The 144,179-nt window shown below is 44.4% G+C and overlaps 1 protein-coding gene and 1 long non-coding RNA gene across 3 annotated transcripts; one reads left to right on the forward strand and one right to left on the reverse strand.

Annotated features, from left to right (window-relative positions):
• Positions 1-1,743: 1,743 nt before the first annotated feature.
• On the reverse strand, positions 1,744-56,250 carry BOD1L1 (biorientation of chromosomes in cell division 1 like 1). Of its 2 annotated transcripts, XM_027971185.3 has the most exons (26): positions 55,909-56,250; positions 50,421-50,545; positions 45,553-45,743; positions 43,910-44,524; positions 43,187-43,336; positions 41,211-41,377; positions 40,007-40,118; positions 39,220-39,358; positions 38,114-38,186; positions 30,126-36,075; positions 28,008-28,072; positions 26,870-26,954; positions 24,664-24,707; positions 22,965-23,022; positions 21,966-22,036; positions 17,944-18,016; positions 16,402-16,481; positions 14,579-14,663; positions 14,148-14,218; positions 13,076-13,148; positions 12,956-12,990; positions 11,906-11,951; positions 9,389-9,438; positions 9,206-9,290; positions 8,650-8,803; positions 1,744-3,093 (listed from the first exon to the last, which is right to left on the reverse strand). In XM_027971185.3, the coding sequence occupies exons 1-26, from the start codon at positions 56,143-56,145 to the stop codon at positions 2,976-2,978; spliced, it is 8,952 nt and encodes a 2,983-aa protein (XP_027826986.2). In that variant the 5' UTR covers positions 56,146-56,250; the 3' UTR covers positions 1,744-2,975. The 2 variants fall into 2 exon arrangements, with proteins under 2 accessions (XP_027826986.2, XP_060273664.1); XM_060417681.1 differs by lacking the exons at positions 1,744-3,093; positions 8,650-8,803; positions 9,206-9,290; ... (9 more) ...; positions 22,965-23,022; positions 28,008-28,072 and having other exon boundaries at positions 24,668-26,954.
• Positions 56,251-56,392: 142 nt separating this feature from the next.
• On the forward strand, positions 56,393-58,972 carry LOC121819849 (uncharacterized). Its single transcript, XR_009601172.1, has 2 exons — positions 56,393-56,712; positions 58,392-58,972. It is a non-coding gene; the product is annotated as an uncharacterized LOC121819849 (long non-coding RNA).
• The last annotated feature ends 85,207 nt before the right edge of the window (positions 58,973-144,179 follow it).

Below are 144,179 nucleotides of genomic sequence, written 5' to 3' on the forward strand. Positions count from 1 at the left end.
CTGTGGGGCCAGACGGCAGTCCAGTGCCCTACAGCTATGTGCCACATGTCTGGCCACCCTCGGGGTTGTGGCTCACACCTGTGGCCCCAGTGCTGGGTGAGGAGCAGCGCAGATGCACACCTGCCCGCCCAGCGGGCCCAGTGGGAAGACGCTGTCTACACAACCATCTCCTTTCCCCTGAGAAAAATGCCTCTGTCAGGGTATGGTCAAAAAGTTCTTGTTCTTGATATGACTGCACACAAATAGCTCAGCAGCAGTTTTAGGAAATGGAAGATGCTCTTGCATGTGGAATGAACAGTGCAAAAAAACCAAATGAGAATCAAACCATTGAGGGGACCTCCCTGGTGATCCAGTGGTTGATTTTGTGCTTCCAATGCAGGGGGCATGGGTTGGTTCAATCCCTGTTTGGGGAACTAAAAACCCACATGGCGTGTGGTGCATGAAAAGAAAAAAAAAGTAAAACACACATACACACATTATTGGGCTGGAATCGGCTCCCACCCCCCCTCAGATCAGGTAGGTTTTATCAGCGTGTTGTCTGGGAAACCTCCACTGTCTCATGGTCTGGCCATCTGTCAGTGAGCTGCTGTGGAGGTAGGAAGACCTGTCTTCCCTCCCGTGGGGCTTGGCAGAAAAGAACCCAGACCTGGGGTTAGAAGACAGGAGGGCTGTCCCAGCTTGGCTGCCACTGCGAGATCACAAGATGGCTGTTTCTAATGGGTGGCCTTGGCACTCTGGAGCTGGTAGGGTCTAGTCTTGAAGGGGTCCATGTGATGGTGGTCTAGCAGGATCACCCCAAGGAAGGAGGCCTGAAGCAGGGTGGCAAGGGCCAGCTTCTGCTGCAGGGGAATTGGCCACGTCACTTTCACTCTGGGACACGCTGCCCCTTCGGGACGCCTTGACGGATGGGCCCAGCCTCATGTCAGCTCCTCAGATGGGCCACTGTTCAGGTTCTTTATGGAGGAGCAGGGAGGCATGGGGGTCGTCACTAAGCTGAGACCAGGGAAACGTGAGTTTGAAGTGGTGTGCTAGGGTTCTCAGGGGGCGCTCAGGGGGCAGCCCCTGGCATCTCGGGCTGTGGGGTCGGGGGCTGTCCTGTGTCTTGCAGGACGTGCGGCACTTCAGACCTCCTCCTTTCTACAGACGTGGACCAGTGTTGCCAAACATCATGATGCCAAGAGCCACCTGCGTGCTTTTCTAGAGCCGCTCAGGGTGAAACACGGGTTTCAGAACTGCTGGAGCTGAAGTGGCCCAGCTGAGTTCTCCAGCAGGTAAGTCCTTATGCAGCGCTCATGTTTGCTTTCAGCTTTATTAAAAGAGCTGCACCCACTTACAGCCCAGCTATGCCCTCTGGTAAGGGTGGGCGGTCCTAAACTGAGTAACACGTGGAGAACACCTTGGGTAAGCAATTCTGGTGAACCAACCTAGAACCATCGAGTGCAAGGATGGTTCACCTAGGAGTATGGAGTCTTGCAACCCGGTCTGGCTTCTTATCCTTAACTAACTTTAAGACAGATCACTAGAATTTTGAGCTTTGGTTAAATTCAAACATATCATGTTCCTTGTCTCTGAAGCCCCTTCCAGATATAACATTAATTCTACTGAGAGAGGCCATCGCCAACTCAAGTTCGAATGTGAAAATGGAATAAATAAGACCAATTATTTAAAGAGATGAAACAGCTTTCACAGGGAGACATTTTAAAATAGGGGGGAAAAAAGGAAAAAAAAATCTCAACACTCAAGTTTTGGGAAACATTTTATAATTTATATATAAAATCTCAGTAAGAAACAATGTAAAATGACAGAAATATCCACCTTACATTAAGAGTCAAAAAAAAAATTCACACACACTGAATGTAAATTTTAACAAATATGAACAAAACATTTTAAAATAATCTCAATTATTTGGCAACTCATCACATCATTGCTAGAGACAAATTTGATCTTAAGAAAAGTTTAATTTTATGAAAAACTTAAGTTGGACAGTTTGCTCATATGGGAGTTAAAACATGTTTAAAAAAGAATCTGGCAATAAAGCCAGGTTCTACCTTGAAATAATTGTGTATAAAACAACATATAATCCTGAAGCTCAACAGACAGGGGTGACCTAATCTTCAATGCATTACTCTTCGCTGAAAAAGACACTGTGGGAAGGATGCGGGGTAGCACAGAGAGACATGGGTACCGACGGGGTTTCTGCTGCAGGTGACGGACCCAGAACCCGACGCCAGAGGGGCTGGTAGTAAAGTCACAGATGTGAGCATCACCTACAAACAAGTTACATTCTTAAAAAACAGAGTCACAACTGTGACAGGAAAAGCAATGGAAACCCTTTCTTGAGCTAACCTACTTTACTCGGGTACATGCGAGAAGCGTCTGTATTTCCTGCCAGATGAGATTCAGATATTTACGGGGGAGGCAGAGTCCTAGAACATCTCTACTGATGACTGCATAGCATTTAAAACCCCCCTTTTTATTAAAAAAACAATAATAATAAAATAAAATAAACAGATATATAGTAAAGTTCACAGATAAGTTTTCTCTGTAAAATAAATAAAGTGTTCATTGATTAGCATCATACATAGAGTAAAATACAACCTATTTTTACATGTTTATATACTGTACACAGATTACCAGTGGGCAGCCTGGTGTCTGATGGGCTGGAAGGGTTTACATGAGTGACATGTCACATCGGGAAATCCCAATTTCGAATGTTAAAATATACAACTACTTTGTTTTGAGTTCAGATACAAAGTAAACTTATTTTCCTTTATCTGAAATTAATGTACATAATACCTCTATGAACAATAGTTTATAAAGCTGTTCAGAACGTAACAAGAAAAAGCTTGCACCTAGGTACTTGGCGCACATGCACGGCCTTCCCCCGGTTAAGCGCTGCGGCCCACGGCCCCGAGGTGTGTCCCTCTTCTCGGCCCCGTGGCCCCGGCGGACCGGCTGGGGTGGCCGCAGTCCTGTTACCGCTTTGCCTTCTTCACTGGGGTCTCTTCCACCCTCTGCTGGCCTCTGGTGCGTGCCCCGGGGGGGCTGGCTTCTCTCTTGCGCTTGGCAGAAGGGGAGAGCTGTGCCTTCCATCTGCAGGAAACAGAGGTCAAGGCTGTGATTAAGACTCGACGAAAAGGACCTGCTTCAAATAATCTGGGAATTCTTCAAACACTGGAAGGTTTTTGAACTTGAGAGCCAAGAAGAGGAAAGCTGGATAAGGGCTACATGGGAAGAGGGGACCCTGGAAGAGCCTGTGCTGACTGGCTGTCTGCCGACAGCCTCACTCCTAACAGGCCATGAGGAGGAGTCAGGAAGCCCCAGCTGAGGTTCTGGGTGGGTGTTGACCTTGGTCAAGTCCACTTTCTTCTCGAGCACCTAGTGCTGGTATCTATACAGCAGAGACATCAACAACCAGTCCTGTGTTGAAACAATCATGAACACAGCGGGATGGCATGATCTGAGCACATGCACACCCGCACTCACAGGATGCTCCCAGAAAGCTGGCAGTCTTGGAGAGGGCATGGGAACTCAAGAAGAGCTCCCCATCCAGTCTCCCGGCCAGCAGCCCAGCCCAGTCCTGCCAGCAGCCCAGCCGAGTCCTGCTCTCCGTCCTGCCTGCAGAATGACTTGTCGGAAATGTCAAGTTAATCACATCCATGTCATCATCTTGTTTATCTCCATCCTCAGGCTCTCTGATGCCTTCAGCGTAGGACCATCCGGAGCCCAACAGAGTCCCTTACCACCTGCCCAGGATACCGTCTCGGACTACAGCCCTAACACAGCAGCCTCGTTCCCTAACACGCAGTGTTCTTTCACACTGTCTACTTGGGCAGGTAATTTTTTTTTGGCTTCCCTGTGACTCAGCAGTAAAGAATCCGCCTGCAGTGCAGAAGACACAGTAGACACAGGTTCGATCCCTGGGTCGGGAAGATCCCCTGAAGAAGGGCATGGCAACCCACTCCAGTATTCCTGCCTGGAGAATCCCCACGGACAGAGGAGCCCGGTGGGCTACGTTCCATAACGTCACAAAGAGTCGGACACGACTGAAGCAATTGAGCACGCACGCAATTTTAAAAAATACTCCACACCTTCTATCTAGCAAACTTCATTCTGGAGCCTCAGTGCAAAAACAACTCCTTCTGGGAATAGTTTCTCATCACAGAGCAACCTGCCCTTCGGAAAACCTGCAGACAGCACTTTCTGTCTCTACCACTGCACTTCTGGTTGTTTGTTTGTCCACTGGGGTTTTTCAAACTGCAGGTTACAGCCTTTATTTTAAAACAAAGTATTAATAGAACACAATAGAAAATACCATTGTTGCCATGTCTATTCAGTTTGGGCATTAAAATTTTGTTTCAGTGACAGAGGCAGTATTGCAAAAGACATTCTTCCTATGAGCCGCCTGCTGTCAAGGGAGTTTGAAAACCAGCTACACACACGTCCCCCCAGTTAAGACAGGATGTTTCTCCAGGGCAGCTGCAGAGGTTATTCATTTTCCTTTCTCCAAGGCCTAGTACAAAGCCCAATCTGTGTATTCGAGCAATAAATGTTACACCAAAGAATGAAGAAGCCTGGATAACTAAAATGACAGGAGATGGAGAAATGGGCCATCACTGATGTGAAGACCTGTCTGCTCGCTGCTCCTTTGACAGCAGAGGTAAATACGCTCAGACTGACTCAGATAAAGCTGAGTCAGGCACTGTTGTATACGATGCAGTTTTAGCGTAACATTACCTACGCATGTGTTGAGAACAGCTAACAAGCAGTTGCTTGTCAATATCCCATTTCAAGCCACGTCCAGGGAGAGCCACCAGCCAGAGTGACCAGCTGTTTACCCAGGAGTGGGTGTGTTGCAAGCATAGTGCTGACGCCATGCAGCGGAGAACAGAAGCTTGGCGCAGCGGCTTCTGCCCATGGGCATGAGCTCGGCCCTCTCTTTCCGCCCAGAGGGTGGCCTGTGCCCAGCGGCCCTGGCAGCACCCGGGAGCTCATCAGCAAAGCAGACTCTCAGGTCTTGCCCCAACACTACAGCAGTGGAGCCTGGGTCTCAGCACATTTGAGTTTGAGAAATAACAAACCAGACCTTTGTGAGATTCTTCTCAAATACACAATAAAGGTAAATACTATGTTTTACTTACTGAGGAATAATGGGAGAGAATCCACGTGAAAGGTGCCTGGCATTCCAGTTTGCTTCCCTTTCTGTCATGGGGGAATAATAGCACACACGCGCACACACACACACACACACACACACACACAGAGGCTGTGAAGACCTAGTGCGCACACACACACACACACACAGACGCTGTGAAGACCTAATGTGATTCAAGATACCTAAACGGCCTTTGTACATTGGGAAGTCTTATTTTTTGATGCTATCATGTACAGAAGGTGAGTCAAGTGCCTGACCTCAAGGAAGCAGCTCATAGACCAGGGAGGAAGACAAAACGAAAACCCCCGAAGCAACGTCACATGCCACTGCCCACCGCACAGGCTGGGCCGGAGGGCAGAGGACGGGGATGCGGCTGGCGGAAGCAGGCAGGGGGTGTGTGTGCAGGACGGAGGACCTGGCGACGGGGGGCTGGTGGCGAGGGTGCTCCTCAAGGAAGAACTGGCACAACCTGCAGGATGCGGGAAGGTGACTCGGGCGGCATGAAGGTGCCTGCTGGCCCACGGCTGTGCCTCAGGCGGGTGCCCTCCTGCCACCCCATCACCTCTTCAGTGCTCTGTGAAAAAGAGAGCTGGCTCTAGGCTGTAACCCGCCCGACCACGCTGCACTGCTTTAACCCAGCACCCAGCGCTGTGCCCACTTGAGGAGAAACAAGGCGTGCCTTTGGTCCTGGGGGGCAGGAGCTGATGGCAAGGAGCACAGGATAAAGCCGGTGCAGGAGTGCTGTGAGGCAGGGAGGACTGGCGAGGCCACTGAGACTCCCTCTGGGAGTCCTTCCCGCTCTGTCTAGGGTAGTTTCTACTTGGGAAGCCGAGGACCCCCACAGACAGCTGTGTGGCAAGCCAAGACTCTTAAAGAAACTTGGGGAGAAAGTATCAGTGCACCATAAAAAGCTTCAGGGGGTTAAAGATGACTTCCAGTGTCAGCAGGGACTTTCCTTCCTAAGAGGGGAAAATTTACTAACTTCTTCACTGGCAGATAATTTTTCTTTTGCTAATTTTTGGTGATATCTAGTAGAAACTATTCCTGGGCTCCCAAGTTTGGATGCTGTGCATGTAGACAGCTCTCCATGCTGCTTTCTGAAACAGATGACAGAGACCCTGGGCGATGGCAGCGCTGAACACCCCAGTCCCTGAGACTAGAAAGGGCAAGGATCCTCGTGGGCAGGGCAGAGGTGGGGATGAAAAGCAGGAAAATGCCTGGTTCTGTGGGTCTTGGCTGATGAGCAGAACTTCATGTCACACAAGACTAACTGCTTCCCTGACTCCGGCTTTGCTTTCACTGTGTGGGATACTTGACCATGATTGAGAGAAAGATGAACCTGTGGTAAACAGAAAACATACTGGCTGATGAAGTGAGATCCCACAGTGCTCACCAGAGTAGAAGGCGGGCCAAGATGGATGGAAGCGCAGTGTGAAGGCCCGGGGACCGGGTCTAAGCAGCGGGGCCGCACAAGCAGCAGGTGAGAGAAGGTGTGCCTCATGGGGACAAGGGGCGCGCTGAGCTGGTGCGCAGCCCAGGCTGAGGGAGCCCAGCAAGCTGGATGCAGGCTGAGCTTGGTCTCTAGGAAACAAGGCGGACAGTCCTCTTCTGGATCCGTCAGTGCACACCTGGAGTCAACATTTGCTTCGTAAAGAGAATAATCAATAGATAAACTGATGAGAACAAACAGGCTGAGGAGGCGCCCAGTGCAAGAGAAGACCTGGAAGCCTCCCCCAGTGTTTAAGCCAAAGTGGTACAGGAGGCTCTGAGAGCAGAAGCTATGTGGAGGCCAGTGCCCACTGCACACGGAAGAAAATCTTTCCCACCCAAAGTAATGCGCAGAAGCAGAAAGACTCTTCAGAGCGGCTGGGCACTGTGATCGAGACCCACAGAGACCCCAGGCGAGCCTGAGGACCTGGGAGACGACACAGGCGCCAGAGCCTAGAGCCAAGGCACCGGCGCGGAGGTGTCTAGAGGGAGGGGCCGCGTGGAGACCGCAGGCTGCCGCGGTGCTGAGGAGAAGCACCGGTGATCCGGGTGATCCCAGAACCGAAACACAATGCACTGTGGAAGAATGGATTTGGGAAGGCACACATCTCAGCTGCTGCAGATGCTCACTCGAGGCTGCCTCGGCGGCCCACGGCGCGTCCTGCGTTGGGCCCCACTCCACTGGGTGATCTCCCGTGACGCACAGAGGGCGCGGCGGTGCTGGGGGTCTGCATCTAGACGCGCACCCACCCTCTCGGCGCACGGTGAGGTGCACCTCTCAGTCAGCAGGTATCCTGGTTTTGTGATTTCTAGTTATCCGAGCTGCCCCGCCTGGAAAACCTTACCTTTAGCCCTGTGAGCTCCTAACATCTTTTGGCTCTAAAAATCTGACCAGGGCACAGATAGCTAATGATGTCCAAGTTTAGAAAAATTAGAAATAGGCTGATTTTTAAGTCTTTACATAAACACATCAGCGTCAATGTATGGCAAAAACCACTACAATAAAGTAATTAGCCTCCAATTAAAATAAATAAATTTTTAAAAAGGCAGGCAAATAAACACATCAGAACTACTACACTACAGTGACAGATATTAATAAATGATACTCTTGAAATCAATATTCCTCAACTTTCTAATCTTGGATAATGAAATTATAGAAGAGGGTACTAAGATTAACAGCTTGTGAATCACATTAAAAATGGAAAATATTCATGCTTCAGAAGTTATAAAACTGTAAAGTGATAAAACATTTCTCAAAATGTGCTGTGGGAAAGGTGCGCTGACTGATGCTACCAGGCATAACGACACGGGGAGAGGGGGTGGCAAAGTGGAACTGACAAAGCTGGACAGGTTTCCCTCCTCAGGACCACGCCAAGTGCACTACAGTGGACACTGTGGCTCAGAAGGAGGCGGAACTCACGGGCACTCCCCAGACTCAGAGCCCGGCCTTCTTTTCTCCAGAGGCTTCCGGCTACGTGAGGGCGCAGGTCGTCCCGTGGGGGGCGCAGGACGTCCCCAGTTGTGTGCGTGGAGAATGGGGCACTCGGGTGGTCTCCTGTGACGGACCTGTGACGCGGCACTGGGAGGGGCACCGACGACGGGGACGGGGCTGAGCCTTCTCCCTCACAGCCGCTAAGCACGCTGCCCATGCAGATCATGCTGTACGTGTCCGTTTCCACCGACCGTGCTCAGCATGGCCTCTGAGATCTAATTGTACTTGATAAGTATTCATAAAGAAACTGAATAGGTTCCACCAAACAGGCATCGAAGCCTGGCAATGATTCTAAAGGGCTCCTGGAAAATGGTTTCAGAGGGAAAAGGGGTTTCCCCGGGGGAAACTGAGATGTCAGAGGGCTGGGAGCACGTGCTCTCTCTGTGCTGGGGCTTGTGTTTTATGCAAGGAGAGGGCTCACTCTGTGGCACGAGTGAGGCAAACAGATGGAGCCCTCGCTGTGGTCTGACGGAGAACCGGGGAAGGTTCTGGAAGCTCCCCGCGGCCCCATTACCTCTGAGCCTCTGATCTGGTGCTGGACCTTGTGGTGGCTCCCGAGGGCTCCTCGTCCTCGTCTTCCTCCTCCTCCTCCTCAGACTCCTGGTCTTTCTTGTCCTCAGTTGCTTCAGAAACTGATTTCTGACGTTTGCGCTCTGGCTCTGAGGATTCTGTTCAGACAGAAGGGAAACATCTGGACTGTACAATTCCCAAAGACACTTCCAGAGGACAGAGTCGCAGAGTTTAGAACAAAGGATATTAGGGACTTGGAGGCAGAAGAAGTGGTTTTCCACTTCCTTTTTGTTTCAGCACTTGCAATTCACAACTGTTTAACTTAATCTCAAACACATTTGGGATAGTTTACTTAGGCGGTTCACAGCCAGCATTTGCGAAAAATTCACATGTGCTCAGAAAAGCATCTGGAATGTGCCATTTCTGACACAGGATTACAGCCATTTCACACATATTTATGTAGCATTAATACTAGCTGGACCCCACTGGATTTTTCCTCATCCAAAGAAAAAGTCTTAAAAAGGTGACTCTGACATGATAAGACCTTGCCAGTAACATACCAGCATCATCTGACAGAGTGAGCGAACGCTTGGGCTTTCTTCCTCTCCGACGCACACTTGCCACAGATTTTTCTTCACTATCATCCTAGAAGAAATAAAGTTAAAGTGGAAAGGGTGGTCACTTGAGCATTTACTAAGCTTTATTTCTAAAGGACATGCCTTGATCATAAAATTAACACTTACATTGCTTCCACTTCGTTCTTGAAGGTTAGGGGTTTCTTTATTGGCTTCATCTTTAAGAAAAGAAAGATTTCTACATTAATATTTTATTAGTGTCAAATTAAACTTCAACAGTTTGTTGTCTGTGAATGTACCTAATTAGTGCTAGTTAAGGTATCAGTACGCAATTCATCATTGCTTTCTTGTATCAGCCAAACAAAGATTGAGATGGAATACCTGAGCAGAGAACACATCAGAATGAAAGTCAGGACACCAAAGTTTGCATCTCAGACCTGGCATGCCTGGCATGAATAAGCTATGTGATTTGGGCCAATCACTTACATTCCTAGAGCCTTGGTTTTTTATCAGTGAGGAGTTGGGTTAGAACGCCTTCATGGTCTCTCTCTTTCAGCTCAAATATCTGAATCTGGAAAGGGAGGAGGAAGAGGGTATCTAGGGAGCCCCCGACACAGCAGGAACTACAGTTCAGGATTACAGACTTCACTCAAATCGTAACATAGCTCTCTAAATAGTTTTCCAGAGTCATGTACAGATGTAAGTTGGACCATTAAGAAGGCTGAGTGCCAAAGAATTGATGCTTTTGAATTGTGGTGTTGGAGAAGACTCTTGAGAGAACCTTGGACTGCAAGGAAATCCAACCAGTTAATCCTAAAAGAAAGCAACCCTGAATATTCATTAGAAGGACTGATGCTGAAGCTGAAACTCCGTAACTTTGGCCACCTGATGGGAAGAGCTGACTCATTTGAAAAGACCCTGATGCTGGGAAAGATTGAGGGCAGGAGGAGAAGGGGACCAGAGGATGAGACGGTTGGATGGTATCACTAACTCAATGGACATGAACTTGAATCAACTCTGGGAGATAGTGAAGGACAGGGAAGCTTGGAGTGCTGCAGTACATGGGGTTGCAAAGCGTCAGACATGACTTAGGGACTGAACAACAAATAGTACAAGCACCATTTGACAGGGAGGAAAATGAGGCTTGAGCAACTTGGTTAAGTACTTTGTTCAGAGTTCCATAACCAGTACATGGGGTGGGAACTGGATTCTTAGGACTCTATATACTTCCATGATGGGATCTAGAAAAGTATACTGGATAAGTCTATTTTAGGTTGTGTATACCTATTTTTAAAGTATTTGTTTCCTGTAGACGTTACCATTTTCTGAGAATGTATCTGGTAAGAAAAGTGAAATTTACTTCAATGCACTGTTAGAAGCCAAAATTATGAACATGTTGATTAGACAACTCAACAACCCAGAGGTGAACTTATCAGTAATGAAGACTGTATAGCTGCCCTTTCTGAAAGTTCACTATACGAACGATGCCAGAGTTAAAAACCAAGAAAAAGGCCCACAAAGAAGAATCTAGTCTTAAACTGGTCATCGTTACCCAGATTCAGAAAACTACTGCTGAATAACAGCATTACAACATAATTATGCAGCTTAAAATAGAATCTTTAAAGGGCATTTAAGTTATGGAGATTTCTCCTTGTGTGGATTTAAACATACAATTATGGATAAAAAGATGGTTAAAAAGATGGTTAAAACATTCTTTTTTTTGTTAAAAAGAAAACCTTAACTTTCAAAGAGATAAGAAAAAGTAAAGTATGATCATAAGATCCCACACATAGTTAAATGTGGGAAAATTCTCAAATACACATTTGCTGTTATCTTGCTGATCAGAATATATATTTCATGATATCACCATGCTATTTATTTGATCCCAAATAGCTGACATATTCTTTTTTTTTTTTTCCTAATCAACACTTAAAGCCCACCAATGGCTCTTTTTGCTTGTATGTAAAAAGAAAAATTTAAACCATGAAATTAAAATATACACATGGAAAAAATTCTGGAAAATGCAGGCACTAGTGAAAATATGAAATCTCCCTATTATCTCACCAAGGTGGCTCAGAAGGTAAAGAGTCCTCCTGCAACCCACTCCAGTATTCTTGCCTGGAGAATCCCTATGGACAGAGGAGCCTGGCAGGCTATAGTTCATGGGGTCACAAACAGTCAGACACGACTGAGCAACTAAGGACAGCACAGAACTAATCATTATCAACCTTTTGGGAATATTTTTTTTCTCCTTGGACTGAGGACAAAAATACCTCAACAAAACAATTTTATCTCTTGCATCCTAGCTCTGTAAGCAGTACCAGCTGCTTCTGCTGAAAACAACAGGCTCCTGGGCTGAAATCTTATCTTCCTGATAAGAGCTCTCAGTCCCCAGGTTCATCTGTTTTTCCCTTAAACAAGTCCAAGAAAGTAGGGTCTGGACGTGGCCATGCTGCCCCCCTCCTCTTTGAGGTTTCCTGGACTGACAAAGACAAGAACGACTCAGATCACAGGAAAAACCAGCTACTAGAATCTCTCACGGCTACAAGGGCAGCTGCTTTTACCAAGGAAGCCACTCACTTCATTGAGAAACAAGGACATCCTAAACCCTCCCCAGCCTGCGGTTCCCCCCGGGCCGCCCCCCTTCCTTAGATCACACACAGAGCAATGCTTTCAGGTACACACCCGTTTGCATGACTTTCAGCTTGCCGCCAGGTGGAGATTGTTCTACCTAAGTTTGAACAAGGAGAAAAAAGAGAAGTCACTGGTTTGTGATCATCACACAGGAAGGCAATCAACAATGTGAAGAAGGTTCAGGACCTCTGTTTATTATGTAGGCAGAATATCTGTATCCCACTTCCTAAAGTGGATTAAATAGACCCAGCAAATATGGATGGCTACGAATCTGAACTCACGGGGTCTTCCCACAAGGATTAGGGCTGCCACATGCCTCTTGCCCAGTCGTGCTACTGCGGCTGTGAGCACTGGAGGCGACAGAGACCTGCAGGTAGCACCCCCTAAACTGGCAAGCCATCTTCCGTGTGCTGGTAAAGGCACTCACACTTTTACACGTGGCTCTTTGGTTTAGCTGTCTTGGATGAATTCTAGTGAGAGAATGATTTCTTCGTATCCAAGGAAATGGGAATCTGGAGAGGGGCATGTGACTGGCCCCGTGTCACAGCTTCTGGGAGCAAGCCATCAGTGAAGACATATCTGTTCTCTTAATAGTGCTATCACTGAAACTCATGCAATGAAGTCTTGGTGCAATGATTTTGTTGGGTACACACTTCAGGGTCAAAGATAAAGAACAGACTTTCCTGCACTGAAACTAGTGTCCATTCTAATAAAAAAGGAGCTCCATTGAAAGTAGTAAGACAGACACTTTGGAGGGTTCCATAAAGAAGCTGTTATCTAAAAATCATATAAAACAGCTATTTTCTATGTTTTAATTAAGGATGACAAGATAAGTCCCTAGATAATTTTTATACAGCCGATCTGACAGGTGAGGATAGAGTCAAACTAAATTACAATGAATATAATTATGTTTATATGATGTTACTAGTAATTAAAATATTATCTGAATGGTTATTTGAGGTTTTATTTTAAAAAGTTTCTTTAAAGCTTTTCAAATACTTAAAAAAAAAAAAAGGCTATTTGAAAATGCTAATATTGCAGTGAACTCTTTCAGGTCTAGAACAGCCAGTTGAAGAGTTCTCATCTTTCGCAATTACTTACTGTGACAAGGCCAGCATCTGTTTTGCAGTCATCTTCTGAAAAACAGGAAATAAAAATCCCACTTAGAAAATCAGTTTGAAAATATCTTGTGTGTGAACTGAAAGCACACCAAATACCTACTTGTTTTTAATGTTTCTACAGGGTGTTTACGAGGTCTTCCTCTTTTCCTTTTAATAATTACTGGTTGATCTTCCTAAGGGGGAAAGGGGGAAAAAAAAAAAGGGAATAAAAAAGTTCTATCATCTATTACACAAATAGGTTGCTTTCTCAAAATGGAATTTAGAGTTCCCTCCCAAGAGGGTTCAAATCCCAGCTTTTTCTCTTAAGAAAACACGTGACCTGGGGCTCAGTGGTTCATTTTTCTCAGGGCAGTTGGTTTGAATTCACGGAGCCCCGAGGACTATGAGGTAATGAGGTAATGGGAGTGCTCAGGGTCAGCTTTTACTTCTGTAATAAATTTGCACGTCCACTTCGTGTGGATTTATTCCTGGTTACTTGTGATCAAATGCCATCCCTTACAAAAAATAAAGGAGGCCCGCGAAGACAAACATAACTATTAAAAAGCTGTATCCGGACAGGCAAACTTGGCGATGGCTACCTAGAGGATCTGGCTGGGGCACAGCTTGTCTCCCTTGATTTATGGGCCTGCACCTCAGGTCACTGCGACTCTGTGTCCCACTGGGTTGTCTGCAAATCCCAAGGGGCCTGGAGCAGCAGAATTGGAGGTCTGCCTCTCCTGCAGCCTCTCAGGAGTCCCTGACCTCACCCCGTCAGGCTGGATCCTGGCTGGCCCTCTCAGCCGGCGCTCCGCACAGCCTGCCGCTGCTCCCGTTTCGTCCCGCGGGACCCCAGGGCTCGGCAGCCCCGTTCTCCACGCTGAGCTGGAGCCTGGCTTGGCTGTGCTAAGCTTCCCGGTCAAGAAGGGACATGGACACTGAGGTACAGATCTGGGCTGAACCCATGGGGCTGACAGAAGGAGGTCTCATACAAATGTTGGGAGAAAATGAAGACACAGAGGACAAAATACATCAAAATGACACTGATAAAGTGCTCTGCGTGAAATGCTGTCCGCTGCACTAAAAAAAGAGCTACTTCAAAAGCATTTAGGAGCGACTCCGGGTGAGAGCACACTGATGCACTGTTTTTAGTACCTGAGAAAACCTGAACAAATAAACATGAAAAACATCTCTACCTGAGATTTTACGGTGTCATCGTCATTCTGCTCTGCCTTTTCACCGGCAGCCTCACTGCTGCTGGATTCATCTGCAGAAAGAGCAGAGCGCGTTCACTGCTGGGGCCACCCTCAGCCTCAGTGCCAGGACGCCCACCAAGGTGACCCAAGTCATCCGCGTGCACACAGACTCCATTCCCAGGCAGACACACTAAAGTGCATTAGCCAGAGTCTGGTTAACCAAGAAGCAGCACACTTAGTGTAGAACAGGACCTCAATTATAAACAATCTCCAGGCCCTGTTACACTCAGCACGACACACTGTGCTATATGGAGGGAAGAAAGATCAGCAAACCAAAGTTTCAGCTGGCGAAGCCTGGGGAGAGAGGTGCTAACTGCTTTGAAGGATTAGTCTCTCTCAAAACAGTTTAACTGCAGAGATGTCTTACTCACCTTTTTCTTCCATGGCCCTTGAAGCAGTGCTGTCTGTCTTAGAACTTGCTTTAGATAACTCTTCCAAATCTCCAGAGTTCTCTTCCTATGGAGAAGTTGAACAAGACAAGAAGCTCCCTTCTCATACCCATTTCAATATAATTACTTCAAAAATAATTTCCTAGCCTGTTTGTTGGACATTTTTTTAAAAAAAGTAACTATTTTGCTGCTTGGCAGACTGTACAAAAAGATTCAAATTCTGAAGGCAGAAAAACACAAGATAAGGTTATAAAGCAACAAGGCCATTATTTTTACCCCTGCAAAATAGAAACTGCTCTTTTTGCTGACCCTGGACTTTTCAAGAGAAACTCCAAAGAAAGAACTTAAAGGAATTTCCAAGAGATATTTTTCTCTTTGCTGGTGGAAGGGAGGGACCAGAAGAAAGGGATAAAGGAGAAGGAGCCAAAGAGAACTTCTGGTGTCCAACTGGGCTGATTTAGATAAATGGTCTATCAATGGTTATATTATCTGCCCTTAGTTGCAAAGAAGTTTTGAGCATGAAATAACCAGTTGTTTATACTACAGTATTAATATAATGTATACACAAAATTATACAAACTAAATTTAAAATCAGAGAACTGTTTTATACATGGAATTTTTAAATACAAATAATTAAGTCAGAATATATTTAAACAACATTAAAAACCTTACATGAAGTTAAAAGTGAAGTGAAAGTCGCTCAGTCGTGTCCGACTCTTTGCGACCCCATGGACTGTAGCCCACCAGGCTCCTCCGTCCATGGAATTCTCCAGGCAAGAATACTGAAGTGGGTTGCCATTCCCTTCTCCAAGGGATCTTCCCAACCCAGGGATTGAACCCAGGTCTCCCGCACTACAGGCGGGTCCTTTACCATCTGAGCCACCAGGGAAGCCCTACATGAAGTTACAGAGAAACTTAAAAGCTACCCTTTAATCTGCCTCGCTCCAAATGATGGAGTACTTTTTTTGTTCTCAATAGGTCAGGGGAAGGAGTGGGCTTTTGAAAACCTGTTTCTTTCCTTGACCATGACCAGTGGAAATTCATGACAATGTATGACTTCACCTCTTCGGCTGTTAAACTTCTTTTACTACTTTTTACTTAGTATATCAGTTACTGGGGGAAAAAAGGAGACTATAAACTGGCTTCAGTGGGCTGGAAGTCAGCTGAATATATTTTTGGAAGCTGACTTAATACTTCTGTAACAAGCTGGAAAAAAATAGATTAGGAAAAGAGGGAGAAAGAGAAGATAGAGGCAGACTGGAATAGTCAATAAGTATTGAGTCTCAGGAATGTAAAAATATCTATGAAGAGGAGAAACCTGGCCTAGAACAAAAGACAGGATAAGAACAGAAATAAGTATTTGTGAGTTACTTTCCCAAGGCACAAGATGAAAATAAGACCACAGGAAAAAAGGGCAATGAGTGAGGCCTCATCCTGGGACAATCTATGTATTAGGGGCTGGAGGTAAGGTAAAGAGAAGCTTGTGTATTAAAAATTTTAAATCACATGTATCACTGTATTTCACTGTTCTGATACAACTATATCTGTAATCAAGCTTATTATACTTGGGAACAAAGGACCTGAAAGTCTAAAGAAGTCAATAATACCACTGAACAAAAACCTAAGCAATGATTATATCTAAACTGTGATAGTAATACAATCTTGCAGTTTATGATCATAAAGTGTAACATTTTTCTGAGAGTCTAAAAACTATACACCTTTTACAATAAATACACAAAATACATATACACAGTGATGTAAACAGGCTATCCCTAAAACTTAAATTTAATATGTGGAAAAAATACCTTTGTATCTTGTGGCTCAGTTCCAGAACACTGCCTCTGTGCTGTTTCTATTTTGGAATCCAGGACATCTGGGGTATCGTCTGTAAATCAGTTTAAACAGAATCACAAAGGAATAAAAGCTAAATGAAAAATGAAATGCACAGTTCTATTTCAAGACAGTTTGAGACTTTTCTTAGGCTTATGATACAGTGAAGCCAAAGTAATCCTAAATGTATTTATAATGTCATGTGACATGAGCACTGAGCACTGGCCTGCTGCTGCTGCTGCCAAGTCGCTTCAGCCGGGCCCGACTCTGTGCGACCCCATAGACGGCAGCCCACCAGGCTCCCCCATCCCTGGGATTATTCAGGCAAGAACACCAGAGTGGGTTGCCATTTCCTTCTTCAATGCATGAAAGTGAAAAGTGAAAGCGAAGTCGCTCAGTCATGTCCGACCTTAGTGACCCCATGGCCTGCAGCCTACCAGGCTCCTCCATCCATGGGATTTTCCAGGCAAGAGTACTGGAGTGGGGTGCCATTGTCTGGGCCTTAGCAAAGCCAAAAAATAAAATATCTACAAATGCTTAAACAACTCCAACAGAACAGGAGGTTCTGTGGAGAGGGCTTAGGGCATAGTTTCTAGACATACTTTTTAACTTCCTGAACAACTTACCATCTAAGTGGTATGGCTTAGTGATGAAGACCATAATCTTGGGAATCAGATTTACTTGGTAGAGAAGAAGTCATAATTTCTCAAAATCTTAATTTCTTTATTTATAAAACGGCAATATCTGACTCACATAGTTATTGGGGATGTGTATAAAGTACTAGAGACGGTACCTAGCTTTGGTATGAACTCAATAATTACTAAACATGTTCCAAACCAAAAAAGTAAAGTATGTAACTATCCATTTTTTTCTCACATATTATTTAATGTTATTTACTGAGTTTGCATTTTGTGTCAGGTATTAAACTATAAAAGTCTCTGCAGTGTCCAAAATGGGAGCCACTAGCCACAACGGCTCCTGAAATTTAAATTAATTAAATTCAAATACAACTAAAAACTCAGCCTTTCATTCACAGTGACTACATTCGAGTGCTCAATAGTTGTGTGCCTCGTAGCTGCCAGTAGGCAAAACAAACATGGAATGTTTCCACCTCTGAGCAAGTTCTATGGGCTGGCATTGTTACGGACAACCAGCAGCATGAAGCACAGAAGGGTCACTATTGCATGCCTGTGACTAGAGTGCTTTACTAGTTCTGCGCGGCCTCCGTTCATGACATAAAATGAGCAGCTCAGGGGTACCCGGAGCCCAGGTGACAGAGGGAGCCTGGGTTTCTGTGATTTCTGAGGGCTGGGTCTTCGCCGGGAACAACCTAGCTTCTAGATCAAGTCCGGAAAAGACCCTGGAGGAGTCAGGCTGGTCTGGAAACACACGAGACTCAAGATTTGTAAACGACTACTACTCTCAAGAATTTTCTATGCTACTGGCCCACTATTTGGATGCGGAAATAATAAGATTTTCAGAGACATTTAAAACAGGAACATGTATATTCTAGATACCCAGTTCATCTTCTGAAGAGAGGTACTGCTTCTTTCTTTTTCTTTTAGGTACGTGCCTTTCTTCCTCTTCAACCTGGAATTAAGAGTGGCTATATTAAAGGCAGTAGAACCTGGATCCAATTCTACTTAAACGGGAGCACACTGCATTAGTTTCTAGTCCTTCAGACAAATCTTTTGAAAAATCTAGAATGATACTTCTGTCATCTAGATTCAGACTAGAGTCATTCGCAAGGTTGAGTCTTTTTAAAGATTTGAATATAAACCCATAAAAAATATCCAAATCTATTTTTCACTTCATAATGTATTTCGACAATTCTAAAATATGTTAAAAATATCCTCATTTTACCACTTCTGAAGTCAATCTATGTTTTATAATTGATGGCATGTCATAAATTAATTGGCAGCATTTTTCTGCTCTCTTGGTAGCTCATTAAAAGGCTGATGAAAGGAAGTATATAAGAAAACAGTGTCAGTTCAGTTCAGCTCAGTCGCTCAGTCGTGTCCAACTCTTTGCAACCCCATGAATCGCAGCACGCCAGGCCTCCCTGTCCATCACCAACTCCCAGAGTTCACTCAAACTCATGTCCACTGAGTCGGTGATGCCATCCAGCCATCTCATGCTCTGTCGTCCCCTTCTCCTCCTGCCCCCAATCCATTCCGGCATGAGAGTCTTTTCCAATGACTCAACTCTTCGCATCAGGTGGCCAAAGTACTGGAATTTCACCTTTAGCATCAGTCCTTCCAACGAACACCCAGGACTGATCTCCTTTAAGATGGACTGACTGGATCTCCTTGAAGTCCAAGGGACTCTCAAGAGTCTTCTCCAACACCACACTTCAAAAGCATCAATTCTTCGGCGCTCAGCTGTCTTCATAGTCCAACTCTCACATCCATACATGACCACTGGAAAACCATAGCCTTGACTAGAAGGACCTTTGTTGGCAAAGTAATGTCTCTGCTTTTTAATATGCTCTATAGGTTGGTCATAACTTTCCTTCCGAGGAGTAAGTGTCTTTTAATTTCATGGCTGCAATCACCATCTGCAGTGATTTTGGAGCCCCCCCCAAAATAAAGTCTGACATTGTTTCCACTGTTCCCCCATCTATTTCCCATAAAGTGATGGGACCAGATGCCATGATCTTAGTTTTCAGCATGTTGAGCTTCAAGCCAACTTTTTCACTCTCCACTTTCACTTTCATCAAGAGGGTTTTTAGTTCCTTTTCACTTTCTGCCATAACGGTGGTGTCATCTGCATATCTGAGGTTACTGATATGTCTCCCAGCAATCTTGATTCTAGCTTGCGCTTCTTCCAGCCCAGTGTTTCTCATGATGTACTTTGCATATAAGTTAAATAAGCAGGGTGACAATATACAGCCTTGATGTACTCCTTTTCCTATTTGGAACCAGTCTGTTGTTCCATGTCCAGTTCTAACTGCTGCTTCCTGACCTGCATATAGGTTTCTCAAGAGGCAGGTCAGGTGGCCTGGTATTCCCATCTCTTTAAGAATTTTCCACAGTTTACTGTGATCCACACAGTCAATGGCTTTGGCATAGTCAATAAAGCAGAAATAGATGTTTTCCTGGAACTCTCTTGCTTTTTCCATGATCCAGCAGATGTTGGCAATTTGATCTCTGGTTCCTCTGCCTTTTCTAAGACCAGCTTGAACATCTGGAAGTTCATGGTTCATGCATTGCAGAAGCCTGGCTTAGAGAATTTTGAGCATTACTTTACTAGCGTGTGAGATGAGTGCAATTATGCAGTAGTCTGAGCATTCTTTGGCATTGCCTTTCTTTGGGATTGGAATGAAAACTGACCTTTTTCAGTCCTGTGGCCACTGCTGAGTTTTCCAAATTTGCTGGCATATTGAGTGCAGCACTTTCACAGCATCATCTTTCAGGATTTGAAATAGTTCAACTAGAATCCCATCACCTCCACTAGCTTTGTTCATAGTGATGCTTTCTAAGGCCCACTTGACTTCACATTCCAGGATGTCTGGCTCTAGATGAGCGATCACACGATTGTGATTATCTGGGTCTTGAAGATCTTTTTAATACAGTTCTTCTGTGTATTCCCGCCACCTCTTCTTAATATCTTCTGCTTCTGTTAGGTCCATGCCATTTCTGTCCTTTATCGAGCCCATCTTTACAAGAAATGTTCCCTTGGTATCTCTAATTTTCTTGAAGAGATCTCTAGTCTTTCCCATTCTGTTGTTTTCCTCTATTTCTTTGCACTGATCGCTGAGGGAGGCTTTCTTAACTCTCCTTGCTATTCTTTGGAACTCTGCATTCAGATGCTTATATCTTTCCTTTTCTCCTTTGCTTTTTGCTTCTCTTCTTTTCACAGCTATTTGTAAGGCCTCCTCAGACAGCCATTTTGCTTTTTGGCATTTCTTTTCCACGGGGATGGTCTTGATCCCTGTCTCCTGTACAATGTCACAAACCTTCGTCCTAGTTCATCAGGCACTCTATCTATCAGATCTAGGCCCTTAAATCTATTTCTCACTTCCACTGTATCATCATAAGGGATTTGAGTTAGCTCATACCTGAATGGTCTAGTGGTTTTCCCTACTTTCTTCAATTTAAGTCTGAATTTGGCAATAAGGAGTTCATGATCTGAGCCACAGTCAGCCCCCAGTCTTTTTTTTTTTTTAATTTAATTTTTTATTTCTTTACTTCACAATACTGTATTGGTTTTGCCATACATTGACATGAACTGACTGTATAGAGCTTCTCCATATTTGGTTGCAAAGAATATATTCAATATGATTTCAGCATTGACCATCTGGTGATGTCCATGTGTAGAGTCTTCTCTTGTGTTGTTAGAAGAGGGTGTTTGCTATGACCAGTGCATTCTCTTGGCAAAACTCTATTAGCTTTTGCCCTGCTTCATTCTATACTCCAAGGCCAAATATGCCTGTTATGCCAGGTGTTTCTTGACTTCCCACTTTTGCATTCCAGTCTCCTATAAAGAAAAGGACATCTTTTGGGGGTGTTAGTTCTAAAAGGTCTTGTAGGTCATAGAATCGTTCAACTTCAGCTTCTTCAGTGTTACTGGTTGGGGCACAGGCTTGGATTACTGTCATATTGAATGGTTTGCCTGGAAACGAACAGAGATCATTCTGTCCTTTTTTGAACTTGCATCCAAGTACTGCATTTCAGAATCTTCTGTTGACCATGATGGCTACTCCATTTCTTCTAAGGGATTCCTGCCCACAGTAGTAGATACAATGGTCATCTGAGTTAAATTCACCCATTTCAGTCCATTTTAGTTCGCTGATTCCTAGAATGTCGACGTTCACTCTTGCCAACTCCTGTTTGACCACTTTCAATTTGCCTTGATTCATCGACCTGACATTCCAGGTTCCTATGCAATACTGCTCTTTACAGCATTGGACCTTGCTTCTATCACCAGTCACACCCACAGCTGGGTATTGTTTTTGCTTTGGCTCCATCCCGTCATTCTTTCTGGAGTTATTTCTCCACTGATCTCCAGTGGCATACTGGGCACCTACCAACCTAGGGAGTTCCCCTTTCAGTATCCTATCATTTTGCCTTTTCATACTGTTCATGGGGTTCTCAAGGCAAGAATACTGAAGTGGTTTGCCATTCTCTTCTCCAGTGGACCACACTCTGTCAGACCTGTCCCCCATGACCCATCCGTCTTGGGTGGCCCCACATGGCATGGCTTAGTTTCATTGAGTTAGACAAGGCTGTGGTCTGTGTGATCAGACTGACTAGTTTTCTGTGATTATGGTTTCAGTGTGTCTGCCCTCTGATGCCCTCTTGCAACACCTACCGTCTTACTTAGGTTAGAAAACAGTATGGACATGTCCAAATAATCCTGCTACCTGCTAAATTACCTAATCTTACAAAAGCATAAACAAGTAACACAGACATAGAGAACTCTTAATACCTATCAATACATTTAATTTCTCATCTATACAGAGAGCTAAAAGCCCTGAGCATAGGAGAAAGCACTATTCATAAAACATGAAGTGCTTGAGTTTCCTACGAAAACCCACCTCTTTAGGATTTGCTTCGACACTATGACATCTTATGGTTTCTGTGTTGTCTTTTCCACCATTGGATATCTCTGAGTAAGAAATACAAAAGAAAAAAGAAAAAAAAACCCTTAAGTATTCACTCCAATACTTACTTTAGGCACATGTGTGGAATGGGAAAGGAAAAGAGGAAGGGACTTGACAAGCAATTGTTATGTGATCCTTACACAACTACGTCAGGTTAAGTTCCATGACTTTCATTTCTAGAATGAGTGAGCAGGGTTCAAGGCGGGGACAGCCTCACTGGCATTTACACGGCAGACCTCAAGGCCACTCCCCCCTGGCTCCTGAGCAGCAGAGCATGAGCAAGTGTCCAAGGAACACAGCACACCATGCATACAGCTCTTTGGAACTCATGGACAAGTCACACTTGCATGCTAAATGTCCATTAACAGACGAAGCAATACAAATAAAAAATAACTGTACAGGGGATTAAGACCCCTTTCCCCATTCTTGGAACAGGGAGAGAACAAAATTGTTCCTCTGGAGCTGGCAGTCTCTACAGGTTGCGTGGAGTAATGCCTGACTCCCGGGCAACGAGCACATAAATGTGCCGGCCCTGGTCTGCTATCACACTGAGGCTTCTAGTCAGAAGGCAACACAGTCAACTACACAGCACAGAACCTCTCCTATGAGACAAACCACAGGGGACTATACATTCTGTACTAACACTGGACAAATGCAATGTGAGGTTCCTGGCAAACTCTAGTTGTTATTTAAGGCCAGGGACCATTTATAAGCTTCATGACCTTGAACGAGCCACTGGCCCACTCTCTATGTCTGTTACCTCAACTACAGATGTGATGCTGTTGTGAACACACACTTTACTGGATTATATGAGTTACATGATAAAATTTTCCAAGTAATTATAATTAGCACAGGGCCTGCCACATAAAAGGCATTCAACAAATGATAATTACAACTAATATTAAAATTATACTATGAAATTCATTAACTTACCTTCTTTGCTATAAAATTTCCCATGAATTTCAGTTGTTTCTGAGCCTGCATTTTCGACCTAAACACACAATAGAAAAGGCTATTTATGGATATTCTCACAAAAATCTTGAATATCTAGAAAATAATCTGGCCATTTGTAAGAACACTTAAAGGGACTGGTAAACATGTTGTTTTAAATTTCACCCAGTTCGAGAGTAGAGGACACTTTCTTTTTGAAGAAGTTTCATTTTAACAAATTAGCATCCTACTGGGTTTATTCTCCTTGTTGTTAAAGCAGTTATGGTAAGAGTAAGAAACAAAGAGAGAAAGAACTTTGGAAATTCTCTTTCCATCCAATGATCCTTCGTGATTTTCCTTTTAAAAAATGTTGAGGGATTTTGTCCATCTGTTATAAGGTTTCCCTCAGGCAAACCTTGCCAATTTTATTTTTTTTTTTTGAGGGAAAGCCTCTGAATATTCCTCATGCATGCTCAGTCACTTCAGTCGTGTTCGACTCTTTGCGACCCCATAGACTGTACCCGTCAGGCTCCTCTGTCCCTGGGATTCTCCAGGCAAGGACATTAGAATGGGTTGCCATTCCCTTCTCCAGGGATCTTCTCCATTCAGGGACTGAATCCGAGTTTCTCATGTCTCCTGTATTGGCAGGTGAGTTCTTTACCACACTAGTGCCCCTAAGAAGCCCCCAGAATATCCTACAACATTGTAAGCCCCAGCTACAAAATTTCCTATTTGGAAAGGAGAGACATGCTCAGATAGGAAAAAGGGAGCTGCTGGGGGCTTCAGGGAAACAAGGCAGAATGCAGCACATGGCGGGGCAGGCCTGGAGACACGGCCACATTTCGAATCCTTTGAGCTCTTGGTTCTTGAACAGAACCAAGTGGGGCTCTTCTCTCCCTTTCACTCAGCAGACTGGGTGTGAGGGTCTAGATACAGCCTGGGACGTCTCAACAGGGGGAGGTAAGCCCCCTGACACCACAGGTGTTTGGTGGGAAGCAGGGCTCTTCTGAGTCTCCTAGTGACACGGGAAAGAATGTGACTATCTGTGATTCACAAGCATTTTACAAAATGTGCTCTTCTCTACGCATTAAGACAGACCAAAAAAAAAAAAAAAAAAAAAATTCCTTCAAGGACAAAAGGGATTATGAGAACCACAGCTAGGAAAAAAATACGTATTCGTGGCAATTACAGTTTAGTGGATTCACAAACACTTCCTGAAGATATACAGTGAAGTTCGTAAAGTCGGTTTGGTCTATAGCACCAGGATAATTTAAAACACCACAGTCCAATTTGCAGTCCTATTATAGTAATAAAAAATAGAAAGCTCCCAATTCGTCAAAGAATTTCATTAAGATTACCAGGGGAGCTCCCGAGTCTGAGGGATCTGGACCTTTCCCTATTTCCTTGGTTCTGTCTCATGATATTGGCCTAAAGAGCTACTAGAACACAGGGCTGCCGAATTCAGAGTAAGTCTTTTGTTTCTGAGAAAAGCAACTAAATTTCCTGACACCAGTGGATAAAGTTGAACATGAAATTAAAGATGTGACTAGGTTGAACTTCAATGGAGAGCACACTACCAATGGCCTCATCTCCTAAAGAAACGCGTGGCCAGCCCCTCCCCTAAATGTAATCACTTTCAAAACCTCAAACCAAAATAATCCCAAGTGATAACAACAAAATTCAAACAATTATGGTGACTTACATTTGGTGATTCAATCGCCAGCGAAGGCTCCCTCTGCAGTTCAACTGTTCAAAGACAAAAATGAGAAATAAGGAAACTGGAAACTGGTTCCGAACTACAGAGAAACAAATTGAGAGCTTTTTAATTAAGTGAGACTGTGTCACTAAGTGGCCTAGCTGCCTTTGTGAATGATAAATTTTGGACCAATTATTTTCTATCATACCATCTATGTTCTGTCACACGACCAGAAAAACAACAAAAGTAACGTTCCCTGCATTTTTAGAGTAATGGCAGCGATCCATTGGATCACTTCAGTGATTTAACCATGTCGGCGATCTGAGGCTTGGAAGGAAGGTGAGGAAGGCCTGTGCTGTAACCGTTAGGTGACAGGGTAACACTGGTTCATTTAAAAATAATCCCATCAAATGAAAAGTTAGAGCCTATCCCCTCAAACAGCAAAGGTCTATTTATATTCTTTGGAAGCCTGAAGTACAAGGCCTACTGTTTCTACTCAACAATGACAGAACACACATTTTTCTTTTAAACAACTTCCTTTTACGTAAGTAGATCTCTTATTGAACTGTACCTAAACACAGTCTGAAATACAACTCTGGGAACAAAGAACTTCAGAATCCAAAAATGTTACCTTCTTGACAATTAACAAATGGGATATTAATTATGTATACTATAATACATACACAGGAATTTTAACTAATACCATCTATCCAAGTTTTGGGAAGATTAGTCATCGTTAGGGTTTTAACATGTCAGGACGAGTGGCTTACCAGGTCTTGGGGTGGTCTTCCAGGAACCCCTGGTATTTCTGCTTATAAGGTTCCTGTGGTCACGTACTTTGAAGGCTGCCCTTTCAGATGGTTTGCCTTGGAAGGTCCCCACCCTGACAGCCCCAGATAGCCCTGGTTGAGGATTTATACACACCACTCCTCACACACTGCCTTTCTTTGTCTGGTCCACCAAATACACACCTACTTGTTCTTCAATATTTGTCTCCAAATTAGGGGGAATAGCAAGTGCTTGAAATGAAAATTTAAATGTGTGTGTTCTTTGACCTCTCGGTTCACTTTTTCAAAAAAAATTGGAGAAGTACATGATTATAGACATATGGAAGCTCACTGCAGCGTTATTTGTAACAGTAAACACTACAAACACTGGAGGGCACTCAGAGACCCAACAGCACGGGGGCCGTGTGTTGCAGACCACTATTGAAACAAAGGAAGCCGGTCTGCATACGCTGACAATGAAGGACGCCCACAACATACAGCTGAGTTTAAAAAGAATTCTGAAAATGTAACTCAGGCACCTAAACTGAATCACAAGTCTCAGGGCTTCAGCCATGAATGACAGCACAACGTATCTTCCTAGAGGCCAAGAATGGGAAAGCGATTACTTCTGCTGGGGATTAAGAGAGAAGGTAAGAAATCGGGCCTTTGAAAGAGGTCTCTGCTCCTGGATCATGCTTTGCCTGAACTTTTCAGTGTTTTGAATGCTACAGACTGGATGTTTGTGTCCCCTTCACAATGAATATACTGCCACCCACCCCATCTATTAAAAATGCAATCCCCAACGTGATGGCGCTGTAGTGAGGGTCTCTGGCAGGTGGTCAGATTCAGATGAGGTCACGTGTAAAGTGGTCCTGAGACCGACGTGTTTGAGAGCTGCTGTCCTAACCCTGTCTGAGGCTGAGACCTTTCCCTTCACACCTTTAGTGGACACTGAAGACTGGTGCAGAGAGAGACTGAGAAGAGGCTCTGCAAGCGGGGAGGAGCTTCAGTGACGCAGCAACGGCCAGACCCCAGGGGTCAAGAGCCTGAGGTTAAAAGAAGTGGGCACACAGGCGCAGACTAGCCTTCTGGAAATGAGCTTGTGATGGCACCTGGAGGGACAAGGAGGGCCATAGAGACATACTTGTGGGCGAGAGCAAGGGTCTGTTCCAAAGCAGCTCGTTTGGCCACAATTATTTGGAGACATCAGATTTAAACACAACCTTACGTGATTTTGACTGATGTTAATGCTTTATGAAGAAAAAGTGTAAGTTAAAAATGAAATAGCAAAGAGTTTTCTCTAATCTATGTTAAAAAAATGATAGGTAAATCCATATAGCCTGTCAATGTTTTATTACATATTAGCTATAAATTTTAAGTGATAATAAAAGATAAACCCACACATAAGGAAAAAAAAAATGTGAACAACTGCTAAAGGAGTTTACCTGTTCCACTCAGCTTTCTCCCACCTGAACTTCCTGGTGGTGCTGGCATCTCATGATTTTTCTCTTCCTCTGATGGCACAAATACCTAAAAAGTCCAAGGCACCATAACAAGGTAAATGAGGTTTTTGAAATAAGAAGGTAAGTTTAATTCACCTGAAGGGAATTAAACAAAACACTCAGCATCCTGTCAACCTTTAGGAACAAAAAGGTAAAACTAATCTCGTATTTCATCCATCAGTGGCTCTCCTACTGCGCTAAAGTAAAATACTGAGTACAACACATAAGCCCTTCCTGATCTGGTCTCATTTCTTCAAGAGGCTTGAGGTCTCAGCGCAGCTCATCCCTGAAACACTGCAGTGCCCAGGACTCATGACTGGCTCTTCCCTTTCTGTGTCCTCGGGTACACTTCGAACTGTTTGCAGAAGTCCACTCCAAAGTCCTCCTGCAAGCCATCCCCTTCCACCCACTGACCCTGCTGTGAGTCGAGGCTCCTCCGCACTGCGTTCACAGCCCCCATATTTACCACTATCTTGTCCCGTGGACTCGGAGGCGCCAGGAGATCAGGCTGGAAGGGGGCATGGAGACTAAACTGTTTAAAGCACACAGGCTGTGACAGAAGAACCAGAAAACCTCCTCCCAAACTAGATTTTATTCTAAATGCAATGAGAAGTCATTGGAAATTTCAAGCAGAGCAATGACATGACCTAGTTTATGTTTTTCAAGCTAACTCTCAGGGCTGGGTGAAGACTGGAGGAAGGGCTGGAGAGGAAGCAGAATGGGGACACTACCTACTGGGGTAGAGGCTCAGACTAGGTGGCAGCCATAGAAACAGAAATAGGTGGATTCAAGTCACATTTTGGGAATGGAAACTATGAGAACCAGCAATAGATGAAACGAGGGGTGACTGACGCTGACACTTGGCTTTCTGGTTTGAGTGGATGGAACTGATGACGGTGCTATCAGCTGAGACTACTGAGGTTCTGAGCTCTTCCCTCACACGACGTGTCAGTAACAGAACTGAAATAGCTTCGGTACAGTGAGAGCCGGGGCTGCATTCTGCTTGTGTACATGTATCTGTACATGGTGAAAAGGTATGTACACCATTGGCAGTTCAGCATAACTGAATGATCAGCCATACCTCAGGTTTCAAGTTGGTTTTCAGTCCCAATCTTCCCACAGCATTTGATGGGGACTCTTTGCTGCCTAAAGAAATGCAAACCATTCAATCAGTTTAAGAATTTGCTTGCAAACTACATCTTGAATCAAAAGGTAACAGAATGTCGTCTAGTTGTTACCCGGACATGCTACGCCCTCCTCCGTCCTGTTTTAGTTTGCTGTCAGTAGAAAACAATAAAGGGGAATATATCCGAAAATTCTCAGATAAAAGGCAAGGGGTCATTCACTCATTTCGGGGGGATGGGATGTGTATAAAAATGTTTCTGGCTGTTATGCTGGCTGGCCACAAAGAATGATATGCTATCATTTGCGAGGACGTCTTATGTCCAAGTATTTTTCTATAGATATCTATATCAAGCTTGTCCCTAAAAGAAAACATTCAAGGCCACTGAGATACTTTCTTAATGAAGATGGTGATTTGTGAACAGATTCACTTTACTTGCTTGTGCTGACACAGCAAAGTTGAACACAAAGTTAGAAACTGTGAAACAGATAAAAAGGGAACAGAATTTTCCCTGGTAGACTCAAACCTATCCCTTTCCTTCTCTCCTCTGTCCTGAGACTTGTTCCTCTCACCTGCCCACACAGACGCCTCCCAAGAAAACCCTTCCTTTCTCCAGGAGGCTGTGGGCTTACTCCTTGCTAAAAGTCCTTCTATTTCTGCTCCTTCAAGGGAAGGAGAGGCAGGAGGCAGAAGGAATAACAGACTGTAGCAATGGCTGAGTCATAGAAACTTCCAGAGCATTCAACTCACCCTAAATTAAAGTCAACAGAAAAGTTTTAAGTCATTTATTTCAACCCTTGGAACATCTCTTAGTGTCTCCTAAGTCCCCATAAGAAACAGGACTAAATCTACTGGCCTCAGCCTCCAGAGTAGCACTTAGGTGATACTTCAGCTTAAAAGTGCAGCTTGCTCCCATTTACACAGAGTGGAGAGGAAGACAGCATCCCTGCTCGCTTCCTGTCCAGCCCACGTACCCTCTCCGAGTTCTCATAGCATCCTGTTAAGCCTGTCCTAAGCACCTGTCACAGTGCCGTGTCACAGCCTAAACACAATACGTAGCTGGATTCACAACCATCTTCCCATCATCTCTGAATCCACAGCGGTACCTGGTATAACGTGTCTGAAGTGGGTGGATGAGTGGTAATCAATGACTGAGCTCCAAGCTTACACCTTTGAAAAGTACCAACAAGTTTCCAACAAGACTGGGCATTCTCTGGAATCTAGCAGGAGGGAACACAATTCTTTTCTTCTTCAAATACTAAACCAGAAACTAGCCTATTTACATGAACAATAAACGCTGCTAAATAAAACATAAGGTGCTTCCTCGATGAGAAGCAGCCAGCTAGACTGAACTGACACGTACCTGGAATCTGTAATAAGTCACATGAGGACTGGAACGGGGCTTGTTTTGAGCTATTGTCCCCTTCGCACACAACAGAAAGCTGAGGCTCAGATGTGATTTTTTTTTTTCCTAAGAGGCATCCGAGTACAGTGCAAGTTATTTAAACTCTTTGAACTTTCATTTGTAAAATGAGGGTGATTAAAAAAAAGATGCTCATCTCATACACTGCTGTAAGGTGCCTTCATTTTGATTGCTAAGAAGCCTGAAGGCCAAAGATGTTTAGTAACTTGCAACAGTCCTGCGGACAACACTTGTCCAGCCGATGAGACAGCTGGCAGCCTCCTAACTGCCCACGTCGCACATGAGAAGTGGGCCTAAGACTAACTGAATTTCAGAGAAGCGTGGCTCTCAAGTTGGATGACAGTGATTTTGCTATATTCTAGAATCAAAACCTCCCTCGTGGCTCAGACGGTAAAGTGTCTGCCTACAGTGCGGGAGACCTGGGTTCAATCTCTGGGTCAGGAAGATCTCCTGGAGATGCAAATGGCACTCCACTCCAGTGTTCTTGTCTGGAAAATCCCATGGATGGAGGAGCCTGGTAGGCTACAGTCCATGGGGTTGCAAAGAGTAGGACACGACTGAGCAACTTTACTTTCACAACCAAAACCATCTTAAATGTCCTCTACATATAATTATCTTTATAAAACATGAAAATTTGCACTTAAGAGTCTCACCTCGATCACACAAATTTTCCTCAGAAGAAACAGTGACTTGAAGACCGTCTTGCTGGCGGGATTTGGTCACGCGGTTATCGTCTCCTGTTTCCTCAGTGGATGCTGGGACAGTGCGCTGGCCACGGCGGTCACTCCTGCTAGTCAAGTTCTGCTCCTGTTTAGGAGCTGAGAGCGCTACACTGTAGGCGGTGGGAAGGGATGCTGTGTGGGAAGGAGCCGTTTCTGACTCCTGGCCATTAATACACTCAGGGGTGGTGGTTTTCAAGCGCTCCTCAGGCCCCTGCTGGTCATCAGCTGTTTTAGCACCAGGATTGACTGCTGTCAAACAGCGCACACTGACGGAGGTGCCCTCGGGCCCCTGCTCTGGTCCCTGCGGGTCGACAGGCGAGTCCCTGCTCCCCGCTGCTGGACACCTCGCTGGCGTGCTGCCCCCTGATGTCCCTGCCTCGGGCCTTGCATCTTCTCTCTGAACTCTGTCTGCACAGTCCTTGCCAAGCCTCTCGCCGCTCTCTGCCACAATCCCGACACTCGCAGAAAGCATACTGACCGACGCCTGGTCATGCCCTTCCCCGGTGCCCCCTGCCACCACGGAGCCCACTTCTTTTCCCCCTGTGGAGGGCCCAGAACACTGACACTTGTCCTTGGCCATTAGGCTGGACAGAGGGGCCTCAAGCTTGCTCATCTTCGTGGCTGATGGGGCATCCTTTCCTTTGGGGCTGCCTGCACTCAGACGAACCCCTTCATGCCTGTTGAGACCAGCGGGGGCCAGCAGGCATTCGGCCGTGCTGGTGGAGATGACAGCGGCATCGCTCACGTCCTCTGTGCCCGTGCCCGCAGGCAGCTCCTCCTCCTGCGGGACGGCGTCCGCCATGACCGCCTCACAGCCTTCCGAGGTGCTGGTGGAAATCATGGCCGCATCGCTCGCCTCTTCGACCGGCGTGACCGAGGCCTGGGCGTCCCCTCGAGCGACAGCACTGGACACAGGGCCCTCGCAGTCCTCTCCCGAGCTTGTGGAGATGATGGCGCTGCCATCCTTCTCTTCCAGGACGGGTTGCTCACGCTCCCTTTCCCTAGCCACACCACACACAGAGGCTTCGCAATCTTCCGCGATGCTGGTGGAAATGAGCGCACATTCGTCCTTCTCCTCCTTGCTGGTTGAAGCGAGGGGGCTCTCGGCTTGCGCGGGCGCGCTGGGCGTCGGCCCCTCGAAGTCATCGGCGCTCACCGGGGCCAGCCCTTCGGCTCTGCCTTCCATGGCTGCCACCGGCTGCGGACTCTGGGCACCATGGAGGGCTGTTGCGCTGGAAATGGGCACTTCGAACTCCTCCCTGATGCTCGTGGAAATCATGGCACACTCGTCTTTCTCCTCGTTTCTCGCAGCCATGAGTTGGCTCCCGTCACCCGATGCTGCGCTGGGCATGGGGGCCTCGAACTCCTCCATGTTCACTCTGGGGCCTTCTGTGCTCTCTTCAGGTCTAGAGGAGCTTGAATGACCCGCCCTCATGTCTACCACGGTGTTGAGCTGTGGGGTGAGATCATCTGTTGTGCTGGTGGAGATCACCAAGCCCTTCCCTTCACCTGAACCCCCAGCCACACCAGCCTGGTTGGCGACACTGTTAGTGGCCGTGCCAGCCGCAAGGCCGTCACAGTCTTCGTTTTCCACGGAGGTGATGACACCCTCATCTTTTTCGCTCGGTGACGTGTGAGGAGGCTCATGTTCTGGGACAGCAGCGGACACGAGGCCCTCGTAACTGTCCCCCACCAGGCCGGTGGAGGGCGTGGTGTCGTCAGCTTTTTCCTTTCTGCTGAGCTCACCGTCCCTACAGTCTGAAGCTGCGCTGGTCATGGGCCCCTGGCGACCCTCGGGAGCGGGAGCCGCCATGCCCTTCCCTGCAGCCCCGCTGCTCACGCTGCTCTCCACGACCCCTTTGGCGCTAGAGCAGATCTCCGCGTCTTTAGTGTCCTTCTCGGCACCGCTCACGCTGTCCACGGTACTCTCGTACGCATGCGGAACGGTGCCGCCTACCTCGGCGTCCACACGCCCCGCGGCAGGGCCGAGCTGAGCGTCTCCTCCTGCACTCTCGCAGACCGACACCCCTTCGCTCTCCTCCTCCATCCCTGTGCACGTGGACGCGTGCCCAACCTCGTTCCCCCGGCCCGTGCTGGTCACCACGCCCTCCCCTTCGTCCTCGTCCTCCTTGGCACCCGTGCTGGTCACCACGCCCTCATCGTCGCAGGGGCCGGGGGCCACCACTGGTGCATCAGTGGGGTCTTTGGCTACCGTGCTGTCCATGGCACTCTCTTCGTTTTCTTCGGATTCGGAACTCAGGGCAAAGCCTTCACCGCTCTCCTCCGAACCTGTGCAGCTCGCCAGGCCCTCCCCATCCTCCTCGGTTATGCCCGTGCTGGTGACAGCACTTTCGCCCTCCGGGCCGTCCATCACAGAGCCGCTTTCCTCCTGGGCGGCGCTGGCTGCCGTGGGTGTGGGGGTATCTATGGGGCCCCCGGGGACCCCCGTCACCCTGCGCTCCTCCTGAGGCCCCACTCCAGCTGCGGAGCACAGGACGTTGCTGTCTCTTCTGACCCCTGCCCCTGTGCACGTCACTGTCCCCTCGCTTTCCTTCTTGGGACCTGCTCTCGGCGGGCTTCTCCGGAATCCATCCAACTCTTCGTTGCTTAGGGACCCCTCCCTGATGTCCATCCCCGCACTTGTTACTGCTCCGTCGCTCTCAACCTCACTGATAAACCTGATTGTTCCTTCCATGAGGTCCGAGTCCCCACCTGAAGACCCATCGCATTTGCCCTCGGAACCTGCGCTGGTCACAGCGTCGTCCTTCTCCTCGGTCGCTGCGCTCCTGGCGTCAGCCTTGGTGGTCCCCGCAGGGGCCGTCACGGGTTCGGCTGCTCTTTCTTCAGGCTCGGCTATGGCGCATTCCCCACTTTCTCCTTCTTTGGTGCTTGTGAGGAACGTTTCGCTTTCTGCAAATCCTTCTGTTACGACACCCCCACCTTCCTCGGCTGCGGCAAAGACGGTGCCTTCTCTCGCTTCCGCCCCGACGTGAAGAGGGTGGTTTTCGGAGCAGGTGCCCGTCGTGAGGCCTTCGTCCGCCTCGATGCTTGTGCAAGGCACGGCCACCCCACCCTCCACCGTCTCTGCAGATGTGGTTGTGGCAGTCCCGGCCATCACCGGGTTTAGGGGAACACCGCTGTCCTTCCCCTCAGTGCTGCTGGCGATGGAAGCCTTTTCTCCTCTACTAGGCCTGGCTGTCGGCATCTCAGCTTCCCCGCTCCTCTGATGTAGAACAGAGGGCACGGCACTGCTCTCAGCACTGGTGTCCACCTCACTGGGTCCACGCCTTCTGTCAGCATCAGCTGGTGTGCTTTCGACTTCACCTGGGCCTCTGCTCCACTGAAGTCCAACAGTATCTGTTTCTGTACTCATGCCTACCACCTGATCAACAGCAACACCAGCCTTGTGGCCATTTTCTACAGAAGCCCTAAGTGTCTGCTTCAAACTTGAGTTACTCCCTTTCCCATCCACATCCATCGAGCCACCTTCCTTGTCAGCGTTTTCATTGTCCACTGTCCTGTCCGCTGCCTCACTGCCAACAGGCGTGTGTGCCTCCCCTGATCTGTGGCACAGCGCGAAGGCCTGTGCCGCTTCTGGAGGGCGCCTTCTGCTCTCCAAGCTGGCTTCTGCTGGCACGCCCACTGTGGAAACAGCATCGCCTTTTCTGCTGCCACCTGCCCTAGGGACTTCTGGTTCCTCAAGAGTCCAGCTTTGCTTAGGGCTTTCAGAGTGGTGGACGAGCGAGGTGCTGGCGGTGGCACCTTCTGACCCACTTCCTCTGTCAACTAAAGGAGGCACCCCTGAATCATGAGACTGTTTCTGAGGCCCAGCAGTCATGGAGCCTAAGGACGGGGCGGGATCTACCTTTGTGGAATGTTTAAGAGTGGGGTCTTCTGCAGCAAGGCGTTCTTCGGTGGGCCTGGTGATGGTTTTCAAATTCTTCTGTGCCCCGTCACTTTCTGATGGGGCATGGGGTAACAAACAGTGACTCGTTTCGGAGTCTACATTCATTTCGTGAGTTTCTTGTTGAGCGGACTCCTTCTCCCCAGAGTTAGGTTTGGACACAGAGCTTTGGAGATGCATTTTCTTGGTCAGGGTGCTTCTATGGTCGGCGTGCTTTTCGGAATTACCAACAGCTCCTGTTCCACGCCCTGATTTACAGGCCAGAGATGCTGTTTTTGACTCTCCCATGGGAGGCTGTAACTCCTCCTTTAGGACTGCAGTGGCAGTTTTTTGTTTCGTAACATTTTCTGAGTCAAGTTCTTGCTGAGAGCTACTGCTGCCGTCTTGGGTTTTGCGGACTTCCGCTGCATTTTCCATGGCTGGCTCGGGATCAATGTCCATTGGCTCTTGTTCGGGCATCAGGGCAGGATCACAACTTTTTTTGGGTCTCTGAAGGGAGGAACTACTGGGAGCACCTGAAGGGTTTGCTGCCGGTTTTTCTTCTCCTTTAGCTATTTCTTGGGATACGCTGCCCCTTCGATTTTCACACAACCTTCTAGTTAATTTCTTTTCTACGACTGAACTACTTCCTCTGGGCTTCTCATGACTGCCGTCGACTTCTTTTCCATCCTTGTCCTCTGTTTTGTTGTCTTCCTTCTTTTTCACGTCCTTACTACTGTGCTTTAAGCTCCTGCTTTTGTGCCCATCTGACAACTTTCTCTCGAGTCTGGTGGAGCTTGACTCTTTCTCACCCTTGCACCTCTCCTTTGCTAGCGGCAACTTCGCTCTGTGACTAGACTCTCTCTGCATGCTATGTGCTGAAGGGGCCACACTCTCTGACGTGGGTTCCACACCGCTTTCCTCAGAAGGTCTGTCTTCAACTCTGGACTTCCGCTGTCTCTCTGGCTCACCTTCTTCAGTGTTCTTCTCCTTTTCTGGTTTTGGAGTGGTCGCCAGTTTTGTGGTATTTTCTTGTGATTCTGTTTCAGATGCTTTCAACTGTTTGCCTTGGCTTCTGGACTTAGACTTCAACCCAAGTTTCTCTTCCAACAAGCTCTTGGTTCTTCGCCTCTCCTTGTGAACCACCTCTTCTGGTTTTGAATTACTATCTGCATTAGTCAAGTCATTATCACATTTATCCTCGGAGTAACTTTCGCTTCTTCTCTGTACTGTGCTTCCATGTTGCCTGGAGCTCAAAGAGTCCTTCTGAATTTTAGAATCACTTGATCTTCTTGATTTGTGCTCTGCCTTGGTTTTGTCGGCTGACCCATGTCTCTCTTTCTTATTTTCTTTACGAACATTCTCGTCACTTTTTATAATATACTCAGAAACTGGTTTGCCATCTTTACCCAAAACTGACAATTTCCTTTCATTCCGGTGTTTGCTTCTTCGCTCAGCTTTGTCGTCTGATGAGAGTTTTGGCTGCTGACTTGCCTTCTGCGTATTCTCATCTTTCGAGCCCTTCTCGGGAGAGTGAAGCTCGGGCTCATCCCCTGCCTTATGCGCACCGTCACCTCTGTACTTATGTTTTGTAGACGGTTTGTCTTCTGGAAGAGTTTTCTCTTTCTCAGGCTTTTCCTTGGAGGATTTCACCTCTTTCTTAGGCAGGCTTTTTAAATGTGGTGTTTCAGAATCATCTTTCTTTAGATGCTTTTCGTTTTTAAGCGTGCTCTTCTGTTTCTGGGCTTCTTCTGTGCCACTTTCTGAGCGTTCCACTGGCCTTTTTCCATCCCTTGTGTCAGTCTCTTCCTGCACCCCTTCCACCACAACAGGGGTAGAAGTCCGTCTTTTGTGTTCCCTTTCTATTTTGGACTCGTTTTTGTTTTCATCAGCTGGATGCAAAGACTCTGAAAGTCTCCGAGCAGGTTTACTTGGTTCACTCTTTGCATGAACATGCTTCAGATCCTTTGAAGAAGATGCTTTTTCCTTTTCACAATGCTGTAAGAAAATAAAAGTTAAAATATGAGACCTACTAAGATTAGTTTTTATATTCAATTCTAAAATTTGGGTGCATTTAGTATGCTGAAAGTTGTAACATGCTTGCTGTTGTTGTTTAAGTTCCTAAGCCATGCAACTCTTTGTGACCCCACTGACTGTAGCCTGCCAGGCTCCCCCATCCACGGGATTTCTCAGGCAAGAATACTGGAGTGGTGTGCCATTTCCTTCTCCAGGCAATCTTCCTGACCCAGGGATCGAACCTGCATCTCCTGCATTGGCAGGTGAATTCTTTACCACATGCTACACCTTTCTTGTTTCACCTCTGCCAGCAGCTCATAGGTATTATTAACTTATTTCTATTCATCAGGAACCTGAAACTCAGGATGGTTCAATAATGTGACACCTAGCAACGAGTTCAGATAATTTCATTCCAGGTCTAATACTCTTCCCACTATATAGCAGCATCTTTATAGAAAGTAGTTCTTTCTCCTGAGATATGTCCAAGCATTTGGAGGCATTCTCAGACATTAAATTGCTAAAGCCCAATAAAGCCCAGTGGTCACTAATAAATAGAAGCTGAAAGAATAACATTAGTTCTTTTTAGTCCAAAGGCTTAATACCCAATGAAGGCAATTAAAAATTTTACAATGAAATAATGTTTTCTTACATTTTAATTTAGAAATGCAAATTATCTATAAGAACTTCATGAATTTAGGTTACCTGTAAGTCAGTTTATTTAGGAAGCTTCAAATGCACAGAGAAACTCATGGTAACTAAAGTAATCATATCATATACATCAGATGTATATGTTCATACCCAAGGGAAGATACCAATAGACCAAAGCAGCCAAACCTTCCTCCTGATCCACAGTCTGGCACTGACTGGACTAATGTTAATGACCAATGACACTTATTATAATAAGGACTCATGAACTAGCTATAATTATTCTTATTCAAACAATGGGCTGAATTGTGTCTCTGGGTCAGGTTATCACTGCACCTTTTTTATACTTTAACATGAAGATTAAAACACTATTACTATAGGGACTGGGACATAGTAAGATCTTAAAAAAATACTTTGAAATTAAACTCCACAAATTAAGAACTAACAGGGATGCCATCAACCTAATTTTACAATAAGTTCTAACGAATTAATGTGAATACAATCTTACGAGATCATTTTCCACAGGAATTTCTCATTAAATATTAATAATATGACATTAGGATATCAGAATATACTAAATGACTCTAATATCTACATAAAGACATCAAGAATGTTTACTGGCTATGAATACTTACTAAATAATTACTGCTTTCTTTAGAAGTGTTAAGATATTCGATAGTTCAGCTATAGAATTATAAATATGAAAGCATATAGAAAGATTAAAACCCAGTGAAAACAGAAGTTTATCACAAGTAAAAAGGAGAAGAAATGTACTTACTGAACATTTTGAGGGTATTTTTATCTACCTACTTTTACTATTTAAAATGATCACATCTTAAAAAACAGTCTAAGTGTTCAACTATAAGGAAATGCTTAAATTACAGTATATTCATCAATGTAAGCTATATAATCATCAGAATATATTAATTAGGAAGTTACAGTGTGAACTGAGTATGGGGGGATGTTAAAAACACTATGCAAGATTACATTTGCTCTACAAAATTATGAACATATGTGGGTGAGAGATGGAAAACAATGATAATTTGTTAGTGGAGGGATTTTAGCTTTTCCCTCTTTTTCATTATTATTCCTGGCTATTTTATTATCATCAATTTAAGAAACAAGAGGTGGGCGAGTTGGGGGAAGAGAAAGGAGAAGAAAAGTAACTATTATCCAGATAAAAGATCACAAGAATCAACTTGCCAAAATGAAGAATTTAGACCATAATAGGATGGCAGTGCTGGAATGTTGAATGTAAAAGACTTTATTCAAGGTAGAAAATAAAAAAAAAATCAGACTGCATTTGTTTACTACAAACAACTGAATGGCTTAACAGAAGAGCATTTGAAGTGGGGTTTTACTAATTAAGACATACCTCACTTGTTTTGAGTGTTTCTCTGGAATCTTCTTCAGATTGCTGTTTCTTTTTAGAATTCTCATCAATGTTCCTAGGTGGGGCAAAATGTGAAATAAGAACTTTGAACCAAAAAATGTGATTTAAATTTCTCAGGAAGATTTTTAAAAAAGCTTAGCTTTTCTTTACTACAAAACACTTAATTTGTACTTAGAGACTTGTGTACTTCAAATTAAATCCTATTCTTGGTTGACAGTGAAGAGCTAAACCCCTAATGTGAAGTGGACCACTCTTGGTCCTACAGGAAAGTATTCCTGAAACAAAAATTTGTGATTTGTCGCTTGAAGATGAATATGACATAGGCTACAATTTCATTTTGAAAGTCTTATCTTCTGAATAAACAGAGTAGTTCTATTTATTCAGATCAAGAAGGCTAAAGTCTGTAAGAAAAATGAGAGCCACCTCCTCTAAGTTCTGCAGATTATTGGTTCAGCTAAAATCACTGATTTAGTTACCTTCAAGTCTAAGATAATCTTACAGAACTGCATGTTGTTGGTAGCCCAATAATGCTATAGCCCACGCCTACACAGCAACCCTCAGGCTCTTCAGCTGTGTAATTCTTACGGAATTAATCATGATCATGAGGTGCTAAAAACAAGGTCTGGCTTGGAACGCTGGTTTACGGGGAGAAGCCTGAGATACTAGTGAAGTGTGTGGAAAGACTAGAGAATGGAGGCAGTGCCGTCAGCAAGAGGTAACTGAATGTCCAGAAGGGGACTGGCTCCCGCGTGCTTCCAGAGGGTCTACACACTCTCTGAGACTCTACGGACAACTCTGTGCTTATGCACGTGCATTTCTCTGGGCAGAGAGTCCAGTGGTTCCATCGGATTATCAAATAAAGTCTGCCCCCACCCCCACAAAAGATTAGTACACGCTGTTTTGAAATATCATAGCTATTAATACAATGAATTATGATACTGAAAAGAAAACCCTATTCCATGTTATTTCATAAACATGGAATAATATATACATTCAAGGTCTGACTCTTTCCTGTCATTTTCAATGCCTCTCTTCTGGAAGCTTGTCGAGAGAATACTATAATGTGAATGTGGCCAAATAATACGTACCTGGAATCCTTTTTCCTTTTTTTGCTTAAGGCTACCTTTTTCTCTAAAACCTTCCGTTCTTTAAGGACTTCTTTAATTCGGGGGGCTTTGGGTTCCAAACCTTTTGTTGATGATTCTTCTAAGTCTACATTACCTTTGCCTGGGGAAGAAGCAATCAACAAACTATGTTTCAGAACACAGTTTTATAAACAAGTGTAATCTTTATTCTTCATTAAGATTTTCTAATCACTGTAAAAATAAAAAATAGCTTCAATATCTCAAGTTGTATTGGAATAAAAACATTTTATGTAGATGGAGAAGTCTTATATTTTTTAAGTGCTCATACATGTACATGTGTGTATTTTACATCAAACAAGATGAGTGTCCAGAGGAAGTTCAATTTTGTCCAGTGAAATATTCCAGATAAATGTTTGACATTTTAGTTAATGTAAGTATAGATGAATTCCATTAATATCACTGCAAGGCTTGAGGACTCACAGGTTAACAATAAATTTTCCAGTGATAACTCATTCCATAATCACTGGGAAATAAACTGCTATTATGTGAGTTGTGTAATCTGGTATGTGATAGAATGTTTAACTTAGATATAGAAATATAATAAACAAGTGACTAAAGACATCAGATTAAAAAGGAAATCTTAAACATCTTAAAATATATAGTTTTAAAAATCTAAGATACAATTTTTATCACTTTATTTTATAATCATATCTCATAAGCTGTCTTGATATCTAGAAGTCAATGGGGTAAGTATATAGTTTAAAATATTGAAAGTTAAGATCTCTTATACCTTGAGTCTTAGCTTTTGAATACTTTGTCTTTTCTGCTTTCTGTTTTCGTTTCTCTTCAAGTTTTTCTCTATTAATTTGCCTTCTTAAAAGTCTCTCTTCTTTTTCTTTAGCCTAAAACCACAAAATATTCATAGTTATGCTGACAGATTCTCAAGTAAGAGCAAAAACACCCTGAAATAAAATATGCTTGCCCTTCAGATGTTCTTACAAATTAATGGGCTCTGTAAAAGTGCATACATACCACTACAAACACATCTATGTGTGCGCATGTGTTTCAAAAGAGACAGAAGGTGACATTTCTCCCTTACTAACTTTCAGAATGCCATCAATTTAAAGGTATCATTTGGGGAAATGGTGGTTTAATAAAACTGTTATTCCAATTAAAAGGCTACCTATAAAAATATCTATGAACATCAAGTGTAGAGGTAGGTCTTTATAATTATCTGATTTTCTCAAAGAAAGCTGAAATGCAGATTCAAGTGACAGGATGGTCCTACAATAAATGTTACTTGCTGGCTATACTCTCAGGACCCAGGGTTTGGGTGTGGGACTTCCTGTATTTGTATTTCAAACCAGGGAGGATCCAGTCATTGTGTTACTCTACCATCTCTTTCCTGCCCGGAACTCAAAGCCTCAAAGTATCAAATACCCTAAGCATGAGCCTAACTCCTGATCAACTAACCTCTTAAGAGAGAAGCCCCCATTAACATTTTGGTGCGCTTCCTTCAAATCATTTTTAATGGAGTAGTATTTCCTTATTCTTTGTTTCACAACTTTTCATATTTTAACTTATTAAAACTGATATATACATACAATGAGGTAGCAGTTTCTCTAAAAAGCTGTTAATAATTCAGTGGTACATCTTAGAAGTACTATCAAATGAAGGAAATATGTGGATGACTGTGCTTCCCTCTTAATAATATGTTAACGGCTGATGCCACCTCTCTTTATGGCTGGATCCATACTCGGGTCAAACATTTCCATACTATGAAACACCAAGGGTGTTACCAGTTTTTCACCAATCATGATGATATGAACAGCTCCATCATGTTTTTATCTATTCTGCCTAAATGACAAGGTTCTTGAAGGTGGAACCTGTAAGTCACCATTTCGAATGCTCACCAGTAGCCTGTGAACAGACTAGTCAAGTTATGCCAACCTGATTTAATAGGTTAACATAACAAGAGCTCAAATCTGACTTACGATAGACTGCCGCCGTTGTTCCACAGTAAGTTCGTCATCAGAATCACTATAATACTTTGAGTAAAGATATGGTTTGTGAACATAAGCATGCCGCACATTTTTTGCTTTTCCTTCACTGGGATCATTGGTTTGAGTTTTTGTTTTGTTTTGCTTGTTCTTCTCTTCATCTGGAAGAAAGTCAGTAGAAAGAAGAGCTTTGCTGTCAATCAGCAATTAACATCAACATCAAGTGGCAAAAGCTATATCAAAGTAGTTTAAGGGTATTTGTAGGTCCAACAGGAGAAAGATCAGTATGTGAAAATTCAGAAAATTTTAAAGGCTATAATTCATATCTTTATTTATTTAAATTTTCTTTTGTTTGCTTCTTTGGCCATGCCACATGGTATGCAGAATGTCTCAGGGCAGGGATCAAACTCATGCCCCCTGAACAGGAAGCGCAGAGTCTTAAACAATGGACCACCGAGACGTCCTCCTGATTCACATACTGTTTCTTTCTTTCAGCGTCTCACATATCAAAAAGAAAAATTAGACCTTAAGAGTTACTTGTGTTTCCTGGACAAATAATTAATCCTCATTTGTATGTCAACAGACTTGGCATGAATACTTTACCAGTATTAAGTTGAACAAATTCCCTTCAAGCCACACTTTAAACTTGAGATTTTAATGACCATTTATGATCTTTCGCTTATAGAAGAGGCAAGAACCAAAAATTGGACCTACAGCAAGTAAATACTAAAACCCCTCTACCCTGGGAAGGAAGAAAAGTTCCCCATGACACAGCAAGAAGCAATGAAGTGGTACTAAGTATTGCTTAGTACTCTTATAAAAGCAGTCTTCTTACTTTTGGATCCCATACACAGAAAATCTAGCTCTGTCCAGGAAAAACCTTGAAAAGACCCAATAAAGCATCTAGAAGTAAGATTTCCGTTTGGTCAGAGAAAGTGGAATGTTCACAGGATAAGAGCATTCTTCTTCCATCGGTACTCAGAAATGACCTCATGAGCATAATTATGAAGAGTGAGAAGTGCTACCCTTGCATTTTGGAGGCTGCTAATTCAGTTTTTTAAATGGATACTAAGAAAATGATGCAAAAGGGGAGCAACTGAAAAATATTAATACATTTACAGCACTGAAACTTCCTACTTTTTCTTGCCTATGATTTTCTCTACAGATACCCTAATTCAAGTATGTGTTAAGTCGCTTCAGTAATGTCCGACGCTGTGCAACCCCATGGACTGTAGCCCACCAGGCTCCTCTGTCCATGGGGTTCTCCAGGCAAGAATACTGGAGTGGGTTACTACGCCCTCCTCCAGGGGACCTTCCTGATCCAAGGACTGAGCCCATGTCTCTTATGTCTCCTGCATTGGCAGGTGGGTTCAAGAGTCAGTGGCAAATTTACCAGATGCTATCTGCAGGCAATTGCAAATAATGTTCAACATCTTTTACTTTTCAAAAAATCATAAACAAATATTTAATCACATGTTAAAGAGCAACGTAAGGTATTAGTTAGAAGCCCGGATGCGGGTTTCAAATGGTGCCGTGCTCACTAGCTTCATGACTCCTGGTGACTATGTCATTCCTGGTGGCAGACGATATAGCCTATTGCCTCTTCCCTTGGCTGATTTTAATGTGTCCCTGAGCTGTAAGAAACCATAAAGTGAGGGCAGTCTTGTGGACTGTGTCCCTCCAAACACTACCAAATATGGCATGTTCAAACATGATCTCATCCAACTCTTGTGACAGTCCTAGGGAGTGGAGGTAAGAGATGGAGAACCTAAGCCTGTTGAGGTTTAGTAACTTACCAAGCTCACTCAGACAGACAATCTTGGAGCTGGGACTCAGAAACAAATCTTCCAACTAAAAGTCCCAAGCTCCTGCCATGGCGCCACACTGTCTTTCACGACACAGCCATCTGAACATACAAATACTGCTCAACGGGAAGCTTCACAGAGGCTTTACTAAGTAAAATGCTTTACCATCTGATGTAATCTCTCCTTCTTCCATGCTCTCAGACATCACAGCCTCCTCCTCAGTGTCTTCTTCAAAAGATGAAAGGTCACTGGTGTGGACGGAGCTAACTGTGATGTCTGTAAGTCCATCCACATCAGAATCTATCAAAGAGAAATCTACAAGAAAATGAAACATAGAAAACAAATCGTCTTGTGGTAAGAACAAAAACAGCACCCGATTCCTAAATTACATTAACATTTTTCTGCTTTAACTGCTCAAAGAACTTCAACTTCAGAAATAATCTCTCACCATTAGTAACCAATATCAAATAAGGTAGAGCTGTTTTCAGAAAACAGAAAGGCAAGGTTAGCCTATAAAACTAATAAAACTGATAATTCATGATGTGAATGATATACAAAAAGCAAATATTATGTAACTGAAATATTCACTAATATTTTAAAGATCAGGATATACAATTAATTGGCTTAGAATAATGTATGTGAATAACTTATGAGTTAAATAATAAGGCTTAGAGTGTCTCTGTTCATTTGCATTGTCAACTGGCACATGAGAATGAAAGGAAATATACAAATGCTTAATGCTCATCTTTTAGCAAAGAGAATATGAGTTTTCAGGATTTTAAAACACAAGTAGCAAATATGTTTACAAAACTTTGAAGGCAAGTTTGATGTGCCCTCAACGGACACCCTTTGTTCTTTAAACTGCTGTAGGCTTTTCCAAGTTTTTACCTTCTTTTGTTCCTTCACCGGTTTTAGCTTTACTATTGGTTTTTTCCGAAGGAAGTTTTGAACATTCTACTTCTTTATCCTTTGCTTGTTTTTCATCTTTTACTCTTTGTACATCTTCGCTCCTTTTTGAGTGATCGGTTTTCTTTTCAGTCTTTTCCTTCTTCTCTTTCTTTCTTTCTGCCTTTTCATTGCTGTCTGGCTTCTTTTCAGCTTTATCTGCTGATTTGCTTTTTTGGTCACTGCTTTCTTGTTGAGCATCCTTATTGAGCAGAACTGAACTAGTGCTTTCTCTTGTGTGATTTTTCATTTCTTCAGCTGGACAAGGGGGATCACTAAGTTCTTCAGACCGAGGGGCAGCTTCCTGCCCTTCCCCTACAGAGTCGGGTGTAGATTTTTCTTTATCAGCTGTATCCTCTGAAGTCCTCTCTTTCTCAGCACTAGCGTCAGTGCTTGCCTGAGATGGGTTTTTTTTGGACATTCTCTCACTGGTCTTGGCATTCGACGACTCTGTTGAAGCCCTGGCAGCACTAGCTTCTTGGTTGAGAGACGTGATGGTTTCCAAGATGGACATGGCATCACTGGCCACGTTTGCACTGGGCCCGGGGACAGGGACACCTTGGAGGGAAAGACACGTTTTAGAACAAATTTGTGCAAAAGGTAAAGCCCTCTGTAGATTCAAGGCCACCTGCCACCGTCAGTTTTATGTGACATACACACATACATTTCAGGTACTGGTGCTGAGACTGAACACACTCTCAATTCTCTACCTCTGTAATACAGAATCTTAGGCACTATGCAAATGTGAGAACAGTCTAGTTCCCAGAAAAAGAATATGTTCTCTAATTATTGTAATTATTGCCTCTACTGAAACACACATACACCCATCCACTACATTATTAAAATAACTATTATTTAAAAAAAAAAAAAGAACTGTTATGCCAGTTTAAGAATCTGGGTAATAATAAAAATAACTACAGATGAATGGATAAGAAAGCTGTGGTACATATACACAATGGAGTATTACTCAGCCATTAAAAAGAATACATTTGAATCAGTTCTAATGAGGTGGATGAAACTGGAGCCTATTATACAGAATGAAGTCAGCCAGAAAGAAAAACACCAATACAGTATACTAACGCATATATATGGAATTTAGAAAGATGGTAATGATAACCCTGTATGGGAGACAGCAAAAGAGACACAGATGTATAGAACAGTCTTTTGGACTCTGTGGGAGAGGGAGAGGGTGGGATGATTTGGGAGAATGGCATTGAAACATGTATAATATCATATAAGAAATGAATTGCCAGTCCAGGTTCAATGCATGATACTGGATGCTTGGGGCTGGTGCACTGGGATGACCCAGAGGGATGGTATGGGGAGGGAGGTGGGAGGGGGGTTCAGGATGGGGAGCACATGTACACCCACGGCGGATTCATGTTGATGTATGGCAAAACCAATACAATATTGTAAAGTAATTAGCCTCCAATTAAAATAAATAAATTTAAATTAAAAAAAATAATAATTACCATTTCATGAGAGTGGCCAAAAAGAGAAATATTTTAACAAACTAAATACCCCTAACGTGGTGATCGGCACAAGAAGAAAAGCAACGGAACTGGCCAAGAATGAAAGCAAAGCACCTTGTGTGATGGTGGAAGAGTCTGGTTTCTCATCATCAGGGGCTGTGCTGCCACTCGTGTCCTCCTTATGATTGAGCGTGGCCAGAAACTCGTGCACAGCTTTCTCCACCTGAGGTCTGAATGTGTGGTTGATCTTTGGATCCACAACCTGAGAAATAATTCGGTCAATACCAGACTCCAACATTCCTGATCTGAAACACAGGATAATTTACAGAAAAGTGAAAAAACAAAAACGAAAATTAAGGTAGTATTAAACAGTCTCCTTTTAAGTAAAGCTGTATCAATTACATATATGTTCTTTAACTGCCTTCTCTCCATTCTCCTTGGATTACAAGAAGAGTACACAACAGAAAATGAGGTTCACACTACACTGGCATTTAACAAAGGTTACTGAAAAAAAAAATTACATGAAATATGTCACATCTCCACTGCGTCTAGTGGAGATACTAAAGCAGACAGAACAAAAGCAAAACAGAATGCCTTTAGGACGAGACAGAGCCCAGTGTCTAAAGGCCAGGCTTGTAGGTGACGCTTATCTTACCTCAATCCTGCCCACAGCAGACAGCAATAAATGACCACTAAAGCTGAATTCTAGGCACGAAATAAACCTATGGATTCTACAACTTTTTTTTTTTTTAAACGGAAAGATGTAAGTCTCTCATAAGTATTAGTGTGTCCACGAAAACTGAAGAATACACACCAAGTGTCATTTCCCCAAACTTACAAAAAAGAAAAAAAAAAAGGAAAACTTTGGAAGAACAAAAACAAAGCTTAAGACTTTTGGCCTTCTTATTATCTTCTTGCCTTAAAGACTGAAAGATTTATTCATTCAACAATTATGTTCCAAGTGTCCTATACACAACAGGCACCACACTAGCTACTGAGCCACTGCAAATCAGACCTGGTCTCTGTTCTGGTGGGGGTGAGAGACACAAAATACAACATGACAGCCGCTGGGACATACAATACACTATGAGAAAAGAATATTGTCATTATTAGTGATCCCTGAGATGACTTGCGAATGCTTTTCAAAGGAGAAGACATTTAACCTGAGTCCTGATTTCCAAAGAAGAGAAGGGAACAATGTGTTCAAAGAAATATCACACGTAAGAGAAGAGGAGCAAAAGGGCCAACAAAGCCTGAAACACGAAGAAAACCACAGAGGCCTCGGAACAAAATAGGAGGACATGCATTTATTTGAAGAATCGCACTTCAACCTTGTTTCTTTCTAACAGAGAAGCTGAGCGGTCACAGTTCCCTGGACAGTGTTGGGAGAGCGGGTTTGAGGCCTCCAGCTGTCCCTGCACAGGGCTGAGGTGTCTCTCTCTACTCCCTGCAGGGCTATGTCTGAGTGCCGTGCTGCCTGCAGTGGAGGATGGATGCAATTCGCCTTTCCCGACGCACCTCGCAGCCCTGGGATACTACAATTCCATTTATGTGGGCCATAGAGAAAAATGAGACACCATTGCACAAAGTAGGTAACCTGCTTTCTAAAGTTCTAAGATTATTAAAAAAAAAAAAAAGCGAATCCTCTGAACACCGTTATGTCTTAGAGGTGTCTTTAAAATGTAGCAGGTGGAAAAGAAGCAAGGACAAGCAATCTGAAAAATGTTCTAAGGTGCAAGCACAAAGGCACAAAATAAAACACACTTCAAGTGATTGCTTCAGTCTCTTTCCCTGATGCCTACGTTCTGGGCCTCCGTGTACTTATGTCCTTGCTCACTCAGAGGTCCACTCTGATCTCAGAAATGGAGGCCCACACTAACAACCACACTGTTCCTCGAGGGTTCATTTCAGTGACGTGTGGGTTCAGCCGGGGCTGCCTCATCAAAGGAGGGGAGAAGTCATAGCTCCAGGTTCAAGGGCAAAGCCAAAATGCCAGCAGCTGGCACTGTCTTGGTTAAAGCCACTTTCTTGTCTTCCTTTAAACACTGTACAGTTCAGGTCATCATTTCTGAGCTCCCTTGCATTTTAAGGTTCTGTTGTACAAATGAATGCATAAACAGAGTGAAACTTTTTTTAAACTATTGAGCTGGCAGATTGGTTACTGAACCATGCAAAATTGCAGATATTAAACTATCTTGTCTTATGAAAATGGCAACTGTAAACAGTTCAATCTGAGTCAATTGAGTATTTCTCAAAGTATATGCAAAAAAACCGATCTGAAATTGTATTTATAGGTGCAAATACGTTCCTATACCATTAGTAGTTGTTGTTGTTTAGTCATTAAATTGTGTCTGACTCTGTTGCAATCCCATGAACTACAGACGCCGGGCTCCTCTGTCCATGGGATTTCCTGGGCAGAATACTGAAGTGGGTTGCCATTTCCTTCTCAAGGGGATCTATCTTCCTGACCCAGGGATCAAACCCACATCTCCTGCACTGGCCGGTGAATTCTCACACTGAGCCGCCAGGGAGGCCCTATACCATTAGTTCAGTTCAGTTCAGTTCAGTCGCTCAGTCGTGTCCGACTCTGCGACCCCATGAACTGCAGCACGCCAGGCCTCCCTGTCCATCACCAACTTCCGGAGATCACCCAAACCCACGTCCATCGAGTCGGTGATGCCATCCAGCCATCTCCAGACACAACTAAAAGTTACCCTTCCTTTAGAGTAACTTAAAAATGTTATTTAAGAGACATAAATTTACTAATGTAATTTAAATGAAGGAACAGTTCAATTAAAAATAAGTAAAGTAGCTAGAAGAAAATGTACAGATGTCCCAGTAAGAGCAATGCCTACACTACCCAAGAGATGACAACTCGCCCGCTCTAGTGCATAGAGGAGGGTCCTCGTCACCCACAGGCAGACTGCCCTAGTGTTAACTGCCGACAGTCACAAGCACCCCCTACTGCAGTGCCCAGCAATCCCTCACCAAACAAGGTTCTGTGAAAACAACGTCATATGTTGGTACAACCATTTTAAGCGCTTGATTTTACATGGGCAAGATTGAGTTTAGCTCTTTAAAGAACAGAACAAACGACTGCTTCCCAGCTGTAGAGGTTTTGCTGTGCTAAGGAGTCAATTTCAAGAAATGTGCCTTCCATTCAGTCTCTTAACAAATGAAGAAAAAGACAGAATCTAAGACCCTCCCCTTTCCAAACACGCTTTTAAAACAATGTTATTCTTTGTGAAAAAGGAGGCAGCTATGCACACTGTTGCGGGCTGGTGCTCTGTAACTGTGGATAATGTCTGTAAGCCTCCTGCCACCACTACCCCCCACCCTTGGCCCCCGACTGACCCCTAGCGCCCTACCCCTTATTTTGGTTACTGTTCTCCTGAAGGGCTGGAAATGAGGAAGCCCCTAGGCCTGCTGCCCAACAGGAAAGGCCTTGACTTCTCCCCAGAAGCTATCAGATGCAGGCCTCTAATGGCGTCTTGTGATCTCACCTGGACTCTTTCACAGGTTCCTGAATATCTTTTAAAATGTAGACAACAAACCTACTGTCAAATTTCCCTCTTCCCTTCTCTTATTTACTAGGACACGCAGTCTGAGCCCCAGGTTCCTGGTTTCTAGGATTACCTGTGGCTAAATGGGTCTTTGAATCAGAGTGTAAAGTTTTATTTGTGGGGCTTCCTGTGGGTGAACTATCAAGGGAGCAATACACTAGGTAGGTTTGCAAGGTTCCTGAGAGACAAGAGGGAATTGAGGGGCAACAGCTATAAATTGTGCTTCCCTGGTGGCTCAGACGGTAAAGATCTGCCTGCAATGCAGGAGATGTGGGTTCGATCCCTGGGTTGGGAAGATCCCCTGGAGGAGGGCATGGCAACCCACTCCAGTATTCTTGCCTAGAGAATCCCCATGGACAGAGGAGCCTGGCGGGCTACAGTCCATGAGGTTGCAAAGAGTCAGACACGACTGAGGGACTAAGCACACAACTATAAATCACATTTGTTTAACTGTTTAAAAAGCCACATTTCGTCCCAGCAGATGAACCTGAACATAAATATTTCTCAAGGCAGGAAGAATAAAGCATTTTTAAAATAATGCAGTCAGCTTTTCTGGGGTGTGAGGCAGGGAAAGAGGGTTCAAGTCTTCTAACCCTGGTGAATACTTACATTCATGGACAATATTGTAAATCTGCTCTTTGGGGGAACAAATATGATCTTTTTAGGTCCATCTAAACATTCTGGCTTTTCTCACTCTCTTTGTGTTTGCCAAGAAAAGGACTCTGACAGGTCCAAATGACACCATTCCCTTTCTGGTTATATCATCACTGAAACCCACAGGCAAAATCACAGGAAAATTAAAAACAAAAACAAAACAAACACAAACCAGGAAAGTCCCTGGTGGTCCAGGGGTTAGGACTCAGCGCTTTCACTGCTAGAGCCAGGTTCAATCGCTGACAGGGTAACTAAGATCTTACAAGCCACACTCAGCCAGGAAAAAGAAAAAGAAAAAAAAGCAAGCAGTTGTATTAGAACATAGAAGACACTGTCTCAAATCAGGAGAAAATGTTTCAATTTCAGTCATCTTTAATGTCTTTATTTGTAAACCAGGAATAATAAAGCCTACTCTTTCAGGACCAAAAAAGTAACTGTAAATGTAACTGTATAGGACACCCTGACCAACCTGGCATTTGCCATCCATTCACATCAGATCTAGAGGGCTTTTTCTGAAGTCACATAGTCACTCCTTCACTATTTCCAAAGGTCTATAGGAACAATCAGACTGTCAAATTTATGAGGGAAATGTGAAGCGATTTAGAGTCCACTCTAAAATTACACTGTTTCATTGTATGAAGCAGCCACACAAGACCTGACAAAATTATCACAAGGTGAACAAACTTCTGCAAATGTCTCTGCTTTCAGGCAAGGCACACTGACATTCTCAAGCCTTCCTCGGAACTCTGCAGTTCTGAGACTTACTTGAGCACTTGCTGGCGAATGTTGTTTCTAAGCTGGTTCTTGTTGAGGTGGGGACTCCATGTATGAGTTGCTAAGTGGTTTGCAACAAAGTTGTCAACACGCTGTCTCAGATTCTGATAGGCAGGCTAGAGAGAAAGAAAAAGATATCAATGTTGAAAACCTCACTGTTACACAATATCAACACTAATATCCATAGTCTCAGGAATCTGAGTATCTTTAGCAGTGTTAACATTTCTCGCGGCATCAATGTGGCAACAAAGTTTCATAGTTTGACGACCTTGTATTATCCTTCTGCTTCAGGATAATACAAGACATTCAAAGACCACTGATCTAAAACAAAATGTTTACAGATGAATGCAGAGACAGATATAGCTAATTACAGACAAGAGACTAGAAGATGAGATACCAAGAAGTGTTACTGTTAGATGATTTGGAGTGAAGAAATGGAGAACAGCAGACAGGAAGTGAGCCTTCATTGAGAATAGGGCACCCCAGTTAGACCTTCAAAGTTTCACAACACAGCTGGGACAAGGAAAGGTGGGCTGCACAGGTACAGCGAGCAATGTAAGAGCAGGTGGATGAGAAAACACGGAGTCAGGAGAGTTAGGGAGCCCCCAAACCATCAAATGCAATTTTGTTGGAGGAGAGAAAACAAAAACAGACAAATGAGATTGGAAACATAACCTGGAACCAGGGTTTAGAAGAACTTGGGGACTCATATATGAAGCCTGGAATTATGCGAGAGAGAATGGGAACCCACAGCACATATGAGCAGCATGATATGTGATAGTTGACCTGATATTCCTACGGCGAGAGAGTAAATAGACTCAAGATATTTGCAGGAAAGCAGGCAATAACTAGAAGAATGAAAATCTGTACTGGAGTGGCAAAAATGGGCTGAAAGGCATGGATCCAAGAGAAACTGAGAAGGGACAATCGCTGGAACCAGGTGTTATTAGATATAAGGCACTGGTTCCTAACTGGAAGCAATTTTGCCTCCCCCCACCCCACCCCTACCCAGGTGACCGCTGGCAATGCCTGGAGACATCTCTGATTGTCATTGCTGAGGGGAGTTGCCAGTGGCATCCTACCACGCACAGGACAGTCCCCCCCAACAAAGGCCTATCCAGCCCAAGATGTCAGCTGTGCTAAAGCTGAGCACTACTGATACTTAAGAAGCAGGAGAGAGGACCCACGCTAACAGGCCATTTCTATGCTGCCTGGAAGGACTGTCTGACTGCACGCTTCCTTCCTACAAGCTGTCCCCACCACGTGTGCTCTTTACATCTTTTATGTGACTTTTAATGTAGATAAGTCGGAGTATTCCCGAATGATTTTAAGCAAAACTGTACAACTCTGATTCTGCTGTTTGCTCCCTAACCCCTCAAAGTTTACTCTTCAGTCACAAGTTCCCATGATTTCAATCGTGTACACCTACCACTCCTTTTCCCTGTCCATCTGGCAAATTCCTTGCCTTCAGGGCTCACCTAACCCGTAAAGCCGTCCTGACTCCCAAGGTAGACTTCCACGGCCCTTCGCCCATGCACCGACACGCTCATTCAAGTAATTCTTGTGTTGTACTGTATTTTAGGGAGGGGGGCATATTTATCTCCTTACTGAAGTGTAAGCCTTCTCTCACTCTTTTAGTCTTTGTCTTCACACTGCTAGGCAGATAAGCAAGTAAAAAACAGTTATCAGATGAGATGACTGGGTAACCATCTAGGTAATGGAGATGAGAAAGATTTTATCCCTCTGTGACACCCCTTTACCCCTTCCAATTACCAGAATTTTGCTAATACCTATGTTCTATCCTTTATATTCTATCCTCTATTCTATACCTATATTTAGCTGGGAACAATTAAAGGCAAAGGAGAAGGGGGTGGCAGAGGATGAGATGGTTAGATAGCATCACCGACTCAATGGACATGAATTTGAGCAAACTCTGGGAGATAGCGGAGGACAGGGAAGCCTGGCGAGCTGTAATCCAAGGGGTCGCAAAGAGTTGGACACAACTTAAGTGACTGAACAACAAATATTCCATCTGACCAAAACTAGTCTCATGATCATTTCTCATGTTCCTCTCCATTTATCCAAAATTCATATAAACAAAACTAATTTTCTCCCCAATGATTCTAAAACACAATTATTCTTCCCAATATTCCCAAACCTCAGAAACATTAGGCTCAAATGTCACAGTGTATTTAGCACTCTACTTGCTTATAAAACAACCTTCAACTTCAACTATAAAAGTTAAATTTCTTGGTTTCTAAGTTCTCGTTTAGGTAAAAAAGCCTAGTGACTGCGATAATATTTTGGGCTCCATTACTCTTCTGGGGAGAGCTATCTCCTTTTTCCAGTCCAGTTCAGTTCAGTTCAGTCGCTCAGTCGTGTCCGACTCTTTGCGACCCCATGAACTGCAGCTCGCCAGGCCTCCCTGTCCATCACCAACTCCCAGAGTTCACTCAAACTCACGTCCATCGAGTCGGTGATGCCATCCAGCCGTCTCATCCTCTGTCATCCCCTTTTCCTCCTGCCCCCAATCCCTCCCAGCATCAGAGTCTTTTCCAATAAGCTCCTGGCCAAAAGCCTTCACATCGTCAAGACTCCTTCTCTTCCACCCCTCACCCGAAACAGCAGCAAATCCCGCCGGCATTAGCCTCAGAATACAGCCAGAACCTGAGCACCTCCCATCCCCTCCACTGCTATCACCCCTGTCCAGAGCATCCTCTTTTCCTGCCCAGATTACAGCTGTACACTGGCCTGCATCTAGTCTACCCTTGCTGTCTGAAGTCTGTTTTCCACAGTGCAGCTCGTGCCGATCTTCTAAAGTTAGGGGGACCATGTCATTTACTGTCCAAACCACGTCACGACTGAAGTAAAGGGGGTACTGTTACTGACTCCACAAGGTCAAGCCATCTAAGATGGAAATCAGATCGCATCCTTCTTCTGCTCTAACACCTGCCAGTGGCTTCTCAGCTCCAGTGAGTGCCAAACTTACCAGGGCTCTGGCAGCTCTGTAAAGGGAGGGTGGCAGGGGGCTCCTACCTCAGTTTCTAGCCCTTCCTCCCTCAGCAGGCTCTGCCTTAGGCCTCCCGCTCTCGCTGTGCTCCCCAGCTGGCACGCTCAGCCCCCACCGTTGGAGAGCTCCTTCAGCGATGGCTCAAATGTCACTTCATTCGATCTTCCCTGAACAACTTAGGCAAAACACACCACCAACCCCTTCCACCCTCATCCTGCTTTCTCTCTCCCACAGAACCTCTCGCGAGTGAGATTTACTTTCTCTGATGGGCTTCGAGCTTCACAGCAGCAGGGACTTTCTGTTCACTGCTGTGTCCCCTGGTACCTAAAACAATGCCTGGTGTATAATAAGTTATTTGTTGGGTGAATAAACTTACATTATTTCTGTCTCTGATGTTTCTTTTAAATCTGAAAAGAAATAGATAATAATTATGGTGACCAGGAGCCATTTCCAGCCGAGAAAGTATCCAAAAGCCGGCCTTTACGACCTGGAGTGAAAGGGGCCACATTCACTTGGTCAGGGAGCACCCTGCTGAGTCCCAGGAGGGGGGTCTGCCTTGATTTTCCCTCCTCACGTGCCACTCGGTGCACAGGGGTCAGAATGGCTTTGAAACCTGGCTCCGGGGATCTGGAGACCACAGCAGAGGTCAGCATTAGCTGGATTTGGGGCTGCATGTTCATGTCAACCTGTGTGCTTGTCCTAGTTATCATTAGATTGTCAAACCAACGGTACTTCTTTCTTTCTCCCCAAGAAATGTTTTAGGACTCTACTTTGAGAGGCTCTGGCAGGAATATTACAGGCACAACAACAATATTCAGAGGGAATGTGGATGCAGAAAAAGTTGAGCCTTAAATACTATAGCTCCCCACCCCCCCACTGCTGGTGTATTTGAATTTTCATCTGCATACACAATGATGACACATGGATTTGTAGGTTTCTAAGGACAGCAAAGTGAAATCTCTACTTGCCAAATTAAAAAAAAAAAAAAAAGCTTTACTTTTTGACAGCTGGGTAACATTTACTTCCCCATGTCCTGTGGGGGGAAAAAAAAAGGATGGAAGGAAGGGAGAGGGAGGAAGAAAGTCAACTGGCATCATTTTCAAACAGGCAGTTGCGCATATTCCCTAAAATGAAGTGAGCAAACTACATACTACCTACATAAATAAATATCCCCAAGAAAACTGAATTTCATGTGGTTCAGAAACTCCAACACCCCCAAAAGGCACATTCTATTTCTGGTCTACAAGGTGGGCCAGAGTTTTTAAAAGGGATGTCCCCAGACTGTTGGAAAGGTTTCCCCAGAGGAGACAAGGGAATGGTGTGTGCTTCACCTCAAAGCCCTTTCCTCAAAGAAACAAGCTTCTCTAGAAGAGCTGAACATGTTATGTGAAAACCCTGAACCCACCGAAACTCTGAACTAATGAACCAAAACAGATCTAAATTTAAAAAAAGTTTTCCCCCAACTGTTTCCAACCAAAGCTTCCTGGAGCACTTGCTTCTAGACCTACTGGGTTTCCATCCATCTACCCGTTTTCTCTACTCAGCCTTTGCAGAACCACCCAAGTTGACCCTCTCCTGCTAACCCCTCTTCACTTTGACACTTGGTACATAGTCCTTTTCCCTTTCCAGCCCCGCTCTTTTTGTACAGGGAACCTTTCCCCATATACCCCTTACTCTTCGCAACTCACTCTTCTGCCCAGTCCTTCTTTCACTTCAGTGTCTGCCGTCACCTCTCCTCCGTCCTTTGCTCAGTTTCCTCTACCCCTCCCCTCTCATCTCTCCTCCCTTCTCACTTTAGAGACATTACTTGGCCTGAGCGATTAAATCAGAGTCCCTGGAGGAAACAAAAGCCCCATCTCCGTACCCCACCTTTCCATCGGCCAGCTCTGCGCCCCTCACCACATCGCAACGCTGCAAACAATTCGATTCATTACCATTTAGCGCTTTCTCCGAAGGACAAAGACCTGATCCTTACCAGCAATCTTCAAGAGAGACGGCAAAAATAACTTGGGACACAAAGTAAATCGGGGGGCGAAGGGCTGGAGGGGGGGGGCGGTGAGTGGAAATCATAGATGAAAGCGCCGTTAGCCTTAGTACAGACGAGTCTCCGAAAGGACAGCAACTCGGTGTGGCTCACCCCTATATTCCCAGCACCTAAGGAGTGCCTGGAACGTAGGAGATGCTTAACGCGAGTCTGTTAAACCAACGAAAGGCTGAGCGAATCAATGAACACAGCGAACCCCGCACAGCGCCGGGCACGAAGCGGTCCCTCAGAGAGGAAGCGGCTGCGCAGGGAACTCCGGGGTGGGGAGGCGGCGCGCTCCAGAGCAGCCCCGGGGCTGGGGACGCCGAGGCAGCCGCCGGCCCACCGACCGACGGCGGGCCACCGACGGCCTGCCCGGCAAGGCGGCAGCCCGCGGGGCCGTCCCCGGCCCCCGCCCGCCCGCAGCTCCCCCGCGCGCCCCGCACCTTGGTGTCCACGTCGGCCAGGCAGTCCCTGCGGAACTGGTCGAAGAGCCCCTGGCTCTTGAGGTGGTTCACGATCATGGCCACGAGCTGCGGGTCCCCGGCGCCGGCGCCCGCGCCCCCGGCCCCGCCCGCGCCCGGGCCAGTCCCTGGGCCAGGCGGCGGCGGCGGCGGCTGCGGCTGCGGCGGGGGAGGCGGCGGCGCGGGAGGGGGTGGCTGCGGCTGCGGGTTGGTGGCCATGGCGGCCTGGGCCCGGAGAGGAGCGCGGTGAGCCCCGGGCGGCGGCGCTCCTGGGAGGCGGCGGCTGCACCGGTCCCGCCGCTTGAGGGAAGCCAACGGGATGTTATTACGGAACCAGCGGATCCAGAGTGACCCCGGAAGTGAAAGGGAACTCCGGTGGGGGGAGGGGGAGGAAGGAGGAAGGAGGGGGAAAAAAAAAGCGGTGACAATGGCAACAGAGGCGCGCCTACGGCGGCCGCGAGGGGCCAGTTCCGGTCTTCGCTGAGTGCGGGCACCCTCGCGAGGCTGGGCTGCGTGGGAGTCGGCGGCCTGAAGCCCGGCGGCTCAGACGGCGAGCGGCGGGCGGCCGCCTGGGGCCTGGGTCTGGAGTCCTGGGCGGTCGGGCGTACGACTGGCGCCACGCCCCGGGGCCCGAGGGCCGACTGGGTGCCGGCACGCGGGGCTGGGCCGGCCGGGGCGGGGGAGCGAAACCTAGGACGGGTTCCAGGCGCGGTGGCGTTCAAGCCTGACACTCTTGTTCCTGTTTCCCAGAGCGGTTGAGATCCGTAGACATTCCCGTGCAAACGCGTGGGTAGAACTGCTTACTCTTAACTCCCCAGACCTCCTTGTTCTCAGCCTGTGACCTCCCAGCTGCCCGCCCCATCCCTTTTTTCCCTGGAGCATCCTCCGTTGGGTCTGGGGCCAAGAATCCGATCCCTCCAGCGCCTCCTTGCTACCCGGGAAGACAAACCCCCACCCCCACCCCACCAGGCTTTCAGCTCTCAGGGTGTTGCTTCTGATTAGTTTGATCATTTGGCAATGCTTATAAAGCACGCTCACTAGGTGCCAGGCGTGGCATTTGGTTTAGATGCATGAATTCACACAGTCTTCTGAACAGCGGTAAACTAGCTCTCAGTTCAGTTCAGTCGCTCAGTCGTGTCCGACTCTGCGACACCATGGGCCGCAACGCCAGGCCTCCCTGTCCATCATCAACTCCCGGAGTTTACTGAAACTCATGTCCATCAAGTCGGTGATGCCATCCAACCATCTCATCCACTGTCGTCCCCTTCTCCCGCCTTCAATCTTTCCCAGCATCAGGGTCTTTTCAAATGAGTCATTTCTTCTCATCAAAGTGAAAGTGAAGTTGCTCAGTCGAGCCGATTCTTTGCGACGCCATGGACTGTACCCTACCACGATCCTCCGTCTCTGGGATATTCCAGGCAAGAGTACTGGAGAGGGTTGCCATTTCCTTCTCATCAGGTGGCCAAAGTATTGGAGTTGCAGCTTCAGCATTAGTCCTTCCAATGAACACACAGGACTGATCTTTAGGATGGACTAGTTGCATCTCCTTGCAGTTCAAGGGACTCTCAAGAGTCTTCTCCAACACCAGAGTTCAAAAGCATCAATTCTTCAGCGCTCAGCTTTCTTTATAGTCCAATTCTCATATCCATACATGACTAGACTACTGGAAAAACCATAGCCTTGACGGACCTTTGTTGACAAAGTAGTGTCTCTGCTTTTTAATATGCTGTCTATGTTGGTCATAACTTTCCTTCCAAGGAGTAAGTGTCTTATAATTTCATGGCTGTAGGCACCATCTGCTGTGATTTTGGAGCCCCCCTACCCAAAATAAACTAGCTCTAAACTAGCACTAAACTGCTATCACTCATTTCCACATCAGGAGACTGAGATCCAAGAAAGATTAATAGTCCAAGGTTACATAGCAAACCAACTGATTCTGGACTGAGTCTTTTAATCTTTAAAATAGTTATTAGTATGTGATGGAGGGCAGAAGGAGAAAGGGATGACAGAGAATGAGATGGTTGGATGGCATCACCGACTCAATGGACATGGGTTTGGATGAACTCCGGGAGTTGGTGATGGACAGGGAGGCCTGGTGTGCTGCGGTTCATGGGGTTGCAAAGAGTCAGACAAGACTGAGCGACTGAACTGAAAGCAAAGTGAATATTGCACGTTTATAATTAGTTGATAAAATGTTAAAGTTATGGGAAAGTACATCTTTTGGTGAAATGGATATTGTTGCTTTTTAAAACCCATGAATCTATGGATGAATATGTCTTACTGCTAGAATGGGAAGGACTGAGCAACAGTTTTTTTCATATTTCTAGTTTCTGTAGCTGTGTGACCTGAGAAATTGAGTTCATGTAAACATGTACTGTACCTGGAAACAAAGTTTTATTATAGCGATATCACTCAGTTCTTGATCTCAAAAAATTAAATTTGATGATCTTTGCGATCTTTTTCAGTTAGACCCTGTTTCAATTTTGCTGAAAGTCAAGACTTGAAAACCACCCAACTTGCCAAAGGGTTACCTAGTCCTTATTTTTTCCATTTTTCAGTTTCTGGAAAATATACCATATAGGCTTTATCAAGACATCAGATGACAAGCAGTTAAAAAAGCAGCAAGCAGTTAAAGAAGAAAAACAAACGTGACATGAAGTGACTATGAATTAAGACATTAAAGAGTCGGACACGACTGAGTGACTGAACTGAAGAAATGAGATGTATGTGTCTTGTTTAGCCTGATAGTAGTCAAACTGGGAAATATCTAAACATGGCTCATTTGCATAAGCAGTTCTGGATAAAATGCCTTTTTTTTTTGGTTACAGGTGGTTCAGTTTTGTTTTTGTCAGAACTTTGCAGCTAATGAAACAGCTCATTAAAGTTGAAACTGTCAAATGTAGGAAATATTTGTTATTATAACCTAATCAACAGCTGTTTTCATCATCAGACTAGCCAAATAAGCCCCACTGGATTTACTTTCTGTCAGAAACAGTTTGACTTCATTGTTTCAATTCAAATAAAGTGTTCATTTTGAGGAGTATAATGAAGATTTGTTGTTTAATGGCTAAGTCTGTCTGACTCTTGTGACCCCATGGACTGTAGTCAGCCAGTCTCCTCTGTCCATGGGATTCTCCAGGCAAGAATACTGGGTGGGGGGGGGGGGGGGGCGGTTTGCCATTCTCTTCTCCAGGAGACCTTCCTGACCCAGGGATCAAACCCATATCTCCTGCTGAGCAGGCAGATTCTTTACCCCTGAGCTACCAGGGAAGCCCATACAAAGTGTAGAAAATCCTAAATATCCTAAAACATAATAAAGTGAGAATTAACTATAGTTTAAATAGATAATTCACACTTAGTCTTATAAAATGTATGTTAGCTATCTTATTGAGTAACTCACACTTAATCTTAAAGAAATAACAATATTTGTATCCATGTATTTGTTACACTGGGTACATACATACCGGATACAGCGTAACTTTGAATAATTTTTTAGCCTTGGAAAACATTCTAGTTACATTGGAAAGAATCAGGATCACTGACTGCACTGCCTTAGCTGTTCCAGCCTGCTCTTCTTTCCACCTGAAGACAGGTCCTAGGGATGAGTACTGTGAATACAGGAAGTGGAAGTGGGGTGACATGTAAATCTTTAAAAAAAAAAAAGAAAAAAAGCTGTTTTAAGTGATCATCATTTCTTACCAATGGCCTTGTTGTTTTGTTCTCTACTCTTACAGTTTCTTTAGAAACAGTAATATAATTTTTGATAATAGTGGGAGTGTATGACCTCTTGGCAAGGTCTTCAGAATAATTTGCCATTGGTCTCCTACCCCACTGTATGTATGTCTGAATTCAGAGTATCTCAACTAGAATCAAATACTTTATCCCTGAGTATGACTGAGCTTTCATTTGGTTTCCCATGTCTGATGCTCAGGTGACAGTTAAACAGATTTTGCAAACACTTTGGGAAAGAGAGGAACCATGGTGGGTTATTGGGCAGTCCTTTGTATCCTTGGGCACCAGATGGTTGCCAACTATCCAACTCCTGTGGTTTCTTCTCTTTTTTACAGTTCAGCAGGCCCTGCTACACACTCCTACCCAATCCCCCAAACCCTGTTTCTAGGGGCTAATCCTGTGAAAGTCAGCCATCGCTCACAGTGGTGATCTCCTAACCCCGTGGAGTCTACCTACTCACTCGGCAAAGTGGCTGGTTCTCTTGCCCTCATATCCCCAGGCCCCACTCCCAACTAGGCCTCAGGTCTAGCCTTCCATGATCAAAAGGCCAGTGAATATCATTTCCTAAATGACTTTCCATCAGCTCAAAGTTCAGTTGAAATCTTGAAAGTCTGAGAACTTTCACCTGATCTGGGATGAGCCTCCCAGTGCCATGGGACAAACAATGGTCATGAAACGTCTCTCAAATATTGATCAAATTTCGGGCCATGGAGAGGGACTGTGAAACGGACTATTTCCTGCCGTGTCAGTAAACAAGGGTGTCACAGTTGTTAGTGACTGCAGCCCTCCAGTGTGGGCCCTAAGGGAATTCAGGAAAGACAAGAATACCTGCTATGTAACAGTTACCACACTGTAGCCGCTCCCTATGGTGAGCCCCGAGGTAAGGAGACTCAGGATGTGAAGACAAGATACTGGTCCCAGATAGGTGAGGTACGCATGAAAGGAATGATTCCAGTGATCCCAGACTCTTGCATCTACACGTACAAGGAAAAGCATGAAATTCCTTAAGTTGAGATACCTGGTTTTCCTTAATTAATAAGAATATTTTGATGTTCAGACTACCTGCCCCTTATTGCAAACCTCCACATAAGCTATCTCCTCCCCCTACCTCCTCGGAACAGTTCCCTCAGGGTCACTTGAGATGCTATCTCCCGGGCTTGAAGTCCTAAAAATTCCCACAAAATAAGACATAACTCTCAACTTCTAGGTTGTGACTAGTTTTTAAGGCAACACCTTTTTCAATGATAACAAAACACATTTTAAGGTGGGATTCAAAACACTCCCATTGATGGCTTTTGTAAGAGGAAGTGAAGAGGATAATATGAGTCATTAATATTTGTCTTTCCAGAGTGAACCCTGTGGTCACAGCTAATCTCCTATTTCTGTGCAGTATATAATACTCAGGAAAGATGGAGTGACATTAATAGTTGGGAAGAACATTATAAAGTGTTAATTTGAGGGGAGAATTGCTTTTTTTTTTTTTTTTCCTGAAAGAATTTGAAGGGATTGTCATGACTTGTGAAACAGGAGGGAAGGAGGCAGGGCACACCCTTTCAAAGAATGATATAGCCATAGGACTTGAAAAATCTTGGTTAGAGGGAATTCTCTTGTCCAGCAGTTAAGAATCGATACTGCGATGAAGGGGGCACATTGATCCCTGGTCAGGGAACTGAGATCCCACATACTGGGGAACAGCTGGGTGCCTGTGCCACAGCTGGAGCGTCCATGTGCCTGCAATGAAAGATTGAGCATGATGCAGTGAGGATCCTGTGCGCTGCAACTAAGACTTGATCAAGCAAAAAAAAAAAAAAAAAATTGGTTAGAACCAATCAGGTCCAGGATGGTGGACCTTCCAGTGGACCATGAACCAAATCAAATGCCCCTTGTAATACATTGACAGAAGCTAAGCGACACACCCACCAGGACCAGGATGGTTCTGAGACGAACAATAAAATGCCCCAAAGTGGGTGGTGGCCCAATCTTTGCCTATTCCTCCAAATAATTGGAATAACCCACTCATTAGCCTATGAAATCACCTAGCCTGTAAAAACTAACCACACCATATTTTGAGGCTGCTCTTACCTTCTGAGATGGCCCACGCTTTGTTTGTGAATTTGTATGTGTGTGTGTATATCTGTGCTCAGTCCTTTCTGACTCTTTGCGACCCAGTGGTCCAGGCTCCTCTGTCCATGAAATCTTCCAGGCAAGAATACTGGAGTGGGTTGCCATTTCCTCCTCCAGGGGGTCTCCCTGACGTAGGGATTGAACTCGCGTCCCCTGTGTCTTCTGCCTCTGACAGGTGGACTCTTTACCACTCACACCACCTGGGAAGTCTGTGGAGTGTGTGTCTCTCTAAATAAACCCACTTCTTACCTATCACTTTCTCTTGACTGATTCCTCTGCAACAAGACATCAGGAGCCTCACATTCACCAGGAACATTTGGAAGTGAGAGTAGCACAAGGGGATGGCAAGGTGGCGAGGAGGAAGGACAGTTGGGGACATTATTCTGCAGAGGTTGGAAACCCCCTCATTCCCTGCCAGGCTAGGAGTGGCCAGGAGCACCTGGATGAGCTGCAGGACTAAAGAGGACAACTGAGTTCTAGTAGGTGGGAAGACAGGAGATGGGTTTGGGACAGCAAGATAGCAATGACAACAGAGAATGAGGACTGGACTTTGGAGCAGGAAACCCAGAGGAGCAGAAAATTCATGATTTGGGGGTAGGGTGTGAGTGATTTGGGGAAAGAGTGGGAGAGAAGTTTTCTGGTGAAATGGGACATACCGATCACCTTAGTTATTCATACTTGGTGTGGGAGAGTCCTGTATGAATCATCAGGAAGCTTAGCAGTGGCTCTCAAACTTTCAGTTCAGTTGCTCAGTCATGTCCAACTCTTTGGACTGCAGCATGCCAGGCCTCCTGTCCATCACCAACTCCTGGAGCTTACTAAAACTCATGTCCGTCAAGTCGGTATGCCATCCAACCATCTCATCCTCTGTCGTCCCCTTCTCCTGCCTTCAATCTTTCCTATCATCAGGCTCTTTTCAAACGAGTCAGTTCTTCACATCAGGTGGCCAAAGTATTGAAGTTTCAGCCTCAGCATCAGTCCTTCCAATGAACATTCAAGATTGATTTCCTTCAGGACTGACTGTTTTGATCTCCTAGCAGTTCAACGGACTCTCAAGAATTTTTTCCAACACAACAGTCCAAACTTTAGTGAGCATTAATGACTCTCCGGGAGGACTTTTAAAACTGCTGCCCCCACCCTCAGAATCTCACTTTTGATAGGTGTAAGCCAGGGCCTGTTGTTCAGTTGCTAAGTCATGTCCCCATTGCAGCACAACAGGCTCCCCTGTCCTTCACTCTCTCTTGGAGTTTGCTCAAATGCATGTCCATTGAGTTGGTGATGCCATCCAACCATCTTACCCTCTGCTGCCCCCTTCTTTTTTTTGCCTTCAATCTTTGCCAGCATCAGGGTCTTTTCCAATGAGTCGGCTCTTCGCATCAGGCGGTCAAAGTATTGGAGCTTCAGCTTCAGCAACAGTGCTTGCAGTGAATATTCAGTGTTGATTTCCTTAAAGATTGACTGGTTTGATCTCTTCAAGAGTTAACAAGTGCCCGTGGATCACCATTTGAAAAACAGGGGACTAGACTATGTCTCACATAGGCCTTTATCTGTGTTACCTGCTTTTAGAAATAAAGTTTTACTTAAACCCCATCCAGTTTGCTTTTTCCTCCCATTGTCTGCGTCTGCTTTTGCTGCAAGGCCAGGGCTGAGGCAACGACTGCATGGCTTGCAGCACTGAGAAGATTTACCATCTGGCCTTTTATAAAAAAGGTTTGTCAATTCCTGGAATAAAAGGAGGCAGCGAAGTTGTGATTGTGACCCTTCAGAGTTGGGAAGCCTGTATTCAAGAACTTCTGCCTGTCACTAGATAACAAGTTGCTTCTCTGAACAATGAAGATAATGTCTAGTTCACAGGGCTGTTGTACGGCCAAGCCAACTCACACAAATGACAATGTGACGTATATCATTTTGTCACAGGACAGTTTGTCATATGCTGCCCAGATGAAATGGATTGTTAAGAATGAGTGGAGAGACTTCCCTGGTGGGCCAGTGGCTAAAACTCTGTGCTCCTAATGCAGGGGGCCCGGGTTCCATCTTTGGCCAGGGGACTAGATCCCATGTGCTGCAACTAAGATCCAGCGCAGCCAATGAGATACTAAATAAATAAATAAAAAGAGCAGGTGGGATTTGGACAAAGAGAGGGGAGATTCTGCATGCTGAGGAAGGAGCACGTTAAAGAAAAGTGTCCAAGTTTGCCTTTATTATATGGTACTCGGTGCACAAGATGTGCTCACTAAATGCTCATTGAGTTAGTATCATATATTTATTTCATTTTTGTCGGAAATATTCTGTGACGTAGCCCAGCCAGTCAGTGCTCCGTTGTGTCTGACTCTTTGAGACCCTGCGGACTGTAGCCTGCCAGACTCCTCTGTCCATGGGGGTTTTCCAGGCAAGAATACTGCAGTGGGATCTTTTCGACCCAGGGATTGAATCTGTGTCTTCTGGGTCTCCTATATTGAAAGGTGGATTCTTTACTGCTGAGCCACCAGGGATGGAGCCCATCAATTATCTGAACTGTCTGTGAATGTACAGGCAGATTTGCTACAGCATGAAGAAACTGCTCCTAGCTTTGGGGGAGGAGGTATGGTAGGAATGTGTACGCGCGGGCTCAGTTGCTCAAGGACTGTGGCCTACCAGGCTCCTCTGTCCTTGGGATTCTCCAGGCAAGAGTGCTGGAGTGGGTTGCCATTTTCTTCTCCATGGCTGGTATACTTAGACAAAATTCTAAAATACAAATTTTCTCATCAAGGTTTGGGAAACTCTGAAGGCCATTTGTAGCCCCCTTATGTGATTGGAGAAGGAAATGGCAACCCACTCCAATATTCGTGCCTGGAGAATCCCATGGACGGAGGAGCCTGGTGGGCTATAGTCCATGGGGTTGCAAAGAGTCGGACACGACTGAGTGACTTCACTTTCACTTTATGTGATTGTTGACCTTTTTGTCCCATTTTTATTCCATGTTTTCTAGTTTTAATGTGTTTTTGTTTTCAGAAGGTAACATTACTTTTTATGCAGGTAACATTACTTTTTTCATATTTCTTTGCTTTCAAGATTTACATCTAGCAGCTATAGCAACAAAATATATAAAAAAGTAAGATTTATTATGAAGTTAAGAAGCCGTTGTCTATTAAAGTTACTGAATTGCTAGCTGTTTTGACAGCTGAAATGGCAGTTTATCAAATGGCTTGAAATAAAAGGTACTCCTTTACATGCTTATGAAAATGGAAAGGAATTTTGCATTTAGAAGAGTTAGTCTTCAATATTACTGTTTTAATTTTAAAAATAGCCTTAAGGGGTTTGAGTGTGCATTTCATGAATATTCTAAATAATAGTTGGCACCCTGAAAACTGAAAGTTACACCTCCTGGAATGAAATTAGAAAAAAGTAGAAATGAAATAAGATCTGTGGAAACGATGTAATATTATCTGAATCACCTAATTCCAATCCTGGTCTTCTGGGTAGAAATTCTGAGAGGAATGAGAAAACAGTGATTATAACCAAGAAATTGTATACCTAAGTGATGAAAGCATTCTATCTCTGAATGAAGAATCTTTTCAGAGGGGAAATGGCTGGAATGTCATCTATGAAAGCAATGGATCCAGTGTCTGGAACTGACCTTGTTTCTACAGAAAGCATGCATTTGCTAAAGGGCACTCGCCACTGAGATCATCTAATTCATTCCTCTCTGACTCTGTGATCATTAGACAAGCTTTGAGTCAAATCTGGCTTTATTTTTAACTTTGCCTCTAGGAAGAAAAATTGCTGATCAGCAAATATAGTAAGCTCTTCACTTGGCGCTAATAACACTCCCCAGGAATGGTTTTTTAAAAATTTATTTTTAATTGGAAGATAATTGCTTTAAATGCTGTGTTGGTTTCTGCCATACAACAAGATGATTCAACCATAAGTATACACATATTCCCTCCCTCTTGAACCTCCCTCTTAGCTGCCCCATCCCACCTCTCGGTTGTCACAGAGTGTGAGTTTGAGCTCCTTGTGTTATATAAAACAGTAGCTGTCTATTTCACACACAGTAATGTTCCAGTTCTACTCTCTCAATTCGTCCCACCCTCTCCTTCCCCTGCTGTGTCCACAAGTCTGTTCTGTATGTCTCTGTCTCTCTTCCTGCTCTGTAAACAAGGTTTATCAGTACCATCTTTCTAGATTCCATATATATGTGTTAATATACGCATTTTTCTCTTTCTGACTTACTTCACTCTGAACAGGCTCTAGGCTCATCCAACTCAGTTCAGCTGACTCATATCTGTCCCTTTCTTTGGCTGAGTAATATTCCATTGTATATGTGTACCACAACTTCTTTATCCATTCATCTGTTGATCCATGAATGACTTTTATGCATAAAGCTCTAAGAGCTTGATTAGTGGAGAAACTATGTGGGATTCAGGTCCCTTCTTCGTGTACTGATAGCCACCTTCTGACCCTGCAGGACAGAAGACAGGACCCCACACTGTGGTGAACAAATTGAGGTGTTGCTGAGGAACCGTTCCAGATGTGTCTGTCTCAGGTAACCTCAAATTTTCTTGGCTACATTTTAAGTTCACACAATCAAACATCATCATCTATAAAATCAATTAGAATGTCACCTTGCACAATGTGTGAGCCACAAGAAGACAGCGATGCTTGCTCAGGCCAATATATGTGATGAAGGGAGAAAGTTTCTGGTAGGGGTGTCACCATGGATATCAGGATCGGGAAATCAGTTTCTGAAAATATCTAACTATCTAAAGACCTGTTCCACCAGTTTTCTCGGCGCAGAGTGTCTCACTCTCCACGCTGAGCTCCCTTCAGGGTGTGTCGAAGGCCAACAGCTGCAGCAGAACAGAGCTCGATCTCTGGAAGAGGCAGATGGCAAATGCCCTTGGCAAGTGCCAATTTGTAGTTGACTAGACCTATGCCTGGGGTTTTGGAAGTCTCCTTCTCTGGTGGCCGCATCATAAGCAGATGTCTGGAGCCGCCAACCACCAGGCCCTCTGCCGTATGGATGGAGCCTGTCTGCAGAAGAAGAAGAAAAAAACAAATCTGACAATCTGCAGAGCAAAGCATGGGTAAGAGATGCTCTGTCCTCCTGAAAGGGAAAGGTTAACATTTTACATAACCTCCTGCTCCTTCTGCCTCTGTAACTCAGCTTGCTGTTCGTAAAGTCTGGATCATGTAGGTCACGTAGTCTCAGAAAGTGGGAATTCATAATACTCTGAACTGGAGTTTATCTCACTCACCCTTGTCCTGCTCTTTGCAATCGCCCAGCCCCTGCAAACTCACAAACCCGCTTAATCATGCCTGTCCACGTATATAAACTCTGTAATCCCTTTGTTCAGGGCTCAGAGCTTGGAGAGTTAACTCCTCTGGGCCCGCTGGTGTAATAAACCTGAGTTCTCCAACTCTCCAGGTATGGTGCTTGGTTTCTTGAGGGCAGGTTTTTGCAACACTCCACTTGTTCCTGAGGCCCAGCTGTACTTGTTCTTATCCATCATTCGATTATGTGAAACAAATACCACAAATTTAAAGTCCTATTGCTTAACATGGAATACACCTTGTTGCAATGATGAGGAGGGACCCAAATGGAAAGGGATTGTGAAAAATAATGGCATGCGCTTGGAAGCCTGGTGAGTACCAGCATTTGCCATCATGTGCCCCCTTGGTGAACTTGCCATGCGGCTCAGTGGTAAAGAATATGCCTGCCAATGCAGGAGGTGCAAGAGACGTGGGATCGATCCCTGGGTCAGGAAGATCCCCTAGAGAAGGATGGCAGCCCACTGCAGTGTTCTTCCCTGGAAAGCCCCATGGACAGAGGAGGCTGGCAGGAACAGTCTATGGGGTTGCAAAGAGTCGGACACAACTGAGCACGCACACCCCCTTGGTAAATTGAGGAATTGGATTGACCCTTACTACTAATTCATGCTGGCCTACATCAAAACATCAATACAAATCTGATATTCTTCAAGCCAAATGGCTTGCTTTTTTTCGTATTCATGTCTCGTTACATCAGGGAGACCATGGATCGAGTAGGGCTAAGTCACTTCTGTCATGTCTGACTCTATGTGACCCGTAGACGGCAGCCCGCTAGGCTCCTCTGTCCCTGGGATTCTCCAGGCAAGAATACTGGAGTGGGTTGCCATTTCCTTCTCCAATGCATGAAAGTGAAAAGTGAAAGTGAAATCGCTCAGTGGTGCTCAACTCTTAGCGACCCCATGAACTGGAGCCTACCAGATTTCTCCATCCATGGGATTTTCCAGGCAAGAGTACTGGAGTAGGGTGCCATTGCCTTTTCCTGGATCGGGTGGGGACAACTCTTTAAAAGTGTTGCCAAATGCCAAGTTCATGTGCCCAACGCAAGGTGAGGCCAGACAAATGGAAACATCAGACTGTGGAGCAAAGAAAGGTTTATTGCAAGGGCCAAGCAAGAAGGATGAGTGGCTTGAGTTCAAAAAACCCAAACTCCCTGATGGTTTTCAGGGAAGAGGTTTATAGGCAAAATTTGGGGTGAGGGGGCTTCTCTGGTTGTCCTGCCAATGCAGGGGACATGGGTTTGATCCCTGGTGCAGGATGATCCCACATGCCATGAAGCAACTAAGCCTGTGCACCGCAAGTACTGAGCCCCCGGCTACAACTACTGAAGCCCCTGCGCCTAGGGCCCATGCTTCAACAAGAGAAGCCACTGCAATGAGAAGCCCACACACCACAACTAGAGAAAGCCCTGGCACATCAGTGAAGACCCAGCACAGCCCATAAATAAATAAATGAAATGTTGTTTAAAAGACTTTCTTCTGATTGGCTGGTGCTGAGGTTAGCAGGGTGTTGTTCCAGGAATCTTGGGCTTAGCCTTCCATTTGGGGTGGGGGTGGGGGCTTAGTTCCTGCAAGAGAACTCAAGGGTATATTTTATGTGTACTCCTTGGAGAGGAACCAGGACCCGGCTTTATTGCTGCACCATTGTTTCTTGACTGCCCCTCCATTGTTTTGGCAATCTGTCCGGTCCCTAGTAGGTTACCATTTGAATCTGCCCTTTGGAACTCAGGGAAGGTCTAGGAGTCCTAGGCCTTTTCTCTACAAAAAAGGAAGAAGACATGGAAAGAGAGCCCGTGCAGAGTCCTCCTTGATTTCAAAAGTGGGAGCTATTTTATTAGAAAGATCTGACTCAAGAATGATGTCCACTTTTCTGGTGGTCCAGTGATTAAGAATCTGCCTTGCAAGGCAAGGGATGCAGGTTAGACTCCTGGTGAGGGAATCCTGTGTGCTACGGGGTGAAGCCAGAGAAAGAAAAACAGGAAGGGTGAGGGAAGAAGCTTGTGTTTGCAGGCATGAAGATGAAGAGATAGAACGTGGGGCATTTGGAGCCACAGCTGGGTTTGTGTTCCAGCTTTGCTGTTTTCTTGCTGCAGGATTCTGGGCAAATCCATCAGCTTCTCTATGCCTTGTTGTTTTATTTGTAGAATACAAAGAGTAATAGACCTGCCATAGGGTTTTAGGGAAGACTGATTGAGAACATTCATTTATTCACTGCAAGGAGATCCAACCAGTCCATCTTAAAGGAAATCAGTCCTGAATATTCATTGGAAGGACTGATGCTGAAGCTGAAATTCCAATACTTTGACCACCTGATGTGAAGAACTGACTCATTGGAAAAGACCCTGATGCTGGGAAAGATTGAAGGCAGGAGAAGGGGATGACAGAGGATGAAATGGTTGGATGGCATCACTGACTCTATGGACATGAATTTGAGTAAACTCTGGGAGTTGGTGATGGACAGGGAAGCCTGGTGTCCTGCAGTCCGTGGGATTGCAAGGAGTTGGACATGACTGAGCAACTGAACTGAACTAATTCCTTAACCAGATATTCAAAGCGACAGTGCTCTTTAAGCCATGTGATTTCCCAATAATTTTCAAACCAGGCATTCCTCTTCTAAAACTTTAGTTGAGTGGTGTTTAAGTCACTTTTGGTTTCTCCTCCAAAAGAAGTCTTTGAATTAGCTTCTCTTTCTAAAAATCTTTCCCACTGGCAACAAGCTTGGGCTCCTACTCGGTTCAGTTCAGTTCAGTCTCTCAGTCATGTCCGACTCTTTGCAACCACATGAACCGCAGCACGCCAGGCATCCCTCTGTATCACCAACTCCTGGAGTTCACCCAAACCATGTCCGTTGAGTCGGTGATGCCATCCAATCATCTCATCCTCTGTCATCACCTTCTCCTCCTGCCCTCAATCTTTCCCAGCATCAGGGTCTTTTCAAATGAGTCAGCTCTTTGCATCAGGTGGCTGAAGTATTGGAGTTGCAGCTTCAGCATCCGTCCTTCCAATGAACACACAGGACTGATTTCCTTTAGAATGGTCTGGTTGGATCTCCTTGCAGTCCAAGGGATTCTCAAGAGTCTTCTCCAACACCACAGTTCAAAAGCATCAGTTCTTCAGAGCTCAGTTTTCTTCACAGTCCAACTCTCACATCCATACATGACCACTGGAAAACGATAGCCTTGACTAGATAGACCTTTGTTGACAAAATAAGGTCTCTGCTTTTCAAAATGCTGTATACGTTGGTCATAACTTTCCTTCCAAGGAGTAAGCATCTTTTAATTTCATGGCTGCAATCACCATCTGCAGTGATTTTGTAGCCCAGAAAAATAAAGATGGCAACTGTTTCCTCTGTTCCCCCATCTATTTCCCATGAAATGATGGGACCAGATGCCGTGATCTTAATGTTGAGTTTTAAGCCCGCTTTTTCACTCTCCTCTTCCACTTTCATCAAGAGGCTTTTTAGTTCCTCTTCACTTTCTGCCATAATGGTGATGTCATCTGCATATCTGAGGTTATTGATATTTCTCCCAGCAATCTTGATTCCAGCCTGTGCTTCCTACAGCCCAGCGTTTCTCATGATGTACTCTGCACAGAAGTTAAATAAGCCGGGTGACAATATACAGCCTTGATGAACTCCTTTTCCTATTTGGAACCAGTCTGTTGTTCCATGTCCAGTTCTAACTCTTGCTTCCTGACCTGCATACAGGTTTCTCAAAAGGCAGGTCAGGTGGTCTGGTATTCCCATCTCTTCTAGAATTTTCCACAGTTTATTGTGATCCACACAGTCAAAGGCTTTGGCATAGTCAATAAAGCAGAAATAGATGTTTTTTTGGAACTCTCTTGCTTTTTCGATGATCCATTGGATGTTGGCAATTTGATCTCTGGTTCCTCTGCCTTTTCTAAAACCAGCTTGAACATCTGGAAGTTCACGGTTCACATATTGCTGAAGCCTGGCTTGGAGAATTTTGAGCATTACTTTACTAGCGTGTGAGATGAGTACAATTGTGCGGTAGTTTGAGTATTCTTTGGCATTGCCTTTCTTTGGGATTGAAACGAAAACTGACCTTTTCCGGTCCTGTGACCTCTGCTGAGTTTTCCAATGTGCCAGGAAATGTTCTGGGAGTGGGAGAGGATGCGGGTGAGCTGGATAGATGAAACCTTGCCATCAGCTCTTCCATTCTAGTGGAATTAGGTGATCAACAAAGAAATGCATGAATAACATATCAAGCAAAGATAAGTATTCTGCCTGAGATGAAGTAGAGGGATAGAGTGGGGTTTGACTGGACAGCAGCTCGCAGGTTAGGGAAGGTCATTCTCAGATCTGAATGTCACAGTGAAGCCAGCCATGAGGAAATAAGGAGTAGTTGATGCAGGGAGAACAGCTAATGCTGGAGTCCTGGGGCAGGAATCAGTGTGATGCATTTGAGGAACAGAAATATGGTCACTGGAGCTGCAGGATATGGGGAGAGAGTAGTCGCAGATGGAATCGGATTACGTGGGGCTTTGACCACAAGGAGAGGAAATGTGTTTTGTCTTAAGTGCAACAAAAAGCCTGTGGAAAATTTTGAATTGGCAGATAACATGATTTCATAAGGGAGGTAATATGTTCACCACTGGTCCTGGCACAGGAAAACGCTGAGTGTGTTAGCTGCTGTTGCCATTTTATTTAATCCTCACACCACCCTATGAGATGCTCACTGTGAAAGGAAATCATTCCAAACCTCATCAGAGGCAGAACTTTGTGGGCTGGGGTGATTTTCTGCCTCTTTGGGAAGGATCTAGGATTCCTAATAGAGCTCCGGACTATTTTTCTGATGGACTTGAAAGAAATTTAGCTTCCTTCTGGGAAGTTAGATTGACTCGACTCTGCTCTTGCTGTTTAGGTGGGCCCGGTAACCCTTGACCAGATAATCAAAGGTGCAGGGTTCTTTAAGTTGCATGACTTCCTAATAACCTTCAAACCTCACATTCCTCTTCTAAAACTTCCGTTGAGTGGTGTTTAAGTCACTTTAGTTTCTCCCCCAAAGAAAAATCTTTGAATTAGCTTCTTTATTTTTTTTCAAGTCTTTCCTGTTGGCAACAAGCTTGAAATGAAATGTGGATAAATGTTTATACTCAGTTCATCCCCAAAACTTCTTTGACAGTATCATTAATATCACTATTTCACAAACAAGGAAACTGAGCCTGAGAAATGTTAAGTAACTTGGCCAGTGCCACAGATTTCCACCCAAATGTTATGCATTCAAGCACTCTACTGGGCTCCTCACAAGGAAGACCAAACTCCACTTAAGCAATTCTGAACCTGAAGGGCGATCTGGTCCCCAGTCATCATATTTTCTTTTATTGCAATTCCACTGCTATCTGTTTTATTTTATATTAATTTTTAAAGGTATTCTGTGACTCATCGTGACCTCTCTTTACTCCCCCAGGATATATATGTGTAGTTCATCTCCATTCACACTCTGCTTTGCTTTTTGATTTTTAAGTCTTAATTTGCTATATATATATATATATAAAAATTTTTTTTTTTTTTGTCTGTTTCATGTGGCATGTGGGATCTTGGTTCCCTAACCAGGGATCGAACCCATGACCCCTGCAGTGGAAGCATGGAGTGTTAACCACTGGACCACTAGGGAAGTCCTAATTTGTTCTTTCACTAATTGAACCCAATCCTAACTAGAATGGACACTTTTCTCCTGTTTGTCAAGAGTCACAAAATCTGTTTTTCTGGTTTAGGATGTCTCTTATTTGAATCTTCTGTGCATCCAAGCCCAGAGATGCAAATCATTACTGTCCATGATTCATGCCAAACATACAACCAGATTGTATGTCTGCCAAGCTGAAGTAAACGATGCAATAGCCCTGGAGAGAAAAGTCCTGAATGAGGTCACTGAAGGATGCTAAAACCCTCCAGATCATCTCGGACTGGAGGACAGGGGAAGTCCCAATGTATAACCAATGAGCCTCATTTTCTTAGAATGAAATTGATTCCATGGATGTACTGGAACCAGTTTAAATAAGCTCATGTTAAATTTTCAGGAAATTTGTGGAGTAGTTGGTGCCAAGTTGGTAGCTTGAAATTGGCCACAGAGGGAGTATTTATACCAGAGAAATTGGTAAAAGCCACAAATCAGGGCTTTCATACCCCATATAGCCAGTTTTAAAACCCTCAGCAGTAACCACTGCAAGTGCCCTTCTGGCTCCTGTTTTTCCCTGCCTATATAGAACAAGAGGACGTGGAGAAACAGTGGGAAGGCTTTCAGGACAGGTTTGTGCTGGTGTCTGTTTTCTTGCATGCGTTTTTCCTTCTCATACATGCTGTCAAGAGATCTGTATGCAGTCAAACAGACCCCTAGCAGAAATGCAGTTCACTGTTATTTCCCCTCGGTTGAATCCTGGATCCCTTACTACTGGCTGGTCAATTATCCACAACTCTGGACCCTTTCCCTCATTGCTATAACAAGGGTAATATCTCAACCTCATAGTGTGCAAGTTATACATGATGGACAAGGGTACTGAGGAAAGGCTCTGCTTAGATCTTGATGCATTCTAAGCCTTCAATAAACAATGCTGCTGCTGCTAAGTCATGTCCGACTCTGTTCTCCAGGCAAGAATATTGGAGTGGGTTGCCATTTCCTTCTCCAATGCATGCATGTGTGCTAAGTTGCTTCGGTCATGTCCGACTCTGTGCAACCCTATGGACAGCAGCCCACCAGGCTCCTCTCTCCATGGGATTCTCTAAGCAAGAATGCTGGAGTCGGTTGCCATTTTTTTCTCCCTAATAAACAGTAGCTCTAATTAAAAGTGTTATTATTTACTAGGTATTCACAGACACTCAGAGGACTCCTGCCCTCTTTGCTGTTATTGTTGTTGTTCAGTTGCTCAGTTGTGTCTGACTCTTTGCGACCCTATGAACAGCAGCACCCCAGTCTCCATCTTCCACCATTTCCTGGAGCTTGCTCAAATTCATGTCCATTGCATTGGTGATGCTATCCAACCATCTGATGCTCTGTCGCCCCCTTCTCCTCCTGCCCTCAATCTTTTCCAGCATCAGGGTCTTTTCCTAAGAGTCAGCCAACATACTGGAACTTCAACGTCTAGAGTCTAGACCTCACATCTCTGGGCCAGAGCCCTGAACCAGCCTGGCTTGCACCAACTCCCCCCACAAGGTGGCGCTCTCCTCCTGCTTGTGCTAGATAAGGCCGGGAGCCTCTCAGAGCTGTGATTCTTTTATCATCCCAGTCACACCAGCCACACACATTTTCTCCTTTTCATTCAGCGACTGCCTCCCAGTGATGCCTCAAGTGCATCGAGCTTCACAAGCTTCTTGGCTAGAAAGAAGTGGGAGAGAGAAACCTCTCTTGAAACATGTTGATCTGGCCTAGATGGCTTTTAATTGACATACAGAAGAAATTTTGTGACTCTGTGCAAAATCTTTTGATTCACTGCAAGGGTGTTTTTAACTGGTAAGAAGCTTAAGTCTTTAGGGGATTCTTTCTTTTTTTTGGCTGTCTGGGTCTTTACTGTGGCACACGGCTTTTCTCTTCATCGCTGTACATTGCTGTAGCGTGCATTAGTCTAGTTGAAGTGAGCAGGGGCTCTTCCCCAGTTGTGGTGTGTGGTTTCTTGTTGTGGAGCAAGATCTGAGGGCTCTAGCACGTGGGCTCAGGAGTTGGGGGGCACTGGCTTAGTTGCTCCACGGCATGTGGGATCTTTCCATACCAGGGATTGAACCAGTGTCCCCTGCATTGCAAGGCGGATTCTCAACCCCTGGACCACCAGGGAAACCCAGGGATTCTTTCTGTCCTCTTTTGTCTGTCTTGGTTCCTTTTTCCTCATTCCCAGAGTCCTTAAGGCCACATGATAGAGTGGTGTCAATATGGTGTCAGCAATCAGGCAGACTTAGATTTGACATATGTTTCTGACATATGTTTGGAGAAGGAAATGGCAACCCACTCCAGTATTCTTGCCTGGAGAATCCCATGGATGGAGGAGCCTGGTGGGCTACAGTCCATGGGGTCGCAAAGAGTTGGACACGATTGAGCGACTTCACTCTCTTCTGAGGCTTATCCATTGAATGACCCTGGGGTACTTACTTGAATTTCTAACCTTCAGCTTCCTCATCCACAAAATGGGGCTATCTATCTATCTTATCTACTATCTATCTATCTTATCTCTCTCTCTCTGTCCTTCTATCATCTGTCTGTCTTGGGCTAGTCCTGTACTTCACAACTGCCAATACATGAGATTTACCTACAGAACTTCTCAAAAATAGATGTTTCCTTGACTCTAATCCAAAAGACCGATTCAACCGGGCTACTTTAGAACTTCCTAGGGGATTCTATGTGCAGTGAGGAGGGTTCAGAAGGGCCGAGATCCTGTTATGAAACCTCTCTAAGCCTCAGCGGCCTCATATGCTCAGAACCTGCAAGTCCCAGACCTCAAGAGCTCACACAAATGCAAAATGAGTCTCTTGGCCAACAGCCACTTTGTGCATGCTGTCCTTCACCTGTTCAGATTAGCAGGCAGTGCAATCTCTTCGACACCCACCCTTTGTCTTCAGCGGCCTTTCCTGGGAAGCCTAAGAAACTTTGTCGTTGCTCTTCAGGTGAGAAAAACAATACTTGGGGTCCTTGGCCCCTACTGAAGCTGAGCAGAACCTGTAGTCAGGAGAAATGGCAGCTCTTGCTGCGGTTCCACAGAGAACAGTGGGGGATGCTTCTTCTCCTGGGCTACCCTTGGTCAAGGATACTCTTCCCTCCAATTGGCCCAGGTGGTTAGGGATGTGGCCAATCAGAGGTCTGCTCTTTCATTTCATATCAAAAGCAACCATAAGGCCCAGCCCATCACCCAAAAGCAGTATCATGAATTGAACAGCATCCACTCATGTCCCGGAACAAGCTGCTCCGTCAACCTTTGTGCAGTCGCCTGGTCCATACTCCTCCTTCCTGATGAATTTCCTCTTGGAGGTCCTTCTTTTTCTTCTCACCATCTGGCCGCAGGTAGGTCTACCCGTGTCAGACATGTTCTAAAAAATACCAGAAGTAGATAAATACCTGCTCCTTTCTCCCAGAAGGCTCCTTGGCCCACCGTGTAGGTTCACATACGTAAACAGTCCATGAGAAAGGATTCACTATCGATTTGCTTATCAGCCTCTTTTAAACTCAGGCCCTTTCCAAGCCCATCTCTACTAAAAAAAGTCCCTTTCCCCAAACCAGCGGGTAGCAATGCATTTACTTTGCACATGTGTAACACAAGGGGACCTACTGAAACGATTGTTTCGAAGATAAAGGACAACTTGCCTCAAAAGTAAGTTCAGATTTTCACCCTGGAGCCCACAAAGTAACCAAGATGGTAGTTTTCTTTTCTTTTCTTTTTTTTAAAATAAATATTTATTTGTTTATTTTTGCCTGTGCTGGGTCTTCATTGCTGCGCAGGCTTTTTCTCTAGTTGTGGCGAATGGGGCTCACTCCTTAGTGGTGGTGAATGGGCTTCTCATTGCGGTGTTTTTTCTCGTTAAGGAGCACAGGCTCTAGGGTCCCGTGGACTCAGTAGCTGTGACTCCCAGGATCTAGAGCGCAGGCTCAGTAGCTGAGGCTCCCAGGCTCTAGAGCGCAGGCTTAGTAGTTGTGGCTCATGGGCTTAGTTACTCTGTGACACATGGGATCTTCCCGGATCAGGGATCAAACCTGTGTCTTCTGAGTTGGCAGATGGATTCTTTACCACTGAGCCACCAGGGAAACCCCAAGATAGCAGTCTTCTTAGTTTCAGCTAATTCTAGGATTTAAACTCCTCTAGGCAGCCCATGAGATGTATAGGTAGTTGATATGAATGGCGACCTCGCAAGGTGGCTGAGAATGACAAGTGAGATGAAATGTAGAAAGAGCAATTAGTAATGGATTGTTATTACCCGTTTCTGTTACGCTCATCAGCATCTAAGCAGAGTTGCCCCTTAACTCGGGGTCCCAGGTTCTCATCCTTATTGCTGATTTGCCAGTAAGATAATTTCAGTAATACAGCCTGTCCTCTATTTTTTTTTTTTTAGCCTGTCCTCTTAAATGCAGAGCTGTGGGCCCAAGTGTTACTTGCTGTCTTTCCCTTCTATTGCAAGAATTCAAGAAAGCAACTTTGGGTCAGAAGTTGGTTTGAGTTGGTTTTTGAGCTTTCCTTCTCCTCCAAATAGACCCAAATGTCTGCAAGGGGTTAGGAGAAAACTGGGGAAGGCCTGGTTTGAGCTATCTTATCCAACATAGCAAACCCAATGCCCTAAATATGGAAGCTTCCCTGATAGCTCAGTTGATAAAGAATCCACCTGCAATGTGGGAGACCTGGGTTCAATCCTTGGGTTGGGAAGATCCCCTGGAAAAGGGAAAGGCTACCCACTCCAGTATTCTGGCCTGGAGAATTCCATGGACTTGGGGTCACAAACAGTTGGACATGACTGAACAACTTTCACTTGCAAATATGGAAGCTCTCTGGTACTTACCTGACCTTTTAGGAGAGTACAGTCCTGGAGCTTGAGTCTCACGTGGCTCCTTGGGCCTGCTGCCCATTTCTCAGAATCTGCAAGCGAGGAGGCTTGTAATGAGCTCCCATAAACCTACAAGAATTCTCCTGTTTGGAAGGCTAAACACTTCTACCCCAGGGTTTTAGTTTTAAGAAATGTGTGCTTGTTTGTCAAAGGAAGGTCTGTTTGGGGGTCTTGCTGCAGTTGCTTGCTATGGCTGATGTGGGCTCAGTTACCTAAGAGGCTGGCCGTGCCTCTCTTGTGGATGGTCATGAGACAGATTCTGGAAATGGTGCTGACTTGGCTCAGTGGTTGACTGGATGAAGCAGGAAGGGAGAGGAGGTTCAGATGGATAAGTTTCCTCTAGAATAAGTATTAGCCAACTATAGCCCAAGTGGCCCTACCGGTAAAGAATCCACTTGTCAATTCAGGAGATGTGGGTTTGTTTCCAGGGTCAGAAAGATACCCTGGAGTAGGAAATAACCCACTCCAGTATTCTTGCCTAGAAAATCCTGTGGACAGAGGAGCCTGGTGGGCTACAGTCCATGGGGTCCCAAAGAGTTGGACACAGTCGAGTATGAATATGCAACTATAGGCAACAGGTCAAATCTAGCCTGCTGCCAATTTCTGTTTTTACCTCTTTATTTTGAAATAAGCTAAGACTTCATGGCCACCGATTTTGTAAATGACGTCTTGTTGGAACGTACGTTACCACACTTATTTGTTTACAGACTGTCTATGGATGCCTTTCTGATATTGCAGAATTGAGTCATCTCAACAAACAACATAGGACATGGAAAGCCTAAAGCCTGTGCCAGCTAGCTCTTTGCACAAAAAGCTTGATGATCTCTGTGCTGGAGTCAAAGATGCTTCTCACAGAACTGCCTCGAATTTCCTCCTTGCTGCCACCAAAGGCCTCAAGATCCCTGTTGAATCAGAGAACTCTAGAGTAGGCAAGGGGCATTAGTGGACAGCCAATGCAATTTCTCCTCTGAGACTGGAATCTCCCAAGGATATCTTCTCAAGAGATCCCTTGGGGATCAGACACACCATTGCCTGAAGGGGTTAACTCACCCTCTTTGGGAAGTTGTGGCGGTTGGAAAATGATTCCTTATATTGAGCTAAAATCTGGAGGAAAGAAAAGTTGTTGAAGCTGTATTATTTATGATGCCATCTGCTGCTTTGGAGGAGGAAGGAAGACTATTTTCAGCAAGATGGGCTGTGATGCCTGTCTTGTATGGAGTGGTCTGATGGGTGTGGAGGAGATGTGTGGAAGTTGGGGTGCTCTGAGCAGGAAAAGATGCTGGCTGCTTCTATTAATAGAGAGAAGGACACAGAGAAGGGATGCTGGAGAGGTATGGCTGGACAGTAGCGGGTCCTCCTGGTTCTCCACTGCAAAGAATTCTTTTTTGTCAGAGGACAGCTCTGTGTTCCCACTTCTGGTCTCTGATGAGATACATGAAACCAGCAGGAAAGAAGACCAAACTGAAAGCAAGAGAACAAGTAGGACTGCAGAGAGTGGGCTGCTGCTCTTCATGGGATTAGCGAAGGCGACCTGCTCCATTAGTGGAGTCCCTAACGGGCCCATGCTTGAAAAAAGGAAGTCTGCAGAATTAGGAGCCAATAAATTGTTAGTCTTGTGTACTGTCGATTCTGTCTTGCTGCTTTTGAACCATCTGACTTCACTTATTTTTATTTACTTTTTGACATGAGATCATTTTTTTACATTCTCTTTTTAACTCACTCCTAACAGTGTAATGCAAGTCTTTTTTCGCATTCTGGGTTCTGGATAATTCATCCACAGTTATCTATTTTCTGATGTCAGACGTGCATTGCATGTCCAAGTTGATGCAGCATGACGTGCTATGGTGGACAGATCTTGGGCATTAGATGGGCAGACCTGGGTTTGAATCTAGTTTAGCCACCTCCGATGTGTGGGTTGGTAATCCTTGCCTAAATTAGTTTGGTTCTTAGTCTCTTTGATTACTCAAGAATTATGGTTCTTTCATGTAGGAGTTTAAGAGGGACTGTTAAAAAACCAGACCAGGGACTTCCCTGGTAATCCAGTGGTTAAGACTCTGCACTTTCAATGCAGGAGGCGTGGGTTCGATCTTGGTGGGGGAACTAAAGTCCTGCATACCTGTGGTCAAAAAGCAAAAACAAACAACACGTAATAATAAAGTGTCGCTTAAAAAAATGAAACCAAACACCTGGTTGAGTGTGTTCGGTTTCAGATGCTATAATAACTAAATATTGATTCTTTTCCCAGTTTTTACAAGCTTGACCAGTCTTTGTATAAGATGCTCCAGATAAGGCAAAGATGAATGTGATGCGGGTCAGGATAGCAGCTAGGTTTTATTTCATACGCCAGCTCTCACAGAGAGTGCTGCTTCAGGGAGAGTTGTGTGGAGATGGATTTTAAGGGTCAGTAGGAAAAGTGTCATAGTTGATTAGCCATGTCCTTGGGTTCGGGAGCGGGCAGAGGGGGACACGAACGTCGCTGACACAAGCCCTGCTTTGGGGAAGTCAGACCTAATGGGGCGTGAAACTCCTGGAGAAGCGTGAGAGCGAGGGTAGCACTTCTACATATGTTATGTCTGGAGCCCTCTCGTGAATTATTATTCTCATTTTACACATGAGGACATGGAGGCTCAGACAGGCTGAGTAATTTTCTTACTATGTAGAAAATGCTGGCAATGAGATCTAAACTCAAATCTGTTTGACCTCAGCGGCTTTTGTTTGCAGCTACTAACTTTTTAAACCGGGGCATTCAAATTGAACTTCCTTTTGAAAAATGAGGTCAACTTTGGATACTTTAAGATTTGTCAAAGTGTGGTCATCTTGTGCCCAGCTTGATGAATTTCGATTACACCTGGATCATTTAAATACCCCAGTGAAACCACCAATTAGTGTATTTGGCTCTGTCTGGTCTCAGTTGCGACATGTGGGATCTATTGCAGTGGTGTAGTGAAAAACTTATTGTATATCAAAAGTGAGTAAGAATGACTTATTTTTGTATTTGAAATGGTGTTGGGGTCTAGGTTGAGATAACCTTTTCAACAAGAAGAATCTTTTGTGGGATAGACAGGGCATGAAGCCTATTCTTCGTTGGACAGGATTATCTCAAGCTTCATTTAGAATGTCTGCTCTTCTTGGTACTCAACCCTGAAATGCCTTTGTGCATCCTCTCACCACCGTGCCAACTAGTCCTGTAAATTTCCACAATATCCTTGAGGATGGCATCACTCCCATGAGAATCACGGTTCTAACTCGGCTCCCTCATTTTACAGATGAGTGAATCACTTTCTTGAAAAAGGAGGAACTTCTTCCCAATTCTCACAGGGACTTAGAGATTAATCATGAATTGCAATCTCCTGACTCTTTATTCTAAATCAGGAACCCATCCATCCACAGCAGGTGCAGCTGGAGCTTCGAGTCAAACAGATTTGGGTTCAAATTCTGGCTCTGCTTTTAGGCAAATGGCTTCATCTTTCTGAGCCTCTGCTTCATCTTTTGCAAAAATTGGGATTAAAAATAGCATTTCCCTTAAAGACTTGGTATGAGGATTCAGCAGGGTTATTTCTATACATTCCTGGCACATAGTGAGATCTCAATATATAGTAGCTATTATTTGTTGTTGTTCCAGTTGCTAAGTCATGTCCAACTCTTTGCAACTCCATAAACTGTAGCTCACCAGGCTCCTCTGTCCGTGGGGTTCTCCAGGTGAGAATACTGGAGGGGGTTGCCATTTCCTTCTCCAGGGGATCGTCCAGGATGAAGGATCAAACCTGTGTCTTCTGCGTTGACAGTGAGAATCTTTACTACTGAGCCATCTGGGAAGCCCAGTAGATATTATATTATCCCTTTAAAGCTCATTTATCTAAGTGCCCGCAGAAAATGGTGTATCGTATGCTGGGAGAATTTCTCCATTTGAACTTTCCTCTGCAGAGAAACATTTGTCTTTATCTTTTGTTTCCAAAGCATCAAATCATCCTTTTCCAGAGCAAAGCATCCTTCTAATCCCCTCCCACCACAGCTGTCCTGCTGCTAACACAGTTAAGGACACAGTATCTTGGCCTAAGTAGCTCAGAGCATTCTGACAACTTAGCCCCTCACTTAAAGAGTGGAAGGAACTTTGGAGCTGCAGCTGAAGTGAAAAGAATGAAGAAAGAGGATGAAATTTGTGCCAGGCGCACAGTGAATGCTTGAGTTTTCTCATTTTACCAACACCCCATGAGGCGGGAATTGTTTATTATCACCTCCACATTCAGTTCAGTTCAGTCACTCAGTTGTGTCCGACTCTTTGCAACCCCATGGATTGCAGCATGCCAGGCTTCCCGGAGTTTTCTCAAACTCATGTCCACCGAGTCGGTGATGCCATCCAATCATGTCATCCTCTGTCGTCCCCTTCTCCACTTTACACCTAAGAAAATAAGGAGCTGAGCTGTTACAGCCCTTTGTTGAAGTCACACAGAGACAAGACAGCATCAGGTTTGCTGGATGTTTTCTTGATGCGATTGCTTTCAAAAGCAGATCCTGAAATAAAGATTTGGGTGCAAACATTCTCTTTGGGAGAGGTTTTTGTGGTCATTTTATTGCCTCTCGGCTCTGATGCATCCTTCAATATGTGAGGGAAGATCCCCTGGAGAAGGAAATGGCAACCCACTCCAGTATTCTTGCCTGGAAAATTCCATGGATGGAGGAGCCTGGTAAGCTCCAGTCCATGGGATCACAAAGAGTCAGACATGACTGAGCAACTTCACTGCTGATAAAGGAATTTCTTTTAAGTATTTCTTCTTTAATAGGAACATGTTGCCGAGCTTTCTCAGACAAGGAAGCTGGAGGGGTGTTCCTGGAGGGGGAGGGTCTCCTGCCATTTGTGTGCTGTATGGGGCTCAGTTATGGGTGTGGGGGCATTCAGTGGAACCTGCCCATGGGTCAAAATGTGGTCCTGCTGCAACTTTGCAGCCTCAGTGTGTGGATAACCTTTGTGCAACCCTCTCGGTCTGGAAACTAGAGTCAGAAGCACAGCTCACGTGCTCCGAAGGACCCCTGTCCCCGCTGACTCCCACACTCCACATCTCCACAAATCAGGTGGTGCTTGACTGCTCCCCCAAAAGGACTCTGGAGGGTGGTTTCTTGCTTGCAGCCCCTCCAGACCAGCTCCAGCCTAGCCAGAGCCACAGACTTCTCTACTATCCTGTGGGCTTTCCCAAAGAAGCTTGAATGTCCCCCGTCTTTGCCTGTGGGTGCTCAGCCTAAGCCATAGGGTGCCTTATACAGTTACTCTTTACCACAGATAATGGTTCTTTGTGTTACACTTCCTCTGGTTAAGTCATGGTGTATTCTGTCTCCTGATCACTGTCATAGCACGTGATCACTGGAAGAAGGCGAAAGAGTAGGGAAGGGAAAAAAGCCAATAAGAAAAGCATTAATGAGTGGATCACTATTATCGGTACTTGGGATACAATCACACTTGTGTCGTTTGAGACTCTAAGTGCCCCAGCAAGAGGCAAGAGGACTGCATATTTATCTCCCAACTCCTGTCTCTCATTGATTGAGGGTTGCTTTTGGGAACTTTAATTCCCTGGCACTTTGGTTCTGCCCTGCATGCCTGAACTTCCCAAGGCCTATTTTACTTGTGTAGTTAGAACACCCCCTCAGGTAGAGAGAAACAGGTCCTTGATGGCAATATCCCTGTGAACATGGGAACTTCCTGTGATGCTACAGGTGACCTCTAGGGTGGACCAAGGCGATGGAGGCAGCCATGGTGTAGCTACTATAGACTTGTTGGGGGATACTGGGTGGCAGATGAATGGCTCAGACTGATGCAGGGTGAAGTTTCTGGAAAAGTCCAGTGGTAGATGATCAAACGCTCTCCTGACTGGTAGAATTTAATTGTATGGTCAGTGTTTGCTCTGGATAATTGGGTTTTCCTTTGACAGTCTCACTGGCTTGCTAGCTGCCTTGGAAGACACTGTTTTCTAACCATTTCGCATACAAAAAGCCAGACCTGGCTTCCATCAATGGCTGGCAGCCCTGCCATTTTCAGGAGGTGCTGATGGTTGTGGCATCCAAGAGGAAAAAGGCAGTGGTGTTTGTATTTTCCATTTTGCCCTTTACAAGAACATTTCAGCTGAAGCGGAAGGCTTTTTTTTTCCCTTCACCCTGGGTGTTTTAATAGAATTCTTGGTGACATTAAGCCCTTTTAATTCTGAGTACCAGCTTCTAAAGTTCAGTGACGACGGAGCTCTGTTCAGCTGTGGAATGCAGTGGATACCAAGGTGAGAGATTTTAATCACCAGGAGGACCGGAGTAAAAATACAGCCAGGAGGCAAGGTTATTACAAAAGGCCACGGACAATGTTTGTCTGTGGGAAAGTGTGGGCTGAAGGAGGTTACTTTTATATTGAAATTTTTAAATCATTCACATTTTGCAAGATGGTAATCAATGTAGAGGGTTTCAAAACTGGCAATATGTTCTTTCTACATGTAAAATAGTCAGTGAAGAAAAAACAAGGAAACTTACTCTGTCCTAAAATGAAAAGATCTCTGAGACATGTGACAAAAGCAGGAAAATACTGAATAGTTAATTACTGCATGAGAAAGAAAGGGGAAAAATGATACAGTCACCTTTGCTTGTATGTATATAAAAATCTAATAAAACTATCTATGTATGGTTTAGGAGGGCAAAAACAAAGTGATTTTTTTTCAGTTTATAACTTTTATGTCATTTTCTTTTAAAAATCACATCAAAGTATTTTCTGTCCAGATAAATGAAACCAAAGCCCAGTGAAGAACACGATCATTGGAGGACATGTCTCTGTTCTTTGATCATTTGTACAAACTTTGAAGGCAGCTTTGGATGGGAAAATGCATTCCACAAAGTCAAATATCTGTGCATCAGTTCGGTTCAGTCAGTCAGTCGTGTCCAACTCTTTGTGACCCCGTGGACTGCAGCACGCCAGGCTTCCCTGTCCATCACCAACTCCTGGAGCCTACTCAAACTCATGTCCATCGCATCAGTGATGCCATCCAACCATCTCATCCTCTGTTGTCCCCTTCTCCTCCTGCCTTCAATTCTTCCCAACACCAGGGTCTTTTCAAATGAGTCATCAGGTGGCCAAAGTATTGGAGTTTCAGCTTCAGCATCAGTCCTTCCAATGAATATTCAGGACTGATTTCCTTTAGGATGGACTGGTTGGATCTCCTTGCAGTCCAAGGGACTCTCAAGAGTCTTCTCCAACACCACAGTTAAAAAGCATCAATTCTTCGGTGCTCAGCTTTATAGTCCAAGTCTCACATCCATACATGACCACTGGGAAAACCTTAACTTTGACTAGATGGACCTTTGTTGGTAAACTAATGTCTCAGCTTTTTAATATGCTTTCCAGGTTGGTCAGAGTGATTCCTTTGCAAACATTGTGGGCGTGGGTGTTTTCAGTTGATCATGGAAATTTTTTTGCATCTATGCTGCTATTTTCCACACAGGCAGCAGAGGGCAGTGTTTCCCTGTTTTCCTTTGTGCTTTTCCCCATCTCCACAGCCTCAAAGGCAAAACCAACCAAGATAATTCAAATCTATGATAAAATGTACCACATTTTCTAGGTTTGTGTTGTTACTCTCTCAGCCCCAAAATGGGACTTGAAGCTTCCAACAGGCTGCTTAATGATTATTCAAGAGGGGCTGGTGATTGGGTTTGCTGGGGTGGTTTTTATCCTCTCTTGTCTTTCTCCCCTTTTGTCATTCCACTCAGCTCCCATCCATCACTTTCCATAATCAAGTCATAGAAAAAGACCCTTAGATTATGAAAACTCACAGCCTTCTCTCTCTCCCTCTCTCTTTTACTTTGCAGATAAGACTCAGAATTTGGAAGGCAAAACAAACAAACAAATAAAAAGGGAGAATTTTGGACTTCCATAAATAGTGCTAATGTTGTGGGGAAAAAAGAGCTAAAAGGGGACGAGCCTAAGCCGTGTCTGAGTGGTTACCTCTGTGCCTGGCTGGGGGAGCTCCTGGGGTGAGTTCTCACATTCACTACAATGAGGACGTGCATGAGCCATTTTGAAAAGGAAATGAAAGCTCACAGGTGATGGACAATGCCCAAATTCATGCTGCTGTAAAAAGATAGAATTGGGAGGCAGATTGCATCCAAAGCTGAGCAATTGACACGTTTTTTTCCCCTGCACCATCCTAAGCAGACAGAAGGTGTTGTAGCCACGCGTTCCGGGAAACAAACTCACTCAGAAGGACAACGCAGATACCGGAGTGCTGTTTATGACACCGGCGGGTGCAAGGCAGAGTCTCCTCTTAGCCAAGGACTCCGACCAGCTTTTGTGAAAACCTTATATACCCTAAGTGTATGTGCTCAAACCCACCTCCCCAAATTCTCTGGAACTAATTTGAACATAGGAAAAGAAAGATGCAATCAAAGTTAACCCTTCATTCGTCTGCCTTGAGCCTAGGTAGTTAACAGTGGACAATTATCAGAAGGCCTGTGGTCATACCTCAATAAGCATAATAGAATGTATGATTGATTCTATGCGGTTACACAGATAATTAGGGTATTCCTTTAGGCGATGGGATAGTCTAGGTATGAGCCCTAGGGCTCTTCCTTCTGCGGGCCTGATTTTCCTGTTGGTATGTCGTCGTTTCCATAGATACTGGGCATACAGCTCAAAGTCCACAGTCCAGCCATGATGGAATCCTGCTTTCAAGATGGAGTCTGTTCTGTTTCCTTCTTCAAAGGCAGTGCTGGCCCTTTGGCTCTCTCTCTGGCCGCCCCACCCCTCCCCCCCGCCCCGGCTTCCCCGGGGAAGTTGGCCTCTGTGCTCAACTCTGACAGGAGCATGCACCATCCTTTCCACACAGTGTCTGGAAGGAGACAAAAGGGAGAAGCGGAAACCTCAGGAGCTCCCCTGTGTTCAGCAGACGTTTGTCTTTGTTGTACCTGGGCAGAGCTTCCTTCAGCAAAGGCAGCAACATTGGACGGCCCAAGGCCAGAGATTCCTTGAGCTGTGTGACGCTGTGGACTTGGGGAAGTCTTGTGTTGAGTAATACCAGCTCCCCCGGAGACTGGTGGCCCTTGCCCATGCCAAGTGGGACAAGGAGAAGGTCTCCATGGGGGTAAGCATGGCTTTTGCAGGTTTTTTATTTTTATTTTTTTTATTGTTTTGGCATGCTGCTGTGGCATGTGGGGGTCTTAGTTCCCTGACCAGGGACTGTACCTGCGCCCCTTACAGTGGGGGTGGGGTTAACAGCACTGTTTCCAAATTGTTTTGGAATAGTTTGTGTGTGTGTGTGTGTGTGTGTGTGTGTGTGTGTGTGTGTGTTTGTAACCAAAACCCTGGTAGCAGGACCCTTCGGGGCCTTCCCAGGACAGGCCTTCCCCTTTATCTCTCGATTTAACTTCTCTTCTAAGCACCTAGATAGCAGTATCCGATGCAAATTTCCTAAGTTGTTTTGCAGGTGTGGCAACAGGAAGAGGTTAACTACTTGATGACCTTGAGCACAGGTCAAGCCCTGGGGCTCCTGGAGCCTGAGGCCTGATCAAGTTAACCCCTGTGACACCACCTGTTCCCTCACCAGCTGTCAATCAGAGAACTGTGCACGGTCTGATCACTTACTCTGCGACCCTCTTCCCTCACCCGGCTCTTAGAAATGCTCTGCTAAATGCCTGCAGGGAGCTTGAGGCTTTCTAGGGCCTGAGTCACCCCCCTCCTGGCTCGGCCCTGCAATAAAGCATTCTCAGCTCTGAACTCTAATGTTGCAGTTTGTTCCGTCTCACTGTGAGTCGGGCCGAGAGCTTGGTTAACACAGTTTCTAAGTGCTCCTGCTTTCTCATCCCAACTTCCTGGCAAATGCCCGCAGATGAAGATGATGGTGAAGATGCAGAAATGGACAGTTCGGAGCAGTTGTTGTTCAGTCGCTCAGTCGTGTCCAGCTCTGCAGCCCCGTGGACTGCAGCAAGCCAGGCCTCTCTGTCCTTCACTATCTCCCAGAGTTTGCTCACACTCACATCTGTTGATTGAGTCAGCATTGGATGGACTAATTACAATAGCAAACAAAGGACAGTGGTGAAGCACATTTTACCCATAGTGAAGGTCTTTGGAATAGTCTTGGGTGGCGTCCATCCCCTGTTTGAGTAACACCAGCTCTCCTGGAGACTTGTGACCAGCGCTAAGTAGGATAAGGAGAAGGTCTCCTTGGGGGTAAGCATGACTTCTGCATGGTTTTTTTTTTTTTTTTTTGGCCTCCCTGCTGTTGCATGTGGGATCTTAGTTCCCTGAGCAGGGATTGAACCTGCGCCCCCGACAGTGGATGTGTGGAGTTTTACCCACTGGACAGCCAGGGAAGTCCCCTCTTTCCCACGTTTTAACACTTGCTATGTTGCCGTTTCAACAGAGAGGAGCAAACAGCAGACTGAGGTCCTTGTGGGGACAACAGGAGGCAGCTAGAATATTTTTAGGTTGCCTTCTTAGTTATATTCTGTTCATGGCAAATGATTGTGATCTTCTGTTTACAGAAGTAAAACATGTCCTTTGCAATACATTTTGATTAAAAAGTTAACCTAAAAATAGATGAGCCCATATAGGGTACCTGGCATGTACGTGTAGCAAAAGTGATGAAAGGGTTTGAAAATGAAATATGGAGATGCTGGACAGATTATTTCTAAAGTGTCTTCGATCTTAGTCAACTGATGACTTTGCATCATTAGAGAATCACGGGAAAATCAGAATTGGGCAATTTCAGAACTTTCTGGGGATCATCTAACCCAGTTTTCTTGCTTTATAGTTGATGAGAAGGAGGCTCAGAGGGACGTGACTGGCTCAAGGTCCCCCGGTGCTCTGTTGGCTGATAATCTGTGTGTGGGGTGTGTGTGTAGGGTTGGGGGGAGCTGGATGATGGTCTAGACCAAGGGCTGCTTTAAGTAACACAGGTTGTCTTGGCACCAGGGCGGGAAAGAGGGTAGAGGAAGGGAAAGCAAAACCAATAGATAACAAGTGGGAAGATCCTTAACATCTCCGTTTTTTCAACTTGCTGCAGAAGCAGCAACAAGAGCTGGCTGGTTTTCCCTCAGTAGACGCAGCAATACTTTTTTTTTTTTTTTGCTGCGGAATGTGGTGTTAAACGCAATAGGTCAGCACTAAGCGATTGAAGTGACTTAGTAGCAGCAGCAGCAGCAAGCTTGAACAAAATGTGATGACTGATTCAGAAATGAAGGAACGGTAAGTCACAGCCGGCGAGTCCTGATTATGATATTGCTTATCAACGCGCTCCCCCCGCAACCTCAACCCCCCCCCCCCCCCCCCACCCCCCCACCTCCCGTCCAGGAACAAACAAAGCTGCAGGAGGGGAAGCTGAACCCAGAGGTCCTTGTCCTGGGGACACGTTAATTCCCGCCACGACAGTCATCTGTGAGGAAATCCGGTGTTGCAGGAGAACAGCTTCAAGCGGGCTGCGGGCGCTCTCGGGTGGGCGTCATGGTCCCCTGCGCCCTCCTTACCGTGCATCTTGCTTTCCAGCAGATGCATTGAGATGATCAAAGAGGAATGTAGTCAAGGATTAAAGACAGCTCCCCCTCGTGGATGGGCCTGGGAAGCGCAGGGCATGTCCAGAGCAGGCGTTGAGCATATATTCACTCTGGATGTTCCAGAAGGCTGGATCAACAGGACTTGCATGGTGCCTGGCCTGGAGCAAGCCTGCTCCTCACTCACATTCCTGGATGGACAAATCACTCTATTTTTTTTTCTCTGTCACTATTTCTTCATGCCTCATGTTTAGATAAGGCACTGTGTCCTACAAATATGTGTTGAGATATGAGTGATGGGTCGAATGAACGTGGTGGTTGCCTTTTCACCGACTCACTCACTAGTTTATTCATTAAGCACTTAGAGGAAGGATAACTCAGGCCTCCCCCTGTAGATTAAGATCTAATCGGGGACTTCCCTGGTAGTCCAGTGGTTAAGAATCCACTTGCCAATAAGGGGACGCAGGGTCCATTCCTGGTCGGGGAAGACTCCACAGGCCGCAAGTAAGCCTGTGCACCACAACTTCTGAAGCCTGTGGGCCCTAGAGCCCATGCTCTGCAGCCAAAGAAGCCACCGCAATGAGAGAGCTGAGCACTGCAGCTAGACTTAGCCCCTGCTCGATGCAGCTAGAGAAAGCCAGTGTGCAGCAAAGAAGACCCAGTACAGGCACAAATATAAATTAAATTAAAAAAAAAAAGATCTATTGGGGAAGCAGACAACAACTTTGTAAATAAGTAGGTTACCAAAATAATGCTTGCTAGAATATCACATGTGCTAGCAGGCGCTAGTGGTAAAGAGCCTGCCTGCAATGCAGGAGACCCCCGGGTTTGATCCCTGGGTCAGGAAGATCGCCTGGAGAAGGGAATGGCCATCCACTCTTGCCTGGGAAATCCCGTGAACAGAGGAGCCTGGTGGGCTACAGTCCATGTGGTCGCAAAGAGTCAGGCATGACTAACACTTAACACTATATGATTGTGTTTCTGAGTAAAGGCAAACTGTGGTTCAGATAGGTTAAGTAACTTGTCCCAACCACCTGTCAGCAAATGCTGGGGCTGCGATTTGAAGGCAGACCACATGGTCGTGGGGTTTATCTCTTCATCCATAATGCAGGCGCTTAACTGCCTCATGTCTGGGTCCCCAGTGCCCTGGTGTGTGTTGTGGGCAGTGCATAGACTCCTGCAACTTGTCTCTGACAACACTTACAGTTTGTGCCATTTTTCATTGCATTACCACCCAAAGCCATTTCAGCCTTAGGACCTCAGCACTGTGAGCCTGTGGGCTCCCCGCACCCACCACTGACTCCCGGCCCCTCCCCCACGGTCCCTCCCCCACCCCTCCCCCCAGGTCATCCCCACCATGGTTCTCCTCTAGAACCCATTAACCCCTGTTTTCCCTCAAGAGGTACTGGGGGATGAGGTTTTTTTTTTTTTTTTTTTTTTCCTTTTCGTGCCTTAGGGGTATGTGTTTCTTGGAGGGTAGGCTCTCATTTCCATGAATACAGTTGGATTTGAAATTCAAGTTGTAAAGGTTTCCTGTTTTGTATTTTGCCAAATGTTCATACATAAAGCTCTTTCCTAAGGAGACAAAGTCTTGGTCCTCTCCCATCTCTGTGCCAAGCTGTAGTTTTACGTTCACTTTGCTTCACTGCAAAAAGAATTTGTGTGTGTGTGGCTCTGTGCTTAGTGACAGGGAGAGGGCAAGTTGAGAGGGATTCAGGTTCTGTTTCCAGGTCACTGGGATGGGACAGAGGAGGGACAGATGATGCTTACTGGAAGTTTTCATCAAGGAGGTAGAATTTTGGCCAACCTTTGAAAGATGTTTGGATTTTGATAGATGAAGGAGAAAGGCAAGTGCATGAATCTGATAAGGGGTTAAGCCACACAATATATGAGTAACTCAAACAACCTCCCTGATGGCTCAGTAGATAAAGAATCCACCTGCATTGCAGGAGACACAGAAGACTCAGTTTCGATCCCTCAGTTGGGAAGATCCCCTGGAGTAGGAAATGCCAACCCACTCCAGTATTCTTGCCAAGAAAATCCCATGGACAGAGGAGCCTGGTAGGCTACTCTAAAGGGATGCAAAGAGTCAGACATGACTGAATGACTAAGCATGCTCACAAACAACTCAGCAGCAGAAAAGCACATAACCTGGTTAAAAAATGGATGAAGAATATGGATAAACATTTCTCCAAAGAAGACATGCAAATGGCCAACAAGTATATGGAAAGGTACTCACCATGATTAGTCATTCAGTTTAATTCAGTCGCTCAGTCATGTCTGACTCTTTGCGATCCCATGAATTGCAGCATACCAGGCCTCCCTGTCCATTACCATCTCCCAGAGTTCACTCAGACTCACATCCATCGAGTTGGTGATGCCATCCAGCCATCTCATCCTCTGTCGTCCCCTTCTCCTCCTGCCCCCAATCCCTCCCAGTATCAGAGTCTTTTCCAATGTGTCAACTCTTCGCATGAGGTGACCAAAGTACTGGAGCTTCAGCTTTAGCATCATTCCTTCCAAAGAAATCCCAGGGTTGATCTCCTTCAGAATGGACTGGTTGGATCTCCTTAATTAGTCATTAGGGAAATACAAATCAAAACCACAATGAACTATCACCTCACACCTGTTACAACGGCCATTATCAAAAAGACAAGAGATAACAAGAGCTGGCAAGGATGTGGAGAAAAGGGAGCCTGCTACACCGTTGGTGGGAATGTAAATTGGTACAGTCCCTCTGGAAAACAGTAGGAAGATGTCTCAAAAAATTAAAAATAGAGAGGAAAAGAATCTGAGCTTAATTAAGAGTTAGAAGAAACTTTGTTATGTGGATGACAAATACAGTCTTAGCCCTGAGCTTAGTATTCTTTTATTACAGAAGATAAGGGGTGATTAGGCAAGCAACTCCAGTTTGTTTCATATTATTTAATATAAATACATGTAATATACAATCTCATGAAGTAAAACAAAAGAGAAATATTAAAAGAATACCTATAGGTTAATAGAAGCATTGGGCCTTCCCTGGTGGCTCAGAGGGTAAAGAATCGCCTGCAAGAGGGGACACGTGGGTTCAATCCCTGGGTCAGGAAGATCCCCTGGAGAAGGAAATGACAACCCATTCCAGTATTCTTGCCTGGAGAATTCCATGAACAGAGGTGCCTGGTGGGCTAAAGTCCATGGAGTTTCCAAGAGTCAGACATGATTGAGCGACTAACATTTTCACTTTCAAACAATATATAAAATTTCATTTGTGTGAACATAATGGTTGTCTGAATTGAATATTGCATTGTGATTACAAAAAAAAATATAGAACCTACCATATATAATCCAGCAATCTCATTTCTAGGTTAATATATTAAAAAAAAATGAAATCAGTATCTTGAGTAAAGACCTGTACCTCTTGTTCATTGTGGCAGTGCAATAGTCAAGATAGAGAAATAATCTGTGTCTGTTGATGGATGAATGGATAAAGAAAATGTGATCCACACACACACATATGTATATATATGTCACATATCATTGTGTGTATATATATATATATATTTTTTTTTTTTCAAGTATAAAAGCAAGAGAGTTCCAGAAAAACATCTACTTCTGTTTTACTGATTACTCCAAAGCCTTGTGTGGATCACAACAAACTGGAAAATTCTTCAAGGAATACCAGACCACCTGACATGCCTCCTGAAAAATCTGTATGCAGATCAGCAAGCAACAGTTAGAACTGGACATGGAACAGCAGGCTGGTTCCAAATCAGAAAAGGAGTATGTCAAGACTGTATATTGTCACCCTACTTATTCAGCTTATATGCAGAGTACATCATGAGAAATGCTGGGCTGGAAGAAGCACAAGCTGGAATCAAGATCACTGGGAAAAATATCAATAACCTCGGATATGTAGATGACACCACCCTTATGGCAGAAAGTGAAGAACTAAAGAGCCTCTTGATGAAAGTGAAAGAGGAGAGTGAACAAGTTGGCTTAAAACTCAACATTCAGAAAACTGAGATCATGGCATCTGGTCTCATCACTTCATGGCAAATAGATGGGAAAACAATGGAAGCAGTGAGAGATTTATTTTCTTGGGGTCCAAAATCACTGCAGATTGTGACTGCAGGCATGAGATTAAAAGACATTTGCTCCTTGGAAGAAAAGCTATGACCAATCTGGACAGCATATTATAAAGCAGAGACATTGCTTTGCCTACAGAGGTCCATCTAGTCAAAGCTATGGTTTTTCTAGTGGTCATGTATGAATGTGAGAGTTGGACTATAAAGAAAGCTGAGCACCAAAGAATTGATGCTTTTGAACTGTCGTGTTGGAGAAGACTCTTGAGAGTCCCTTGGACTGCAAGAAGATCCAACCAGTCCATCCTAAAGGAGGTCAGTCCTGGGTGTTCATTGGTAGGACTGATTTTGAAGCTGAAACTCCAATACTTTGGCCACCTGATGCGAAGAGCTGACTCATCTGAAAAGACCTTGATGCTGGGAAAGATTGAGGGCAGGAGGAGAAGGGGACGACAGAGGATGAGATGGTTGGATGGCATCACCCACTCAATGGACATGGGTTTGGGTGGACTCTGGGAGTTGGTGATGGGCGGTTTATGGGGTTGCAAAGAGTCGGACATGACTGAGCAACTGAACTGAACTGAAAGGCCCTTTCTCCAAATACAGTCTCATACTGAAGTCCTGGAAGGCAAGTTAGTGCTTCAGTGTATGACTTTGAAAGAGACACCATGCAGTTCATCACACAGACATCAAGCTAGATTTTTCTCCCCATCTTGAACACTGCTGAAGCTTTTATTTTAAACTTAAAGAAGCTTTTTTTTTAAAAAAATTTTATATTGGAGCGTAGTTGACAAACATTTTAAGCATTTTGGTATCCATGATAATTTGATGACTAGTCTTACCACCCTGTCTGGCTGCATGAAACAGGACTGTCTTCATGATGAGTATATGTGGGACATGGCCAAGGACCTGTTGTACCTTGCTGTCAATTCCTCCTGGTTATGTGTGGAAGAATAACATCATCAGGGCATCAGGGAAAGGTCTCCATAAAGATGGAGAGCTTGAGAGCATGAGCAAGTTTTCATTGTTGCCAGAGAGACATTTCCTAAAATTTCATTTTTAATTGGAGGGTGATTGCTTTACAGTATTGTATCGACTTCTGCCACACAACAGCCTGAATCAGCCATTAAGTACACATATGTCCCCTTGCTCTTGAATCTCCCCCCCTCACCCTTCACCCCATAGCAGCCCTCTAGATTGTTACAGAGTACTGCTGCTGCTGCTGGCAGTCCTGTCTGACTCTGTGTGATCCCATAGATTGCAACCCACCAGGCTCCCCACTTCCTGGGATTCTCCAGGCAAGAATACTGGAGTGGGATGCCATTTCCTTCTCCAATGCATGAAAGTGAAAAGTGAAAGTGAAGTCGCTTGGTTGCGTCCGACTCTTAGCGACCCCATGGACTGCTGCATACCAGGCTCCTCCATCCATGGGATTTTCCAGGCAAGAGTACTGGAGTGGGGTGCCACTGCCTTCTCTGGTCACAAAGTACTACTCAGCCATAAAAAGGAATGCATTTGAGTCGGTTCTGGTGAGGTGAATGAACCTACAGCTTGTTATACAGAGTGGAGTCAGTGGGATCCACATTTTGCTCTTGGGAGGGAGTGGCAGATTAGGGAGAGGCCAGGTCAGCTGTATAGATTGGGTTGAATAATGGGAGAGACATCATGAGCTAAAGATGAGACAAGGATCGTTATTTTTTTTAGAGTTTCCAAGCTTTTTATTTAATTTGTGATGGCTACAGATAACATATGTGCTCTGTCGTGTCCAGCTCTTTTGTGACCCTGTGGACTGTAGCCCACCAGGTTCCTCTCTCCATGGGATTTCCTAGGCAAGAATACTGGAGTAGGTTGCCTTTCCTTCTCCAGGGGATCTTCCTGATGCAGGGTTGAACCCAGTCTTCTGCATTGGCAGGCAGATTCTTTACTGTTGAGCCACCTGGGAAGCCTACGTTTTGTTATTATTCTGTTACTAAGTCTAGTCTGACTCTTTGCAGCCCCATGGACTGCAGCATGACAGTCTCCTCTGCATTTCACTATCTCAGAGTTTGCTCAAATTCATGTCCACTGAGTGAAAATGAAAGTGAAAGTCGCTCCACCGTGTCCGACTCTTTGTGACCCCATGGACTATGCAGTTCTTGGAATTCTCCAGGCCAGAATACTGGAGTAGGCAGCCTTTTCCTTCTTCAGGGCGTCTTCGCAGCCCAGGGATCAAACCCAGGCCTCCCACATTGCAGGCAGGTTCTTTACCAGCTGAGCCATAAGGGAAGCCCAAGAATACTGGAGTGGGTAGCCTATCTCTTCTCCAGGGGATCTTCCCGACCCAGGAATTGAACCCAAGTCTCCTGCATTGTAGGTGGATTCTTTACCAACTGAGCTGTGAGGGAAGCCAACTGAGTAGATGATGCTATTTAACCATCTCATCCTCTGTCGTCTCCTTCTCCTCCAGCCCTCAGTCTTTCCCAGCATCAGGATCTTTGTCAGTGAGTCAACTCTTCACATTGGGAGGCCAAAAATTTGGAGCCTTAGCCTCAGTCCTTGAAGTGAATAGTCAGAGTTGATTTCCTTTAGAATTGACTGGTTTGATCTTCTTGTAGTCCAAGGGAATCAAGAGTCTTCTCCAGGACCACAATTTGAAAACATCAATTCCTTGGTGCTCAGCCTTCTTTATGGTTCAACTCTTATATCTGTACATGACTGCTGGAAAACCATAGCTTTGAATATGTGGAATGAAGCCTAAATGTCTAACCCTAAATGCTGCCCACTGTATGCAGCTCCCTGAGCAAACTCAGCTACTCTTTTTACCCAGGTTTACTTTTTGTTTTCATCCTTAATTGTCCTTCTTGCCATCCTTGTTGGCCTGGGAGACAAGGAGACCATGGTATTTTTAAAAGTTATCTATTTGAGAACATTTACGGTTTATACTGATATTATTTTGTTTTCACCAACAGGAAATAATTTCTTGTAGAGTTGACTTGTTGACAATTTAGTCCCTCAGTTTTAGTCTGAGGAAGTTTTTATTTCTCTTTCTTTTTCGTCTGTGCAACTCTAGGTCATCAGTCCATTGGCTTGGCTTGTATTGCCAATGATGTAGTTATTTTGGTTATAAGCCACTCATTTTCCCTAATGATAGATTATGTCTTATTCCAAATTATGTGTGTGTGTGTGCAAGAGAGAGAAAGAAATGGCTGAAAAGTTTCTCAAGTATTGACAAATGTCAAAACATATGATGAAAAAGCTCACAGAACACAGCATGGGGAAAAATTATTTATTTATTTTGGCCATGCCTTGTGGCTTATGGGGTCTTAGTTCCCCAACCAAGGATTGAACCTTGACTATGCAGTGAAAGCACCAAGTCCTAACCACTGGACTGCCAAAGACTGCCAAGGAATTCTTTGGGTTGGCTTTATTCCTGAGCATGCAGAGCAGGTTATTTGTTCCCAAGTGCAATTCCATGGAAGGAACCTAGCAGAACCTGGCAGGCTACAGTCCATGTGATCACAAAGAGTCAGGCTTGACTGAGTGACTCTTTCTTTTTGGTCTCCCCAGATGTCGCAGTGGTAAAGAATCTGCCTGCCAATGCAGGAGACTCAAGAGACCCAGGTTCAATCCCTGGGTAGGGGAGATCTCCTGAAGGAGGAAAAGCAACCCACTTCAGTATTCTTGACTGGAAAATTCCATGGACAGAGGAGCCTTGTGGGTTATAGTCATTGGGGTGACAAAGAGTCAGACTGCGTGCTTTGCAATATCCTAGCAGCTGACTGAAGCTCAGGGATGCAAAGTGAATTTCAATTGTGTTGTGAGGTTGAATTGTATCTCCTCAAAAAGGCACGTGGAAGTCTTAACTGTGGTACCTGTGAATGTGACTTTACTTGGAAATAGTATGGTTGCAGATGAATTTAGTTAAGCTGAGGCCATACTGAGAAGCTTCCCTGGTGGCTCAGATGGTAAAGAATCTGCCTGCAACACTGGAGACCTGGGTTCGATCCCTGAGTTAGGAAGATCCCCTGCAGCAGGAAATGGCAATCCACTCCAGTATTCTTGCCTGGAGGATTCCAAGGGAGAGGAGCCTGGCAGGCTACAGTCTGTGGGATCAAAAGAGTTGGACATGAGTAAGCGAATAACACATACTGAGTTAGGGTAGCCCTACATCTAACGATCCATACCCTTAGAGGAAGGCCATTTGTAGACACAGAGAGATACAGAGGGAAAAGGTGGCTATGTGAAGATGGAGACGGAGACTGCAGTGATGCTTCTGCAAGCCAAGGAATGCCGGTAGTGCCAGAAGCCAGGAGAGAGGCACGGGACAGACTCCGCTCCATAGCCTGCCAAGGAACCAGCCTTACAGACCTCCTGACTGTGTACTTCTCACCTCCAGAACCACGAGACAATACACTTCTGTCATATAAAGCTGCTGGGTTTGTGAAACTCTGTTAAGGAAGCCTAGAACACTATCATAGAAGCGGAGGGAGAAACATTCCTAAAAATAACTGCTTTGGAGGATAGTGTGACTCAGAGAGAATGGGAGGTGCAGGATATGTCTGGGGACTTGGAGGAAAGAATTAGTTTCAAGGAGGCTGAGGATTATGGTTTCAGGATCTCCATACAAATGGGCAGATTATGAGAAATAAAAGAATCTAATGACAAAAGGTGGTAAGTGTGATATTTTAGAGTCACCAAGACTTGGGATGGGGTTTAGTACTGATACATGCTGGAATGAAAGATATAAACTATTGTGCGTCTGTGCTCAGTTGATTCGGTCATGTCCAACTCTGTGACCCCATGAACTGTAGCCCGCCAGGCTCTTCTGTCCTTGGGATTTTTCCAGCAAGAATGCTGGAATGGCTTGCCATTTCCTTCTCCAATAACCTATTGTGTCAGGACATAATTTGTATTAAAAAAAAAAAAAAAGACAGGGGACTTCCCTTGCGGTCCAGTGGTTAAGACTCTGTGCTTCCCATGTGGGAGACTCGGATTCGATCCCTGGTTAAGGAACTAAGATCCCAATGCTTCGCAAGCACACTCCCCCCAAAATTCTTAAAAATAAAAAAAAAGACAGACGAGAGGGAAAACAGGCCAGCAGAGCACAGTGTGAGGAGATAAATAAAGATGCATGGAAGTTCTGGCTTTAAAGGTGTCATAAGAGCCATGTGGATTTTCGAGTACAGTGGCTGGATGTCTTTCTTGCCCAGGTGATGAAGTTGCTCAGAGGTAGGACATCCCCAGATATCGGCCACAAGCTTTATTTGGCTGAAAGTGGGAAAGCTTGATCCATTTTTGTCTTGCTTTACTGATCATTTAAAGGGCTCGATAAAGGACAGAAATGGTATGGACTTAACAGAAGCAGAAGATATTAAGAAGAGGTGGCAAGAATACACAGAAGAACTGTACAAAAAAGATCTTCATGACCCAGGTAATCACGATGGTGTGATCACTCACCTAGAGCCAGACATCCTGGAATGTGAAGTCAAGTGGGCCTTGGAAAGCATCACTATGAACAAAACTAGTGGAGGTGATGGAATTCCAGTTGAACTACTTCAAATCCTGAAAGATGATGCTGTGAAAGTGTTGCACTCAATATGCCAGCAAATTTGGAAAACTCAGCAGTGGCCACAGGACTGGAAAAGGTCAGTTTTCATTCCAATCCCAAAGAAAGGCAATGCCAAAGAATACTCAAACTACCGCACAGTTGCACTCATCTCACATGCTAGTAAAGTAATCCTTAAAGTTCTTCAAGCCAGGCTTCAGCAGTACATGAACTGTGAACTTCCAGATGTTCAAGCTGGTTTTAGAAAAGGCAGAGGAACCAGAGATCAAATTGCCAACATCCGCTGGATCATGGAAAAAGCCAGAGAGTTCCAGAAAAACATTTATTTCTGCTTTATTGACTATGCCAAAGCCATTGACTGTGTGGATCACAATAAACTGTGGAAAATTCTAAAAGAGATGGGAATACCAGGCCACCTGACCTGCCTCTTGAGAAACCTGTATGCAGGTCAGAAAGCAAAAGGTAGAACTGGACATGGAACAACAGACTGGTTCCAAATAGGAAAAGGAGTTCATCAAGTCTGTATATTGTCACCCTGCTTATTTAACTTATATGCAAAGTACATCATGAGACACGCTGGGCTGGAGGAAGCACAAGCTGGAATCAAGATTTCCGGGAGAAATATCCATAACCTCAGATATGCGGATGACACCACCCTTATGGCAGAAAGTGAAGAAGAACTAAAAAGCCTCTTGATGAAAGTTCAGTTCAGTTCAGTTCAGTTGCTCAATCGTGTCCGACTCTTTGCGACCCCATGAATCGCAGCACGCGAGGCCTCCCTGTCCATCACCATCTCCCGGAGTTCACTCAGACTCACGTCCATCGAGTCAGTGATGCCATCCAGCCATCTCATCCTCAGTCGTCCCCTTCTCCTCCTGCCCCCAATCCCTCCCAGCATCAGAGTCTTTTCCAACGAGTCAACTCTTCGCATGAGGTGTCCAAAGTACTGGAGCTTCAGCTTTAGCATCATTCCTTCCAAAGAAATCCCAGGGCTGATCTCCTTCAGAATGGACTGGCCGGATCTCCTTGCAGTCCAAGGGACTCTTAAGAGTCTTCTCCAACACCACAGTTCAAACGCATCAATTTGTTCTATTTTATATATGGTACTATGTATATGTTACTCCCAACATATATTTCTTAATTTATCCTTCAATGGTTTTTTTTTTTTTTTTTTGCTGTGCTGCACAGGATATTCCAGTTCCCCAACCAGGGATTGAACCTGCGCTATGGCAGTGGAAGAACTGAATCCTAACCACTAGACCATCAGTGAACTCCCCCTAACCTAATTCCCACTGCACTAAGGTTTTTAAAAAAGTTTGGAGAAAACCTTTAGTTCTTGTTGGGGGAATAATGCAAAATTCTTTGTTTTTTTGTTTTTTTTTTTTTCATTCTTCCCCTTCCTTTCCTTTTCACAATTAGCACCATATACTTCTGTCTTGTAAGTGAGTCTTTAAAGGGTATTGAGAATCCCATGGACAAAGGAGCCTGGCAGGCTACAGTCCATGGGGTCCCAAAGAGTTAGACATGACTCAGCGACCAACACTTTAAGGGGTGTTACAGTTTAACCTTTAGAAGTTGAAACTAGCCAGTCCTGGAGTTTGGGGGAGGCTGGAATTGGTGTTCAGCAGGAAGTCAGATAGCCTCATCACAAAGCTCCCATGCACGGCTGCATCCAGGCAGCTGGCACACCCCAGATATTCTGGAAGGACGACTAGTCATTATGCATCAGCAGGGCAGTCTGTTGGTTGTGCTTTTCGCCTGCTGCTGTTCATACATGTTAAATAGAAATGGCAGCTTGCTTTGTTTCATTGTTATTAATTTAGATTACTGTACACTACTAGACGAACCTTACACTGTTTTGTTGGCATCTTGTGGGGATGAAAATGTTCGCATCCCTTGTGGTTTAAAGCTATAATTCTCTATTAACTGTATATTACAAGGTATATTACTATGAATTTTAATGTGAACTAGCCTGTTATGGTTAAAGCAGGGGTATACATCACCTTTATCATCTGCAAATGTTGTACAGAATACAGTTTAGTGCTAACAATAGAGTCAGGCTGGTTAGTTTGAATCATGGTCTCATGCAAACTGTTTAAGCTTCATGCTGCATGCTAAGTCACTTTAGTTGTGTCCAACTCTTTGTGACCCTATGGATTGTAACTCGCCTGGCTCCTTTGTCCATGGGATTCTCCAGGCAAGAATACTGGAGTGGGTAGCCATTCCCTTACTCCAGGGGATCTTCCTGACTCAGGGATTGAACCCAGGTCTCCCACATTGCAGGGGAATTCTTTATTGTTTGAGCCACCAGGGCCTAGTCTTACTCATCCCCAGATCCCCATAATCTAAGTTAGCCTTTGATGTATGAATGGTGAAGTCAAGACCTTCTCACTGGTATTTTCAGTTACCCTGGTCTCTGCTGATGATGCTAACAATGTATTGTTCTGCTTGGGAACACCACCTGGATAGAATCTTTCTAGATTCCACTTTGAATCCAGTGCTACTTGAGTGAAAGTTATTGAAACTTCACAAGCTGAGGAATCCCAGTTGAACATCTGGAAAGTGTCATTTTCCACTAGTAATTCTTAAAATTCTTGGAGCTCACTGATGATAGCTTTCTTGTCTTGAAATGAACCTTAGTAATAGCCTACAGGTCAGGAACTGATCCAAAGATGAGATGTTATTTTGTGGAGCTTGCTCAGACAGTCAGGGGTAGATTCCAGACTGGACACCAGGTCTCCCGCGCTGTCCTGTGTACCTTTCAATTGCATATAGAAGGAGAATTTGGAATATCACAGATTTTACAATATGGGCTTTGCTTATATGTCCCATAACATTTGGGTTAAAGCTGAAAAATTCAAATAAATATTCATATCTTGCTGTTTAAGTTTTTTTTTAAATTTAGTTTTTACCGGAGGATAATTGCCTTACAATATTGTGTTGCTTTCTGCCATACAGCAACATGAATCAGACATAGGTACACATAAGTCCCCTCTAGGTTGTCACAGAGCACTGAGCTTGAGCTCCCTGCATAAAAGAGTGCACCCCACTGGCTGTCTATTTTAGGATGGCAGTGAATATGTCTCAGTGCCACCCTCTCCATTGTCCCACCCTCTCCTTCTCCACCTCTGTCTCCATTGCTGCCTTGCAAATAAGTTTACCAGGACCATCTTTCTAGATTCCATATTGTATACTGCTTTTTTAACAAATGAAAACTTTAAAAGGCTTTTTCAAACAATGAACATTTTTAGACTTACAAAGACATCTGTAGAATGCTCATAGACAATAAAACTGTGGTAGTATTGCTTGGCCAAAAAGTTGGCTTGGGTTTTTCTATAAAATGATACTTTTTGGCCACCCCAATATCACTTCAGGCACTCAGTAAAATCTCAGTGAAAGTTCTGTACAGTTAATATATATATATAATATATTTGCATACCACAAATCAAGTAAATATTCTACGGAAAACACTGAAGGGTATCATTTGTGGACATTTCTAAGCATTCATGAAACAAACTAGACAAACTCAAATGATTCCACTAATGGAAGCCTTAGATAAAAATGGTTTGAATCAAAGTTTGAATCAAGATCCATTAAAATATTACTTTAGCAAATAAGCCATTTGTGAAATTGGATTTTCAAACAAATGACTAATCTGTATTTTGAAGTGAGTGGCTTACAGTTCTGCTTGAAAAGGGAGAAATTTGTGAATTTAGGGGAAGGATAATTTCCTAATGACTATATTAATAGTGTTCAAGTATAACAATGATTATCAATTAATCAATGTCAGACAATTACTCGATAAATGACCCAGATACGGTCTGTCGCTCCTTAGAACTATCTCAGTCTTTTCCACCTATTTCTATTAATAGTATGGCAATAATCACCCTGAAAGAGTAGGTAGCCTGTGACCTACTATGCGCAGGGACCATGCCGCTTTCTGTCTTTCTCCCTTCCTTCTTTCATTTTACTATCTTTATTTTTCTCTCCCTTTCTCTCTCTCTCTTTCTTTTTCTTCCTTTCTTATTTTTTTCCCTCTCTCTATTTCTTTCTTATAGATGAGTTGTTATTCAATGTTGTTTTTTAGTTGCAAAGTAGTGTCTGACTCTTTTACAACCCCGGGGACTGTAGCCCACCAGGCTCCTCTGTCCATGGGATTCCTCAGGCACGAATTCTCAAGTGGGTTGCCCTTTCCTGCTCCAGGGGATCTTTGCAACCCAGGGATTGAACCCAAGTCCCCTGCACTGGCAGGCAGATTCTTTCCCACGCAGCCACCACTCCATATCATGTACGAAATGAGTGGCAGATGCAGAATCGGCACTCATGCTCTCCAAATTCTGTGGGAACAAATGGATATCAAACAAAAATGAGAACAGCAAAGGCTATTTTTTCTGAACTTACTCTAGCAAAGGGATCTATATCATGCATTTAGGCAGAGACTGAAAGCAGTCAGGGGAGTATACAAACTGTATTTTGGAGAAAGGGAAGGCTTCATACACGCCTTAATTGGAGGCTGAAGCATGAGTAAGTGGTCAGGGTAACTGGAAGTGGTACATCCTGTGTGATTAGTTAGGGGTGAAGATTTAACTGTCCCTGGTTCATCCTAAGTTGGAAACAGGAACAAAATTTAGGCAAGCTGTCAATTTTTATTTGTTGAGCCCTGTCCCAAGGCCACAGGTGTGAGGCCTTGTACCAAGGTCACAGAAGCGGAGCCCAGAGCCAAGGTCTCCTCTGAAACTGAGTCCCTCTGTGATGGTTGCCAAAAGCTCCTGTGATCATCACCAGCAAGTTTCATGACTTCAAATTAGGCAAGAATGCCCACCCTTGTAATCACCCAATAGCACCCTAACCAATCACCTAATGCCAATCTTCCAGCAGGAATTTATAGTTTTGAGGCTATAAACATTGGCTACTAATCCATGAAAATGGTCCAGTCTCCCCAGCCTGTAGGGAGGTGTCGGCCCACAATGCTTGTGGTGCCCACATTATCTCTGCTCTTTGTTCAATAAACTTGCTCCCTTCTGAACTGTTCTGTGTCTGGAAGTTCTTTTCCAACCCATTGTCAGACTGCCTCAATGTTAATCAAGTCCTAGCTGTTTGAGACTGAGAATCACAGGACTTCTTGTTTGATTTCTTGGACAAGTTGCTAGAGGTTGTGATTTGACATCCGTTAAGTCTGACTTACAATTAACAGGTGGCGTCCTGAGCTGGTTGCTGTTGGTAACAGGTTGGTTTCCTAGGCTGGTTGCTGTAGATGGTGTGTCAGAATTCACATGAGTTTGTGTGGTCATTTTTATATGTGGTTGGGCCAGTGTTTCTTTGTATACTCAGCCCATCAGTTCAGTTTTCTTTCTTCTAGACCAGGGGTAGCAAACTTTCTGTAAAGAACCAGATAGAAAGTATTTTCAGTCTGTGAGCCCTGCAGCCTCTGTCACAATTACTCAGCTCTGACATTTTAGCACAAAAATCAGCCACAGACAATATGTAAACAAATGGATTTGGCTGCGTTCCAACAAAACTTTATGTACAAAAACAGGCAGCATGCTTGATTTGGCCCTAGGGTTGTTGTTTGCCAATCCCTGTTCTAGGGGGAAGAGTTTGCACAAAATCAACAAATGTGCGAATAACAGCTGCCTCTTGGGTCATGACTCATTTCCTTTAGGCTGGCTTTTGTATTAATTGAAATTATGATCATTGTGGTCTGGTTTCTGAGTGATGTTATAATCAAGAAGCGTAGTTCAACAACCAAAAGATATTTAAAAATTCCATTATTTTTTCCTTGTCGAAAGACATTATATGGTAGCCATTTGAAAGCTAAAGTGATCCTTCTTTTCTTTCTGTCCCATTCCTCCATGGCCCAAATGCCATTTTTAGAACCTCTTATTTGTCAAAACCCCCAAAGAAACCCAAATACTCTGTCATGCACACAGTGAATCAGCACTGTGAACTATCATTTTATTTTGTAAAATTTATTTATTTTTAATTGGAGGATAATTGCTTTACAATATCATATTGGTTTCTGCCATGCATCAACACGAATCAGCGGTAGGGATAGGTATGTCCCCTCACTCTTGAATCTCCTTCCCACCTCTCACCCCATCCCACCACTCTAGGTTGTCACCGAGCACCTGATTTGAGTTCCCTGAGTCATACAACAAATGCCCACTGGCTATCTAATTTTACATGTGGTAATGCGTATGTTTCAATGCTCCTCTCTCAGTATACCCCACCCTCTCCTTCCCACCGTGTCCACAAGTTTGTTCTCGATGTTTGCGTCTCCACTGCTGCCCTGAGATAGGTCCATCTGTCCCATCTTTCTAGATTCCATATATATGAGTTAATATAGGATATTTGTCTTTCTCTTTCTGAGTTAATTCATCCTGTATAATAGATTTTATGTTCGTTCTTTTTATTTAAAAAATTATTTATATTTCTCTGTGCCAGGTCTTAGCTGTGCCACACATGATCTTTGGTTGTGGTACGAGAACTCTTAGTTGCAGGATATAGGATCCACTTCCCTGACCCAGGTCCCTTGCATTGGGAGAGTGAGGTCTTAGCCCCTAGACAACCAGGGAAGTGACTCTTCTTCTGTATATACATGTCATCTGACAAACAAAAGTAGGTGAGAGCAACATTGTTAAATTGGTGAAGATGGCCTGTCCTGAGTCTGGCCCCCTCATATTTGCGATGTGGCTGCCACAGTCCCAGGCATCACAGACAGGAAAGTATCTGGAGGAAGTAAAACCCATTTCTCTCTGCATCCACTTATGAGTAAAAGCCTCTGGACCAAGCTTCTTAGTAAACTCATCCTCATGTCTCAGCCACCCAATCACATCACATGCTCATGCCCAAGTCCACACTGGTAAGGAAAATGGGACCATCAGGACCAGCTTTGACTAGGCAGTAGTCATCTGCTGAAGTTGGGGGTACATTCTGCCTGCTCTGCTGCACGTGGCCTTCAATGGAGGGTGAGTGTGAATGAGTGCTGCTGAGGTTCTGTAGGAAAGATGGGGGAGAGGGGGGTCCATATTGAGAAGCCAATGAGTTGTATCTTCAGCAAGAGGCAAAGGGGCAGGTACAGAGCAATGGTTGCAGAGAAAATGCAGCTGAGAAGGGAGGACTGTGACGAGACCATCTCGATGTTTTTAACATCTCCGAACATAGCTAGCTTCTCTGGTGTCTTAGATGGTAAAGAATTTGCGTGCAATGTTGGAGACCCTGGTTCAATCCCTGGGTTGGGAAAATCACCTGGAGAAGGGCATGGCAACTCACGTCAGTATTCCTGCTTCGAGAACCCCATGGACAGAGGAGCCTGGTGGGCTACAGGCAGTCCATGGTGTTGTAAAGAGCTGGATAAGACTGAGCAACTGCACTTCTACTTTCAAAGTAGAAACAGTCCAGGCTTCCTTTTTGTGGCAGACAAAAGGCTTGAATTCCTTCACAAAGGGTTGTCTTTCATCATCCCCTGAATACATCATGTATGAGGCAAGAGCAGGTAACAACAAGAGTGTCAAGTCAATAGAGGCAGTTTTTCTTCTCTGCAGCCCAATTTTGATGTCTGTTTTCATGCTTTCTAAAAATCTTACCCTCCTGTGTGTTGACTCTCTGGCACACTTGAGCAGAAGGGACTCTGTCTGGATATGGAGATGAAAAGACCTGGGCGTGAACCTGGCTCTGCTACTTCCTTGTCTGTGACCTTGGACGAATTGCCTAACATGATGAGTATCAGTTACCCTGTCTGTACCATAGGAAGATGCTGTCCCAATGCCCTCCTTCCTTACTCAGTCAGATGTCATGAGGATTAAATGAAATTTTTCAGAGCCTGTGGCACATAGGTGCTAAATAGATATTTTCCTTTTTCTTTGGATTAACCAAACCAATTTACTCACTGCTCCCCAAAGCCACATGTTTGTTTTATAATTTTCTACCTTCACATGCCATTTCTTCTTACTCTTTCTCCCACCTCCCTCCAGTGCAATGCTGTTCCCTTCTTCTTCACCTTGGATCTGACCTGCTGTCTGAAGTCTGGCTTACCTCCATGCTGCTTGTGAAGTCCTATTCTCTATTCCAGACCCAGGGCTCCATTCTCTGAAGGACCCATCAGGGGCATCCTGGGGAATCCCTCATAGGGTCAGATGGGATCCCAGAAGGTCAGCACTGTCCAGAGGACACGTGGTCCTCAGGAGCATCACAGAAGTGGAACCAGGAAGATGCCTGGTTCTGAGATCAAGGGGCTATGTAAAATAATGGAGCAGGACTCCAGGGCTCAACAGAGAGAAAAATTATACTGGGAACCTTCAGTTGCAGTCCTAGCCCTTTCACATCTTTTTTTTTTTTCCCCAGTATAAGTTATATATTGTTATTTGAGCATCAACTACTCTGGTGGCTCAGATGGTAAACAATCTACCTGCAATGTAGGAGACTGGGGTTTAATCCCTGGATCGAGAAAATCCCCTGAAGGGAATGGCAACCTACTCCAGTATTCTTGCCTGGAGAATCCCATGGACAGAGGAGCTTGGTGGGCTATAGTCTATGGACAGAGGAGCCTGGTGGGCTCTAAGTCCATTGGGTCACAAAGAGCTGGTCATGACTGAGTGACTAACACATGCTTTCTCATCTTCAAAATGGAGTCCATACCTGCCTTTTCATCTGTCTTATTCTCCCTGAGACTATAAACCCCAAGAGGCAGGGACTGTGTGTTATTATTTATTTATTTATTTTGGCAGCACCACACAGCTTGTGGGATCTTAGATCACTGACCAGGAATTGAACTCGGAGTCACTGCAGTGAAAGGGTCCTAATCATTGGACTGCCAGAGACCATGTTTTATTTTTAACTTACCAGTTCCATCCAGCTCACAGTATGTTAACTGGCACCCAGTAGGTGCAATACATACTCGTTGAAAACTAAAATGAGTGTAAAATAAGAAAGTATAGATGTAAAGGTTTGTAAACTGAAGGTGTGATGCGCATGGAATGCATTTTGTTCTCGCCACCTTAAGGTTAGCATCCATCTCTATGCCCAGTATGAATGCAGTTTGTGTTGGCTGATACATCGCTATGCAGTATAGAGCACACTATGAGGCTGTTTTAATAAATATGCAGGATCTTTTAAAGTGGAAGGACACCTGTCCTGTGCCAGATCATACCTCTAAATGTTGTCTTCAGGTTCTGTAACATCTAGTGGCAGGTAGGTATCACACATGTCTCTCACCCGTCTCCTCTGCACTCAGGGAAGACATTGCTAACTGATCACAATCCTTTTCCTCTGAGCCTGGATGTAGCTTCCAAATTCTTTTAAAACTATTTTTACAGGCAGCTGCTACCAAGTGACTGGAGCTGATCAGAAGTCAACTTAGGGGCTTCCTGGGTGGCTCAGTGGTGGAGAATCCCCCTGCCAGTGCAGGAGATGTGGGTTTGATCCCTGATGTGGGTTCGATCCCCGATGCGGGAGGGTCCCACAGCTAAAGCCCACGTGCCATAACTATTGAGCCTGTGCTCTGGGAGCCACAATTCCTGAAGCCCATTTGCCCCAGAGTCTGTTCTATGCAACAAGAGAAGCTACTGCAATGAGGAACCCACACAGCACAACTGAAGAGTAGCTCCTACTAGCTGCAACTGGAGGAAAGTTCTCGAAGCAGTGAAGATTCAGCACAGCCAATCACTCCATCAATAAAATTATTTAAAATATATATAAAAAAGAAGTCAACTCAACCTGAAGTCTATTTGCTACCCCTGGTCTTAACTGAAGAGTTCTATTTGCTTGTTTGTTTTCTGGAAGATCTCCATTGACAGAATCTCCACTGTGTCCTTTTGTTGACCATTTCTTTGTTTTCTTTTTTCACTATCAGAAAGGTCTCATACCCAAATGCAGTCTCTCTTGCTATAAAGATAAGGCTGTCCTTATCCTTCAACCCAAACAAATATCTCGAAGAAATACGGTGTGGTTTTTGCCTCTAGGAAATAAGCGAAATATCGAAGGAGGAATGAATCAGTCCACCTTGGCAAGATTACAGCGAAATTTAGTAGAAACACGCCCCTCCCCTTACACAGGCCACGCCTTGAACAACAGGTTTGAGTGCCCGGTTTAACTGGCTGCACTCGGCCACGTTTTTTTGTCTTCTAAAGCACTTTACAAATATTTCCTAATTGATTTATTGCCCTGGAACCAGTTCAGAACACAGCAACAAGAGTGATTAAAAGGCCAAAAGAATTGATTTATGATGAAAGATTAAGAATGGAATATGATCTGAAACTTGACCAAACTAAGATCCAGGGGCAGACATCTGAGCAGCCTGTAATTACTTGGCAGAGCGTGAACTCCAAAGCGAGAGACGAATTATTTCATTCTGCCATTAGGGGTTTCAAAAGAGTAAAAAGAGAAAGTGTTTTTTTTTTTTTTTTTTTAATGAAGAAAAATTTAGTCAGGCATATTGATTCTGTAAGGGCTATGGCCTCTCCCAGTAAGGGGCAGACTCAAGGTTGCTGTAAGACCAAGGTCCAGAGCAGAGAATGCCTCTCTTCTACCGTCAGATATAAAACAACAGCCTCCTGATTCATCCCAGATACACCATTGATGCTATATATAAAATACGTAACTAATGAGAACCTACTTAGGGACCTCTACTCAGTGCTCTGTGGTGACCTAAATAGGAAGGAAATTTAAAAAAAATAGGGGATCTATGAATATGTATAGCTGATTCACTTTGCTGTGAAGCAGAAACTAATATAACACTGTTAAGCAACTATTGGGGAAGCAGCTTGTATCTCAGCTGGTAAAGAATCCACCTGCACTGTGGGAGACCTGGGTTCGATCCCTGGGTTGGGAAGATCCCCTGGAGAAGGGAAAGACTACCCACTCCAGTATTCTGGCCTGGAGAATTCCATGGACCAGTCCATGGGGTCTGGAAGAGTCGGACACAACTGAGCAACTTTCACATTTCACTTTTAAAGCAACTCTATTCCAATAAAAATTGATTAAAAATGAAAAAAAAAAAAAAGCCTCCTTCTGCCCCACTGTTCCTATCCTCTCCTTTCCCATGGTTCATTGTCTTTAGCATATAATTTTGGAGGCTTTGCTGTCTTTGTGTTTCTGTGGAGGATGCTCCCTGCTAGAAAAGACTGTCTCTATGTTGACTGTGTGTACCAAAATGGATATGTGTGAGATGACTTCATCCAGGTTTTTAGCAAGCAACTCGTCTCAGGTTTGTAGAAAAGGTACAATAATCAAATCAATGGAACAGCTCAGGGACTCTTTATGTTTCAAAATAGATTTCTGGTTTAACTTTTATTAATTATTTTAGAAGATACATGTCTCTCAACTAAAGATAAATATTTTTCTTAACTTCAAGTTATTCATTAACTAATAAGTGCTTTCACCTACAAAGTGTTGAATGAGTGTTTACTATGCATGACTTATAATTCAGCAAACTTGGGGAGAGAGAAATGTTTTAAAGAAATTAAAGGCACAACCCCTGTTTGCAAGGAGCAGATTTAGAGGCTATAGAGGCCAGGATTCCCAAACTCTTCCTATGTACATTCTGTGGGGCTGGATTCTTCTCCTTGGTGACTGAGGCCTGGGACTCTGGCCAGAGTCAAGTTTGGAAATTGGGGTAGGCTGGGGAATGGTTCTTCCTGTTTTTGTCAGATACGGCCCAGTGGAAATCAATGATGCTGATTCAGGCAAAATTGAACTTAAAAACTACTGGAAAAAAATGAACACTTTCAGATCCCAAAGCATAGTGGCTGCAAAACGGGTTAGTTTGATGGAGTAAACAGTTTCAAAAGAATGGGCAGGCGCCTTATCTTTGACAAAGGAGGTAAGAATATACAATGGGGAAAAGATACTCTCTTGAATAAGTAGTGCTGGGAAAACTGGACAGCTCCATGTAAAAGAATGAAATAGAATACTTCCTAACACCATACACAAAGATAAACTCAAATGGATTAAAGACCTAAATGTAAGACCAGAAACTGTAAAACTCTTAGAGGAAAACAGACAAAACACTCTTTGACATAAATCACAGCAAGATCCTCTATGACCTAGAGTAATGGAAATAAAAACAAAAATAAGCAAAAGGGACCTAATTAAGCATAAAAGCATTTGCACAGCAATGGATATCATAAACAAGATGAAAAGACAACTGTCAGAATGGGAGAAAATAATTGCAAGTGAAGCAACTAAGCATTAATCACCAAAATATACAAGCAGTTCATGCAGCTCAATATTAGAAAAACAAACAACCTAATAAAAAAATGGACAGAAGACCTAAATACCAGACATTTGTTCAAAGAAGACATAGAGATGGTTAATAAACACATGAAAAAAATGTTCAACATTGCTTATTATTAAGGAAATGCAAATCAAAACTACAAAGAGCTATCACCTCATACCAGTGAGAATGGCCACCATCAAAAAGTCTACAAACAATACATTCTGGAGAGGATGTTGAGGAAGGGGAACCCTTTTGCACTGTGGGCATGGAAATTAATACAGCCACTGTGGTCATGTATGGAGGTGAGAGCTGGACTGTGAAGAAGGCTGAGCATCAAAAATCAATGCTTTTGAACTGTGGTGTTGGAGAAGAGTCTTGAGAGTCCCTTGGAATGAAAGGAGATCCAACCAGTCCATTCTGAAGGAGATCAGCCCTGGGATTTCTTTGGGAGGAATGATGCTAAAGCTGAAACTCCAGTACTTTGGCCACCTCATGCGAAGAGTTGACTCATTGGAAAAGACCCTGATGCTGGGAGGGATTGGGGGCAGGAGGAGAAAGGGATGACTGAGGATGAGATGGCTGGATGGCATCACGGACTCGATGGACGTGAGTCTGAGTGAACTCCGGGCATTGGTGATGGACAGGGAGGCCTGGCGTGCTGTGATTCATGGGGTCGCAAAGAGTCAGACACGACTGAGCGACTGAACTGAACTGAATTGATGGAGAACAGTATGGAGAGTTCTTTAAAAACTAGGAATGTAACTACCATATCATCCAGCAATCCTACTACTGGGCATATACCCTGAGAAAACTGTAATTGAAAAAGACACATGTACCCCAATGTTCACTGCATCACTATTTACAACAGCCAGGACGTGGAAGCAACCGAGATGCCCATTGACAGATAAATAGATAAAGAACTGGTGGTAGGTGTTCACAATGGACTATTACTCAGCTATGAAAAGGGAGGAATTTGAGTCAGTTTTAGTGAGGAGGATGAACCTAGAACCTGTTATACAGAGTGAAGTAAGTCAGAAAGAAAAACAAACATCATATATTAACACATATATATGGAATCTAGAAAAATGGTATTGATGAACCTATTTGTAAGGCAGGAATAGAGACTCAGACATAGAGAACAGATTCTTGGACACAGTAGGGGCAGGAGAGGGTGGAGTGAATTGAGAGAGTAGCACTGAAATATATACATCACCATTTGCAGAACAGATAGCTAATGGGAAGCTGCTGTACAACATGAAGAGCTCAACTGGGTGCTCTGGGACAACCTAGAGGGGTGGGGTTGGGGTGGGAAGTGGGAGGAAGGATGAAGGGGGAGGGAGCACGTGTACACTGACGGCTGATTCACGTTTGGTTTCAGGCAAAACCCAACACAACGTTGTAAAGCAATTGTCATCCAATTAAAAATAAGGCTGCTTTGGTGGCTCGGATGGTAAAGAATCTGCCTGCCAACGCAGGAGACCCAGGTGAGGAAGCTCTCCTGGAGAAGGGCATGGCAACCTGCTCCAGTATTCTTGCCTGGAGAATCCCGTGGACAGAAGAACCTGGCAGGCTACAATCCACAGGGCCACAAACAGTCAGACATGACTGAGTGACTCACACACACACACACACACACACACACACACACACACACACACACATTAAAAAAAAAAAAAAGATGGATCCAGAAGAGAACCTGAGGACTTAACAGGCAGAAGAGGGCTTCTCTGAAAGAAAGTTGTGGTCATAGTGATAAGCGGAAGCTTGCTATGAGGGATGTGAGGATGGTGGGAGGCAGACAGGTAAACAGCTGATTTAGAAGCAAAGGCTCAGTGCCCGTATCTTCCACAAGGCAGGGGGAGTCTTATTTTTACGGTGTTTGATGGGAATGGTGTCTCTGGAGTTAGGGGAGGCAGAAACACTGAAGATATTATAATGGAGGGTTACAGGGGTGCAGAGGAGGAGACGTAATCTATTCTGAAGTGCTTGGGAAGAGTTTTGGAAGGTATAATATCTAAGCTAATTCATGATGCTGTAGAATAGCTATGAGTTGGGCTGGGCATGGTCTGTAGAAGGGCAGGCGGGAACACGTGGGTGTGCACACAGGAGTGGTGCAGAGGTGATATGGAGCAAGACCTTGTGGGGCTCCTGGGTACAAAAGCCTTTCTGTGTCCCCGTTTCTCGAAGATAGCAAATAACCTTCATTTAGCCTCCATGACCTTCCCTGAATTCTGAAGAGCAGGTTCAAATGGAAGCTAATTAGGGAAGGAAGGTGATGCAGACAGAAGGGAGGAGAGACCAGGAAGGAACATTTGAGAGAAACATCAGTGCAGCCTCAGGGCAGAGTCCTGGTTCTCCATCAAGGGAGACACACAGGAATGTCTTTGAGCTGTTTTGCAGATACTACAACCCCCACCAGGTAGGAGAAATTAATTAGAAGCTGCCCACAAGTATGTGGACACCAGACCAGTTGGAACCGGAGGTTGATGGTGCTGACTTGCACTTACCTCACCGCCAACCAACCAGAATGTCCACAAGCTGATCATGTCGTCTTTAAACGGCTAGTATAAAACTCCTCACTAACCCCCCAGGTCGAGACAGTTTGGAGGGCATTAGCTGGCTGTGGCCCCCTTTATCTGGCAATTCTTTTCTATTTTATCCAAAATCCTTTCTCTGAGATTTAATTTGGTGTTATGGTACAGGGGCCAGATTCAGCTTCAGAGGCAGGAGCAGAGTGTGTTACTCCATGGAGAATCCTTGAGGAGTATGTTGGAGTGTGGACATCATTCCCCAGGCATAGGGAATTCATTGCAGAATTACCCAGAAAGCTGTGTAATCAGAGAATGACTGAGAAAGCTGATGCTCTCACTGGGACTGAGGCTGGAGGTGGGGTGAGACTGGTGGCAGGGGACCAGTCAGGAGGCTGATGAAATAATCCAGGCAAGAAGCAGTGAGGGTCTGAACAACGTCGCTGTAGCGGGAGGAAGTGGCAGGAACAAGACCTCCTGGCTCTCCCCTGCACACGTTTGCCTACATCTGCTTTCTTTCTGGTGAATCAGGTTGAATGACTTTCACAGTTATGCTGTCGAGGTCACTGCTGGCTAGTACATGGAAATACCTGGAAATGCTTTATTTGTGCCTTGCTTGGGTGCAGAGACTGACAAATATCTAGAACAACAGAACCTGACACATCCTTCATTACCTGGCAGAATGACTCTGCCTTATTAATAGCAGGAGCTAGTTTATAAGTCTTTGCCGCATTTCTAACAAATACGTTTACTTTCTCTGGGGTTGAAAAATTTGATAAAAATTTGGAGTAGTGTGGAATGGTTATGGAACACATTGCTTATCCCACAGGTTGAGAACCAGATGGATGTCAAGGCATAGACTATAATAATGTGTGATATTACAGGGAGAGAGACAGAAAAAAATATTACAGCAAGTCCGAGCACCATACCTACTACCATCTCCTGAGTTTACAGCCCTCCCATCAGACATCTAATATATAAGATTGTGGTCTGGTGCTATAAAAGGACTTGCACAGTCTATTCTGAAAAACTGGTACTTCAATAAATAAGATAAGTGGAGGAACCAGGACATAAGAAAACATATAAAAAACCTTTGGAAGGTCAACGAAGCCTGGGGAGATAAAACTCAATAGTTCAGGGACAGAAACGAAATGGAGTTTTCTTTGTTTTAGAGAGAAAATTACAAGGCGCTGTTTGAAGTTATAGCTGGAGCTGGAGTAGTCCTTTGCTAGAGTGCAATTTAACAAGCCAGCTAGGAATCTGACCCCATCTGCCTAGAGGAAACAGATAACTTTTTGCTGGCTCTTCACTGCGATAGAACTATCCCACTAGCAAGGGAACTTGGGAAGAAAAATGTTCGGTGCGTTGTTTTGGGTAGTGAATGCATTGGAGATATAGAACTGGCAAAATTCATCAAGTTGAACACCTAAGGTGGGTGCATTTTATTGATATCAGCACATCAATAAAAATAATATAAATAATTTCGAAAAAGTAAAAAGGGAGAAGAAGAAATATTCTGCCACTGTCTTATTGGCAAATTAACGAGAACTGGGCAGTGGAGCAGATCAGACTTGCAGTGCTAAGACCACAGGATCACAAACCTACCCCAGACGGACCTATTGCTTAGAGGGGTGGTCAAACTGATTGAAAGTATTTGGGCGGCCCAGGCCATCTCTGAGGAGCAGATAGACTGACTAGAATACAGGTACCATCTATGCTTTTGGCTTCTCTGATCAAGTACAGAACTAATTAAGTCCCTCTGTGAACTCAGAACCCCTTGTGGGGATAGCAGACAGGTTTCCTTTTCTCTCATCCATGAATCACACATGAAGAACTTGACTAATGAGGAGTCCAAGACCTCATCCAAAGAGGATAATCAGCATTGATTAGTGATGTCTGCTGAGGGTAGGGTAGGTTAGGGTGGATAGGGGGTGTGTATGCCAAGTAGTGGCTTCACCATGCATGCATGGTCAGTCACTTCAGTTGGGTCTGACTTTCTGTGACCCCACGGACTCTAGCCTCTGTCCATAGCATTCTCCAGGCAAGAAAACTGGAGCGGGTTGCCGTGCCTGCCAAGAATCTTCCTGGCCCAGGGGTTGAAGCCGTGTTCCCTGCATCTCCTGCCCTGAAGGTGCATTCATCACTGCTGAGAGAACGGGGAAGCCAAGTTTCTCACCACTGCTGCCCTAATTCTTTGAAGGAAGAAGGCTGGAGACTGGATTCTCAAGGCCACAGGAAATTTCTCTTGTGGTAGAAGCAATGGCTGTGATAGTGCAGGAAGGGGTTAGACACATTGGGTCTGGAGATGAAGTTCAGCTTCTTCCAAAGGTTTCCAGAGGTGAAGCTGGCTTGAGAGAGCCAAACATATCGTGTGGCTGATGAGGCTGGGCAGAGGTGGGAACCAGGTTTACGAGAAGCTGACCAAAGCCGGAGAGAAAGGGGACAGGGCAAGTGAGAGTTGCCTAATTCAGGAGGCTCGGGATTCCCTGATTGGATGGGGTGCAGCCACTGAGGCTTGGTGGGGGTGTGATGCCGCCAGGTTGCATTGCTGAATTCTGGCTCCTTCGACCATCCTCTCCCTTCCTTAAGGACAGATGTGGTCCCAGAGCCTGGGGCCCAGTGGTCAGATGTGAGGGAAGACAGAGAAGAGAGTGGATAAAGGAATCCATAGGGAGCCTGGGAGGGAAATACCCTGTTTGGGTGCTGTATCCTGCACTGGTGACTGCCTTGCTTTTTCAACTGCTCTCCTTTCTAGTCCAGATCTTCCTTTTTGGGGGTCGGGGGTGGTAGAAAGGAAAGTTGCCTTTAATAGGAACATCAGCAATTTGGGGTGATGGACTCAGCGTCCTCCCAGACCACCTCCAAATTGCTTGACTGTGAAAGTGTTTAAAGAGAAACTGAGAAGTCGGGTCCAAGTCATCACCATCCCCCACTGTGTGCAGGCTTGTTGAGGATGCTTCCTGATCTTCTTCTAGATATATTTTAAATATTGTCAGCTACAAATTGGCACTTACCAAGAGCATTGCCAATGACTAAACACCAAAGGCGTTTTCCATCTGCCTCTCCAGAGATTGAACCCCATGCTGCTATAGCTGTTGACCTGAAACACCCCCTGAGGGAGTTCAGAATGGAGTGAGGCCCTCTGTGTTCCAGGGAATCTGGTGGGACAGGTCTTTAGATCAGTTCAGTTGTCACTCAGTCGTGTCTGACTCTGCAAAAACCATGGACTGCAGTACTTCAGGTTTCCCTGTCTATCACCAACTTCCGGAGTTTACTCAAACTCACATCCATTGGGTCAGTGATGCCACCCAACAACTTCACCCTCTGTCATCCCCTTCTCCTCCTGCCTTCAATCTTTCCCAGCATCAGGGGCTTTTCATATGTGTCAGTTCTTTGCATCAGGTGGCCAAAGTATTGGAGTTTCAGCTTCAGCATCAGTCCTTCCAATGAATATTCAAGACTGATTTAGATAATTGGATGTTTTTAGGAACAGATTTTATGATCTCCATCCTTACATCGCCTCATATCTAGAGAAGCACTAAATCACTTCATGGTGACATCAGATCCTCATGACTAACGAAAACCTTCTGTAAAATGAGCGCTTCAAGGCACTGAACTCCCCCTTCACCAAAACCTTATATATCGACTTTCCCTCACTACCGCTTTGGAGCAGCCTCTCAGAGCTATCTGAGATGCTGCCTCCTGGGCTGCAGTCCTCATCTTGCCCCAAATAAAATTTAACTTGCAACTCTCAAGTTGTACATCTTTTTTAGTCGACAATATACATATTTATATAATTGTTTTATTTTTATCTTAATTAATTAAATATGTATATCATCAGAATTTTTTTAAACAGAGCACAGAGAGAGTATTAATACCGTAAAGTGCATCAAATGCTCCAATCTTTGGTGCTGGGCATGATTTCCACACTTGTAACAGCTGTGTGAGCTTCCCTGCTGGCTCAGAAGTAAGTGAAGAATCTGCCTGCGATGCAGGAGACTTGGGTTCAATCCCTGGGTCAGGAAGATCCCCTGGAGGAGGAAATGGCAACCCACTCCTGTATTCTTGCCTGAAAAATCCCGTGGACAGAGGAGCCTGGCAGGCTACAGTCCAGAGGGTCGCAGAGAATTGGAGATGACTTAGCGACTAAACAGCGAAACAACACAGCCAACCTCCTCCCTAATCAATTTCTCCATTCCTAGTACCCTAGAAGTTTCCCCTGTGTCTCTTTCTAGCCTGTAGCCTCCTCTTCTGGGGACAATTTCAGGGTGACAAATTGTCACACTTTGCCTGGAACTGAGGGGTTTCCTGGGATGTGGAACTGTCACTGTTAGAACTGGGCAAACCAGGATGGTTAGTCACAATTCTGCCTTTGGTCATTATTGATGAATTTTGCCTCGTTTCTAAGTTTATCCTGGGGAGTCAGACATATGTATAGGTTTTCATCTGGTTTCCTTTACGAGACACCGTATCTGTGTGAAAGAAAGTGAAAGTTGTTCAGTTGTGTCCGACTCTTGGCGACCCCATAGACTATGCAGTCCCTGGAATTCTCCAGGCCAAAATACTGGTGGGTAGCCTTTCCCTTCTCCAAGAGATCTTCCCAACCCAGGGATCGAACCCAGATCTCCCACATTGCAGGCAGATTCTTTACCAGCTAAGCCATCAGGGAAGCCTGGTGTGTAGTTGTAAGAAATGGAAAAAATGTCTTCCAGTGGTACAAAGGTCCAGCCATTCTACAGCTTCAACAAAGATCTGCCACAACTCGTCCCCCCCGCTTTTTCTTTTATGGCTGTCTGATGTTTCATGAAGTTCTCTGCACTTGACTGATATGACCATCCTAGTGTTAAGGCATTTATTGAATATGTTCTGTGCTTCAAACAGCAGGATTTCCTAAAGCCCAGGACAGTTACAGAAAATGGAGATACCGATATTCTTAGCAGAGTGAAAGCAACTGGTTCCCTCTTTTCTGCTCAGAACACTGAGGCCCTGGATGCCCATGGGAGGAAGTTTTGTTCCCCAGGTCACTAGCGCCTGGGATTCTGGAGAGAAAGGGCATGTGAGTATTTTGGTGGAATGGAGTTAAACAGTACCATTTTAAACTGAATTATTTTCCACCTAGACCAGAGGCTAAAGGTGAAGTGGGCAGATAACAGGAATAATTGTTTTATTTCAAGGGTGAGTCATTTCAAGCCTGTGGCACTAAAGCCAGATTCCAGTTTGATTGCATCACATTCTGCTTTAACATAGAGATTAACTTCTGTCCTGGTGTGATGAAATCCTCCTGTGAGATGTTTAGAGGCTTGCTAATTAAAGTAGATGAAGATCTGTGAATAATCAAAGCTTCAAAGGACTATGACTTCTAAACAGCGGCCTGACGAACAGAAGGTTGTGACTTAAAATCAACTCAAAAATCTGCGTTCACACTTGCTTTGTCTATTTCCCTCTGTTCTTAGATTTCTGTTCCTTCTCTGTTTCACTCCTCTGTATCTCTGACTGCCTTCAGTGGCTTGCATACTTCTCTGGCTCTCTCCTACCTTCACAAGTTGCCCACAATGTATAACAGAAGCATTGAACCCAAGATATCAAGGGCAACCTCTGTGCTTTGCAGGGTGAGGACCCTGGGGCATAGGGCTAGGGGAGGTCTTAGAAGTAGAAGTCAAATGGAAACTTGACTTTTGAGATTCACTTGTCAATATTCTTACTCAAGTTTTGTCAAAAGCATTTAAAATATTATTTTGTCTCATTATAAAATAGTATATGGCCCTTGTAAAATTTATTTTAAACTGCAGGAAGCTGTAAAGAAAAAAAAAAAATCAACTACTATCTCTTCATGCAAAGAAGACCACCAGTGACACTTTGGGTATATTTCTTTCCAGTCTTTTTTTCCATTCAAATCCATGGAAATTTCATATTTTTTAAAGAAATAGGATCTATTGTAGAGGCGCATATACAAGAGCACACATATAAAGTCAGGATTCCTGATATTTATGCTTTACCCTCTCTTGGGAGCTTTGTCTCATGGCATTAGATAATCTTGAAAATATGACTTTTTAAAAATTGAAGTGCAGTTAATTTACAGTGTTGTATGTCTGTTGTATAGCAAAGTAATTCGTTATACATACATACATACACACATATATGTACATATATATTCATACATACATATACGTATACATATATTCTTTCTCATATTATTTTCCATTGTATTTTATTACCATATGAATATAGTTCCTTGTGCTATACAGTAGGAATTTGCTTATCTATTTTTATATACAGTAGTTCATATCTGCTAATTTGAAACTACAAATTTATCCCTCCCCCTCCCCCTTTGGTAATTGTAAGTTTGTTTTCTCTCTCTCTCTCTCTCTTTTTTTGCTGCATTGGCAGTTTGTGGGATCTTAGTTCCCTGACCAGGGATTGAACCCATACTCTCAGCAGTGAAAGAGCAGAGTCTTAACCACTGGGTCACCTGGGAATACCTCTAAGTTTGTTTCCTAAGTCTGTGAGTCTCCTGTTTTGTAAATAAATTCATTTGTATTATAATTTAGTTTCCACATGTAAGTAATATCATATGATATTTGTCTTTCTCTGTCTGATTTACTTCACTTGGTATGATAATCTCATGTTGCTAAAGATGGTGTTATTTCGTGCTTTTTTATGGCTGAGTAATCTTCAGTTGTATATATGTATCACGTATTCTTTATTCGTTCATCTGTCGATCAATACTTAGATTGTTTCCATGTCTTGGCTATTGTAAATAGTGCTATGAACATTGGGGTGTAGGTATGCTTTTGAATTACAGTTTCCTCCAGATATATGCCCAGGAGTGGTATTGCTGGGTCACATGGTAGTTCTACTTTTAGTTTTTTTTAAAGAACCCCCACACTGTTCTCCAGAGTGGCTGTACCAATTTACATTCTCACCAACAGCGTAGGAGAGTTCCCTTTTCTCCACATCCTCCCTAGCACTTAAATTATTTTTGGATGTTTTAATAATGACCATTCTGACCAGCATAAGGTAATACCTCTTTGTAGTTTTGAGGTGTATTGAAAATTTGACTTCTAATGAGAGCATGCTACTCCAGTCTGTGCTGTACCATGTTTCATTTAACCACGCATGCAAGCTAACTCTTTGTGACCCTTTGGACTATAACCCACCAGGCTCCTCTGTCTATGGGAGTCTTCAGGCAAGAATAATGGAATGGGTTGCCATGCCCTCCTCCAGGGGATCTTCTCCACCCAGGGATCAAACCCGCATCTCTTCCATCTCCTGCATTGCAAGTGGATTCTTTAGTGCTGAACCACTGGGGAAGCCCTTGTTTAATCATATGTGAAAATTCCTTATTTTAAAATTTAAAAGCAGGCAAATGAGACCATTTATATGTCCCAAAAGGGAGCAGGGAAGATCAACAATCCTAAATGAGTTACTTTTTTGTTCAGTTGATTTCTCCCTCTGTGGGTCAGAGGCTCTCAAAAGGGAGAAAAAGATAGCTCTGTACCCTGATCGTGTTGATTTAATCACCATCTTTGTCTAGAGACTTCCTTTCCTCTTCTCCTGTTCTCACATCAGTGGAGAATCTGCTTCATTCTGTGCCTTTCCCCCTTGCTGTCAATGGCACCGTAACTTCCAACTGCTTGCTCCTGTTGCCTGACTTTTGTGGCTCACTTGCTGATTGTCCCTCCCCACACCGGCTTTGCTCAAAATTCTCCTGAAGCAGAGAAAGTACCTGCTGGGCATTTGCCAAGTATTGCCAGATAGGGCAAAGATAAGCTTGTTCACTGTTTGAGGATGACACTTTACAGTTTATAATCCTACTGCCCTGGGAAAGGTAGACAGAGAATGTCTCTGGGGTCCAGGGAGAGACAGAGTGTTGGAATCATAACCCAGGTTTTGGAATTGTTTTCCATGGCAAAGATGAGACAGTATATGTTGCACAGGCTTTGAGGGCAAACAGACCTCTGCTTGAATCACACCTTTGCCCTGACTTGTGGGATGCTGGGTAGATAATCCATGGAAACCACTTGGGTCTCATCTGATAATCAGGAATATTCATAGATCCTGACTCAGAGGCTTGGGTAAGGATGAAAGAAGATATCACAAAGCTGAAGAGTTAGGCACAGTGCCTGGAATGTGAAGGGGGTAACAAATCGTGGCAAAGACTGTTGCCTTGCCGACCTGGCTCGATTGTTTCCACGTTCAAGGTCAATGTTTATCTTCTCAATGAATAATAGAGAATTAAAGTGAAAGTGGCAGCTCTAAGATGATCTCTTGCATATATACATACAATAAAGCTTCACGGGCGCTCAGTTGCTCAGTCGTGTCTAACTCTTTGATTCTGTGGACTGTGGGCCACCAGGCTTCTCTGTCCATGGGACTTTCCAGACAAGAATACTGGAGTGGGTTGCCATTTCCTGCTCCAGAGGATCTTCCTGACCCAGGGATCAAACCCTCATCTCCCATGGCTGCTGCACTGACAGGCAGATTCTTTACCATGGAGAAACCTCAAGAGCATGCTGCTGCTAAGTCACGTCGGTCGTGTCCAACTCTGTGTGACCCCATAGATGGCAGCCCACCAGGCTCCTCCATCCCTGGGATTCTCCAGGCAAGAACACTGGAGTGGGTTGCCGTTTTCTTCTCCAATGCATGAAAGTGAAAATTGAAAGTCAAGCCGCTCAGTCATGTCTGACTCTTAGTGACCCCATGGACTGTAGCCTACCAGGCTCCTCTGTCCATGGGATTTTCCAGGCAAGAGTACGGGAGTGGGTCGCCAGTGCCTTCTCCAAAATAGAGCATACTTTGGTTTAAATTGTGGAATAAAGGCCTTGAGCTTTCATTGTTAGAACCTGATGAGGAGCTGGAGACCAAGTCTGAGAACATTTTACTAAATGTATTTAGAGCAAAGGGCTGAAGTTTTCCTTTCCTAGATGCTCACCTGCCCACAAAGCTCTACAGTTTCTGACTTTGAAGTCTGCGCCCTGTGTGCACTGAACTTCCTGGACAAAAGCCCGTTTCTGGGAAGCTGCATGACAGGGCTTCCTGGTCCCCTGTGGGCTGACCGGCTGCCCTTCAGCTTTGGAACCTGGTCGGAACTGTCATGTCCACTTCAGAGGACCGACGTGACCTTCATCCCACACCTGAGAGTGTTCTCTGCCAGCCAAGTACGGATGTCCCTGGTGCAGAAAAGATGTTCTGTGCTGTGGAGAACAATTTAGAGTAATATCTGCTCATAAACACAGCCGTTTCCTCCAAGAGTGATGCATTGGCGGGCTGGCCGGTCGCTAGGTTCTCTTTCAGGCTGAACAGAGGCAACGTCTGAATCACCTTCCGGAAGCACCTTGTGGCAATTTGCTGATTATTTTTATGACGCCAGGTCAGCAGTAAAGGTGACCTTCCTGCTCTGTTTTCCTCCACAGCTGCATAACAGGACAGACTGGTTTTTCATTTTTTAAATGAGTTAAGGAAGGCCCAGCTCTCCAGGCCAGGGAGGCCCTGAACACGTGCCCAGTTCTTCTTGTTCCTTTCTCTCTGCATTTTCTTGTCCCAGGGGTCAAACCCAGGCCTCCCGTATTGCAGGAAGACTCTTTACCAGCTGAGCCAGCAGGGAAGCCCAGACTCAGGTTTTGTCCTCCTTGCACTTGGAAGGCGTTTCTTGCTTTCAGGGCTATCAGATCAAAGCATCACAAACTAGGTGATTTAAAACAACCGAAAGGGACCTCAGTGGATAAGACTCTGAGCTCCCAGTGCAGGCGGTTGGGGTTCCATCCCTGGTTGGGGAACTATGAATAGATCCCACATGCTGCAACTAAGACCTGAGAAAGAGAAAGTGTTAATCACTCACTGTAACTTATGGTTATAAGTTATAATCATGGACTATAGCCTTCCAGGCTCCTCTGTCCATGGAATCTTCCAGGCAAGAATACTGGAGTGAGCAGCCATTCCCTCCTCCAGGGGACGTTTGCAACCTAAGGATCGAACCCAGGTCTCCCACATTCTAGGCAGACTCTTTACCCTCTGAGCCACCAGTGAAAGTTTAAATTAACTTAGACTGGGGCAGGCCTTCCTGGGTAGTGCTAGTGGTAAAGAACATGCCCGCCAATGCAGGAGACATAAGAGACGTGGGTCTGATCTCTGCATCAGGAACCCACTCCAGTACTCTTGCCAGGAGAAGCCCAAGGACAGAGGAGCTGGTGTTGCAGTCCAGAGGGTTGCAACGAAGCGACTTAGCACAGCACAGCAGAAGACCTGGGGCATCCAAGAAACAAAAAACAACAGAAATTTACCCCCTCACAGTTCCAGAGGCTGGAAGTTCAAGATCAAGGTGTCAGTGGGGCTGTGCTTTCTCTGAAGACTCCAGGGGACTGTCAGCTCCATGCCCCCTTCTTGGCTTCTGGGGTCGTGGGCGATCCTTGACATTCATTGGCTGTGGATACATTACTGCCATCTCTGCCTCCGCTGTCACGAGGTGTTTTCCTTGTGTGTGTGTCTGTCATCTCTTATTAGGATGCTGTTTCAAAATAAGGTCACATTATATGGTTCTGAGGGTCAGCATTCCAATATATTTTTGGGGAGAGGGAGCACAATTCAAATTATAAGAGAATGTTTCAAAGGGTACTCATTTATGAAAGCTTGGACCTTATTTCTAATGATTAGCCAGGCCTGAGACTGGTTACACACGTGCATGCTCAGCCGCAAAGTCATGTCTGACTCTTGGCGGCCCCAGGGACTGTAGCCCGCCAGGCTCCTCTGTCCATGGGATTTCACAGGCAAGAATACTGGAGTGGGTTGCCATCCCCTTCTTCATGGTATATTCCCAAACTAGGGATAGAACCTGCATCTCCTGCACTGGGCAGATGAGTTCTTTACTGCTGAGCTACCAGGGAAGCCCAGAGACTTGCTCAGTTCAGTTCAGTCACTCAGTCATGTCCGACTCTTTGAGACCCCAGGGACTGCAGCACGCCAGACTTCCCTGTCCATCACCAACTCCCAGAGCTTACTCAAACCCATGTCCATTGAGTCAGTGATGCCATCCAACCATCTCATCCTCTGTCGTCCCTTTCTCCTCCTGCCTTCAATCTTTCCTAGCATCAGGGTCTTTTCCAATAAGTCAGTTCTTAGCATCTGGTGGCCAAAGTATTGGAGCTTCAGCTTCAGCATCAGTCCTTCCAATGTATATTCAGGATTGATTTTCTTTATGATCGACTGGTTTGATCTCCTTGCAGTCCAAGGGACTCTTAAGAGCTTTCTCCAACACCACAGCTCAAAAGGATCAATTGTTCGGTGCTCAGCTTTAACTATAACATAGCTTTAACTACACAGACCTTTGTTGGCAAAATAATATCTCTACTTTGTCATATGCTGCCTAAATTTGCCATAGCTTTTCTTCCAAGGAGCAAGCATCTTTTAATTTCATGGCTACAGTTACTGTCTGCAGTGATTTTGGAGCCCAGGAAAATAGTCTGGTTAGGAGCTTCTGTAAGTATCTGCTTTGCAGGTGGGAAGAGGGGCCCCAGCTTCAATCTCATACCAGTTGTTTGAGGACATGTGTTTACAAGCACGCTCTCTGTGAGCTGCCTCTGTTTGTTAGACTGAACACAACTCTCTTAGTATTCTGACAGGATCATAGTGTTCCAGGGAATAAAGGAACAGAAGCTTCCTGCCTCCCAGCGGAATCACAGGACTCCTAGGCTCGGGCCTTGCTGGTTCTGGAGATACCTCTCCTGTGATGAAACCCTGCTTCCAGCCTGAAGGGAAACATTTACAGGGTCCTATTAAAATTACCACAGAAAAGTTGGGGCTCTGGAATTAGTCATTTCAGAAAAGCCCAAACTCTTAACACGGCAGCTTTGAAATTTAATGGAAACCTCACAAGCTGTAATATAATGTGAAATACCTTTTTCCTTTCAGTAATTTCATGAAAAGCTGGGCATTTCTGTGGTGACTTTCATCTGAAGTGCCTCAAATGCCACTCTAATTTTATAATTATGCTGTCTCTGGGGCTTCCATATCCTGTCCACGTTTCTTCCTGATTTCTGAATCTTATGGAAGTTCAACCCTCTCTGGAGTCCAGGCTGAAGGGCTCTGTGTGGTAAAGAATCTAGTTAAATGAGATGTTTGGAGATTTGGACAGTTTTTTCTTTCTGTGCTCAGTCACGACCCCATGAACCGTAGCCCCCCAGGCTCCTCTGTCCATGGGTTTTCTAGGCAAGAAGACTGGAGTGAGTTGCCATTCCCTTCTCCAGGATTCTCATTCCTAATTTATATCACAAAGAAATTTTTGGTATAGGAGAAAGAAGTGTGGATTTAAAGTAGCGGGTGAATCTGGGCCCGTTTCCCCACCTGGAAAATGAAGCATTTGGACTCATGGCTTCTCTGAGGTTGTCTTCTGAGTCTGAATTTCCGGGAGTCTATGGTTTGTGATGACTTTCCTAAAGTGCTTCAAAAGGTTGATCAGGAAGTTAACCATGCTCTTAGGGAACCGTCTGTGACTTGGCATTCTGCTCAGCTCTGCTGACAAAAATCTTCTGTTGCATGAAGGATTTTCCTAGTATTCGACCTCTATTTTCTCCAGGCTTGTCAATGTCTTTAGCACAGCGGTGACCTTGCAAAAGGAAACAGCTACTTTGTATTCTTTCTGCCAGTATCCTTGCTCCCTAAAGGCTGTCCCAGAGATTATTGATGAGGGCTACGGCCCAAAGCGGTCCCTAATATTTGGATAGCTCTTTAGACTTTTCACAATGAATTCATGAACATTCATTTATTTAATCCCCACAATAGTCTGGAGGCAAGTGAGACTGGCATTATTATTCTCATTTGAGGAATGAGCAATCCAAGAAACATTGAGCCTACATCACCTTAACAAGGTCACAGAGGAAATGAGTAGCAGAGGGAGAAGAGGGCTGGAATACAAATGTCGTGGCTTTTTGTTCAAATTTCCTTCCATTTCATTCATTACATTTGAACTGTCCAGGTGGGAAAGAGAAAGACCTTAACATTGACACCAACTGTGTGCTGGAAATTATTGATATATTAGACAGGATTCAAGTCATCACGTAGTTGCTGTTGTTTAGTCACTAAGTCATGTCTGACTCTTGCTACTCTATTGATTATAGCTTGCCAGGCTCCTCTGTCCGTGGGATTTCCAGGCAAGGATATTGGATTGGGTTGCCATGCCCTCCTCCATCGGATCTTTCTGACCCGGGGATCAAACCCCGATCACTTGTGTCTCCTGAGTTGGCATGCAGGTTCTTTACCGCTAGTGCCACCTGGGAAGCCTGCTATTACATGCAGTAGATCAAGTTAGTTTGGTTTTATAGGCAGTTTGAACTTGTCCAACTGTGATTGACTAATGTGCTTAGGGATGCATATAGCCCTGGGCTGGGTTCAGTCCCCTTGGTTTCCTCCAGGAGATTCTATTGGAGGTGAGGGAAGCTGTAGGTTCCTGTTGTTTTAGGAGGTGTGAGAAGCTGGAAATGGCACTACACTCTCTCCTGAATGGCTGGTGCGATGTTCAGTGGTACAAGATACCTTGTCCCTTGGTATCTGTGGTAGTAGGTTCTGGGACTCCCAGGGGATATAAAAATTGGCTGACTCTTAAGTCCTTTATAAAAAATTGCATAGTACTTGCATATAACCCATGTAATCTTCCTATGTACTTTAAACTGTCTCTAGATTACTTGTAATACCTAATAAAATGCAACTGCTTTGTAAACAGTCATATACAATGTAAACAACTTCTGCATGCAGGCATGCTCAGTTGCTAAATCATGTTTGAATTGACTCCTTGCAACCCCATATACTGTAGTCCGCCAAGCTCCTCTGTTCATGGATTTCTCAGGCAAGAATACTGGAGTGGGTACCCATTTCCTATAGCTGGGGATCTTTCCAGCCCAGGGATGGAAAATGCATCTCCTGCATTGGCAGGCAGATTCTTTACTACTGAGCCACCTGGGAAGCCGACATAGCTTCTGGCATGTGACCAGTTCAACTTTTGTGTTTTAGATCTTTCTGGAATTTGATTGTTTTCCTTCATATTTTGCATCACAGTGCATGAAACATGCAGATGTGGAGGGCCAACTGTACCAGGAATTCCTTGTGGATGCTCTTAAATCCTTTTCCTTTGATGGCTAGAGCTACAATTATATCTCTAGGGCTTGACCTCAAGGAGATATTGTCAAACACTTATGCCTGCCTTATTATTTTTATTGGCTTTTGTGAAGATCAAATGAGAAATACAGCAAGCTGGTTGCACTACCAAAACAACATAGGAAAACAACGCAGTGTTTCATGAGAGGGTGGACTTGGGGTACAAGAGCTGCTCTGACACTTACTAGCTCTGGATTCTGGGGCAGGCACCTCATGTAATTTTACCCTAGTTTTCTCATGCTGCAGAATTGTGCTTCTGAGGCTTTGATGATGTGGTCTCTTTGAAATGCCAGACCCAGTGCCTAGGTCTTTCCTACAGTCAGTCCCCGGTGAGAAGCTTCCTTTTTTCTCACCATCCTTGTGGGTCAATGACTTGATTCCTGTTATAACTTTCTGGGAAAAGAAACATTTTTATTTGAAAAATTTAATTTTTTTCTGAAGTGGTTTATGCTCCTCAAGAACACAGGATCGACAAACATAGTATTTTAAAAACACATTTTCAAAGTTATCTCCTCACATCAAGCTTCAATAGCACGCAGTTTAGTTGGTCTTCTTTTATATTCTCTGCCAGAAGTGTATCGCTTCCTTCTAGGAACTCTCTTTCCTCTTTCTGTGTGTTTCCGGTGGGGCTGAAAATCATGTCCCTCTGACTTCTTTGTCATATTGATTGGTCCAGGGATGGCTATGTGACCCTGTGCTGTGCTGTGTGCTTAGTTGCTCAGTCGTGTCCGACTCTCTGTGACCCCGTGGATTGTATAGCCTGCCAGGCTCCTCTGTCCATGGAATTCTCCCGGCAAGAATACTGGAGTGGGTCATCATGCCCTCCTCTATGGGACCTTCCCAACCCAGGGAATGAACCCAGGTCTCCCGCATTAGAGGCACATTTGTTACCCTCTGAGCCACCAGGGAAGTCTAAGAATACTGGAGTGGGTAGCCATGATCTTCTTCAGGGGAACTTCCCAACCCAGGAATCGAATTGAGGTCTCCCATATTGTGGATGTGAGCCTAGAAGAGCCAATCGTGGTCTTTGCCTGAATCTGCTGTGCTCACTGGTGGGTCAGGAGCAGCATTCTCATGGAGCACTGGGTGTGAGCAAGGCGAAGCCTGGAGTGGTTGGTGGCTATCTTCAATGCTTTGTGCATTAAAGACCTTCCTGAGGATGATGGCCCATGATGGAAAGCAGAACGAAAGAGCATTAGAAGGAAGGATTCCTGAATCACCGTATCTCGATATTTGAATTTCCATATCTCACCACGCTTAAGATCAGCCCTTTCTTTGGTCTGACCGCTTAGCAGCTTGTAATAAGCAATTTGTTTATTTATGGTTTCAGCCAGTTCGTTTCCTGTCATTTTCAACTGATGCAAATCCCTAATGAGTAGTTGGACTGGCTGAAGGAGCTGAGACCTGAGGGTCTGAGGCATGATGTAGTGCAGTGGAATGCAATGACGTTACATGGCCAACTTTGCCTAACGTACAGTGGCCAGAAGCTGGCTTGCTTTTCAGACCAGATCTGCATAGAGAATTCAGGGCACATAGACTGACTCATGATGTTCAACACAGCTCTAAGCATAATAGATGCTTTTGAGGGGTCTAGTTCCTTGCCAGAATCCTACTAGTGAACTTATGGCTCAACCAGAGGCGATTGCAAGGCTTTACGTGGCAGACCTCATGGAAGTAGGGAAAGGTGCCCTCCTCACCCCAGACCTGCAATGCTGTTTTCTGGAGGGAGATGTAGTCAAGGATCAGGACCCTCCCCCCGACCCAGACCTTCCATTCTCATAAATGCATATTTGCATTCCTAGGCAGGCACTTCCATTCAGAGGCCTTCTTATGGAGGCCTTGGCAGGGCCTCTTTTCTGCACTCTGACTCAGTACGTTTATATCTCCAGCCACCCACCAACCCCCTACATCCCTCTGGCCCGCATGTCAGGAGTCTTTTAATCAGGGCATCCCTTCTGTCTGTGCTGTATCTGCCTGGCCCTCGCCTGGTGCCATTCTGGGGGAAAATAGAGCACCGGGGAGCCAGCATCTCTTTTCCACCTCTTGCTCGCATTGTTGCAGAGTGAATAGAGGCTGTTACTTTCAGTTTGGCTCATTGTCCTAATTGACCACCTGGACACCTGGAAGCACAAAACTTTAAATTCATTTCTCTGGATTCTTCTCAACATTATTATGCATAATTATCCAGACTGGCCAGGAACACAGAAGCGTGATGAGAGTAGATCTCAAACTTCAATGCAGAATTTTCTACCCCAGCTGTCCATTTAAAATAATTGCTGCTCAGGTCCTATCCCAACCTGGTTATATCAGAGCGTTTGTGGATGGAGCCCAAATATGGCACTTTTAAAGCTCAAAGTGACTCTAATATTAGCCAAGGTTGTGAACACTGCTTTAGTGGGCATCCAAATCAAAGATCTGGGAAACTAACAGTGCAGGTTCATGAACATTCCATAGCCTACTGGAAGAGAATCATGTGGGGTGGATTTTGGGAATCTGAGTCCATGTAATTTTGATTCAGGTAGTAACTAGTCTGAGAATAGTTGGAAAGTATTGGTCCAGAATATGAGTGTATGTATATGTGTGTATACATAGGTATGCTTGTGTGTGTATGTCTGTGTATATGTATGTACATGTACTTGCTTGTTGGGAGGGAGTGACTAGGAAAAAAGCAAATACAAAACCAAGAGTCCAAAGAATGACCTCAAAGGAACTGTATGTACATTCATCTACCCATCCATGTATCCAGGTTGGGTGGCAATGTAGTATAAAAATTAAGAGCATAGGATCTTATCAAAAATATCTTATTTCTGGCTGTGCCAATCATTAGCTCTTTTTCCTTAGGTAATTTATGTAACCTTTGAAGCCTCAGTTTCTTCATCTGAAAAATGGGAACACAGTCTATCTTCTTTCAGGTTGTCATTACATTTAAATAAATAATACTTGCAAAGTATTTAGCATAGCGGTTAGAACTACAACTGCCCTGACTGATATGGTGGCTACCCCCATGTGGCTACTGAACTCCTAAATGTGGCTAGTCTGATTTGAGAAGTTCTATGGACAGAAAAATACATATTGGATTTTGAGGACTTAGGATGAAAAAAAAAGAGAGACAGAATGTAAAATGTTTCATTAAGAATTTTAAAATACTGTCTTTCCAACATTGTATCATCTTGCCTCCTTTGTCAAAGATTAATTGACCAGTCTCTTCAACACATGGTGCTGGGAAAACTGGACAGCGACATGTAAAAAAATGAAATTGGATCATTCTTTAACTCCATGCACAAAAATAAGCTCGAAATGGATTAAAGACCTAAATGTGAGACCAGACACTGCAAAACTCCTAAAGGAAAACACGAGCAGAACCCTCTCTGACATAAATCACAGCAACATCTTTTTAGATCCATCTCCTACAATAATGGAAATAAGAGCAAAAATAAACAAATGGGAACTATGTCAACTCAAACACTTTTGCACAACAAAGAAAACAATAAACAAAGCAAAAAGACAACCCATAGATTGGGAGAAAATATTTGCAAATGATGTGGCCCATAAGGGATTAGTCTCCAAAATTTACAAACAGCTTGTGATGCTTAATAGCATCAAAACAAATAGCCCACTCAAAAATTGCACAAAAGAACTGAATAGACATTTCTCTAAAGAGGATATACAGATGGCCAATAGGCACATGAAAAGATGTTCAACATCTTTGGTTATTAGAGAAATGCAAATCAAAACTACAATGAGATATTACCTCACACTGGTCAGAATGGCTATCATTAAAAAAAAAAAAAATCCACAAACAACAAATGGTGGGGAGGATATGTCGAGAATGGAAGTCTCTTGCACTGTTGGTGGGAATGTAAGTTGGTACAGCCACTATAGAGAACAGTAAGTAGGTTCCTAAAAAAAAATTAAAAATTGAGCTACCATATGACCCTGCAATCCCACTCCTGGGTATATATCCAGAGAAAAACATGGCCCCAAAAGATACAAGCACCCCAGTTTTTACTGCAGCACTGTTTACAACAGCCAAGACATGGAAGCAACCTAAATGTCCATTGACAGAAGAACAGATAAAGAAGATATGGTCCATATATACAACGGAATATCACTCAGCCATCAAAGGATGAAATGATCCCATTTGCAGTGACACGGATGGACTTAGAGAGTGTCATAATGAGTGAAGTCAAACAGAGGAGAAATATCATGACATTCTTTAAATGTAGAATCTAAAGAGAAATGATACAAATGAACTTATTTTCAAATAGAAAGAGACTCAGTTCAGTTCAGTTCAGTTCAGTCGCTCAGTCATGTCCGACTCTTTGCAACCCCATGAATCGCAGCACGCCAGGCCTCCCTGTTCATCACCAACTCCCGGAGTTCACTCAGACTCACGTCCATCGAGTCCGTGATGCCATCCAGCCATCTCATCCTTGGTCGTCCCCTTCTCCTCCTGCCCCCAATCCCTCCCAGCATCAGAGTCTTTTCCAATGAGTCAACTCTTCTCATGAGGTGTCCAAAGTATTGGAGTTTCAGCTTTAGCATCATTCCTTCCAAAGGAATCCCAAGGCTGATCTCCTTCAGAATGGACTGGTTGGGTCTCCTTGCAGTCCAAGGGACTCTCAAGAGTCTTCTCCAACACCACACTTCAAAAGCATCAATTCTTCAGCACTCAGCCTTCTTCACAGTCCCACTCTCACATCCATACATGACCACAGGAAAAACCATAGCCTTGGCTAGACGGACCTTAGTCGGCAAAGTAATGTCTCTGCTTTTGAATATACTATCTAGGTTGGTCATAACTTTTCTTCCTAGGAGTAAGCGTCTTTTAATTTCATGGCTGCAATCACCATCTGCAGTGATTTTGGAGCCCCCAAATAAAGTCTGACACTGTTTCCACTGTTTCCCCATCTATTTCCCATGAAGTGATGGGACTGGATGCCATGATCTTCGTTTTCTGAATGTTGAGATTTAAGCCAACTTTTTAGCTCTCCTCTTTCACTTTCATCAAGAGGCTTTTTAGCTCCTCTTCACCGGACTTAGAAAATGAACTTCTGGTTGCCAAGGGGAAGGACTGTGAGAAGGGATAGTTGGGGAATTTGGGAAAATCATGTGCACACTACTATATTTAAAATGGACCTGTTGTGTAGCACACAGAACTCTGCTCAATGTTATGTGCCAGCCTGGATAGTAGGGGCGTGTGGGGGAGAATGATACTAGCCAGGGAGGGGCACACAGTTCTTCAGGTGCTAGCCTGCTGTGTCCCCCCTTTTCCTGGCAGAGCAATAAAGCTGCTCTGTCTCCTCCATAACTCTATCTCCATATTTCTGTTTGTCGCTGGCGCATAGAGAGCCAAGGTTTTGGCAACATTAGTTGGCAGCAAAGAGAACACTGGAGATTTTTTCCCAAAGCAAAATTGGGGAAAATGTTTCCCAAAGCAAAACTGGGGAAATTGTAAGCTAAGTGTATATGCATATTCATGAAAGGGCTTGGGCAGAGGAGAATTCAGTTAGAATCAGGGTAAAGGTGGACAGAATCCAAGCTTTAGCTGATTGAAGTCTGGAGGGTCAGTATCGTCATGTCTGCCACCTGCATGGGGGCCTTTGTTCTTGAAGAACTCAAAAACATATTACTATGCATACCCCTTGAAGAGGAAATAGGACTCTGCTTTATCACCACACTATTGTTTGACTGCCTTTCTCTGTCCCTGCATTCTTTGTTTTCCTTAAGATCATTGATTACTGAGACCTGCTCAAGGGCAAGCACTGTGGCCAAGTTTAGATCAGAAAATGACATAGGCAAAAATTGGTTCTCTTATGTCAAGAAAGTTATTCCTGGTTCTTTTTCTTTGGGGACCCCCTAACCTATCTGCTTATATCAGGTCTTCACATTATAGGCACACATTAAACTTTCGTTAACTCTTCTATAATAGCCAAAGTTGAAAAGAAAAAACTGACACTTTTTTTTTTTTTTGGCGTGAATTTTAAACTGTGCTTTGGTGTCTGCTTTTATAAACAAAAGAAAAAACATATATAGGGAGGTTACTTTTAGGATGGATAAAGCGATATATGTACTGAACCTCCTGATTCAGCAGGTAAAGAATCTGCTTGCAATGCAAGAGATACAGGAGATTTGGGTTTGATTCCTGGGTTGGGAAGATGCCCTGGAGAAGGAAATGGCAACCCACTCCAGTATTCTTGCCTGGAGAATCCCATGGACAGAGGACCCTGGAAGGCTACAGTCCATGGGGTTATAAAGTGTTGGACAAGACTGAGTACACTAGTGTAGAACGAGGAGGTATATATAGTAAGAAATTCTTGAGAATTCTCAAAGTTGCCAACACACTGAGTACATCAAAGCAAAAGGTAGTTAAACCAAGTGCTTATCCAGAACTTTTACCTTTATTTGCACAAGTCTTTTCTAACTAAGAGATAACTGGGATTGGAATGACCTGAAATTCCAATGGGCTATCTTTTGTTGATTCTTCCTGCTGTAAGTCAGGAGTCTATCTATACATTTTTCTGCTGCAAACTCATGTTCATATTTCTCTTTCTTTAGTTGACTATGTGAAAGTATGTGTATTTTTAGCTTCTGGACCATCAAGGGGAAATGGCATTTTTTTTTTTTTGAGGGCAATTTCCTGTGTAGAACTGGGGCTATTGCTTCTTCCTGATACACTAATGAGAAGAGGAGGAACTCTGTAGAGAGCCCTGGGAGTCTTCATAGATTCTATCCTCTTCTTCCTAATATCTCATCTACTACCAAGTCCTGGAAGCTACTTCTGCAGAACTCTCAAACTCATCCACTTCTCTTGAAGACACGAGTGGAGTCTCATCTTCATGGGAATTGGGGTAAGAATGGCGGGGGTGGGGGGAGGGGGCACAGTGGGAGGTAGTTAAAGATTCTAGAATTAACATGTAAGATGAAAATCTGTTACAGTTAAAGGTAACTTGAGAGAAAAGCGTAGGGAAGGAACCCCTTCAATTTTGCTGAAATCATCTGACCTGGACCCACTATAACGCAAAACCATTGAACAAACTGTTACTTGTCTTATGCTTCCAACTGGGCCATCCTTTATTTGGACCTAAGTCTGTTTTTGACAGGAGGGATGATAAGGCATATAAAGAAATGTCTCGTTTTAAAGCTTCATTTTCTTTCTGCGGAACATGATTGTAAATGAAAGGATGAGATGGCACTCCCTTACATTGGCAGACCTTTCATCAGTCTTTTCAGCAGGCCATGTTCACCCAGTCCACGCAGATAAGGGCATTAACCAAACAGGATTATCCTGGATGACTTCAGTTCTGCCACAAAGTATTATTTGAGCCTATGATGCTATACTAAAAAAAAAAGCCAATGTTAGTCTCAATCTGCCAGAATCATAACAAACTATAATGTGGGTTTTTTGGGTTAAGGTGAAGGGGATTATTGATAAAAGACACCTTGGCTTCCTTTGCTTGCTCCCAAGGGCTACATCTGGATTTTCCTGCTTCTTTCCTGCACAGAGGGGCCAACTGTGTGTAGTTCTCCCGCTGGCCTTCTTTCTGCTGCCTGGAATGGTTTAAGTGAAGGTCAGTGGGCCCAGCATTCTGGCCAGGCCTTCTGGACAGAACTTACTAAAGTATGGCTCTATCCATGGGAAGAGTTCAAGATGCAGAGGCTGGAGCATCCTTTCGGATGAACAGACCTGAGTTCACATCCTGGTCTTGCCAAAGAGCTGGGCTTCTGTGGGAAAGTTACCAAAATAATCCATCCTTTGTTCTTCTCATCTATTCAATGGAGATGTTCATGCCAACTTCATAAATATGCCAGAAGGATTATGTAGGTAGCTCCTGAAGGGTTACCACGGGAGCTTCTTTCTCTTCTCTGGCCAATTATAGTTCCTGGAGGTTTCTAGAGGGGGCAGTTGCCAGGGGAAGTCCATCACCATCACACCTGGGCTTCCCTAGTGGCTCAGCAGTAAAGAATCAGCCTGTAATAATAGAGTGGATACAGGAGGCGGGAGTTTGATCCCTGGGTCTGGAAGATCCCCTGAAGAGGAAATGGCAATCAACTCCAATTTTCTTGCCTAGGAAATCCTGTGGACAGAGGAGCCTGGTGGGCTATAGTCCATAGGGTCGCTAAGAGTTGGACACAACTGAGGAACTGACACACTGTGTATTATATCCATAGAAGTTACATGAGGGCAGAAAGGACTTTGAAAGTGGCTTTATATCAGCAGTCTTTAATCAAAATATCCTTCCCCCATCTTTTCCCATATGCAGTCACCCTCAGACTACTGTGCGGTTTTTTAAGCTGTTAGGCCTTGGGCAAGGTCACTCTCCATGACCACTAAGTTATACCATGGACATCTGCTTGGCTGTCCTGCTTGGGACAGAGAAAAGGCAATTATTTTTCTCACCTCCGATTGAAACAGCATTTTTTAAGTACTTTCCAATGAAAAAGAAGTTACAACTGACACCACAGAAATACAAAGAATTGTAACAGACTACTACCATTAAGTATATGTCAGTAAAATGGACAGCCTAGAAGAAAGGACACATTCTTAGAGAAGTACAACCTTCCAAGCATGAATCAGGAAAGAATAGAAAATATGAACAGACCAGTCAAAAACACTGAAATGAAAATATGATCACGTACATTATAGTTTGTGCTTACTTGGAACAGCACCAGGATAAATTGAAGATGGAAACGTGCTTTCTTTCTCATCCTAATGTAGCCTACCCTTTACTGTAACCATTCACCTCACATCAGAAGTCTGAGCCCTCTTGAGGCAAGGGAAGAATAGCTTTAACTTGAAAACCAACCTGGTTTGAGAAGGTGCAGGTCACTGATGATGTCCTCTGTGGGCCTGGATGGAGGAGTTCCTTGATGATACCTGTGAACCTGGGTGGAAGAACTCATTGACGATTCCTGTGGATGCGGATGGAAGAGTTCATTGATGATGTCTTCTGTGAGCCTGGATGGAAGAGTTCATTGATGATGTCTTCTGTGAGCCTGGATGCAAGATCTCATTGCTGATACCTGTGGGCCTAGATAGAGGAATTCACTGATGTTGTCTTCTGTGGGCCTGGATGAAGGAGCTCATTGATCATTCCTGTGTGCCTAGATGGAGGAGATCATTAATGATACCTTTGGGCCTGGATCGGGGAGCTCATTGATGATGTCTCTATGGGTCTGGAAGGAGCAGTTCATTAATGATGTCTTCTGTGGACCTACATGGAGGAGTGGTGTCACATGTTTGCACATCTCATCCTCCCCTCAGCTTTTTGCACAGAGCCTATTTCCTCTCTTCACCTCTTGCTTTCTTATAGGATACTGGCAGGACACAGGAAGAAAATGCAGAAATGTGACATGTATTAACCGTTTTCATCTTTGCATTCTCCCAGCATTTTGTTCCTATTTTAACTCGTGCCCTCACTTAGTGTATAGTCCTGATTTGTCTTTTGTCGTTGTGTATGTCTCCCTCCATAGCCACTCCGCAGTGGTCTTGAGGTTAGGGACCGTTATTCTTCGTTCTTATAGTTCCCTCTACCTGGTGCCTGCAAGTCTAGAACCTGGTACAATGCTCGACATGTAATATTCATTGCTTTATTGCCCAGCGCAACTTTAAAATTCTATTCTCTTAAAGCATTCACACTGCCAACAAAATGATCTTTCTCGGCTTCCCTGATGGCTCAGTGGTAAAGAATCTGCCTGCCAATACAGGAGACATGGGCTCAATCCCTGGTCTGGGAGGATCTCACATGCGGTGGAGCAACTGGACATGTGCACCACAGCTATTGATCCTGTGCTCTAGAGCCTGAGAACTGCCACTGATGGAACCCTTTCACCCTAGAGCCCGTGCTCCATGACAGAAGAAGCCACTGTGATGAGAAAGCCCAGGAACTGCAATGAAGAGTAGCCCCTGCTCACCGCAGCTAGAGGAAAGCCCGCATAGCAGCGAAGACCCTGCACAGCCAAAAATAAATAAATAAGATTGTAAAAAGTATCTTTCTAAAATGTAAGTATGATCTTGTCCCATTTCTAATTAAAACCCTCAGTGATCCCAGGCTGGTTAAAAGATGAAGTCCAAGTTCTAAATCCTTTATTTCGGAAAACCAAATTTTTCAAGAGTTTTTTTTTTTTTTTTTCCTCATCGAGTTCTATGAATCACCAGCCACTACTCTCTCATAAACTCCGTCTTACTTCGTGCATCTGAACCTTTACATCTGTAGGTTATTGAGTTCAGAATGCCTGCTCCCTGATGCCTACCCAGTGGACTGTTCATCTTTCAGAATTCTGTGTCTTAAAGAAAGGTGAAGTAGTATAGTGATTAAAATTGTAGGTATTGGGCTGCTTGGGTTCTAATCCTGACTCTAGTTGTATGACCTTGTGCAAGTTACTTACATTTCCAAGTATGAATGTTCTCTGTAAAATGTGAGGGAGTTATGTGTTTTGTGGGAGAAATCAATGAGCTAATCTATCTGAAGTATTTTGTGTCATGCCTGGCGCATAGTGACAATTCAGTTAAATTGATCAATTTTCTTAACTGGATTTTTTTTTTTTTTTTTGGCCATGCAGTAAGGCATGTGGGGTCTTAGCTCCTCAACCAGAGATCAAACCCATGACCCCTGAACTGGGAGTAGAGTCTTAACCACTGGACTGCCTGGGAAGTACCTTAACTGCGATTCAGAAGAAAGCTCACTGTCTATTGAGGAAAACAGACCAGATTGCGATACAGTGCGATAAGGACTGCACTCAAGGTGTGAAGAGGTTGCAAAAACAACATAAAGGGAAAGCCCAGGAAATGGGCCCAGACCCAGCTGGGGGATGGGGTGTCTGAAGGAAAGTTTCTCAGAGGAAAGGATGCTTGAGCTGAGTTCTTAAGGATGGGTCAGAGGTATGGTGCAGCGATGGGGATACTGTGATGTGTGAACCTGGAGCATCATGGACCCTAGCTGGTCCATGAGTTCAGAATGCCTGCTATGGTCACATGCAGCTGCGCCAGGAGGAGAGTCAGTTACCCAAAAGTGAATGTCCTGGACATGAATGTTTTTGGTTCCTTTTAGGTGCAGTGGACCATCCAGATACCTTGCCCCTTTCTTATATGCAGAAGAAACGCGAGAGGAAGATGGATCAGGTAACAAAAGCTTTCCTCCTGATGGAAGAGCAGATGAACCAGACTGTGGAAGCATCTCAGGCAAGCCTCTTAGTCTCTCTCCTACTCTTGATAAATAGAGTAAGCAGAGATGGGCTGTGATGAGTAGCCTTTATCTCCTTCTTCTTGGAGAGAGAGGTTGATGGCCCTCCAGCATGGAAGAGCAGACTATTTCAAAGCTTAACATCTCAAGGTAGACCAGTAACCTGAGGGTCCTCATGGGATTTTTTTTTTTTTTTCCCACTGAGACTCATTTTAATTGTATAGAGTTTTATAGGTAGCAGAGTTTATGTGGGGTGGAGTGGAGAGAGAGCAGTGGAAAAAGAGGGCATGGCATGAAGAAAAGTATGGCACTGTGATAAGTTAAAAATTAGAAGAGACTTCATACATTATATATATTTTTTGAAATTGAAAATGGACGTAAACATCACTTAGTAAAGTTCAGGGAAAAAGATCAAGTCTGACATGTAAAAAAGGCAATGTGATAGAAGATGTTAGTCTGTGAGGCTTAATTTCAATTGAAGGAAATGTGAGAGGAAATAATAAGAAATGTATGTATTAGTAATTGCCCTGTGGCTGATAGGAATACTGGGTAAAAGATGGATAGAGGAATAAATATCCCATAATATGGATATTTAAATGAATTTATTGAAAAGCACATCCATTCCTTTTACATTCCTTGGGCAGGCTTCTTTAAGATCTTTCTTTAAAATTGGATTCAAAAGAGAGGCAATATATTAAAATGTTATTAACTATGTGGTTAGGAATCTTGGGGCCTGTGTGCAAACATCTGATAGGTGTTGGGTAGTTCTTCAAAAATAGAGGCTGCCATCATCCCTAGCTGTTATGGGGGTCTAAAATGAGGTGATTGTTAAGCTTTGAGGGAAGGAAATAACAGTTGATAAAATGTCTTTGGTATATGAAGGGAGTGGTGTTAGTACGCTGTTTGGATTAAACATTGACCTTGACTCTTTCATGAGAATGAATATATGGTATAATGTTAGTAGAGACTCTTATCCAGAGTCTGTGAATAGGTTTTATAGCGTTTAAGAACATTCTAAAGTTTTGTTGCAAGCGTATATGTCTGCACACATGCACGTGTCTGTGATGTCTCATTGGAAGCAGACATGAATACTGGACTCCTCTGATTTCCATTGAATACTTAAGTTACCTGTGAAATTCTGTAGTTCTGTTTCATTACAGAACTGAGGTCTAAAATTTAAGTGAAAATATTACAATTACACCTGAGGCTTGAGATTTTCTGACCTCGAATTTATTGGTGTTTCTGCCAAGTTATGCTAATCCTGTTTCGGAACTTACACATTACAGGTGGAACAGGTAAATTCCGTTGATTTTGGAGACTATTAACCCTTTCTGAATTCCACTTTTGTTATAATCAAGAGCTTGAAAGAAGAAGACATTTTCTCCTAAGTGTCCCCTACTGGCATTCTTAACAATGTCTCTCATTTTCCCCCATTCTAAGTGCCCACATGGAAATTTAAGTCAGTCAACAGTCCACATTATGTATCCAGATTGAGACAGCACACCATGCGGGCAGGGTAACTAGGTCTTTGCCTGTATGCTTTTGTTTTCATCAGATATTTCAGTGTCATGGGAATATAGCCAAAATATTCTCTTGTTACATCCTGTAATCAGGCTGAGGGTCAATGCTTCTTGTTGTTTATCTGTCAAGGCCAGTGACTGCTGGTTGCTTGATTCCTTGTTATGAGTTTGAATTTCAGGACCAATTCTCTCAGCCTTGCTCACCTTGCTCCACCATGAGAATTAATTTTCAACGTTATTCAACATTCTATGTCACCGTTTAAAATTAGTTGGGACTTCTTGGTTCTCCCCCTTTTCTCCCTAAGACACTATCTTTCTATTATGAATTTCCCAGTAGTCATGTAAGGATACGAGAGCTGGATCATAAAGAAGGCTGAGTACTAAAAAATAGATGCTTTCAAGCTGTGGTGCTGGAGAAGACTCTTGAGAGTCCCTTGAGCAGAAAGGAGATCAAATCAATCAATCCTAAAGGAAATCAACCCTGAATATTCATTGGAAGGACTGATGCTGAAGTTGAAGCTCCAATACTTTGGCCACCTGATGCAAAGAATTGACTCATTGGAAAAGACCCTGATGTTGGAAAAGATTGAGGGCAGAAAGGGAAGAGTGCGACAGAAGATGAGATGGATGGCATCACTGACACAATGGACATGAGTTTGAGCAAACTCTGGGAGGTAGTGAGGGACAGGGAAGCCTGGTGTGCTGCAGTCCATGGGGTTGCAAAGAGTCAAATGTGACTTAGTGACTGAACAACAAATTACTTAACAATAACCTAGTAAGTGAACAGGATGAAACATTCAAACAGTGCAAATAATATAGAATTAGAAAAGTTGCAATGAGAATTTTTTACATTTGAGGAGTGCAGGTCCCCCCGCCTCCTATCCTCCTCTGAAGAAGAGTCTAGCACTAATGTTGATTTTGTATTTGTCTAGAAACTTTTTGTGTGAACATATACGAAAACACGTACATATATCTTGAAACAAGCTTGAGGCAGAATGATTCTGCACTTTTTTTTTTCATTTAAAATTGTGTTTTGGGGACTTCCCTGGTGATCCTGCGGTCAAGAATCCATACTTACACAGCAAGGGGCACAGGTTCAATCCCTGGTCAGGGAACTAAGATCCTGCATGCTGAGAGGGGATGCCAAAAAACAAAACAAAACAAAAGACTCCACAAAACTGTGTCTTGGAGCCATAAGCTCTATGATTTTTAAATTTTAAAACAGATGGCTGGCTGGTATTCTATCACATGAATGTGGCACTTTTCCAGGGGGATGGTCTTGATCCCTGTCTCATGTACAACGTCACGAACCTCCGTCCTAGTTCATCAGGCACTCTCTCTATCAGATCTAGGCCCTTAAATCTATTTCTCACTTCCACTGCATCATCATAAGGGATTTGATTTAGGTCATACCTGAATGGTCTAGTGGTTTTCCCTACTTTCTTCAATTTCAGTCTGAATTTGGCAATAAGAAATTCATGATCTGAGCCACAGTCAGCTCCCAGTCTTGTTCTTGCTGACTGTATAGAGCTTCTCCATCTTTGTCTGCAAAGAATATAATCAATCTGATTTCGGTGTTGACCATCTGGTGATGTCCATGTGTAAAGTCTTCTCTTGTGTTCTCGGAAGAGAGTGTTTGCTATGACCAGTGCATTTTCTTGGCAAAACTCTATTAGTCTTTGCCCTGCTTCATTCCATATTCTAAGGCCAAATTTGCCTGTTACTCCAGGTGTTTCTTGACTTCCTCCTTTTGCATTCCAGTCCCCTATAATGAAAAGGACATCTTTTTGGGTGTTAGTTCTAAAAGGTCTTGTAGGTCTTCATAGAACTGTTCAGCTTCAGCTTCTTCAGCATTATTGGTTGGGGCATAGACTTGGATTACTGTGATATTGAATGGTTTTCCTTGGAAACGAACAGAGATCATTCTGTCTTTTTAGAGATTGCATCCAAGTACTGCATTTTGGACTCTTTTGTTGACCATAATGGCTACTCCATTTCTTCTAAGTGATTCCTGCCCACGGTAGTAGATATAATGGTCATCTGAGTTAAATTCAACATCTGCTGGATTATCAAAAAAGCAAAAGAGTTCCACAAAAACATCTATTTCTGCTTTATTGACTATGCAAAAGCCTTTGACTGTGTGGATCACAATGAACTGTGGAAAATTCTGAAAAAGATGGGAATACAGACCACCTGACCTGCCTCTTGAGAAACCTATATGCAGATCAGGAAGTAACAGTTCGAACTGGACATGGAACAACAGACTGGTTCCAAATAGGAAAAGGAGGACATCAAGGCTGTATATTGTCACCCTGCTTATTAAACTTCTATGCAGAGTACATCATGAGAAACGCTGTACTGGAAGAAGCACAAGCTGGAATTAAGATTGCCGGGAGAAATATCAGTAACTTCAGATATGCAGATGACACCACCCTTATGGCAGAAAGTGAAGAGGAACTAAAAAGCCTCTTGATGAACGTGAAAGAGGGGAGTGAAAAAGTTGGCTTAAAGCTCAACATTCAGAAAACGAAGATCATGGCATCTGGTCCCATCACTTCCTGGCAAATAGATGGGGAAACAGTGGAAACAGTGACTGACTTTATTTTTTTGGGCTCCAAAATCACTGCACATGGTGATTGCAGCCATGAAATTAAAAGACGCTTACTCCTTGGAAAGAAAGTTATGACCAACCTAGAGAGCGTATTCAAAAGCAGAGACATTACTTTGCCAACAAAGGTCCATCTGATCAAGGCTATTGTTTTTTTCCAGTGATCATGTATGGATGTGAGAGTTGGACTATAAAGAAAGCTGAGCTGTGAAGAATTGCTGCTTTTGAACTGCTGTGTGGGAGAAGACTCAAGAGTCCCTTGGACTGCAAGGAGATCCAATCAGTCCATCCTAAAGGAGATCAGTCCTGGGTGTTCATTGGAAGGACTGATGTTGAAGCTGAAACTCTAATACTTTGGCTACCTGATGCGAAGAGCTGGCTCATTTGAAAAGACCCTCATGCTGGGAAAGATTGAGGGCAGGAGGAGAAGGGGATGACAGAAGGTGAGATGGTTGGATGGCATCACCGACTTGGACATGGGTTTGGGTGGACTCCAGGATTTGGTGATGGACAGGGAAGCCTGGCATGCTGCAGTTCATGGGGTCGCAAAGAGTCGGACACGACTGAGTGACTGAACTGAACTGATAAATATACTTACTTAATTACGGGTTAAAATAAAAAATGAAACAACACACTCCCACCAAAACAATTAAAATGCCCTGGTCATTAAATTGACTTCTTTTAAATACCACATGAAGAAAATTTTCTCTCATCTATTAACCTCCTCTAGGAATTTTCACTCTATCTGGATTGTTACTGTCTGTTCTAATCTGAATTTGACTAATATGACTGTAAACATCAGATTGCTTCTTAAAAACTTCTGTCCCCTTTGAGTACTTTATGGCCATGGGCTGCCTTAAATTTTCTCTTGGTTGATTTCTTGGTCCACAAATGGGCTTCCTACCTTGCAGCCACTTGGACTCCTACCTTGCAGCCACTTGGATTTCCTTTCAATAAAAGGACATCTATCATTTTGTTTTATAGCACAAACATTCATTATTTAATCAATACTTTGAAAAGCTACTATGCCTTTCATCTCTTCCTCAGTTACACGTAACATCCCATCTTCTTATATATGAAGTTGAGGATCTACCCTGTGTCCTGAGATTTGTCTTTGTTGTTATTCAGTCGCCAAGTCCTGTGCAACCACTGAGGCACACCAGACTTCCCTGTCCTTCACTATCTTCCAAAGTTCACTCAAGCTCAGGTCCACTGAGTTGGTGATGCCATTCAACCATCTCATCCTCTGCT

This window comes from Ovis aries, chromosome 6 (genome assembly GCF_016772045.2).
Source record: "Ovis aries strain OAR_USU_Benz2616 breed Rambouillet chromosome 6, ARS-UI_Ramb_v3.0, whole genome shotgun sequence".
In the NCBI taxonomy this organism is placed as follows: Eukaryota; Metazoa; Chordata; class Mammalia; order Artiodactyla; family Bovidae; genus Ovis; species Ovis aries.

Bases quoted from the DNA above. Each gene is read 5' to 3' on its own strand.
- BOD1L1 (XM_027971185.3), bottom strand. From the start codon at position 56,145: ATGGCCACCAACCCGCAGCCGCAGCCACCCCCTCCCGCGCCGCCGCCT. The intron at 28,073-30,125 runs GTGAGACTCTTA...GCATTTCTTTAG, and splicing joins GGAAAATTTGTGTGATCGAG to GCAGCAAAGAGTCCCCATCA. The intron at 24,708-26,869 runs GTAAACTCCTTT...GTCTTTGAACAG, and splicing joins GAGAAAGCTGAGTGGAACAG to TTGAACTGCAGAGGGAGCCT.